This window comes from Pipistrellus kuhlii, unplaced genomic scaffold (assembly GCF_014108245.1).
Source record: "Pipistrellus kuhlii isolate mPipKuh1 unplaced genomic scaffold, mPipKuh1.p scaffold_m20_p_30, whole genome shotgun sequence".
Classification (NCBI taxonomy): domain Eukaryota; kingdom Metazoa; phylum Chordata; class Mammalia; order Chiroptera; family Vespertilionidae; genus Pipistrellus; species Pipistrellus kuhlii.
The window spans coordinates 2,766,517-2,889,661 of NW_023425530.1; the positions used below are offsets into that span (position 1 = coordinate 2,766,517).

The following is a 123,145-nucleotide window of genomic DNA, read 5'->3' on the forward strand; positions in this document are numbered from 1 at the left end:
TTTCGCGTGGGGCCTGGAGCTCAGCAGCCAGACAGCCCTCTCTGCTCCCAGAACAGATGGATCCACACAAGATCACACAGCTCCAGGTAAGCAGGGTAAGCAGATGGGAAGCCAGCCACATAACGAGGCCTTTCGGGGACCCATTCATTCCTTAGGTCACTGGTTTATTCCTTCAGGGTGTATCTGAGTGGGAATGTGGAGCTCGTCCTGTGCTAGGGGTTGGGCAGCAAGACGAGCCTGGTCCTTGCCCTCGGAAGTAATTCTTAGCGCGGACCGCCACACAAAGTACCAGAAGGGGGCTTAAGCCACAGAAACGTATGCCTCACAGCTCAGGGGCTGGAGGTCTGGGATCCAGGTGCCTGCCACCGCGGTGTCCAGTTCCAGAGGCCCTCTTCCGCCTCGGAGCAGCCACGCCTCCGTGTCCTCCCACTGTGCCACCTAGTCCATCCTCAGGATTTCATCTAAACCGAATCACCTCCAAGTGCCATCTCACAGGGGATAGGGCTTCACATGCGAGTTTGGGGAGACACAATTCAGTCCACGCAGGGCGGGTGTTCTGGGTGTTGGCGAGACCAGCTCTAAGGCCCCATCTAGAGTCTCCACCCTGGGGAGAAAGATGCAGACTGCTGTCTAGGTACCTCGGTAGGAAACTTCAGTTCCCATGGAGATAAGCAGAGTGGTAGACCCCTCATTCTCACTTGTGTTGTATTAACTGTTCTCACTACTCTGCCCCAAAGGTGTCAAGTTTACCCATGGCTTGCCTTGTCTCTGGCCGACCAGTGACTGGGTGTTGTGCGTCCATGTGCTCAAGAGCCAGGCTCTGAGTTGGGGTTGGCCAGGCTCCTCCTCCCCGGGGGGTCCATGCCTGTTTCTTCCCCTGTCTTCCCCTTACTTTGGATCGGAGGAACTCTAGGAGCTAACAGACAAAGAAGGCCTAGGATCTGCACAATTGTGTGGATGGGAGAAGAGGGCTCTGCATTTGGCTGGGTCCCTCCCTGCCCACTGCCCCCAGCCGTGGGGAATCTCTCCCTGGCACCCACAGGGGGGACACCCACACTTGGAGCCAGAACATCTTCGTGGGGCTGATCTCCACGCTGGATGCACAAGGGGACCCGGGTTTCCTGGACAAACTCCTTGACGTCTGGGCAATGCCAGGGGTGAGGAGGACAGGGCCCGAGCTCTCTGCCTCTGGCTGGGCCTGGCTGGGCTGTATGGACAGTGGTCCCGGTTGTGCACACAATGAGGAAGAGGCAGGGCTGAAGTCCAGCTTGGAGGGGGTGACTTTGTCTGCTTTGGCTCATTTCTGAGGTCTCCGGGCAGCGAGGGGCAGCCAGGGGTTTCAGGAACCCCAACCCTGCAAAGGGTGCTGCCCTGGGACAGTATCCTCTGCCCCGTACCTCCACAGGAGCCTGGTGACAGGCTTCCAGACCCCATTGAGCAGCGGGTGAAGTAATCCCAACGTCCACTACGTCGTGCTGGTGGGCCAGGATGCCCTGCTCAGGCGGAAGGCACCTCAGGGCTGCCTGTGAGCCTCGTGGCAGCCTGAGATGGGGCTGTTGTCCTGGGGAAATGGAGGCTGGGAGAAGAGAGGCACCTGGTCACTCAGTGCCAGCATCCGGAGAAGGGGCAAGCCTGCTGCAGGGATGGCAGATGGACCCGAGTCTGAGCACCTGGCCTCTAGGTGGCAAGTCTCTCACAGATGAGCCTGTTTTCTCCTCTGAACCGTGGAGATGGGGCTTCCGGGTCCCCAGAGGCAAGTGAGAGTGACATGGTTGATGAGGCTGAGCCCCGGCCCAGGGAGCTGGGCTTGGGGTTGCTGGTTCAGGAGCTACCTGACCCCTCACCCTTAAACATGCCAGATCAATGCAGGCACAGGAGAGCCTCGGGACACGTGACTAATGTCACTATCACTTCTGCCAGCAGCTCCAGCCCATCCACTAGCTGACATCATTTACGATGAGAACCAGTGACCGTGCCTCCTGTATACCCCAAAAGGGGATCAAGCTGGAAAAACACACCATACACAAACTGGCAGGTGGGCAGCCCAGCATCCAGCCAAAAATTGCCCACATTTTCCCTCTGTCTAGCTTCCTATCACCCACCTATCCACCCACCCACCAACCCTTCCATTTATCTTCTGAAGTCAGGCTTGCTTTTTGAAACCCCAAGCTTGCTGCCAGCATCCAAGGAGAGAACACAACATTGACAGCAAGACCCGAGACCAAGTTCTCTGCCATCTGTCCCTCCTAGATTTCTGGTGGCACCACCTCTATTCCTCCAGGATGCCAACCTGCTCATACTCTGTCCTCCCTCCTGCTGCCCACAGGCTGGGCCCCAGCCCTCTCACCTCTTCCTGGCACTAGAGGGGACAAAGGGCCCATGGTATTTGGTGTCTCTCCCACCCACCAACTCCAAAACAGGAGGAACCAAACAGACTCAGAGGTCTGCTTTCCCATCTGACTTTATTTCACTTTTTTTCTATAAAATTCCTCCATAATTTCACAATTTAACAAAAAAGTTTAAAATCCAGGACAGAAACAATCCTGTAACTTATTACAAACACAATTCTCCTTATTCCTTTTATCCAGGAGTTGGTCTCAGGCTGATAAGTGTCCTAGTTCCTAGTGAGACACAATCTTTGTAAAAACCCTTATGGGTAAGAAAGGTATTCGATACCTTTTGCTTTCAGGAGTTGGTTTACATTTTGTTCAGGAGATAGCAAAACACAGAGCTTTGCACTGGGGTAGGGGGCTTAACACTAAACACGTGGCAATCACAAAGTGCCTGCCCCTTCCTATGGAAGCGTCCCAGAGCCCGTGGGCCCAGCTGCCAGGCAGCTGGGGGGCGAGTAGGGGAGCAGCTGGGGATGCTGCGGTCAGGGCCCTGGCTGCCTGGATGTCTATTAGGTGGTCATGGGCCAGCACTGGGCCCAGCGCAGCTCCAGAGGACAGCACTGGAGGCCTTCTGGCCAGAGGAGGTAACTGAGAAATGGATCGGTGCTTCCGAAGGCCCTGGAAACAGCTGAAAGGGCCAGATGCTGCTGATACTGAGGGTGAACCAGAGAGCCTTTCTCCAGCTGCCTCTGGTGAACCAGGCTCCAAACAGAGGGCTGCCTTGGCAGCCGTGTGAAGCCTGCAGCCCTTTCCAGCAGGTCCTCAGAGAAAGACTAGTGCCCTTGAGCTGAGGCTCCTGCCTGTGACCCCTGCAGCCTCTGTGCAGAGGGCCAGAGAGCTGCTGCCTTTTGAGCAGCCCGTATCAGCCAGTTCCTTCCGTCCAATACCTTGAAGAGTTTCCAGAGGAGAATGGCGCCCATTTTGGAGTATTGCTGGCCTGGCAGGAGAAGGGGATAGTGACAGCACGGAGCCTGCCACGCAGGCCTGACCTCTTCTCAATACCTCAAGGCAGTGGGGTCAGGAGAGAATCTGAGTGAATGGCGAGGAGTCACGACGGTTTCCTGTAAAGTTCTCGGGATTTTTTCCCCGAGAGTTCTGGGGATCTCACCAGGAAGGCTGGAATTCATGGAGCCTTGGAGTGGGGATCACCAGGGAGTGTTCAAGGTCTGCCTGACAGACGGAATCAGAGCACAGACATGAGAATCAGGGGTCACAGAGGAGCATGGTGCTCCCCACATCAGAACCGAGAAACTGGGGAGAGGGGCTGACAGTCAGTTAGAGAGAAGGTGATCCCATCTCTGGACCCCCCGTACTTTTCCTCACATGTTATTTAGGGCAAAAGTTGGGGGGAACTGGAGGACCCTTGAGTCAAGGTCTGGGAGGACAGAGGCTGAGCAAACGGGCTATCAGGAGCCCCACCCAAGGTGGCTGACTCCGTAAGGGCATTCTGACCCTGGAAGGTGGGTCAGATGGAGGAGGAACCAGCCTGGACCGTAGAGAATCTCAGGCATTCGAGGAATTGAGTCTCGGGGCTCTGGACAAGTGTGAACGGCAAGTGTCGGAGGGCTAAGCCCAAACCGAGAGAGAGACAGGTGTGCCCAGGAGGGCCTGCTACCAGCGGGGCCCAGGCATGAGGAGCTGGCTCTGCGTTCTCACGCTCCTAGAAAATACTCCACAAACTATCACGTCTTATTTGGCAAAAGCTCATTTTTTCAAAGTTTGAAGACTCGATCAACAGAGAGGAGGAAGAGGATCCTATGGAAGAAAGGAGAGGAGAGGCCGAGGCTGGGCACCGTTACCAGTGGTGGCCTGCAGCTGCCTGCAGCCGGGAGGTCTGCTCCTGGAGACAGCTGTCAGTCTGACCAGGTGCCTGAGGGCCTACTGTCCATCGTAGTGTTCACAGGCCCCAGGCTGTGCCTTTTGAGTCCCAGGAGGAGGACGAGGAGCCCTGGTACCACTGAGGGGGATCCTCCCTGCGCTTGGAGAAGGCCAGTGGGCACTCCGGCTCGGCCTCTAGTCCAATGACAAGACCAGTGGAGACATCTTAACCTACAAGTCCCACCTCACCCCCCACCCCCCACGTGCACTGCTGCCACAGAAATGCACACCCAGAACCGCTCTGGTACCTACAGTGCATACATACATATATAATAGAGACAACTATACAGCATGGAGTCCCAGCACAGTGAGAGCCAAGAGGGGCTGCACCGGCTCACATGGAGGACGAGCCGAGGCCTGGCTTGGAGCAGCTGGACCCTCTGAGGTCCTGGGGTGCGGTGTGTCTGAACCGTTTGGAGGTCTGGCCAGTGACACCAGGCCCCACATCCCACCATGGAGCAAGGCTCCCACCGCCGGGCACATTTCTTCCCTTATACAGGAATGAGCCCCCGTGCTGCCTTCAACACAAGGGGAACCCAGGTGACGGCCCCTGAATATCAGGGAGCAGCAGCAGTGCCCGCCTGGCCCCCTCAGGCCCAGGGCTCCCGGTGAGCTGGTGGGGAGGGCAGGCCGGGAGCCAACGAGGAAAGTGCAGCTGGCCGTGAGGGCCGAGGACAGGGCGGTCACTAAGGCAGTGCTGCGGGCGAGTGAGTTGAGAGAGAGAAAGGCAGGCGGGGTCCGGATGTGGCCTCCCGGGACCCTGATGACAGGGGCCCGGCACCCGGCCCAGGGTCATGTGGCCACGGCCTCCAGGTAGCTCTGCAGCTTACGCACGGTGGTCTCATCCAGGGAGAAGAGGTCAAAGTCAAAGGTGGTGTTGGTGACATTGAAGTGGCCAGTCTCCTCGATCAGGTTCACGATCTGGAAGGAGGTGGCAAGGTGGCTTCAGGAGATAGGAAGTTGGGCTGGGGTGTCCCCCACCCTCCAGCAGACCCCCAAGGAAGAGAAAGAAGAGGAGAAGGAGGAGGCTCCTTGGGGATGCAGCAAGGGGTTCTAGCAGCCTGCAGGCCTTACAGGCACCCCCGTCCCAGAACTGAGGGCAGGGCGGGCTCCGTCCTAGTACCTGCTGCAGCACGTTGCGCTCCCGCAGGGCCATCAGCCTCCGGTGCAGCTCCACCAGCTCATCCGTGTAGGCCTGGGGGTGGCAGACAGGCACTCAGCAGGAGGCCTCTGCCCTTCCAACTGCCCAGCCTGAGGAAGCCCATCGCAGCTGGGAACCCGGGACGTAGGTGGGTCTGATGCTCCTGGGGCCAGCACCTCGGCACACCTGGGCTGACCCGTTCAATTGTGGAGCCCCGGGGTTACCCCCACCCCACCCGAGCCCCCCACCTTGTCATAGGTGCCCCTCTTGAGGATCTTCTCAGGCTTGCTGCAGGACTCGGGGCTCCTCCGGCCTGACGCCTGCAGGACAAACCCGGGTCTGTGCTCTCAGCTCTTACCCATGCCTCTCCCCAGCCCCCCAAAGGCTCTCCCACCTCCCCAGGCCCACCTGCCCCCCTTCCTCAGGCCTCCGTCTCTAAGGGAAGCCCATCCTGGGGAGCAGACACACCTCGGACCTGGGGGTGAGCAAAGCCGCTCTCTGCGGGGACCTGTGGACAATCCAGGCCAAGGAACAATAATGGCGGCCCGGCCCTCAGCCCTGCCTCTAGAACGTGATGGCGACCTGCCCACCAGTGCCCTCCGGACTCACCTTGCTGTTGGGTGGAGGTGGCTTCTTGGGGGCAGGGGGCTCTCGACTGGGGAGGCAGGAGTCGGCACTGTTGTCACTGTCGCTGTCGCTGAAGCTCAACCTGAACAAGGAACACGATGCTCTGTCAGGCCTCCACCACCTGCTGCTGCAGGCCCTGTGCCTGACCCAGACTCACCTGACCATGGGACACCCCTCCCTGTGGGCGAAGAGTGTGGCCCCTAAACCTCACTTGGCTCTAGGCAGCCACTACAGACTTAAAGAATGTGCTGATGCCACCTTCAAAGGGCAAAGAACCCAGAGCCACAGGTGTGCAAGCTAAGAGGCACGTCCCATGATGCAGGTGTCCCAGGGCCAGCACACCAGACGGACACCCTGCACTGGAAGGATGGGGCATGGTGCTGGGTTCTCCTCCTGCGGCCAGGGGCAGCCTGCTTGTGCGCTGAGGGGAACGCAGTTTCCACCTTCGCCTGAGCACTTTGGATGCCAGCCTTCCTCAGTGACATTGAGGTGCTCCAACCTGGGTGCGGCTCTGAACACAATGTGTCTGGCGGTGGTTCAATTCCAAAACTCCCGGGAGGCAGGGCCCTGGGCGAGTCCTCAGCCTCCACCTCCATCTCCTCACCCATAAAATGAGGTCCCGGCAGTAGTGCACAGGGGAGGAGTAGACGCACAGCAACAAATGGTCACTACTGCCTTAGGAGGCAAGGGTGTGGCTACTCCAAGTTCAAACGCCCAGGCTAGCTAGAACTGAAAAGCCCTCTCTTTAGAGTCACAATTCTCTCTCACGGTTTCAGTCTAGATAGCACAGGTTGGTCCAGTCCTTCCAGCTTTTTCTAGAATTTCTCACAGCACAGTGAGGGGCTGAAGAGGGAGCAAATTCCTCTGCAGCCCCATCCCCAGCTGGGAATGGCCTGCTCCTCTGAGGACCTCCCTGGGGAGAGGCTCCCACTGGGATCCCAGTCCTTCACAGACACTGTGGGCTTGATCCAGCATGGAGGACATGGACAACTGCTCCTCCACATCTGCAGCACAGGAAGCCCTGCCTGCCCCTTCTCCTATCTAAGACACCTCACTGTGAAAGCAGTGCCAGGAGATGCCAGGAACACAGAGCCTGAGCTTTAGGGGCTCCTGTCTTATTCCCCCCAAGGTCAAGTACATTTCCTCAGGTACACTTCTCCCACTGTAGGCAGCAGGGCCTCAGGGCCCCTGCTCTCCTGAGACCCAGACCTTCCCCCCCCCCGCCCCCAACTTCCCAGCTGAATCACTCCAGTGGGAAGGCAGGTGGTGACTCCTCGATGCCCAGACCTAGGCCTGGCCCCACTGCCCTGCACACCCCACGAGTCCCCGTCTTCCCAGGTCCACCAGGTGGCAGCTGGAAGCCATGAAGACTGCGGGCCTCCCCAGGGAGCAGAATAGGATGAGATGGGACTTGGCCAGCGCCTCTCAACCAGCTGCAGCGCCAATGTAAGATCTGTGCGGCCCCTTCCCTGAAAATAGACGTCCGGCTCCCTTGGTGTCCAGGAAAGCCCCACCCAGGCCTTCCACGTCTGCCCCTGCAAAAGGACGCCCAGGTGCCTCCACACAGTTGGTCCCTGCACCACTGCACCTGGTGTCCAGCAGGAGGACTCCACACCGAATGTTGCCAGCACCAAAGAGGCAGGAGCTGTGGCTGTTAATCCTGTCCTGGGACACTGGCAGTCTCCATGGGCCCCTCCCCAGCTAAATCGTCACAAAGCCCTCCACAGCCACGCTCTCAGGTGGTGGGTTAATCAGCTCTACTGACACGGACTGCCTGCAATCACCTGTTAGGCGGCCCTGTGCCTGGTGGGTGTAGACTGGGTGACTGGCCTGGCTTACTGAGTTGCTGAGTCCTGGAGCAGGTGTTGAATCTGGGCCCGACCGGGCTGCTGACCCCTGAGTCTGCCCTTTCCTTGGGCCTGAGATCAAGGTTGGCATTTGCTCTGCACAAGAGGCCGAGAATGCACAGCCATCCTCAAAGTGCATACTCTAAGGGTCTGGGGTGTCCACAGGACATTTCTGAGTTTGTCCTATGCCACACAAGTAGGGAAGAGGGAAAAGATCTCGAGACCTGAGAACAAAGAAACCAGCCCATCCCCTACCCCACCCCCACCCCCACCCCCACCGCCGCCGCCGCCTCAGATCAGGACTGGCCCTAGGGCTGCTGGGTACAGCCTTTCCTCACTTCTCAGATGGTGCCTGGACTTTTCTCTCCCTCAACATCCCAACCCTTCCCGCCAGGCAGCCCACACCTTCTATGACAGGAGGAAGGAAGCCACCTAAGACCCCTCCACTTCAGATACCCAAGGAGAGACTGTGAGACCCCTAGGCAGAGCATTGCCCAGTAGGCTCTGATGCTTCCTTTGCTTGCACCCCAGAAATACTTCTGTCCTAGCAACACCTCCTCAAGGCCCCATAAGCCCAGCAGAGCTGCCAGAGTCCCCCACCTTCCCCCCTAACCCCCCACTGGCCCAGGCACCTGGAATCTCTCCCTGCATTTGTCTTGCCGGCAGCCTCCTCGCCCGATGAAGAGTCATCCTCGTCAGACTCCTCAGATTGCAGGTCCTCCACCATGGAGCGCAGGGGTCCTGGGGAGGGTGGCAAGGAAGGGAGGAGGGATAAAGAAGGAGGGGTTTAGGGCTCTGTCTGGGTCCTTGCAGAGTCCCCTCCACTTCCAGGGCCACATGAGCTTCTTGACACCACAATCCCCAAAATGCACCCACACAAACCCACTTAGAAGTCCCTCTGACCATGTGGGGCCTGCCACTCATCTCCAAGGACTGTCCTCAAGGCTACCCTCTACCTAAAGGACCCTCTGGCTTCCCCATACCCTACCTTCCTGGCCCTGCTCGGAGGCCTCTGGCCCCTGGCCTGAGACAGAATCACAAGGCCTGTCCATTGCCAAAGCCAAAGGAGCAGCCCTCCTCTGCTCCCAGCACCAGGATCAGAGCCTCTGCCTGGAGCCAGGAGCAGCCAGCCTTGGCGGGAGGACAAGGCGGCCAGAGCCTGAGGCCACAGGATGCCCCACAAGACTGTGCCCCTACACAGGCCTGCCCAGTGCCTCAGCAACCCCTCCGCTGTTCCCAGCCCACTGTCCTCCCCTTTCTCCAGAGGCACTCGGTTCCAGTCCCCTACAGAGGAATCTTTGGTTTATATTCCTGTTACCAAGGCAACAGTGGGACACAAAGCCCTTAATTACCTTGGTCACATGATGCCACTTCAGCAGGTTCCCCCTCCCTTCTCCAAAGATAACCCTTGGAGAGTGTGCACTTCCAGCACCCCATCCCCCAGACCCCTCAGCAATTGCACATCTACATTCCAGGTCAGAAATACCCCCCTCTCTCCCAATACACTCTTCTCCTCAGCTTTCTGCAACCCAAGAAAAAGGATTCCAGGCTGTGTGGGGAGGAGACCATCAGCCCAATCCACCAGAAGAAGTGCTTCCGGTTTGCGGGCGAGTAGCAGGGTTCTCAGGGCTGGTGGATTCCATGCCCTCCTCACACACCTGTGTCCTGCAGGCTGGGAGTGGCCAGGCACCTGAGGAAGGCCCTCCCTGATCTGAACAGCCAAGTGGGCTTTATGCTCTCTTCCCCCACAACAGCCTCCCCATTCCCAGGGGTCCTGCAGGGAAAAGGCAGAAATGCAGACCGAGTGCCAGCCAGACCCACTGTAGGAGCAAAGCATTCCTGCCCTCATCCAGGAGCTGTCCTATAATGGGACAGGGTGCGAGGGCTAGCAAAGGAGCTGATGCCGGCCTCCCTCTGGGAGGAGCTGGTGAGGAGCGTGTCTGGCTATGGATAGGGCCCAAATCAGAAAGGGGCCCATAAGCACCTCATCGCACATCTCCAAGCCCTCATCATACAGTGTGTCGTGAGGCCTCGGGAAGGTCACAGAACAAGTAATATTTCCTACACCTGGCTGGCAGTCAGGTGAACTGTTTCAGCTTTTCTTTTTAATACACTCCCTGAGGTTCTACAACTTATAAATGTGGATATCTGGGAGCCTAGTCTGGGTAAGCAGTAGTACTAGAACACTGAAGAAATGCCAGTGTTCTGCTCAGACCTGCGGCTCTTGCCATGCCTCCATCCCTCATTTCCCTCCCTCCAGCCTCCCCCATCATCTCCACCTCCCCCCTCACTCTAGGCCTCCTCATCACCCGTTCCCTTGGGGTAAGGTACCAATGGGTTTTTCTGGCAGCGGCAGCAGCTGAAGCTCAGGCATGGAGTGAGTCCCCCTGTGGTAGGATAACAAACCTAGAACCCCACCAGCCAGGTGGAGTCAGAGCTGCTCCCACAGCAGGAAGCCACAGAAACATCCTCTTTCTTTTGTCATCACCCACCTTGACTGTGGTTCTGAGATGGCTCAAAATCCGAATCTGAACTGGAGTCGGAGCTGGAGCTGGAGTTGGATGGGCTCGACTGGGCGGACTTCATCCCAAAACGGGGGTCAGTGGGGAAAGAAAAGAATAATCTTTCAGTCCAAGGAAAAGGAGTGGACAAGAAATGCGCCCTGGCAGCAGTGACACCCAGCTGAGTCTTCCCCCAGATACACACTCAAAAGGTGACAAAGGTGCCAGGCTCAAGGCATGCAGGAGGACCCCTGCATACACTCCTGAGAACATGGCTTCCTGGGGTCCGTAGGCATCCAGCCCCAGGTTTGCATTTCAAATGCAATGGCCCATCTTTTCTCACTGAGGATCTTTAAACTTCTAGTAGTTTCAGGAGAAGCTTTCATCAAGTCACTGGTTTCCCCATGCACCTCAGCAGGAGAACAGGGAACCATGCTGTCCATGAAAGGGGGGTGGCGGGGCACATCTGTTTGTGGGCCCTGCCTTCCTCCTATGAGATCAAGAGCTGGCGATTGGCGCTGTAGTGCCACAGGGAACAGAGGAAAGATCTGGAACAGGAAAAGTGAGTGCAGAGACCAAGCTTCTCATTCTGCCCCTTGTGTCCCAAGGCTGAGTGATGACAAAAAGCTATCTCTGTCCCCCTGCCACAAGCTGCCATCACCCACCAGGTGACCTGAGGTAATGATGAATGTGCCAGGTGACAAGCAGTTGAGGACAGGGTGGACTCAACCAGGTCACACCCCCCTCTTCTTCCTGCAACCTTCCACCCTGACTCAGCCATTAGGGGGCAGTAAAAAAACAAAATAAGGCCACCAGGCCCTAAGATACATGGGGTAAGATGACTGGGGGTTGCACCTTCCTGGGTGTAAAGGAACTGGTCACTTCAGACCCCTGAAGGGAAGGGGCCTCTGGCCTTGCTGTATGGAGCACTAAGCTAGAACAGGGGCCTAGGTTTCTGCCAACAGGCAGTTCTGAAGGTGCACGTAACAGAGCAAGCCATAGGTCTATGGCACAGACTCTGAAGGGCAAAAGGGCAAAGTTCACAGCTCCAAGAGTCTAGCCTGGCCCGGAGCACCCCACATATGTGGGAGACTGCCTCACCCCCAGCAAGCCTGTCCTCGGGCTGGGGGTTGTCTAGCCCTCTTGCTTTGGGGAGGACCATTGGAGGAATGGAATACCTTTGAGTGCTGGGACCAGCCACCTCTGGGCACCTCCCCATTTCAAGAGAAGGGACAGGAAACAGGCAGACAAACCTAACAGTGTTTGCTTAGTCCTGGCATGTGCCATGTGAGAGGAGGCCCTAGGAAAGGAGTCCTGGACCCCTAAGGGATCAGGAAAGTCCCTCCTGACGGTCTGGGGGTTGAGGGCAGCTCCCAGGCTATAGAGGAGACCTAGGAAGGCACAAGTCTTTGCTCACTCAATAGACCCGGAGAGTAATCAGGCCACCTAGAGACAAAACACTGTCACCCGAAGACTTAAGGGGCCTCTTCTTTATACTTTACCTCAGCACCTGCTCCATGCATCTGCTGATTACCACCCCCCTCCACTAACACTCCTTCACATGGAGAATCCTGGATTACCATCAACCACTGCCCACTGTGACAGACCATGTGACAACCCCAAACCTCAGCAATGGGCCTGGGCACAAGTGGTCCTCTAGCATTCAGATCCCTGAGTTTTATTCTGGGTCAGGGGTCCTGGTTCTGACCCTGGCTTTGTCACCAACTGGCCAAGGCAGCCCTGGCTTTAAAGCCTCAGTTCCCCCATCTGTAAAAGCTGCCTCGCAGCCCAGCCAAAGTGGTTCAGTGAGTAAGCATGAACCTATGAACCAGGAGGTCACGGTTTGATTCCTGGTCGGGGCACATGACTGGGTTGTGTGTTCGATCCCTATTGTGGGGCATGCAGGAGGCAGCCGATTAATGATTTTCTCATCATTGATGTTTCTATCTCTTCCTCTCCCTTCCCCTCTGAAATCATTAAAAAAAAAAAAAAATTATTTTCTTTAAAAGCTGCCTTGCGGCCCCAGCTAAGTATTGTGCCAGCTGGCATGCAGGCCAATGCCCATTGTACCTCTGCCATCCAGGGCAGAGAATTTGGACCGACCCCTTGGGCTGAGGGCATGAGCAACAGGGTGCATAAGGTTGACAAAAACAGCTGGGCCAGGTAAGGAGCTGGACCAAGTGTGTAGGTTCAGGGCAGCAGGCTGGGAAAGCAGGTGCCATGACAGGTGGCTCCAGGACCTGTGTGGGGTGGAGGGTGGCGAGCAAGTCAGCCAACCTCAGATTCTTGCCCCTTTTCCTTCCACACAAATCCAAGGGAGAGAAATTATTTCGGCCCAAAGTGCCTGGAGGTGTGCGCTTGAAAGTCCACAAAGGGTCATGAGCACTGCTGGTGAGTGTCGCTGCTCAGCCACATGTCATGTCCAGCAGGGGACAGAGGGGCCGGTGGGCTCCCAGCACTCCTGGCCCCTTGAAAGGACCCTGCGGGCCAATGAGACCACAGAGAAGCAGCTGGAAGAGCTGGGGGCATGGCCCAGAGACTCAGACAAGGAGCACCTGGATCCCCTCTCGACTAAGCAGGAGGAGGCAACTCAGGTTCCCTGCAATGCCAGAGCTCTCCAGTGGTGGTGCCCCACCTGCCTCCGAGTGGGTAGCCTGAGATGGTGGAGAGAGGCTGGGAGGCCTGGCTATGGAAGGCTGTCTCGCTCCTCCACCATAGATATCTGTGTCTCGCCAAGATCCTAGGGTTGGGAAATGTCACTGAGTCACTGTCCCACAGCCCTAGGGAGCCATGGGCACCCTGTTGGTGCCCTGCATGGACCTTGAGTGGCTAAGGCTTGTCGTTCAGAAGTCTCTCAGGGCTGGGATACACTGCTCCAGCCAGGAGAAACCCCCCAGGCTTCCACAAAACTACAGCCTCGGGTCTGAAGTATCCATGGCCATAGATACCAAACATTCAGCCCGCTCTCAGCAATAGTGCTGGGGGAGGGGGAGCAAGGGGAAATGGGGGGAGAGAGGTTTCCCACACAGTGTCCCAATGATCACAGCCAGGCATCAGCATGGACATGTGGGACATCAGGGGTGCCCTCCGTCTCTTACCCAATGAAAATAGACCAGCCTTGGGTACAAAAAGGTCTCACCTGGAAGCATCTAGGATGGAAAAGAGGGAAAGGCACCTGCCCAGAGCTCCAGATGCTGAGCAGACAGACGACAGATGATAGACCAGGGTGCTGCTGAGCACCCAAAGAATGTGTAGCAGCTCAGCAGGATTCTGAAATGGCCCTCAATGGCCAGGAGGCTTCTAAATAAGAGATGTTCCAAGTCCTGCCACCTTAGGTTCACTGTCTCCTGGCTGTGAGGAGCGCCAGGTGTGTAGAATGATCTGCCCCATGTATGTCCCTAAGCCAGTGGGTGCAGTTAACCATGAACCAAATTGTCACCCCTAATGCTGTTGCCTCCCATGGGGTACCCCTGGAAGCCACATGCTCATGACATGGTGTTGCTCTCACAAAACAGCAACTCTAGCTTCATCTCCGGAGCCACTTTCAAAGCCCCAGTGAGACCCCAGGAGCAATGCTGCAGGCAGACTTCAGCCTCTGGGAGTGACGGAGATCTGGAAACAGCACAGGTCACCGAGCATGGGGGCGGTTCCTCAGATAAGGGGGTCACTCCTCATTTATCCACCCATTCATCCATCACCCAGACACCTGTTCTCTGACCACCAGATGCCAAACAGTCTCAGAGATGATATTACCACCCAAGGCCCCAGTAAGGTCTGGCCACACAGTCAGCAGGTGGCTATGTGCTCCTCTGGGACTCAAGGGGTCTCTCACAGCGGATCTTCAGAGAACCACTTGGAAACACTGTTGCAGGAGCCCAGAGCCTCTCACGGAGAGAGGGGTGCTGGCCCGTGCTTAGAAAACACATCTTCCCTTCCTGATTCGAGATCCCTGTGTCTATGCTGCTTGAGCAGAAGCGGACGGGTGGTAGGGGTGGTGGGCTCTCAGGCTCCACTGGCCATCTGGGAATGGAGCCAACATTAAACTTCTAGGCCAACCATGTGGTGGCTGGGGAAGGGACAACAGTAAGACACAATCACCCACCCTGATCCCCAAGTGGCCACCAAGACCCTGGGCCATGCAAGGGGCTCCCAAGGTAAAGAGCTCAGAACCCAGGTATCAGACCATCATGTTCTACCAGAGCTATCCTTCCTAAGCACCATTTCCACAGAGTCCTCACAGTCAGGCTTTATCATCCTTGACAGAAGGGGAAACTGAGGCATAGCGAGGTGATCAGGTATGCCCAAAGCTACAAGGAGCAAGTGGGAGCTCTGGGCCTGAGATCCCAATCTCCTCGTCTAACGTGTGGGCTAACAAGGATTTCGATGGCAAAGAGCCAGAAAAGCTGATAAGGACAGGGGATTCAAAGAGCCAGAGAAGACAGGTGTTGATGGGAGAAGGGGGCTTCTCACCTCTGTCTTGAAGGAAGCCTCGTCCTCCGAGTTGGACTCCTCCACCTCTGGGGGCTTTTTGATCTCCCGGGGCTCATTCTCAGCCTTGATCTTCTCCACTTTGGTGCTACCCTTGTCCTTGGCCGACTTTTTGTCTGAGAAGGAGGAAGATGAGGTGCGGGGCGAAGTGCTAGGGGCGCTCCTGGACCCCTTGGAGCTGCTCTTCTTCTGCTTTTTGGCACTGGGCTTGGGTGAGTCAGTGGTAGCTGGCCGCTTGCTGGAAGACTTGGACGGTGGTGGTGGTGGGGGACCACCCTTGGGGGACAGGCTCTCCAGTTTGGTCTCCTTCAGGGCCATCTTGGGCTCCTTAAATGCAGCCTTGGGTGGCGGGGCCTTCTCCTCCTTGGGTGGCCGGCCCTCAACCAGCTTCCGTGAGGCGTCCTTGGCACTCCGGGACTGCTCACGCTCTGGCTCCTTGGAGGGGCCTTTGCTCTCCGAGTCTTTGCGGGGCCGCTCCCGGTGCTCCTTGGCTGTCTTATGGGCCTTGCAGGCCTTGCCGCCCTCCCTGCTGGCGTCCTAAAATATCAGGCGGGAATGGAGAAAGACACAGTCAAACGGCATCTCAGGTCGCCCTGCTCCACTTTCCCTACCACCCTTACAAAGTATAATCCACCTGGATTCAGACTCAGCAAGAGAAAATCTTCCAAACAGCAAAAAAGTAAGGCAGCAGGTAAGAATTTTAAATGGAGCTTTCCCTTTAAACTACTAGGATGTGTCAGCAGGTCCCAGGCGACTACAGGCTAAGACTCCCCTCTGAATTGAACTGACTTTCCCTGAGGGATTCAAGAACAGCATAGTGAGTCAGGCAGAGAAAGACAGATACACAGACCCCCTCCAGCTCAGACACCTTGCAGCCCACACTGGGGGCATTAGCAGACAGGCCCCTTTCTGTCCCCACCACTAAGCCTGTATGCCTCCTGCCTGGTCACCCCAAACCAGCGTGACTTGCCAGGCAGAATGGTTCTTTGATCCACAGTCAGCACTCACTGAGTGTCTGCTGGATTCTGGGTGTTGTGCAGGACCAACAACTCCTGACTTAGAATTGAAGCCACCTGGACGGCTTTTCTATAACATGTACATTTCCAGGGAAATTCAGAGGGTTCAAGGTGGACCAGCCAGGTCATGGAACTCTGGCTAGGAACAGAGGCAGAAAGCAGCCCTGCTCCAGGCTGCTGGGAAAGCTGGGCCGGGGGACACCAACCCTGTGCGCTTCATTGTTCACTTCCTCTGAACAAGGGTAAGACCACCTATCTCACCATGATGGTGCAGGGGCCTGGCTGACAGAAAGCACTCAGTCATGGGGGCTGCAGCCACCCCACACACAACTTCTACCCTTTGGTAGAAGTCTTGTCTGACACCTTGTTTGCTTCCTCCCTATCAAACCCCTTCAACATCCTGCATGTCCAGGGTTGCTGGACAGGTGCCCACCTGCCAAGGGCTCTGCCCCCAACGCAGTCAGGCAGGTGCACAGCTGGGCTCAGCAGCTCTCCAGACCAAAGCTCGCCAGGAAACCAACAGCAACCAGACTCCAGGGTGGCATGCACCACCCGAGGCAGCCACACTTTACCAGCTCACTCTACGTGCCAAGAGGATGGGTGAGCCAGCTAAATGCCCAGAAGCAGGGCCTCTACTTCTTGCTCCCCAACACCACCTGACAGACTCTAACAATAAAGAGCTACAAGGACAGGCGGTACAGCCTTGACCACCTCAGATCTACTTGTTCACTGTCTTCTTGAAAATCCATAACCCACATCAGCGTCAAAGGTTCAGGGACAGCCTTGTGTGGAACATAGGCTCCTACTGCCTCCCTGGAAAAACATCAGGCCCTGTGCCCTGGACCTGGCTCTTCCATCTCCAGGGCAGTGGGAAGGGATACTCATAACACAAGCCCCAGCTGACCATCTAAAGGGGCTGGTTGTGGAATGGGGTCAGTCCCTGGGGACCCCCCTCTCCAACAATCTCTCCCCTGAAGAGGGAGGCAAGAAGCAGACCTTAATGTGATTCCAGCCTCTTCTTGAAATATCTATACACACCCCAGGCTGTAGGAGTTGGCTCCAGCCCAAAGAGGTGGGGCAAAAGCACACCCAATAAACATATTTTTCAAAGGCCTCAGCACAGTTCCCACCATATCCCCCAGACCTGGGGTCAGACAAGCCTCCACTGCTGTCCAGGGTCTGCCCAGCAAGTAGGACCTTCTGAGCAGTGGCTCTTTACCTGGAGGCCTGTATAGGTGCTGGAGAGCAGGGTCCCTGAAACCACACACTGAGTTCTGAGAGTAATGTGATCATTCACAGTCATATTCTCAAAGCCACCAGTGAAGCAAATATAGCTAAGAACCAAGTTTTAGAGAAAGGTCATCCAGGCCAACTGGCTGATGTCAGACAGGGAGAAGCTACAGGTATGAAAGTCCAGGGGTGCTATGAGGTGGGGACTAAAAGGACTACCATCCTCGAAATATGAGCCTTTAAGAGCCCCATCTCTCTCCCAGGGGGCTCCAATTCCTGCCTTCCATGCTACTCTCTGAGGAGACATGAGGTGGGGACACACCACCAGTGATCAATCCACCTAGGACTCCAAAAGCCAGACTCTCCAGCGGCCTCCAAGTTGGAGACCCTGACAAGCAAGGCTCTGCATGATCCAGCCCTTCGCTCCCAGTCCCCTCTGCCTGGAGCATGTGACCTGGCAATCACTCTTTGGGTCCAGGCAGCAGAGAACCAATCTGGGGGTACAGCCAGTACCCAAAGGGAGGTCCTCATCTGGAGGAAGAGGTTAGCACACAGGTTATACCCTCCTAGAAGAGCAGGTGAGGCTAATGGCTCAGAAGGGAGTACAACAGGCGAGGAGGCTTCCAGCAGAGAAGAATCTGCCTTGTGCTGCCTGAGAAACCCACAGAAGAGCCTCCTAAAATACACCACCCTTGTGGCTGAAGAAAGTTCTGGGACACGGAGGGGTCCAGTGAGAAAGGACATGAGTAACTCCAACAGATACAATTCCACTGGTCACCAGAGTGTCCTTACTACCTGCAGGGCATCTCTTCATGGGGTTTTGGTTGACTTACAAACGACACATACAGAAGAAATGACAATTTCTATCCTTCCTAGGTTGCATGGACTTCCAGACAAATGAGTGGCCGAGAGAGAAACTGCCAAGATCTCTAGAAAGAAGTTCTCTTCCATTTGATGTCCATAAGGCTCAGGAAAGATGGGCCAGAAGGTTGGATCGGGACAACTCTTAGACCTGCACTCCATACTTAAGGGCTTAAATCGGACGAGTCTGAGGATTTCAGAGACTCACTGGCCTGGGGAAAGTGCCAGAAAGACCCTGCCTGGGTAATGTCGCTCTCCTCCAGCACTGCTGATGAATAAGGCTGAAATTTGGCCTGAGAGCTCAAGCTGTCCCATGTGGGGTGCCCCAGGCACACAACAGAGGAGTGAAACAAGAAAAATGCCAAGTTGAGAAGTGTATAAACGTGTGGGGTCGGTGGCACAAAGACAAGCAGCTGCCCTGAGAGCCGGATGAAACCTGCCTCCGGGACATGAAGCTGTGTAGCTGGCTGTGGGGGAACGGGACAAACACTCAGTTTCTGTTCCGTTGTGACACCACCAGGAGGGCTCTGGCAGCCACTCTGGGACGATTCAGAGAGTGGTCTCTGGAAGACAGTGTGCCACTCACTGACTGGGCTGAGAGAAGATGATAAAATGTTTCTTCTTAGGGAAAATCAGCTCACTCACCCACATGGTTCTATCTGGCTCTTCCCCCAAGTAAGCTTTCTCTGTGGAGATTTGCCCAAGAAAGAAGCCAAACCTGGAATGGGCCGGGAGAAAGCATCAGCCCTGATGGACAAAGTGTCCTGGCTGCACTCAGGAGACCTGAGAAGGTAGACAGTGGTAGCTGCAGTGAACACTCTGTCCATGGCTCCCAACCATGTGAGGCTAACTTGGGGTTCTGTCGGAGTGGTCCTAAGCCCACTGTCTCTGAGGGAGGGGGGAGAACAGGGCAGGCTCTCTGGCCTCAAGAGGAACAGGGTAAAGAGCTGTGATTACCAGTCTGTTCTATGCACCCCAGGGGGGGCCGCCCCTTCTGACTAAGTGGCAGAGAGCAGCCACAGGGAGCAGAGAGAGCTCCAAGAGAAAGATGCCAAGGGACCGAGTCCAGCTCTGCAGAGGGAGCACCCTGAGCCCAGGACCCTCTGCTGGGCCCCAGTGCTCCCATGTGACTGGGCCTTCCACCTCACTAACCTTGGAGCCGTGGGACGGTTTGGTCTTCTTGGGGTCAGAGAAGGCAGAGAGTGGAATTGTGGGTAACATGGGGTAGTCAGGACTGGGCCTGGACACCGTTTCTGCTCCTTCGGGCATTACCATCACCTAGTGATAAAGAAGAGACAGATGTTATCAATGAGCAAGGAGGCAGGCTGGAAATCCGACGGACAAGAGAAAGTTGGTTTGCGGGAGTGCAGCTAGAGGTGTCCAAGCCTCCTTCTGGGGGAGGGGGCCAGGGAGAGCCTGGGCATCAGTTTCCCAAAAGAGTCCAGGCATTTCCTCTGAAGGTCTGGGTGCTGAGTGCTCAGAGCGAAGCAGGCTCGTGGTGAAGAGCAAAGAGAAGCAGGGTCCAAGGATGGCTGGGTCCAGGTGCAGTAGGCACAGTCTTGGGGAGGAGGGCACTCTGCTAAGAAGACTGGCAGTTTGTGCGAGAAGCACAAGGAGGCAGCTGTGGCCGAAGCGGCCTGCATGCTGCAGGTAAGAAAGACCAGAAGCATGAAGGTGAGAAGCCAGGCAGACACCCACTCTGGAAAGGCATGTGGCAGAGAAAGCAATTTCTGTTGGATGTGTGTATCATGACTTCACTGGGTCCTAATCTCCTGGGGGAGCCTCACTCCTCCACTCTCAGGTGAATAAAGTTGACTGAAACAGGGAGCGAGTAGCAAAGCCAAGGCAAGAGGTAATTGCAAGGGGGCAGGGCCCAGTTCTCTGCAAAAGCCACCTTGCTGGAGCCTGCAGGAGAAGGACATGAGCTCTGCCTTTGTTAACTACTAGGAGGAGGAAGGATCTGGGCTCCTGCCAAGAGGTGCTCCTGGTAACACGTGCTCAGGTCCAGTGAGGCTCCTATGGCGCCTGCTGAAGGAAGAGAAAACCCGAGGGCAAGTTCTCAAAATATAGACACTGGAAGCTCACACTACCACTCAGAAGGAGCCTTCCAGCTGACAACAAAACAGAACAAAAGAATAAAGGTCATGTAAAAAAGAAAGCATTCAGCTTTAATAACCTTGAGCATCTAGGATTCATGACAAGCTCAACCTTTCATTTGAGGAGGCGGATGGAATGCCCAGTCAGGTCACGGGGACACCAAGTTGAAAGGATGGCAGTAGAGCATTTCATGCCACTCCAGCCTCCACCCCTGTCTCTGAGGCAGTGAGGCTCGGGGCCAAGTTGCTCACCAGAGACGTCTCACTTATAACACAGCGCCCAGAACCTGCCTGACCCAGGCCAGCATGGCTAAGGATCACCAGGTCTCGGGAAATAACCATAATCTAAGGCCAGCAAGGACAATGCACAAGGTTAGAGAAGCGGCTGACAGCCTAAACCGGGAGAACAGACAGGTTCCCTCAGAAGTCTGAGTCCATGCCCTTGCACACCGTGCCTTTTCCCTTTGTTTTCATTTCTCTCTTCACAGGAACATCCTATTCTGATGCTATGCCAAGAGAATGTAGTGAAGGCCTTGCATCTTTCTCTCTTTAACAATCTTTTTTTTTTGGGGGGGAAAAGTTAAGTGAATAAATGAATCTACTTCCACCTGCAGGACAGGGCTTCATGAGGATACACCTCACTCATTGGAAATACAGGCACTCACCGCTGATGGAGCAAAGGATGAGATTCGATGCTGAAGTGACAAGCAGGGCTGGCCTCTGACCGTTTAGAAAAGTGGCCAAGCCATTCTGGTCACCGCCGAGGAAGTATCTGAACCTCATATGAGGAATTACAAAACTCATGTGCCCCCCAGTGAGAGGCAATATGGAAAGCAGTTTTCACCAACTTACAGATTGTATGGTCCTTCAGTTCTTCTAGCACGAATGTCAACACAGATAAGCCTGTGGTCATTTGCCACCAGATGGTAAATACCAGCCCCACTGAGAACACTCAGAGCTCCAGACTGGCTAACACAAGGGCCACAACTCAGGTCTCAGGAGCAACTGTCCCATAAAGGTCCCAGGGTGCTCCTAAGACCCGAGAGCACTGTTCCGCTTTCAAACCAAAGCAAGCCCCCAAGGGAAACAAAAAAGGTTCCTAACCAGACAACCAGTTCTCTGGGCAGCCCTCATGACAAGCTCAACCTGAAAAGTGCCCCCAGAGCCCACCACACCACCACCCGAAGGCCTTCCTTTCCCTTCCTCTCTCCTGGGCTGGCCCTTCCCAAACTGCAAGGCGGACCTGCCATCCCAACCTCTCTCCCTCAACGCCTCATGCCTCCTCCCCCCTGCCCCTCCCATTTTATAGGGTTAGGTGATGCATAGTAAGCTACATCTCTTCAGAGCAAAGAAAACCTGATGCAGGGGGGATGGTCCCTCGGTCTTGGGGCTCTAAGAGGCCCATGGAGTGCTGACTGAGTGTCTGTCTCCCTGAGAGGTGCCTTTAGAACCTTTGGGTAACACCTTGGGGAAGTATTTTGGAAATAAGGTAGAGAGGCAGAGCTGAAGAGAATGCTGAACCTGGAAACTCCACACCACTTCCTTGGTTCTTTTAGAACTCACAGGCAAACTTCCGGAGAAATGTCTGTCAACAGATTCCAATGCCTCCCTGTTCTGTTACTAAATTCCATTAGCAATCACATGCTAGGTCCAAATCCCAGACTAATCTTTTGTTAGGGACATGGCAGAAGTTACTCAAATTTTCTTTTCTTTTTTCTTTTTTTAATAAAAGACAACTAAATTAAATGAAGAGAAAAGGACTTCTCCCTAGATCCAAATAAATTCAGCCCACACTCTTTGTATTCACGGGGGAGGTGGGCCTGCCACACACACATACACATTCTCTCATGACTGGACCTGAATCCTTCACTGAAGGCACCACTGGCAGCAAGGCAAACGTTCACTAACAGGTGGCTTTAGGATATCCTATGTCCTCAACCTGCCATCTCCCTCAGCACACATAGTCCAGCCTGCAGCCAAGCGTCTTGCCTCCTCCACAGCCAATCATCCATCAGCACCAAGCACCTCACCCCCATTCTCCAAGAGCTAACACATGCTCCTGGCACTCTGCTATCATACCAAGATGCTGGCCACACAACTCACTAGAGATATAGGTTCAGAGAGCTGACACCTTCATCTGGCCTCACAAGGACAGAACTGTCAGGTGGCATGCATCATCAAGGACCCTGCAGAGAGCCACTGCTATTTCCATAGATGATGGGGCTCTAGCATGGCCTTGCCAATCTGGTTAAAAGCTGGTTCCAGTGCCTCACCACACTGACAGGCTGGTCTCATGCCCATTCCTTCCCCCACCCCCAATTTTATGGAAGAAGATGCTAATTAATCACAGCCAACCATGAAGCTACAGGGATAACTAGCAACTAGTCAATCCCAGCTGACAACATCCCAGCGCTGACTCAGGATACCTGGGTCCTATCCAGTGCTGCCAGGTGCTACCCGTGCAACCTGCCTCTCTGAGTATCAGGTGCCCAGCCATAGGCTGAAGAGACATGCCTGGGAGATCCCAAGGCACCCCCAGCACCAAAGTTCCCAGTTCAGGAAGCAGAGATGGATCCATGACAGAAAAGATACATCCGTTGAGCAGGGGCAGAGCCCACCTGCTCCGGCACACTCACCCCGCCAGCCATCAGGAGCTTGTACCGGAACTCAACAGTGGGGTTGTTGAAGGTGAGCTTCTCACAGCGCAGGTGGTTTACAGGCGGGTTGCCCTCCAGGTTCAGGAACAGGTCATAGGTGAAGCAAACCTTCCTTGGCTCCTCCTTAAATAAAGAAAACAAGGAAGTCTGTTTCAGACAGTGGACGAGAGACAGCTACAGGAAAGAGGTGAACACCTGCTCGCCAGTGCCAGCCCCGTCTTTCTTTTTTCTTTGCTTGGCCTCCACATCTCTCTGTGTGCCTAATTTTCATCTACCCAAAATGAACTAATTTATCTTTGCAGAGGACCCAGCAAAGCAGGCTCCACAACAGAAGCAGAGATCATTAAGAATGATGCTTTTGGCCGAGACCGGTTTGGCTCAATGGATAGAGCGTCGGCTTGGGGACTGAAGGGTCCCGGGTTCGATTCCGGTCAAAGGCATGTACCTTGGTTGTGGGCATATCCCCAGTAGGGGGTGTGCAAGAGGCAGCTGATCGATGACTCTCTCTCATCGATGTTTCTGACTATCTCTCTCCCTTCCTCTCTGTACAAAATCAATAAAATATATTAAAAAAAAAAGAAAAAAAAAGAAGAAAAAAAAAAAGAAAGCGTGACTCTGTATTTGGGCACTGACCACAGTTACACTGTGTTGTTTCTTAAAAAAAAAAAAAAAAAAAGAATGATGCTTTTGGAGGGTTATTGGAAATATTCTTGCTGATGGCTTTTACAACCCCTAAGCACACACACTATCCCTTGAGCCCTCTCAGTACTGGCCAACAAATGGAGAAACCAAGGCTCAAAGACATACAGCTGCTAAGTGACAGTGCTGAGACCTGATCGCAGGCTCTGAGGTCCATGATCCTACCACCCCACTCCTTTCCCAGAAGGAAAATTTTTCTAAAGATAAATAAATTGCCAATAAACACTTAAAAAGCTGTTCAGTGTCAATAATCATTAGGACCCAGCAAATCAAAATCAGACCACTAGGATGGCAATTGTTAAAAATAACCAGAAAATAAATGTTGGTGAGGAAAAACTGGATCCCTGTGCATTGCTTGTGATGATGAAAAATGGTGCCATCACTTTGGAAAACTATCTGGGAAAATGTTAAAATAAAATACATATTATATGACCCATATATCTCTCCTAGATATACTAGTATACCCCTGATAAATGAAAACAAACATCCACACAAAAACTTGACATCTATGCCCATAGCAGCATGATTCACATCAGCCCAAACTGGAAGCAACTCAGTGTCCACCCACTGATGGACGAATGGATAAACACAAAGTGGTCCATTCAGACAGTAAAATATTACTCAGCCATAAAAAGGAGTAAAGCTCTGACACTTGTTACAATGTGGGTGAACCATGAAAACATGATGCTCAGTGAGAGAATCCAGACACTCAAGACCACAGAGATTCCATTTATATGAAACTAGAAACCCAGTGCGCGCCCAGCCCTGCCTTGTACAAGCCACGGGCCCCGCCTCTGCTGTGCCAGCCCCACATGAGCCCCAGCCCACGAGAGGTGCTCCATGCACCTCCTGGCGACCATCCATAGGCTGAAGAGACATGCCTGGGAGATCCCAAGGCACCCCCAACACCAAAGATCCCATTACGGCGTCAGGACCACAGGCTTTTTATGATATAGACTAGGGGCCCGGTGCACAAAATTCATGCACTGGGAGGGGTCTATCAGCCCTGCCTGCCCCCTCTCACATACTGGGAGCCCTCAGGGGATGTCCTACTGATGACTTAGGCCCGCTCCTCATTGGGAGTGGACCTAAGCCGCAGTCTGGCTTCCCTTTGTGGGAGATATCTGGGCTGATCCGGGGAAGGCACCAGCCCCATCACCCCACTGCTGCAGCCACTGCCAATCACCACAGCTGCCTGTGTCTGTTCAATGTGCCCACATACTCATTTACCCTACAAAAACTTAATGGGTACCTGCCATGTGTTCACAGCAGTGCTACTGACATGACACAGACTACAAACTATGTAACATCACATTGTAGAGCAGTTACAGTGGCCAGGTACTTTTCCAAGCACTCATTTTGTATGAATGTTTTACAGCCCAAACAGATGCTCTTACTGTCCCCATTTCACAGATGAAGAAGTTGAAACAGAGGCTGTAATCTGCCCGGTGCCACACGGCTGGTCAGTGTGGAGCCAAGATTCACTATGGGCAGGCGTATTCTCTGGAATCCCTCAGGAGGATTTCCTGCCCACACAAAACAAACAGGTCAAAGCAACAGCTCAAAACAAGAGACCAGGAAGAGTTCTGTATGACTTCCCAGAGATGGGTGGTGCAGGCCAAAGCTGGGGGTAGCATCAGGGCCAGGGAGAGTCCTCCCTGAGGGACCAGCATGTGCCCTGCAGCTGAGGTGTGGCTCAAAGCACACTGAGAAAGACTGACCAGAGCTCCCTCTGGACAAGCCGGAGAAGCCTGAGAACTTCCAGGAGGGTGGCCCCTGGGAAACCATCCTCCAGAGAAAAGTCAAGACACAGCCAGCACCACAGCACCCCGGTGAGGCAGCAGAATACTCAGTGAGGTGTGGCCACATTCAAGGTGGTTTTGTTTGTTTGCTTGTTGTTGTTGTTGTTTTTTAGAGAGAGAGAGAGAGAAACATCAATAAGTTGCCTTCTGCAAGACCTCTACCAAGGGTCAAGCTGGCAACCTGGGCATGTGCCCTGACTGGAATCAAACTGTCAACCCAATGGTGCATGGGATGATGCCCAACCAACTGAGCCACACCAGCCAGTACAACAGGATGGATCTTAATCCAGTATACTGGTGTCCTTATAAAAGGGGGAAATTTGGACACAGGCTCACACAGAGGAAGAACACCGTGTGAAGATAAAGGCAGAAACCAGGGTGACACTTCTATAAGCCAAGAAACTCCAAAGATTGCCAGCAAGTCACCAGAGGGGTCGGCACTCCCAGAGTAACATCCTTAGTCCAGCCAGACCCCTACACATGGCCTACTTTAAGCAAAGGCAGCTGAGGCCTGCCTCAACTGCTTTCAGACCAGGCTGTGAGCAGCCACTCACTCCCCAGGCCTGCATCTCCCTGACCTCAGCAAACTAAGATGCGGAGGAACTTGCTAAACTGGTGCTAGCTATTAAAGCCAATGCGTATGCACCTGACTTCAGTGTGTGGGGAGTCCAGAACATGAGAGTTCACATGGGCCAGGCAAGCCCTGGCATGGGGGCAAATCAAGGCAAAAGGGGCTAGCTGGGAGCTCCCAATGCTTCCCTCTCCACCACCTCAGAACCCCGCTCTATTCCCTGAGGCTGTCTCCAGGGCCCTGCCCGTCGTGCAGCTAGCAGGGCTAACCCTGGAGGATCCTGGGTTTACTACCCAACCCTGGGTGAAAATGGAAGAGTAACCTCAGACTGCTGGCAATCCAGAAGCCTGGCTCCTCAGAATCCCTGGGGCTGTCTCCTCACCATTTTAACCCTGCCCACACTTGTCCCTGGGTCCTGTTTGATTTTCCTTTACCAGAGAGGCCCTGGGTTCATGTATGCTGGGCTTTAAAAAAAAGTCAAATCTGAATCTGATCACAGCCCTGGGATATAATCATCAGTTTACTGGGCTTCTGCCAGCAACATCCCCATAGGACCAATAATACAGATTTTTATTTTTATTTTTTTGTTAATCTTCACACAAGAATTTTTTCCCGGTGATTTTTTTAGAGAAAGTGGGAGGGAAGGAACGAGGAGAGAGAGAAAAACATCGACCTGAGAGAGTCACATCAATTGGCTGCCTCTGGCACACCTTGACCAGGGCCAGGGATCGAACCTGCAACCAGGTTCGTGCCCTTGACTGGGAATCGAATCCACAGCCCTTCCACGTGTGGGTTGACGCTCTAATCACTAAGCACACCAGCCAGGGTGATTTGGCTTTTTATTTTTATTGATTTCAGAGAGGAAGAGAGAAGGAGAGATAGAAACATCAATCTCTCTTACATCAATATTTATCTTTTTCTGTCTCTCCCCCCTCCCTTTCACTCTCTCAAAAAATATCAATGAAAAAATGTCCTCAGGCGAGGATTAACAAAAAACATACTTTAATGTAGCACAACTCAGAAAAGTATAGTGAATGGATGGAATCTACTGTATGATGAAAATGCTACACCACACAATACAATATACAGATGATGTATTATAGAATTGCACACCTGAAACCTATATAATTTTATTAACCAATGTCACCCTAATAAATGCAATAAAAAAGCTGTTTTTTTAAATGCTACAAATAGAGGGCAAGCACAGCAGCCCCCTTCCCAGAGCTGGGCTGCAGGCTCCAGCAGCCCCGCCCCACCTGCCTGCCCAGCCCAGCCCAGCCCAGCCCAGCCAGGGGGAGGTGGGCTTTTAGGAGTTTCCATCTCTATGTGGAGAGATTTTGATCAGCCCTCGCTCCCAGGGTTTCACTCTAACTCACAGACTGCGACCAGGAGTGGCTTGGGCTCCCACAGTTTGTAGTCAGGCAGATCTCAGCTGCCGACTCAGCTCTACCCAAGATGCTGTGTGAACACCTTGGCAGGTTTGGCCTGAAGCTGGTGCGCAGGCGGCCCCTGGAGTGGAGGGAGAGGTCTGGCAGGGGCCTGGCCCAGTGTCTGAGCACCCTGGACCTGGTGGCCCTTGTAGTGGGCAGCACCTTGGGGGCGGGCGTGTACATCCTGGCAGGGGAGGTGGCCAAGGACAAGGTGGGCCTGGCCATCGTCCTCTGCTTCTTCGTGGCTGCAGTGATGTCCGTGCTGTCGGGCTGTGCTATGTGGAGTTCGGGGTGCGGGTGCCCTGCTCCGGGTCTGCCTATCTCTACAGCTACGTCACTGTGGGACAGCTGTGCGCCTTCATCACTGGGTGGAACTTCATCCTCTCCTATGTCATTGGGAGCACCAGTGTGGCCAGGGCCTGGAGCGCCACCATCGACAGCCTAACTGGGTACCACATGTCTCGGGCGCTGCAGGAGAGCGTGCCTCTGCGAGTGCCCTTCTTGACCGACTACCTGGACTTCTTAGAGCTAGGCCTGGTGCTGCTGCTCACAGGTGTACTGGTCCACACCCCGAACTCCACATAGCACAGCCCTGACAGCATGGATGTCACAGCAAGGGCTGATAAAAATCTCTCCACATGGAGCTGGAAACTCCTAAAAACCCACCTCCCCCAGGCTGGGCAGGGCAGGGCAGGCAGGTGGGGCGAGGCTGGAATGGAACCAGGAACCCTTCAGTCTGCAGGCCAATGCACTGAGCCAAACCAGTAGGGCATCACAGTGGATTCTGAAGCATATTCTCCACATATATGGCATTCTAGCTGGATCTCTTTTGGCATAATTGTTACACATTTGAATGGATAGCACAGAGGTTGGTATCTTAAAAAAGGCCAACCAGCCGAAGCTGGTTTGGCTCAGTGGATAGAGCGTTGGCCTGCAGACTGAAGGGTCCCGGGTTCGATTCTGGTCAAGGGCATTATACCTTGGTTGCAGGGAAATCCCCAGTGGGGGATGTGCAGGAGGCAGCTGATCAAAGATTCTCTCTCATTGATGTTTCTAGCTCTCTATCCCTCTCTCTTCCTCTCTGTAAAAAATCAATAAAATATATATTTTTTAAAAAGGCCAACCAAATAGGCCTCACTTGCCTCCTGCAAAGCACCAATAGCTGTGCTCTGGAAACACAAATAGTTTTGAATTTATGAACAATTTCTCACACCAGACGCTGGAAGGGAAGTTTGCAAATCATTAGTTCAGTGGACTTCTGAAAACATCTAATTTTACTGAGCTCCAAGGTACCAAACCAGGCCTGTAACAATGTTTCTTCACTCATCCAGCAGAGGGTGCACTCTTGTGAGCAACTTTTGTAGTCAGTTGCTTCCTTGGTACTTTACCACTGGTTGATTAGCGGGCAGACTGCTTTGTAAGAGCTAGGGTACAGAGACTTTCTAACTTTCTCCTTCAGCTATAGTTTGGCAAGCTAGAGACTGTGAACACCTCTGTATTCATTTTTAGGTTTTTTACATTAAATAAATTTAATATATATGCTTGGCTCCACCCCCGGCCTTTCTTAAGGTATTGTATCTGAGTATCTACCTACTACCTACTGTGACTATCCTGGAAAGGGATGCAGGCACTGACAGGGCAAGCCCCATCCCAGGTCCTTCTTGGCCACCTGCCCACTACCAGCACCACTTAGCCAACCTTCCCCAGGGCTAGGCATTGTGGGACAGAGTTTATCTAGCACTTATCTCATCCTCACAAATTCTCACCATCCATCAGGAAAGAAAACTGAGATTTAGTGGCATTTAATCACTTATCAAGGCCACAGAAAACAAATAAAGGCCAGACCTGTGAGTACATGTGCCTTGGCCTCTGACATCTTCCTGTGGATGCAGCCCTGACCACACGGTGAGCTAAAGCCGGAATGCTCCAGGGCACCAAGGTAGACAGTAAGGGAAGAAACACGGAAAAAATGCCCCTAAGCAAACCCCACCAAACCTGAAATTCCACTTTCAGGATTCAATGCTATGAGCTCATGAACAAATGTTTGCGGAGGGTCACCAGGCAGCACTGCAGTATTGAGAGATCTAGAAAAGGATCAGGAAAAATTCTCAATAGGAAAGTTGGGGGAATCACAGTTGGTCTAGCTGAGGGAAGCGTTCTGTGGATGTCACAAAGAATGAGGGAGAGTTACATGCGCTGACACGGGAGGGTCCGGAGCTCTATAGGTTAAAAATGTGCCCATGTGCACACACATGCCACAGAACAAAATATTTCTGGGAGGATTTACAACTAGTGCTCATAGTGGTTACTTCAAGGAAGTGGGCTAGAAACAGGACTCCAATTCTTTGTGTTATTTTTGTAGTTAGAAGAAGAAAAAGCGTCAAAAATCCTAAGAAAAACAGTGCAATGTGAGCTGAAAACTGTGTTTTTTAAGGTCTGAGACCTCCTGGATGCCAAAGCAGCTCCGCTCCCATCTCACCGGTCCATCTTTTTTTTTTTTTTTTTTTTTCTTTTTTTTTTTTTTTTTTTTTTTTTTTTTTAGAGAGGAAGAGAGAGGGATAGAGAGTTAGAAACATCAATGAGAGAGAATCATCGATCAGCTGCCTCCTGCACTGGGGACGTGCCCGCAACCAAGGCACATGCCCTTGACCGGAATCGAACCCGGGACCCTTCAGTCCGCAGGCCGACGCTCTATTCACTGAGCCAAACTGGTTTCGGCTCACTGGTCCATCTTGTTGAGCCTCAATAAAAGGAGAAAATAAAACCACAGGGTTCTGAGTATATGAGGGGAAAAAAGGAGAAAAAACTAACTCTAGCTGGACGGCATGGGCAGCATCAATCTGGGCTCTTACCACATCTGACTGACCTGCTAGGAAGGCCAGGGGAACCCTCAGAGCTGGCCAGGACCAGGTACAGTAAGAATAGTCACCACAGAGCACTGTGGGCAACGGTGAGAGGCAAACCACTGAAAGAAAGGACTGTCTCTAGAGGTCAAGGGTGCAAGGAATATTTTCTTTTTCTACCTTTGAATTCTGAACAAAACGGTGCAAGCCAGTTGAGGGCACTCTCAGAGCAAAGTGACGGAGGGGCAGACTCTGAAGCTAAGCTTGCTCTTGCACTTACTGAGTCACCTTGAGCAGGTTACATCACCTATTTGTACCTCAGCTTCTTCACTTGCAAAGTGGAAAGAACAGAACCCACCCATATATGAGTGCTCAAAAATGCTGGTCATCATTACACACAGACATGAAAAGAGCTCCAGGACAAGCTGATACTGATGAAGGGAAGCTAACGGCACAACTGTGAATCTAACTGGAATTCCACTGCTGTCAAAAGACTTTACTTCAACACAAGTATAAAACAGGGAACCATTCTGGATTACAGACACCCATTCACTTCTTGAGAGATCAAAAAGATTAGGGGATAGAAAGGGATAGAAAAGAAAAAATACCATTTTTCTACTCTACATGCTTCAGTATTATCTGAATTTATGGTAACCTTAATATATTCATTTACTGCTAAGCAATTGGAAATTAAAATAAGGCAGAAAAGGCACATGCTACGTTTCAATTTAAAGACCCTGTGTCATGAAAACAGATAAATACTTTTATACTGAAAGCAATCTTCTATTATCTGGAGTCTTCATGCAATGATTGATCCCCATTATAACACCAGAAAGAAGAAAGAATGAGAATATAAATATAAATACACACATGAAATGGTACTCTGACAAAGAAACCTGGACCAAAGAATATGATGAAACCTGGAAGAAAGAATATGATGTCCCCAGGATGAGATCGTAAAAGCTCAAAGCCAAGGGGACCAGAGAATCTTTAGCCTGCTCCTGAACCTCATTTCCCCTGCCCAGTCTAAGAGAGATCACCACTCCCACACTCTATGGTGGCTGCTAAACAGAGACACAAGAGCCAGTTATACAAAATGTGGGACAACCTCTCTCAAATCCTGAGCTGAGGCTGTCTGTCTGAACCTGCAGCTCTGACCCCCACAAAGGTGAGGAGCTGGGATGATAGTGCCAAGCACCCCCACATTACTTCCTGCCCCACCTCTATTCTACTATATCCCTCCCTCACTTTGCGATGAACTATGTGATTCCGTCTTTATAGGAAAACACATAGTCAGGGGAGAGGTTCTCAGGTTAGCTGACTCCAGGACAGTGCCCCCACTCCTTAATGGAGTAGGCAGGAGTGCCGGTGGACCCAACCCTGGGGTCAGTGATCAATCAGCATGGGTCAGGCTGTGCCTCCTCTCACACACATGCGCTCTTTCAAAACACTTCTCTTTGAGGCAGCTCCAGACACTGACTGCCCTCTTGGAAATACAGATACTTTTAGGGTCCCACATCATCAAACAGAAAGATGCTCCAGGGAGACAAACCAAGCCACACAGCTGGCTGCATTCATGTGGCTTGTCACAACTCTGCAGCCCCCAACCTTTCCCTGGGTCTCCTCGCACAATGTCTCTTCTGTTCTGGCTCCTTGGCAATTCTCCAGGGAGAGCAGGCCTCTCAGCCACTCAACCAGCTGATTATCCCTTTGCAGGGCAGCAGGCTCCTTGGGGCGGGGTTGGCAGCTCCCCCACCCAAGGACTCAGGGTGAGGGGACCAGACAATGGTGACTCCAGAGGGGCATGCTGAACCAGGGTAATCTGGGTTCCCACTTAATAACTTGAGACCAGTTTTCACATACCAAGTCTCAATTTAAACTGAGAGTAAAGACCATCCAGGCCCAACATAAGTGGGTTTTTACAGCTCAGAGCCACTTTCATTCTAGGATGAGGGGGGGATGGAGGATTGGGTGGCTCTGGAATCTACCACATGATGTTGCCAGGCCTGCCATACTGCCTATACAGCTGCCACACCTTGCCAAGCACAAGTCAACAAGGACGTGTTCAAGAAGCTGCAACAGAGGGCTAGAGGCTGATAAACCAGTGCTATTTTACAAAACTCTTTCAGACAAAAACTCCACACACTTCCTAATAAAATGTACCACAATATCCTTTCTGGGACTCTGGACAGCAGCCTTCGAGTAAAGCCACGGGAAATTAGTGAAGGTTAAAGCTCCCTGCCCAACTTGTTGTGGGAGGCGGGGGGAGGGCAGGGAGGATGGCAAATAACCAAACTAAACTTCTCCACATTTTACCTTTTCTGAAAGTGTGTTATTAAATTGACAGTACATCCACAATGAAGGAGCTTCAGACCAGAGGAAATGGGGTTAAGGTCAGTTGCAAGGGATGGTTGAGATGAGGTTTGATACTAAAACATACCCAGGCCAGCATTCCTGCCTAATAAACATCCACAGGCACTGCTGGCCAGAAGTGGGCATGACAATATCATAGCAGATTTCTTCAGTTTCCATCCTATGATTGATTCTCTTTTCTCCTCTCAGTGTCACCAATCACAAACCAGAAACACACAACTAAGGAGCAAGTATCTTTAATTTGAAAAGCAAAATTAGATTAGCTGCCCCACACCTGCTCACAACCAGCACCAAACCCTCCAGGTCCACTCCACAGGCTCCCACCCCCCACACCGACCCTGCTTCCTAACAAACACCAAAACTCAGTCAAGTGCTTCCTATTTGGCAGCCACTGAATTACTTCCTGAAAAGGCTGGTCCAGGTCTGCTTTGTAATGTGGCTGTGCTACCACAAAATAATCTGGGACAGGCAGGAGAGAGCGCCTGGCTTAGGATTCTGAAGCCCTGACCACAAGATCTTATGCCCAAAGAGATAGATGAGACCAGAAGGATCAAAGGAATCAACCCTTTACTGAGAGTCTAATAGCACATTACCTCGCCACACATAGGCTAAAAGGTCTTTTTAAAAAGCGTGATCATGTCATCTCCCAGCTTAACTCTGATAACTCCCCAATGCTCCTAATGAGTGGCTCTGCCAACCTCACCCGCCTGTCCCCTGCCCCTTTCAAGCCCTGATGTGTCTGACTCTTCACCTTCACACTCTGCAGCTTTTACCTGGGAAGAGGTCTGCCCCGTCCTCAGGGCCCAGATGACTTTTCCCCACACAAGTCTCTGAGTAAACCTCGATTCCTAAGGGAAATCTTGCCCAATACCCCCCAACCTTTTCTAACTGGGTCCCCGTAATACTTGTAGCGTCCACCATTGCTATGTCAGTGCACAGATGATTTGTTCTGCTGTAGCCATGTTCATAACTGCCTGATTAGTACCTCTCACCCTGTTGGTCTGGGAGCTCACAAGACATGGGACTGTGTGCAATTTGGTTCCCAGTATGTCCTAGACTCAGTAAACACTTGCTACATGAACCAATTAACAACACTAAAGCAAAGGGCAGAAGAAAATCCATTCCTCCCCTTCATTAAAAATAAACCAATTTTTCTGAAAAACTCTCAACTGCAAAGAATTAAAGACAGTGGCATAACCTACTAGAAACCATCTTCCTATCAAAATTTCTTTCTGCCTCTTTAAACAGCTGTTTTGGGTGTGAGCTCCCAGTGGATAGCAAACAAATTTATGGGCCTGGATGGGGTCTGGCAAAGGGTTTCCAGATATAACACCGAAAACACAAACCGTAAGAGAAAAAACAATGGTAAACTGTATTATCAAAATTCAAAACTCTTGCTGGACAAAAGAGACCGTTGAGAAAATGAAAAGACAAGCCATAGACTTGGAGAAAATATCTGCAAATCAGATACTAGATATAGAGCTTAAAAAAAAAATAAAACTCAACAGTAAGAAAACTAATCCAATGTTTTTTAAAGGCAAAAATTCTGAAAAGGAATTTCACCAAAGAAACAATAAACAAAAACATGCAAAGATGCTCAGTGTCATAAACCCTCAAGGAAATGTAAATCAAAACCTAATGACACTACACATCCACCAGAATAACTATAATCAGAAAGACAAAAAATGTGGACCCTTTGGTCCACAGGCCGACGCTCTATCCACTGAGCCAAACCAGCGAGGGCAAGAGCATCTAGAACCCGCTTCCGCTGCTGGGGATGATGCAAAGGGGTATAGCCACTTAAGAAAACTGTGGGGCAGTTTCTTGTAAAGTTAAATATACCTCCTGCAAGACCCAACAATCCCACTCTCCGGTATTAACTGCAAACTTATACTCACAAAAAAATCTGTATGCAAATGTTTAGGACAACTTCACTCATATCGACCAACATGAGGAAACACCCAGGTCTTCTTTCCCAGCAAACAGATAAACAAAACACAGTGCATACAGACAAAGACAAATGAACTCTCTGAACATGCTTACAATGGGGATGCATCTGAAGTGCACCCTGCTCAGTGAAAGAAACTAGACACAAAGGACTATACGTTGTGTGAATCTATATGACATTCTGGAAGAGGCAAGACTACAGGGATGGAAAACAGATGAGTGGTTCTGAGGGACTGAGGGTGGGAGGAGGAGCTGACTTCAAAGGGACAGCATGGGGGTTTGGGGGGATGGGACTGTTTTGTACGGTACTGTCATGGTGCAAGCATGACTCTATGAATATCAAAACCCAGAGAAAATTTCACTGAACATAAACTAAAATAATAATAACCAGATGGGTGAGGGCAGAGGACTCAAGATGGGTTAAAAACTGTGACTAATGAATGTAACTATATTATAAATGTATGGCATACCACAACCATACACATGGAGGGAAAGTGTCACAGATAACTTTGTAAAGAAGGGTTTTAATTAGACACTGAAAAGCCAAAGAAAAAACAATGACATGCAGGCACTGCATTCGAGCTGGTCAAATCACCTGTCACAGGAGTACTGGTTAGCAATTCTGAAACTACTTTCCAGGTATACCAGTGTTAAACAAATAAGCAAATACACTGTAGATAACGAGAACCATGTTTCTCCTTACAGAGAAAGAATTTAAAATAAGCAATGGAGGAATGGCAGAATGAATTCAGTGGTGCTAGTCTAGAGCTAAAGGCATCAGTATGAAGTGATGTTTATTTTTATATACAGACAGACAGGGAAATAAACAAGGGGCAGTTAGTATATATGCATATCTTTCCCACCTCTGTCATATAAGGGTGATTAAATGCAGTGACACCCCAGGAGCAATGAACACACTTTGCTCCCATATCTTGGCTTTCAAATACCATCTTATATAATAAAAGGTTAATATGCAAATCAACTGGACAGCAGATCGGCCGGTCACTATGATGTGCACTGACCACCAGAGGGCAGACGCTCAATGCAGGAGCTGCCCCCTGGTGGTCAGTATGCTCCTGCAGAGGGAGCATTGCTTGGCCAGAAGCTCTGAGCTGGACTCACGGCTGGCGAGCACAGCAGCAGTGGCAGGAGCCTCTCCCGCCTCTGGGCTCCCACTTTTGCAGCAGCGCTAAGGATGTCCAACTGCCTCCTTAGGAGCAGGCCTAAGCCATCAGACAGACATCCCCAGAGAACTCCTGGACTGCAAAAGGGCGGCAGGCCCGGCTGAGGGACCCACCTGAGTGCATGAATTTCATACACTGGACCTCTTGTTCTACAATAAAGGGACCAGGATGCCTTGGAGATATGGCTGATTCTAGAGCCTGAAGTACCCTTTGGTGCCAGAAAGTGAAGAAGCACCCAAAAAACCATGGGAACATGATGAAAAGGCACAGGGACCAACTTAAGGAAGATCCTGCCCACCAGAGTGAGAATAATTTGAACAACAAAATAAATAACAATAGGACTGAATTATAACCCAAAGGAAAAAACACACACCAATATCCATGAATACAAATAAATGACTGAATAAATAAGTGGGGAAGAAAAGACAACCTTCCTTCTTACAGGGAAATCCCCATTAATAAATGTAAGAAGAAATGACGGAAATAAAAATCATCATAGAACAACTATAATGGATGCTAAGCTAGCGGATGAAACATGAAAAATAAATAGGAGCCGAAACAGGTTTGGCTCAGCGGTAGAGCGTCGGTCTGCAGACTGAAGGGTCCCGGGTTCGATTCAGGTCAGGGGCATGTACCTTGGTTGCGGGCACATCCCCAGTAGGGGGTGTGCAGGAGGCAGCTGGTCGATGTTTCTCTCTCATCGACGTTTCTAGCTCTCTATCCCTCTCCCTTCCTCTCTGTAAAAAATCAATAAAATATATTTTTTTAAAAATAGGAGATATGCATAGTCTCAAAGCATCTCCCCTAAATGGATATTAGCTAATTATGTCCACCTGAATGTGGGGATTAACTTCTCTATTAAAGTGTGGGCTAGTCTTGAGTGACTCACTTCTAACAATATAGAAAAAGACAAATAGTAATTTTGCAGGGGAAAAACCTGGGAGATACCTTCTTAACCTAAAGATCAAGGTTAGCATCCCCAGTAATAAGTTAATATCAGCCCACACTGATGTGATGAGGGGGCTCTTAACCATTGTACTTGCCTTACTAAAATAAAATCCACAACCCCAGTCTAATCGTGAGAAAAACACCAGATAAACCCAAAGTGGGAGGCATTCTACAAAATGTCTGACTAGCATATTTAAAAACTATCAAGGTCATGAAAGAAAAAGGAAGCCTGAGGAACTGTCCAAGATTGAAGAAGGTAAAACAGACATGACAGCTAAATGCAATGGAGGATCCTGGAGTGGATCTCAGAACAGAACAAACATTTGTAGGAAATGGGGAAGTCCAAGTAATGTCTGTTCACAGTAAATATTGTACCAGTGTTAATTTCTTCATTTTGATTAGGGGCCATAGTCACATAATCATGTGAAGCAAGATGTGGGGAATCAGGGAACTCTGTATGATCTTTGCAACTCTTCTGTGTTTCTAAAATAATTTCAAAATTCAAAGTTAAAAAGAAAACATGACTATGAAACAGTCTACTTGGTTTAATTACTAGAAGATCTTTATGCACATCTGGAACAAGCTGGATCTGTGAATCTACTTCTTCTGCTTCAACTCTAAATTTTTGGGACCAAAATCATAAAGTCTTTCTGATAAAACTTAGTGGTTAAATTGAAATATGCAATAATTGTAACACACATATCATTGCAAAGACTTAGTATGAAAAAAAGAATGTAAAATAGCTGGTAAATTTAAAAAATACTGATTACATGCTGAAATCATAATATTTTGGATATATTGGGTTAACTAAGTAATATTATTAAGATTAGTTTCACCCATTTCTTTTGACCTTTTTAAATGTGGCTTGTGTATTTCTAGTGAACAAAAAGGAAGGAAGGAAGGAAGGAAGGAAGGAAGGAAGGAAGGAAGGAAGGAAGGAAGGAAGGGGAGGAGGAGGAGGAGGAGGAGGAGGAGGAGGAGGAGGAGGAGGAGGAGCTTCCAATAACTCTTGCCAAATCCAGGACAATAAGCAGATATAAAGAAAGCATTCCACCATGACTCCATTCACTTGATCAGTCACTTAATACCTAGGAACCAATTTACTCGTCCTGGATACTCATCCTGGACACACTGCCTTGTGCTGGGGAAGCACTAGCATGCTCTCCCAGACCACAACCATTGAATGCCCAGTTCACTTTCTAAAGGAACAAGTGAGCCACGGCACATAGAGGCTTCTGGGTAGACATGTGATCGGAGGAAAACCATCTGGATCTCCCCCCACTCCCCCCCGCCAGATGAACTAGAGCTCCTAACTCAGGGATGTTATTTATATTTATGTTAGTTATATTATTCATTCTGCCCAGCAATGTGTGTTGCTGCTGGCATTGAAAATTGGGCACTTATCCAGAACACATAAGGAACTCTTACAACTCAACAACAAAAAGACAAACCCCAATTCAAATTTAGGCAAGGGACTTGAATAGACATGTCTTCAAAGAAGACATATACATGGCCAACTAGCATAAAAAAATGCTCAGCAACATTAGTCATAGGAAATGCAAATCAAAACCACATACACATTTCATACACCCACTAAAATGTCTATAATCTTAAAAATTAAAAAGTAAAACTAGAAACAACATGTTGGCTAAGATGTGGAGAAACTGGAACCCTCATACACTGCTGGTAGAAATGTAAAATGGTACCACCATTGTGGAAAACAGTTTGGCAGTCCCTCAAAATGTTAAACACACCATTACCATATGATGCAGCAATTCCACTCCTAAGTATATACCCAAAGGAACTGGTACTCAAACAAGTACATGTATATCTACACTATATTACAGTATGAAATGACTCACAATAGCCAAAAGGTGGAAAAAATCCAAGTGTCCATCAAAATAGATGAATGGATAGACAAACTGTGATACATGCATAAAGTGGAATATTATTCAGTCATATAAAGGAATGAAGTCTCACTCTACAGTATAGATGAACTCATAGTTATACTAAGTGAAAGAAGCCAGACACAAAAGATCACATGAGAAACAATTGCTTAGTGTGTATAAAGTTTCCTTTTGGAATAAAGAAAAGGAAGAAGAAGAAGAAAAAAAAAAAAAAAAAAAATATATATATATATATATATATATATATATTTTTTTTTTTTAATTGATTTCAGAGAGGAGGAGAGAGGGAGAGAGAGAGAAACATCAATGAGAATCACTGGTTGGCTGTCTCCTGCAGACAGGCCCCCTATTGGAGATTGAGCCCACAACCCAGGCATGTGCCCTGATCAGGAATCAAATGTGACCTCCTTATTCATAGGTCAACACTCAACCACTGAGCCACACTGACCTGGCCATTCATCTTTCTAGCTTTTGGCACATTTGTTCCCTGTCCATTCATCTTTGTAGGTAACAATTTGCTTTTCTTTGGCTACATTTAAGATTTTCTATTTGTCTTTAATTTTTGTCATTTTAATTATGATGTGCCTGGGCATGGGCCTATTTGGGTTCTTCTTGCTTAGGGTTCTCTGTGCCTTCTGTTGTGTGATTTTCTTTTCCTTTACCATGTTAGGAAAGTTTTCAGCCATTATTTCTTCAAGCATGTTCTCGATTTCTTTTTCCCTTCCTGCCTTTTCTGGCATATCTGCCATTTGAATATTGTTTCGTTTCATTTGTCCCACAACTGCCTTAGGCTGTCCTCCTGTTTTTTGTTTTTTCTTTTTGGTTCTCTGATTGATTTTTTTTAACACTGTATTCGAATTCAGCAGTAAACAACTATTGGTCTGCGAACCACTGATGGTCTGGTCTGTGAGTTCTGAAAAGTTGGTGACTGTTAGTTTAAAGACCCTTTAGAGCAGTGGTCACCAACCAGTGGTCCATGGACCACTGCTGGTCCATGAGGTCCAAAAGATTGATGACTGTTGCTCTAATTCACTGATTTCAGTCCTGAGCTTCCCCTAATTTGCTGTGTGTTCCTTCCAATGTGTTCTTTATTTGTGCTATATCATACTTTATTTCTGACTGTTCTTTTTTCATAGTTACTATATCTAGACTGGGAGTTATGCTGGGAGTCTGACCGTTTGCTATGATGTGTGCTGATCACCAGGCAGTGGCATGGAACATGGTGGGCGTTGGTGATGGGGCACTGACAGTGGGTGACAGTGGAGGCACTGCAGGCCCCAATAGGCCCCAATGAGAGTGGGACTGGGGTGGAATGGTGAAGCAGGTGAATGGGCGGTGCCAGGCCAAGGCGGGTATGAGCTACTGGTCCCCAGGGTGGGGACCTGATCACCTTGCTTCCACTGGGATCCCAGGCGTTGAGGAAGCTGAGGGAGGGGGGGGATGCCCCACCAATCCCATCGCAGGGCGACCAGTGGCAGTACTGAGGGGCAGGGCCACCTCCCAGCTCCTCAGCACCTGGGAGCCAGGCAATCCACAGGCGATTGCCCCTGCCCCCCAGCAGGCAGAGAACAGCCAGGGCGGCAGGGGTGGAGTTGCCGCTCAGCTCCCAGGTGCTGAAGGAGGAAGGGTAAATAGTAATATTAAAATATTTCTTCTAATTACTTTCCTGTCAATGTGCACAAATCCATGCACCAGGCCACTAGTTTACTAATAGCTAGCAATACTTATAAAGACTGTTTGGTCATAGTCCTAAATCATTTGGCAAAAAGAGGATATAAAGTATTGCCTCACAAGACCCAGATTTGCAAATTGGAGGTAGTATACCTGGGATTTCAACTGAGACGGTACTAGGAGCTTGATGGCTGATCAAAAACAAGACATTGCTACAACAAAAATCCCAGAGAACCAGAAACAGCTTCAAAGATTCTTAGGAATTATAGGTTTTGCCAAATTTTGATTCCAAAGTTTGGTCTTTTATTGAAACCACTGTATAATTCTTTGAAAGGACTAGACTTGAAATCTCTTAAATGGATGAGAGACTGTCAGGTGGCAATTGACACCTTGAAGGAAAATTTCGTTTCAGTCCCCATAGGACTGCCCAATTTACAGAAATCTTTCAAATTATACATTTCATGAAAGGCAAGGAATTGGACTTTGGTTTAAGAAATATCCCTCAACCCATAGCTTATCTATCAAAGAAACTAAATCACATGACAAGATGTCCACCATGCCTCCAGGCAATAGCAACTATGTCATCTTACAGCAAGCATGTCAAACTCGCAGCCCAGCCAATATAACGGTACGTAAGAAACATTTTAATAAGAATTTTTAAATTTAATTTTTACAATATCCTGTTATACATAATTATTAATAACGAAATACGTTTGCTAATGACTGACTTCTATAATAGTGTTGCATTCATTTTCCTTATGTGCCTTATGTGCACCATTTCTCTCCACTAATACTAGCAGAGAATATTTTAGCAGCTAATTGCCATTTCATTAGTCTTGGACTGACTTGCTTGGTGTACGCAACAGGAAATCTTTGCTTTTGAAGAACAAGAAAAATAGGTTTATTTGCGTTACGCTTATTAATTTGTGTAGTTATTCAGTATCTGTTAAGTTAATGTTCAAAAAATATATACTAAAACAAAAACAATTGCAGCGGAATAGACAGATGGGTCCTAAGTCTTGTCCTGGAGCAGAAATAAAGAACAGCAGGGGGTTGCACGGGGAGTATTTGTTGGCAAGTTAAAGGACAGCTATTCTCTAGGAGAAGGTGGGGACTACTGGATGGGGTTCCCCTGACCAGGCAGCCCCCACTGCTAAGGCTTGGACGCGGAGACTGTACCATCTTGAAAAGGAAAGAGGATGTTATCATAACTGAAAATCTACAATTGCGGCAACCACCAAACAGCTGTGAACCCCACAACACTGGTCCCCAATAGGTGCAAACATAAGGATTCCAAGGAGCTCTACACTACACCATGGAAAGGTCAGATTTCGCCTGGAATAAGGTGAGGTCTCTGGTTCCAGTAGGAGAGAGAAACGCAAGCACTGTAGAAGCTGGAGTACCAGTGAAGTCTGTGCCTAGAAAAATCCGTGGCTGTTGGCCTGGCATGATCTGTGAATGTGGAAGGGGGTTCTCAGAGTTGCTAAAAGAAGGAATCTCTAAAAAGTAACCCATTTTGTTCTGACGCAAAAGGTCAGCCTAAAAATCTTAAAAGTGTGCTGGCTGCTTAGACCCAAGGGTGCAGAAGGATTATGCATACTTGCCTGCAGCCACATTGTTTGCACACTTGATTGGGCTTTTTCCTCTTCAAAACCTTGCTTCTGATTACTAAGTCCAATACATAGGATCACCCAGTTGGGGACACCCTGGGAGACTACAGGAGAAAGTTGTTTTTCTGGAACCTGGGGAGCAGAGTGGGGAGTGACCATCAGAGAGCCAGCTCTAAGGCAGCCCACTCCCACAAACCGGTATTGAGTGCCACAGGGAAAGAAGGATCTAAACACTGACTAGAGAGGCCATATAGAACCGGAAGTCAATCCAGAAACACTGCCACCCAGGGGCTGAATCACAAATTGACTCTTGTATAATCAAAAATAAAGGAATACGAGAAATTAAGACACCGCCTGCTTAAAAATCAGGACTGGCTTACAACACTGAGGAGCAGAACTCAGGGATCTGCAATATTGTCCTGACTGGGAAACAGGCATGCCAAACAGAACAATAGAAGAAGTGAATGACCTTCACTACTGCTCATTTTCTTTTTTTACTTTTTACTTTTTTTTTCTTTTTTCATCTTTTGCTTAAGAAACTAATTTTTTTCTTTTCTCCTCACTTGATTTTACCTTTTAATGAAAACACAACAATTCAAAATCTATGGGACACAGCAAAAGCAGTCTTGAGAGGGAAGTTCATAGCTCTACAAGCCTAATGCAAAAAAACAAGAAACAATGGTAATAAATTACCTAACCCTACAACTCAAAGAGTTAGAAAGAGAGCAATAAGAAAAGCTCAGTGTAAGCAGAAGGAAGGAAATAATAAAGATCAGAGCAGAGATAGATGACATAGAGAAGAAGAAAAAAAACAAAAAAATCAAAACAAAAGATCAACAAAATCAAGAGCAGGTTCTTTGAAAGTATAAACAAGATTGATGAACCTCTAGCCAGGCTCACCAAAAAGCAAAGAGGACCCAAATAGACAAAATGAAAAATGAAAAAGGTGAAATAACAACCCAAAGAAATACAAAAGATTGTTACAAAATACTACAACCAACTTTATTTCAACAAACTGGACAACCTGGAGGAAATGGACATATTCCTAGAAAAATATAACCTTCCAAAACTCAATCAGGAAGAATCCAAACAGCTTAATAGGCCAATAACTATGGAAGAAAATGAAGCAGTCATCAAAAGGCTTCAGGCAAACAAAAGCCCGGGGCCAGACAGCTTCCCAAGGGAGTTTTACCAAACATTCAAGGAAGAACTAAAACATATCCTACTTAGACTATTCCAAAAAATTCAAGAGGAACACTTCCAAGCTTCTTCTATGAAGCCAGCATCACCCTAATACCAAAACCAGATAAAGATAACACAATGAAAGAGAATTACAGGCCTATATCCCTCATGAACATAGATGCCAAAATCCTCAACAAAATTCTAGCAAATCGGCTCCAACAGTATATCAGAAAGACCATACACCATGACCAAGTAGGATTTATCCCGGGAATGCAAAGATGGTACAATATCCTCAAATCAATAAATGTGAAACATCACATAAATTGAGAGATAAAAATCACAATCATATCAATTGACACAAAAAAAGCATTTGACAAAATCCAACACCCTTGATAAAAACTCTCAAAAAGGTGGGAACACAAGGATCATACCTAAACATAATAAAAGCTATATATGACAAACCCACAGCTAACATCATACTCAATGGGCAAAAACTAAAACCATTTCCCCCTAAGAACAGGAACAAGACAGGGATGCCCACTCTCACCACTCTTGTTTGACATAATACTGGAAGTATTAGCCATTGTGATCAGACAAGAAGAAGAAATTAAAAGGTATCCAAATTGGAAAAGAAGAAGTAAAGCTGTCCTTAATTTGCAGATGACATGATATTGTACATAAAAAACCCAAAAGACTCCATCAAAAAACCAATAGACTTAATAAATGAATTTAGCAATGTAGCAGGATACAAAATTAATGCCAAGAAATCTATGGCATTTCTATACACCAACAGTGAACTTACAGAAACAGAGACTAAAAAAGCAATCCCATTTACCATCGCACCAAAAAATTCAAGATACCTAGGAATAAACTTAACTAAGGAAGTAAAGGACCTATACGCAGAAAACAATAGGATACTGAAAAAAAAAAAAAGAGATAGAGGAAGACATAAACAGTTGGAAGAACATACCATGTTTATGAATTGGTAGAATCAATATCATTAAAATGTCCATACTACCCAAAGCAATCTATAGATTCAATGCAATCCCCATTAAAATACCAACGGCATATTTCACTGACCTAGAAAGAATTCTCCAAAAATTCATTTGGAATAAAAAAAGATCCTGAATAGCCACAGCAATTCTGAGAAAGAAGAATAAAGTAGGAGGGATCTCAATACCAGATTTCAAGCTGTATTAGAAAGCCACTGTTCTCAAAACAGCCTGGTATTGGCACAAGAACAGACATATAAACCAATGGAATAGAATAGAGAATCCAGATATTGACCCAAACCACTATACACAATTAATATTTGACAAAGGAGGCATGAACATACAATGGAGTCAAGACAGTCTCTTCAATAAATGGTGTTGGGAAAATTGGACAGATACATGCAAAAGAATGAAACTATATCACCAATTTACACCATACACAAAAATAAACTCAAAATGGATACAGGAAACATAAGACGGGAAACCATAAAAATACTAGAAGCATCCACGGGCAGCAAAATCTCAGACATATGCCAAAAGAACTTCTTCAATGATACTGCCCCTAGGGCAATGGAAGCTAAAGAGAAAATAAACAAATGGGACTACATCAAAATAAAAAGCCTTTTTACAGCAAAAGAAACCATCAACAAAACAACAAGAAACCCCACTCTATGGGAGAACATATTTGCAAATGTTATCACTGATAAAGGTTTAATCTCCAACATCTATAGACAGCTTATACAACTAAATAAAAGGAAAATGAACGATCCAATTAAAAAATGGGCAATGGACCTAAATAGAATATTTTCAAAAGAAGACAGAAGGAAGGCCAAGAGGCACATGAAAACATGCTCAAAGTCACTAATCATCCGAGAGATACAAATCAAAACAACAATGCGGTACCATCTCACACCTGTCAGAATAGCCAACATCAACAAAATAACAAACGACAAGTGTTGGCGAGGTTGCGGAGAAAAAGGAACCCTCGTGCACTGCTGGTGGGAATGCAGACTGGTGCAACCACTGTGGAGAACAGTATGGAGTTTCCTCAAAAAACTGAAAATGGAACTGCCATTTGACCCAATAATCCCACTCCTAGGAATATATCCCAAGAAACTAGAAACACCAATCAGAAAGGATATATGCACCCCTATGTTCATAGCAGCACAATCTACAATGGCTAGAATTTGGAAACAGCCTAGGTGCCCGTCAGCAGATGATTGGATCAAAAACTATGGTACATCTACACAATGGAATACTATGCTGCCATAAAAAAGAAGGAATTCTCATCATTTGCAGTAACCTGGATAGAATTGGAGAACATCATGCTGAGTGAAATAAGCCAGTCAATGAAAGAGAAATACCACATGACTTCACTCATTTATGGATAATAAAGAACATTATAAACTGTTCCAAAAGATAGATATAAAGACAGTAAAGCAACAAGCAGACTGTCAAATTACAGTGGGGAGGGTAGGGAGATCTGGGGGAGATAAGAGATCAACCGAAGGACTTGTATACATGCATATAAGTACAACCAATGGACACAAAACTCTGGGGAGGGAGGGTATGTATGGGGGGGGATGTTAAAATATGTACACAGATAATAATTTAATAAAAAAAAAAAAAAAGAAAGAAAGAAAGCTTTACACAAAGTTTAAAAAAAATTGGAAGGAATAAAACTACCTCTGATCACCGATGATTTACTCTTATATGTAGAAAACCCTAAAAGTATACAAACTGTTAGAACTAATAAACAAATTAGCTAAGTTGTAGGATACAAAATCAACACACACAAAAATAAGTTCCATTTCTGTACAGAAATGAACAAAGAACAATGTGAAATTAAAACAATTCTATTTACAATAGCATCAAAAGTAATAAAAGACTTAAGAGATTATTATAACCAAGGAGATAAAAGATTTGTACAATGCAAACTACAAAACACTACTAAAAGAATTATAGAAGATATAAATGGAAAAACATCCTATGTTCATGGAGAGACTTCATATTAGTTGTTTTATTTTGTTAGTACTCACCCAAAAATATTTTTTCCACTGATTTTGAGAGAATGAAACGAAGGGAGAAAGAGAGAGGAAAAAAACATCAATGTGAAAGAGGCACATCAATTGGTTGCCTCCTGAAAGTGCCCTGACCAGCTACATTCCCTTGACCGGGAATTGAACCCACAACCCTTCAGTGCATGGGCTATAACCACTGAGACAGAATGACCAGAATTAAAGACTTCATATTGTTAACATATCAATTATACCCAAAGTGACATAGATTCAATGTATTTCCTATGAAAATCCCATGACATTTTCTGTAGAGACAGAAAAATCTATCTTAAACTTCATATGGAATCTCAGGGACCCCAAATAACAAAAACTATCTTGCGGGGTGGGGGGGAGTGGGTTAAAAAAAATTTCACACTTTCTGATTTCAAAACTTACCATGAAGCTGCAGTAATTAAAACACTATGTACTAGCATAAAGATAGTCATGCAGCCGAGACTGGTTTGGCTCAGTGGATAGAGCGTCAGCCTGCGGACTGAAAGGTCCCAGATTTAATTCCAGTCAAGGGCATGTACCATGGTTGCGGGCACATCCCCAGTGGGAGGTTGCAGGAGGCAGCTGATCGATGTCACTCTCTCTCTCATTGATGTTTCTAACTCTCTATCCCTCTCCTTTCTTCTCTGTAAAAAAATCAATAAAATATATTAAAAAAAAAAAAAAAAAAAAGATAGTCATTCAGACCAATGGAATAGACTAGAAAGCCCAGGATTAACAATTAACTCTCTCTCTCTCCCCCTCCCTCCCTCCCTCCCTCCCTCCCTCCCTCCCTCCCTCCCTCCCTCTCTCTCTCTCTCTCTCTATATATATATATATATATATATGATTTTCAACAAGGATCACAAGGCCACTTAAAGAAGGACAGTATTCTCAACAAATAGTGCTGGACAACTGGATACCCACTCTACAAGAATGAAATTTAACCCTTTGCACTCCGCTGTCCCCTCTCAGGGGACATCGGAATTCTAGCATATCACTCGGATGTCCCCTCTCAGGGGAGATTGCAGTTTATTAGTGATTACGGGGAATTGAGTTTCTGCCGCAAAGTAGCGTCGAGTAGCTGGTAGCCAATGTCCAGAATGGTTCGGAGTGCAAAGGGTAAGACTGTGACTAAGGGAATCATTGAGGAAGGATGGTATACGAAAAATGTGAAAAGAAACTTGGTACTGTTATCATTCCAGATAATGGAAAGATGGTGCAAAGAATACCACAGAAAGTGGTGAGAGAAAACTGAATTAAAATAAGGCTTTGACCTCAAAAAAAGCAAGATTCGATCCACATAGAAAGAATAAGTTCTCTACTTACAGAATCTGCAAACGTTCTGTGTACCAACCAGGTTCTAATTACTGCCAGGGCTGTGAGTACAAAAAGGGCATCTGTGCAACGTATGGGAAAAAGGTGTTGGATACCAAAACTACAAGCAAAAGTCTGTCTATGTGTATTGATGAAGATTCTGTCTTTCTGTATGATTTTTCTTTCTGCTTACATTTTCAAGGCATATCATAGACTAGAGGCCTGATGCATGAAATTCATGCAAGAATAGGCCTTCCTTCCCCCAGCTGCGGGCACTGGCTTCTCGCTAGTACCCGGGACCCAGGCTTCCCTCCCAGCCCTGTTTTTTTCTAGAAGGTCAGAAGAATGTCTGGTTTAATTAGCATATTATGCTTTTATTATTATAGATGTTCAAATTACAAAATAACATGTTTTAAGACTATTAAGTTTAAATCAGGAAAGTTGAGTCATTTTTTTGCTCTCTAGAAGTTCTGAATAGCAACAATGGAACTAATCTGCCTTACAAGCATCTTGCTGAACTAGAATAAGATGCAAATTTAACAACAAAATATTGTCCCAGTTCTGTAGCACCTTTTATTTAACAATATTCATATAATTCTTATCCTCTCCCTCTACTTTATACTTAAATATTGCAAAAGTGAAAAAAGGATTATTGATATTTCCTCAGCATTTGGCATTAGGATTTGTAATTTTCCCCTCATTTCCTTGTTGGTTGCCTAGTTCTTAGAATCAGCAGTCCCTTAATTAATTACAGCTTCACAAGGTATTTAATTATCTGAGACCACAACTGCTGAATGGTTCCTTAGAAATTAGCCAAGACCCAAATCAAACACAAATTCTATTTATGATTTTAAAAAATTGTTCTTGTGCCAGGACTGGTTTGGCTCAATGGATAGAGTGTCGGCTTGGTGACTGAAGGGTCCCGGGTTCGATTCCGGTCAAGGGCATGTACCTTGGTTGCAGGCACAACCCCAGTAGGGGGTGTGCAAGAGGCGGCTGATCGATGATTCTCTCATCGATGTTTCTAGCTCTCTCTCTCTCTCTCTCTCCCTTCCTCTCTGTATAAAATCAATAAAATATATTTTAAAAAAATAAATAAATAAATAAAATAAAAAATTGTTCTTGAAGCCATAGTACTAGTACAGCTGCTGTGAAAAACAACATGGTGGTTCCTCAAAAATTAAAAATAGATTTATCAGCCCACCTAGCAAATAAACTTCTGAGTATATGCCCAAAAAAACTGAAAGCAGGGGTCTCAAGGAAATAACCTGTTTACTCATGATTATACCAGCATTATTCACAGTATCTAAAACATGGAAGCAACCCAAGTATCCAGGATAGTCGGTGGAAAAGCAAATGTGGTCCATTCACACCATAAAATATTATTCAGCGTTAAAAAGGAATGAAGCATTGTTACACACTATAACATAGATGAGACTCCATACCCACCAGTATGGCTGTATAAATTACAACTAAAAAACTGGACCAGAACAAAAATCCTTAACCTAAAACCAGTTGCTGCCATGACTGCTAGATGCTCAAAGTGGTAAGATGCACACATGTTCCCTCTAAAGAGCAGCACCTCAGGGACTCACAAAGGAACGAGGCAATTAAAGAGAAGCACAGGGCCGAAACCAGTTTGGCTCAGTGGGCCGAAACCAGTGGATAGAGCGTCGGCCTGCGGACTGGAAGGTCCCAGGTTCGATTCCGGTCAAGGGCATGTACCTTGGTTGAGGGCACATCCCCAGTGGGGGTGTGCAAGAGGCAGCTGATCGATGATTCTCTCTCATCGATGTTTCTAACTCTCTATATCTCTCTCTTCCTCTCTGTAAAAAAATCAATAAAACATATATATAAAAAAATGGTAACATTAAAAAATAAAGAGAGAGAGAAGCACAGGGCCCTTCACTGCCTGCGGGAGAAACACACACACACCACCCCTAAGTAAGCAAGCCCAAGGAATCTGAAAGATCAGGACACCCTTGTAGAAGTCCTCTGCCCCTCAATGCTCCAATATATGTGAGGATGCTATACCTTACGGGACAGGAACATAGGGGTGGAACACCTCAGGGACTCGGTACAGGAATGGTCCTGAAGTCTGGGTGCAAAACCCAGGAGAAAAACTCCTCAGGTGAAGTTTGAGAGGAGTTGCCCAGTCACCACTTCTTTAGGTGCCCCCTTTGAGGGAGAACTTGGGTGCCTCCCCACCATCCACGTGAGAGGTCTGGGTACTAACAGAGGCTGCAAAAGCCACCACAGGAGAAGGTCCCAGCTGAGGAGGAAACACGAACTGCCCCACCTCTCTCCATTCTCTCTAGAGAATGTGAAGATCAACAAGGATCCCCTAGATCAAGAGAAGGGATGCTAAGACCCACTGGCCGCCTCTGTGTACTGCCCAGCTTCAGCATGGCACCAACTACCCCTGGGACAGCTGAAGCCTCCTGGCAGACCCGCAGGGTCACAAAGAACAGGGACAGCAGGAAATCAAGTGGACACTATCAGGGCCTTAGTGAACACTGCAAATATGCCTCCAGGAGGGAGAGAAAGGTCTGCGTGTCGGGAACCGGACAGGCCTCAGGGCACAAAAAAGCTCACTGATCTGTGGGACCCAAAATTGCTTCTAAGCCTCAAAGAAATTGAATTGAAACCCAGAGATGAACTTAGCCAGCTTCAAGGACTCCATCTTGAAGGACTCCACTGCCCGCCCCTAGAATGCCAATGTACAGAACTATTGGTGTTTTCTGCAGATGGACTGCCTCCTGCACCACCCAGGGGGTACTCTCATCATCCCTTTCCACAGGCTCCCCACAGGGAGCTGGAGAGGCTGGTGACACCTGTCCCGGGACTGAGTCCCCTGCATCAGTTCTCCTGCCTCCACACGCCTTTGCCTGGCCTCCCTAATCAGGTCCTTGGAAGACTATCCCCAAAGGGTGCAGCATCTCCTCTGCACCTCCTCCACACGCCCTGCTGAAAAGAGGGCACAGCCTTTGCCTGGCACAGTCAAGTTGGGCTCTGCTTTCAAGGTGGCCGGTCACGAGGACTCTCAGGCCTTGCTTCCATGAAAGCCTTGGTTGCCCAGGCTTCTGAGAAGTGGGCCCCAGAGGGTTGAAGCGTTGACTCCTACTTTGCTGCACTTGCTGAAATGTCCCTCAGCTCCCAGTGGGGCAGCACACCCGAGTGCCATCCCCAGAGGTCCTTGACACCAGATGGTTTGCAGAACAGCCAGGTATGAAAAAGGAACTCATAAAAAAAAGAAAAAAAAAGAAAAAGGAACTCATTAGGGAGTGGTGGCATCCACAGGCCTCACAGGGAGATCTCCTTCCTGAAAGACAGAGGAGCTACCTGCAGCCAGTCTAGCTGGGCTTGTGAGAAAGCACCCAACCATGGCCAAGCCACCTCCATACCAGGAAAGGTGTCTGTGAGAAGGAACAAAGGAGGTTGCAGAAAAGTTCTTTAATTGTAATTATTAGGCTTTAAAAAAAACCTAAAACTATAGTCTGAATCTGTCCCCCCCAAATTCACATGTTGAAATCCTAACCCCCAAAGGTGATGGTGTTGGGAGTTGTGGGCCACAGGGAGGTGATTTGTCCGGAGGGTGGAGCCCCATGAATGGGTTTAGTGCCCTTATAAAAGAGACCCCAAAGGGCTCTCACACCACCCTCCATGTAAGGACACAGAAAGAAGTCTGTGACTGGGAAGAGGGGCCGGCACCTGATCTTGGACTTCCAGCTTCTTGAACTGTGAGCAATAAACTTCTGTTGTTTATAAGCCACCCAGTCTGTAGTATTCTATTATAGCATCCCAAATGGACTAAGAGTTATCAATATATGTTCACTGTAAATGTTTATAAAATATTCATGGAGGAAAATAAAAGAAAAACACCTTATAATCTTACCACCCACATTACATGTTAACAATTTTAATGTATACAGTGATTTTTTCCCTATATTGTGAATATTGGCAGGAAAAGTCCTTGCTTTTTCATTCAATAATATTAAAAACTTCCCTCCCCCATCCAGATCATCAAAGAGCCTATTCAGGAAGTACCATAACTTTAACCAATCACCTACTGTGAGACATTTAGGTAATTTCCAGATCTTTGCCACTCATCAGTCCAGTACTAAGCCTCTAGAACCATCAACAAATCTAGCCGTCATGGAATGTCGCTGCTGACTTAGATGACTGTATGCACTTTCAGGTGATCCCAGAGAGGTCACACCCACTTGCACTCCCACCTGCCATTGGTGCCCATTTTCCCAACCCCCATCTCCACTGAAGAGGCAGAAACCCTTCAAAACCAGACTCTAGCGTGGACATCTCCACTAACAGTAATCCCAGCATTCCCTCAGCTGCGTCACTGATTCTACTTCCTCTTTTGTGAATTGTGCGTGCTTCCTGTTGCCACTTCCGGGATCCTACCTTGTTTTTGAAGTGCACCTCGATGGGCATGATGAAGCCAGCGTAACCCGACTCCTCCACTTTGTATGGGGGCTCCTTACACACTAAAAAGAAAGGGAAAAGGCATCTGTCAGCTTCCTGATCATTCAAAGGCCTCTCACCAGCAGCAGCAGCAGGCCCGCCACGCTCTGCGCCTCCTCTCTGCGGCTCACTAGCCCTGCAGGAGCATGGCTTTTCAGCAAGCCAGTTTCTCCTGTGAGGAATGAATCCTGTGCCCAATTCCATGCCAAAGAGGTCACGGGGAATCAAAGGAGCAGAGCAGAAGAAAGGTGACCCTGACGTGCTATGGTGGGAGAATGGGAAAGGGCATGAGACTAGCTAAGGCAGAGCAGCCAGTACTGGCTACAGGTCACACAAGTTCAACTGACTCAGGGCAGTCAGTATGACACGTATGAAGTGGAAGACCCTATAGGCCCCTGGTCTCCCAGGAAGGACAGTGCACACTACAGCATCTACCTCCCTCAAACAGGTGAACTGATGCCAGGAGGAGATGGCCTGCTCTCAGCTGGGATTCTCTCCTGGGTCCATCTGAGCACCTAACAAAAGCATTCCCAGCTGCCTGAGTGATGTGTACAGACTCATTAACCCAAGAAAAAAAATGTTAAGTTGAAACTAGGAGAACAGCAATGTACAAGTAAAAAAGTCTCCCACAATCTCACCCTTCACAATGTACTGACAATGTTTTGACATATATGTTGTCATTATGCAAGAAATGTGAAAATATTGTTCTCCCACTTTTAAGAAGAAAAATAATCAAAACAATACAGATTAAGTCACCCCTGTCTTCCACCCGTCTATCCCCAGAGGCAACCACTACTGGGAGACAGGAAAAAATCCTGCCAATTGTTAAAACATTTATGCACCTATATCTATATCAGTCGGATAATTCTTAAGTAGGCCAGAATTGCTGAAAAACAGTATATAGAATAAAATGAAACATGAGTCTTTTAAATTAAAACACTAAGACCTTTTCTTTAAAAATGTATCTTTTTTCAACTCTCATATACCCATCCGATCTAATATCATGTACCTCAAATATCTCATGTATCTGATCTATCCAAAGAAAATTGGCAAGCAGGGTGGGCTTGAAGTTATCAGTGACCCTCCACAGCAGGGCTGGTCAGACAGCCTTGTTTGGACCTCAGTCTGTAAACCCAGGGGAGCAGGGGATGGGCTTGTGGTTCAGGCCTGGGAAACCCCTGCTGGCCCCAGAGATGGGAGCTGTCTTGGGTGACCTAGGTTCCGAATCTCTATCCCAGTTAGCCCCCTTCTGTTCCTTGGATATCCCCCATGGATGCTGCATGGGCACCTCAAATATAGCCTGTCCCAAACCACCTATTCATACCCTCCTAAACCTATACCTCCTCCACAGCTCAGAACACAGGCTGACTGCCACTCACCCGAGGGCTGAGGACTCCCAGACTTCTCTCTCTTCCATAGATCACTTTTGCCAAGCACTATGAGCTCCACCTTCATACTGCTCTGCAACACACCCCACATGCTGGCACTCTGTGTGAGTCGCTACCTAGTGACTCACTAGCCATCCTGCCTCAGGCTCACTCCTGAGCATCCTCTGCAAGCCTGAACTGCAAGCCTGGCTATCCCATGATGGTTCCCCAACTTCAAGCTCCTCAAGGGGGACTGCAGGGCACTGCATCACCTCCTGCCTCATCTCTTCCCAGCCCAAACTCAGGTACTAAGATTTAGTCCTGCCGAATCTCTCAGATCACTTCCTCCAGGACCCCTTCTCTGATCCCCAACCCCATTTCCAGGTCATGATTCCCTCCCACAGATCTCCAGCATCCTGTGTCACTCAATCACAGGACTTCCATATTTACTCTGCCATCTTTCTCAATTCTTATATCAGCTCCATTTCACTCACTGTCACATGCCCGGGGCCAGGGCCAGGGCCAGGGCCAGACCTTTCAAAAACATTTAATAAAATGGGAAATAGCTGTAATACTATCAAAAATAAAAAAAATTTTTTTTTCAACAAGAATCTGTCAGATACTTCTGAGAGAACCACACGCCATGCTCCTTCAGGTTCTGCACCAAAGTAAAGGGATGGACCAGGAGCAGGAATTACACTGGACTGGGAGGCCAGGTCATGGTCTGCCTCTCTCTGAACCTCTGGATCCTGTTTGAGAGGACTGAGAGAGCAAGTGAAGTCTCTCCAGCTGCATGAAAGCAGGCTGCCTAGTGCTTTGCCCAACCTCACCAACCATAAGCCCTTGCAGTCTAGCACAGGGGTGGGCACCTGGCAGGCACCCAAATACTTGTTAAATTAATCTGAATCAAAGAGGAAATGGAAGCAGAGCAGAGAGGAAGGGTGGCCTGCCTTCACTGCACAATAGCCTACAGCAAAGGAACACATGAAAGGCATAGGCTAGGGAGTGGTCTGCAGTTCTGCTTCCAACTCCACCCCCCCAACCCCAGTCTAACTTCTGTCCGCCATCAAGGTCCAAGTCAGGGCCCACTTCCTAGCACGGCCCGACCTGGCTTCCCTTGGTCTCTGACTTCCAGGTCACCTACTTCTGCTGAGGGCAGTTATCTCTTCAAGTGTACATGTTATGCCCTGGCTGGTGTGGCTCAGTTGTTTTGAGTGTCATTCCATGCACCAAAAGGTTGCTGATTGGTTTCATGGTCAGGGCACTTGTAGTTTGTGGGTTCAGTCCCCAGAGGGGGGTGTACAGGAGGTAGCCAAACAATATTTCGCTCTCACTCTGATGTTTCTCTCTCCCTCTCCATTCCTCTCTCTCTAAAAAAAAATCAATAAAAATATTGATTTTAAAAGATTACATGTCACTTCTGAGCTCCATGTTTCTACCAGACTACAAACCTTTTATGGGAAGAGATGTGTGGGTTTCTCAACATCTCTCCAAAGGCCTATCACATAATAGGCACTGCAAGGCTGAAAAACACCTATCCTTTCAGAACTGGGAAAAGAGAGACCAAGCAGATGCCCATGGAAACCAAAGTGAGACAAATTTGATAGGAAATAAAGACAGTAAAGAGGGGAGGGATGTGATGTAAGCTATGGAGAAATTTCTGGAAAGAAAAAAGTGAATGAGACTACGCTGGGCAAGGAACAGGAAAAGGAAGTTGCGGCCCAGCACATGCCACGGGGCACTGCAGGGTAGGCAAAAGCCCCACTGATGCCGGATTCCCAAAAGGCTAGAGGTGTGGCACCTACAAATTCAGTAAAGGGCAGGAGAGAAGCTGGAAAGGGGAAAGGAGAAAGACAGGGAGTGACTGCTAATGACGGGCAAGAAGTTTGTTTACTTGTGGGGTGATGAAAATGTTCTGGAATGAGAGTGGTGATGGTTACACAACTTCATGAATACACTAACAGCAGTGAACTATACACATTAAAAGGATAAATTTACCATGTGTGACTTATTTTTGTAAAGCAGTCATTAAAAAAAAAAAGGCCAACACAGAGGCTGTACTTGAACAACAGCCCTGGGATTCATCCTGCCCCCCATCACCACCCCAGGCACAGCACTTTCAAGCTTCCCTATGGGGAAATCCAGGTGATTCCATGTCTCAGGAGAAGAGTCAACTGTCTGGAAGAACCTAAAGCCTACAGTATAAAAACGATCCAGAGTAAAGCCCTCCTCAGTTAGGAAAACACTGTGGGTTTGATCCCAGCCAGGGCACATAATTAGGTTGTAGGTTTAATCCTGATCGGGGTGATTGGGGTGCATACCGGAAGCAACCTATCAATGTTTCTTTCTCTTTCTCTCAAATAAATTTTTTTTTTTTTTTTTTTTTAATGTCCTCCGGTGAGAATTTTAAAGAAATGTTTGAATTCTGGCTAGTGTGGCTCAGTTGGTTGAGTATCATCCCTGGTTCGATGTCTCACTTTCACATCTCTTCCTCTCTTTAAAAATCAATTTTAAACCTTTTTAAAAAACAAGAGTTAAATTCATTGTCCTCAGGTCTAAGACATGCCCCAAAACAAAAATAATTTTAAAAGGGAAAACGAGGGAATAAGGTAGGGCTTTTAGTACAAATATAGTACTGATAATTTTTTAATTCCATGCAAAGACTAAAGCTAAGAAAATTTCCTAAAATGTAGAGCAAAAAAAAAACATTTTTTTGAAAAGAAAAAAGTGAAACATGAAGAAATAATTCAGGTCAAACAAATGCTAACAGCAGCTAATATTTATAAAGCCCTACTGTATGCCTGGTACTATTATCAGTACTTGACACATATTAATTCATTTAATCCTTACATCAACCTTGAGGCAGAGACAACTGTTTCCATTTTACAGATAAAATATTTAGACACAGAGAAGTAATAACCATCCTAAAAGAGATAACAGATAAAATACATAGATGAAAAGAAATAGTCAAAGATATAAGAAAACTTTCTGGAGCTAAATGGAGGACATCACAGAAAAAAACAAAAAACAAAACAAAAACTCAGAATTAATATCTTAAAAAGTAGCTTAAATGCTTCTAGAGAAAAAAACAAGATCATTTACAATAAAACAAGAACCCAACTGCATCGACTTTTCTGAAGACTATGAAGCAAATACTTTCAAAGCTCTAAACGATAATAATTATCAAACTAGAATATTATATTCAACCAATCTAGCAACTCAGTGTGAAAACAGAATAATATTGAGTAGTACTTTCAAATATACTAGGAGTCAAAAAGCTCATTTACCACTTACCTTTCTTGGGAAATTTCCTAAGTAATCAATCTCTTGGGATATTACTTGTGAAATTACTCCAGAAAAACAAAACATAAGGTAACAAATAAATCCCCCCAGGAGAACAATAAAGGAACATCCCAGGGGATGACTAGAGAGGTGGCTTTGAGAGAAGCCAGCCCTTATTAGAGGAAGGAAGACAGAGAGAACCAGCATGAAATATTCAGGGCGGGAAAAATCCATTGACTAAATTAGGGGTGTCGAACTCAATCAGAGAAGGGGCCAAAATCTAAAATCCAGCCTAAATCGCGGGCCGAATGTTTTACTGAACAGTCATAAACTATCATTGTGATGGAAACGCAGCGGAGTGCAGTGATGACAGCGAGGTGCGGGCCACATTGCAAGGCCTGGCAGGACGGATTTGGCCCGCGGGCCTTGTGTTTGACACATGTGGACTAAATGAATGAGGATAGAAAAGAAGTGGAGGTATAATGAAGACACAATGCAGTGGGAGAAAAGGGAGAAGCAAAGGGGTATTCACAAAGTTAGGGCCCAAACATGAAGCAAAAGACTCAGGACTACCCTAGCCAGTTTGGCTCAGTGGATAGAGTGTCGGCTTGCTGAAAGTACCTGGGTTCGAATCTGATCAAGGACACATGCCTGGGTTGTGGGCTCAATCCCCAGTGGGTGGCATGCAGGAGGCAGCTGATCAATGACTCTATCTCATCTTTGATGTTTCTATCTCTCTCTCTTTCTCCCTCTCTGAAATGAATAAAAATATTTTTTTTAAAAGACTCAGAACTGAATTTTAACCAAGAATGATAAAGAAAGAACCCATCTGCCTTGACATTACCTTGAGTGTTCTTCTGAGTGACCCAGAGTTCAGAGAGGATGAATGAAAACCTGGCATCCTGACTAGCTCAACAGTGAACAGTCAATAAAGTCAATATTGTTTCTTGATTTCCAGCTTTTAGTCAATTTCTGATCCCTGAGTGAAAGTCTCAGTTTAAGTTCAACAACTTTAACAATGTCAAGGAAGGGTGTTAAGATTCAAGGTAAAACAGGGGTACTCAATGTCCTTCTCTTTCTAAGCAGAAAGTCAGAAGGTACTGACAGAAGCTGGCAGCGCCTATCTAATCTTTTCAGCACCAAGGAGATAGCAGCAAATTATAGCAGGACACAAATCAGATGAACAAGATAAGTAATATAAATATGTTAAAATGGTACTAAAGAGAAAAATAAAGCAGAAAAAAAGGTCAGGAGCATGTGGCTATTTAGGTATTTTGAACAAGAAACTGTGAGTTAGACCTGGCGGCCAGAAGACTTGTTTAAAAAGGGTGAGCCTTTGTGGAGAACCCAAAAGTACCGTAAGCAGGTATGCTCATTATCTGAAGTCACAAGGACAATCACCACAAAATGAATCACTTAATTATAAAACATTTAGAGCAGACAGTGAATAAAAGGAGTTGGGAGTTTAACATAAAGTCTAGCTTTTCATGCTGGTAAATTAATATTTTTTAAATTTGAAAATCAACAATTAAGAAGCCAATTCATTTCCACTAACTTAAGGCGTTCAGGAAGAACACAATCAAGAAAAGCCTAGAAAAACTGGCCCTGGGGCAATGTGATCAGTGATGGCATGAGAAATGGAAACTTCCCACCTGGCACATACCTATTATGTGTATTTAAGTGATTTTAAAGATACTTTTTAAAGTACATAACGTATAATTTCAGAGCCAAGAGTCCTGTAAGAAACTCATTCACTTTTTTTTTTTTAATCTTCACCCAAGGATATTTTTCCATTGATTTTTAGAAAGAGTAAGAGAGCGGCAAAGGACAGAGAGAAATATCAATGTGAGAGAAACACATCAATTGAGCCTGCTACGAGGTATATGCCCTTGACCGGATCGAACCTGGGACCCTTTAGTACGCAGGCCAATGCTCTATCCTCTGAGCCAAACCAGCTAGGGCCTCACATTCACTCTTTAATCTGTTCCATTTTTCACTGACAACTGGCAGGGAATAATCCAATCAAATTTTGTTCTGACACAACAAATAGCCAACCGGACGTTTTACTATTTCACGTAGTTTGAGTAGACTTGGCAATCCAACTACTAATTTAAGTTCTACTCGCTGACACTGAGAAAGTGGACCTCACTCATCACCCATTTTCTTGGAGCTTGGAACTCAGAGATTATGCTGCTTCCACATGACCATTAGTGGGATACTGGGCCTCTATGAACCTCAGTTCCCACATCTACCTGGTAGGAATTCTCTGTCTCTCTCCCTTACTCTCTGTAAAAAATCAATAAAATACATTTAAAAAATAAAGGCGAATGGATAAAATCATCCTGAGTCCTCTGGGAGAAAAGGGAGTAAGACAAGCGAGGGAGATGGTGAAAGAGCTGGAGTGGAAGCTGCTAGGGAAACAAGGCGGACCCAACTCACAAGAAAAAGGCAGTCACAGTTTCTACTCTGCTGTTAAAGCTCAACAGCAGCCCCAGAGGACTCCCAAATGAATGGGCATGGCCAGGTGCCAAAAGAAACAGGCAGCCCTAACACGCAGACCCCAGGCCAGTGTGTGAACCATTTTTTAAGTACAGGCAGCTTACCTGGCCCACTTGAGACTGTTTCCCCATCTGTATGAAAAGAATAAATCAAGACCCTGCAGGAGCCCTAGCTGGTTTGGCTCAGTGGACAGTGTTGGCCTGTGAATTGAAGGATCCTGGGTTGATTCCGGTCAAAGGCACAGGCCTGGGTTGCAGGCTTGATACCCAATGGGGGTATGTAGGAAGCAGCCAATCAATGATTCTCTCTCATCATTGATGTTTCTCTCTCTCACTCTCTTTTTCTTTCTGGAATCAATAAAAAATATAAAACAATAATTAATAAATAAAAACCCTGCAGGAAGTGCTTGATAGTGCCATGTATTATTATTATTAATAGGTGCTTTACAGGTATCTGCTGTGGTCAATAACATGTCTGCTCTCCTACAAGAAGCTCAGAGAGAAAGGAGAGAAGAGATTCGGGAGAAGAGAAATAAAGGAAACAACTGAAAGCTGACGGAAGAAACCAGAAGAAAAAGAAATGACTGCCATGCCAGTAGGAGTCTCAAGTTGCTTTCCCTTCTTAACCAGAAGCTTCTGCTTCTGTAACATAAGGTTGCTACTTGCTGACCCAGGTCCAGGCCCCAGTGGGTCTGTCCAAGCTGGCTTCTGGCTCAGCCCTGGGCACCTAAACCCTGCCCTGCAGGGAGAGGGGTCAGCAGTGCAGCAGTGGCTCCTCAACCCTGAAGCACTTTGCTATAAAAAGTCCTCATGCCTTCATCGACACATCCATTCAAGAAATATTTATTTGGCTCCTATGACATGCCAGGTTTCACAAAGGGGACTCAGTGATGAGAAGAGCAAACATGGCCCCACGGAGCTATGTTCCTAAGATCCCCGTCAAATTCCCCAGGAAGTGTTCTCTGATCCCTTTTCTCTCTGCCCTGTCAGACTGCCAGGTCACAGGAAATTCGAATCTTCGTGGAAAACGTGAATGAGGCACTTGTGCTCACCAAACAACAGTCTGAGAGGTAACACGGGAAAGAAAGCACAAGAAACAAGACAGTGGTGAAATGAGCACCTTTTATGCTTTATCCCCCCTCACAAATATCATGTGTTCTTAAAATGGCATCTCTCATCAAATGTAGGCCCCATAAGCAGTTCCTGATTACTCACCAAGTGGGTATAAACCACCCATTCCCACCCACTGGCCACTGACTATGTTTTCTCTGGAGACTTCTCAGAGCCTGAGTCTAAATAATGACATGAGACACAGTCATCAGTTCCTTTGGGTTTTCCCTACTATGAACTCCATAGCGAAAGAGCAGAAGGGAGGGAGGGGACTTTTATAGGGTCAAAGAAGGACCAAGTGCTGGCCAGTAAACTTCTCACTGGCATGCAAAGGGTGCAAACCAGAACCTCAGAGTGTGAGCCCCCCACCCCTGGAGAGAAGGTAAACACCAGCCTTGCAAAGAGTGACGCAAATTGATTAGTGTTGTAGGCCTAGGCCCTGCAGGGCTGCCTGGCTGGGAAAGGGGGAGGGAGCCATGGGCCACTCACCACGCTTGGGCTTGGGGAAGCTGTCATGCAGCCAAAAGACCACTTTCTCCACGAAGTGCTGGATGTCACATTGCTCGGGGCCACGGACGAACACCATCCAGTCGTGTGTGAAGCCCTCCGTGGTGGGCTTCTTGCGCAGTTGGGCCCGGTGTCCCAGCTCTAACTTGACCTGGACAGTGCACTGGTGGAAGAAAGAGGCGAGCATGGGGTTAGCACAAAGCCCAGAGCAGGAGACTGCCAGCTGTCCGTGAGGACCTGGTCCCGTGTGCCTGCTTTACACATCTCCTCCCCTCCACAAGTCCAAGCAGGGCTATGGCTCCTCCCACACTCCCCCTCACCTGCAGTTCCCTCTGCCTCATGTGCTCCGCCCCTAGGCCTCCCCATGGCAGGCTCCTTCCCGTCATTGAGGTCTCGACTGGACTGCCCACCTAATATGAAACCACCCACCACAATCCCCATCACTCTGTCACATCATGTTTTAGCATTTTTCACTATCAAAAGTCATCTTACTAATGGTTTACTTGCTCTAACATTGGCTCCTCAGGGATGGCTCCTTGTCCAGAGTTGGCATCCCCAAGATCTCCCAGAATATATTGGTACAAGAAGTGCAATTATGCCCTGGCCAGTTTGCTCAATGGTTAGAACGTCAGCCTACAGACTGAGGGTTTGATTCCCGGTTAAGGTGATGTACCTCAGTTGCAGGTTCAATCAGAGAGCGTATAGGAAGCAACCAATCAATGTGTCTCTCTCACATTGATGTTTCCGTTTCTCTAACCCCCCCCACTCCCCGCAACTTTCATTCTCTCTAAAAATCATGGAAAAATATCCTCAAGTGAGGATTAAAAAAAAAAAGAAGTGTGATTACCTCCTTTTACAGACAAGGAACCCAAAGCTCCAAGAGTGCGCTGCCAAGCAGCACACAAGGAGGCTCAGCTGGTAGGGAACAGGGCCCAGACTCAAATCCAGGTGCGCGTCACCGAAGGACCTGCTCCTGTAGTCACTCTGCCAGCTTGCCTCCCTGGTCAAACCTCCCACACTCCTTGATTAAGGCACTTTCCTCCTCCCTTGTCCTACAAAATGCCTCCTGGAGAGCAGAGACCAGCAGAGTCACCTAAGTCGTCCACACAAATGGTGGCTCAGTTTTTTGTTAATCTTCACCTGAGGATATTCTTTTTCCATTGATTTTCAGAGAGTGGAAGGGAGGGGGAGACAGAGAGAAACATCAATGTGAAAGAGACACATCGATTGGTTATCTCCCGCAATCACCCCAACCGGAGCCTAGGGATACAGCCTGCAACCAAGGGGCATGCCCTTGACCAGGATGGAATCCTCAATGATGGAGCAGGCCAACACATTCTAACCACTGTGCCAAACCACCTAGGGCCGGTGGCTCAGTTTTAAAAGCAGAATGGTGAGAATGAAGGGGTGAGGTTAAAGCCATCTGGGGACAGGCCCCCAGTGGACCTGCAGCCCCGGTAGGCGGGCTCCATTCATTATGCTCATGTCTGTCACTCTGCCCTGAAACAGAAGGCGGCTCATGCTGGTTCCACTCCACTGGACACAAAGCCACAAAACCTCGAAGCACTGGCAACATCTTGGGGGAGGGTGGGTGTCAAAACACTGCCAGGGAACCTACTGGACACAGCGCTCTCCTCGGTAAGAGCCTCCCCAGACCTCCCATAGATACAGCCTGACACCTAGTATCAAATGCAGGAATGATACAAAGAAAGCAGAGGCCAAGTGCACACTTGCTCTAAGTGCTGAGATAATCAGGAGCAAGTCGTGGGTGGCGCTGATGCCACACTTCCCAAACAAAGCTCCCCTGTGATGGGCTTCCCTGCCCTCCCTTGATAGAGCCACCCTCCTAGGTCCTGACCAGAAATCTCCCACTCTTCACTGTCTGCCCTCTTTCTCACCCAACCCACTGAGGACGTGTGTCCCTAAGGCCAGTTCCTCTGTACCTCCCTCTTCTCAGCAATTCAGTCCCCGCCACCAGCATCTTCCCTCCCTCTTCACCTTCTCGCTGCTCAGTCTCTGAGATGAAAGCAGGGCAGACAGACAGATCCTATCTCTAACCGTCACAACTTCCACAGCTCACCACGCCCTCCGAATAAAGGCCAAATGCCTCAGCACACTGACAGTCTCCCACCTGTGTTTCCTCAAGTCAGAGATGCTCATCATTTTTCACTTTTTAGCCCTTTTGAGGTCAGAGTGTATTGCGCAGTCCATGTATAAGTCACACCCCCCCACTGCCACCAAGGCACGCACATGCAAACACACCAAGAAGCTGTTACTAAGTCTGTGGTGTGCCCGAAAGCTTTGGAAAATGCACACCACTTCCGTTCCAGCTTAGTAGAATGCTAGCATCCCAGAACACATGCAGAATGTCTACTCCTGTCTGTCTCTGCTCCTTCTAGCCTGCAGCCTGGGTGTCCTACTCATTTCCCTGCTGATCAAATCCTACTCATCCCTTAAACCCCAGCTTAAGTGCTACTTTCTCCAGGGCCCTTTCCGACTGCTGTGTGCCCTCTTCGTCCTGCTGCTGTTCCTGGGCTGTTCACTGCTGCCTCACCAGGACTGCATCTCAATCGTCCTTCTATCCTCTATCTTGGGATCATGGTACATGAGGCATCAACTATACTTAATGAATCAAAGGGCCTTCCCAGATCAACGAGTTCTAAGTGGTGCTTTTCCGGAGGAAGAGCCCATAAGAACCGTGTTAAGAATTGAAAAATGGTCCCAATTTACAGAAGACCTAGCAGAGCTCTGGGTAACTTAATGAGCAGCTGTAGAAACAGGGCAGAAGGAGTTCCCCTGCCACAGGACAGTCCCTGTGGGGCTCCTTGGGAAACGAGCAAGGAGGGCCTGGGCAATCTGCAGCCGGGGCTCAAGGGAGAAAAGAAACAAGTCCACATGAAGGCAACTGGAGGGCAAGACTAAAAAAACTAGGTTGAGTCGACCCCGAAATGGGAGAACTCACAGGACCTCAGAGTGGACAGAGGAGAGCAAAGGAGGTTCAAATAACCCTGAGACCCGGATAGCTGGGATGCTCCTGGGATAGTGGGAGGGTGTATTGGGCCTATTCGAGTGGAAATACCTCACCTAAAGCTAAAGAGAAGGGACCACACGTCTGGATAAACTTGTAATGCTCAAATCAACCATTAGCATCTGTCTGCAAAGTGCCGCATATGGACAACATTCAACATAAACAAACCCAAGCAATATTTATATTATCCCAAAAGGCTGTAATCACTATACATGTCCATGTATGTAAGAAACTCTGCCTTTCTCTCCCACCTGTTTCCACACTAAGAAATCGGGAGACAATCCCTGGATTGCTGGGAGGGTTACTGGTGGAAAACTAAATACATACAATCATAACAATAATTTACTGGCAAACAACTTTTTGCTCTTTGGAGTTAACTCCTTCGTAATGAGATGCCTCCTCAGATTCTATTACTCCCCAATCCAGCTGCCTTCCCAGCATTCCTGATTATGTGGGGTTCCTACCCAGAGCACACGATCAGCAAAGCAGTTATTGTGAAAGAATAGAGACCACAGTTCCATCAAAAAGGGGAAAATGGAAGCACCAAAAATGCACTCCACAGGCCAAAGTAAACAAACAGGAAGGTTCTGAAGCAGCGGTAGGTCATCTCTGTAGCTGGCAGGCTATGCCCAAAGCTTGCTGGGCAGCAGCATCTGTGCCCTAGAGGCTGGCACAAACTCAGCCTCCACACCCCCAGGTTCAAGGTACCAATAACTGCATACAATGGTGCACTCAGGAGAGGATCACTTCCCTGAATGCTGGACCCTTCTAAATAAAAAATAAAGATGGTGGAATAACATAGATTGGGGCTATTATACATATGACTCACTGATTCAGTTAAGACATTCAAGTGACAATGAACTGGAGGCAAGCAAGAAGCTGAGCCCTGGCCAACTACTCTGACTTGTCCAGTCATAGTAATTTATTAGTATGGCTAAGCCAATTTCACTTCCAAGGATTCTGCTCCTCCTTTCCTTACTCTACCTGGACTCCTTCCCTGTCCATTAGAACCAAATAATTGAAGCAAATTAGCTATTTCTCTATGAAGGGTACCTGGCTAAAGAGGTTAGCTGTTGGTTAGGGAAACCTGCCTGGGAATGAAGAATCTCACTTCAGTTACTGCCATGTCCCAGCATCTTGGGGACCACTTTGCCAGCCACTCCCCCAACAAAAGCCTGGAGCAAAGGGGAATATTTCAGGCCTGTCTTAAGAAGGGTTAACTATTTTACCCCAAGGAGATCCTCCCAAAGACCTGTGGATGAAGATGGAGCAGCACACAGGTTCCAAGGGCCACCTGGGGACAGTTCACCTTGGGCAGAGGGTCTCAGTGGGAACTGCCCTCTCTCCAGGCCAACTGGCAGAGGGCACTTGGAAAACAAGGGCCAGACTCCTAAGTCCTACAAGCCAAGCAAACAGACCTGGCTCTCCAGGAACTTCACTGGAGCATAGAGCTCCCCACCCTCCATGAGGACTTAAACGCCTTCCACCTGGCAAAGAGCAAGAGCCAGCCTGGTCCCAACAGCTCCACTCCTTCAATGACCTTTCTTCGTTGTCGGATCCTTTCTGTACCTTTCTGTCTTCAGTCTGGGCCCCAGAAGGCAGTTCTTTAGCAACAAATTTATCTGTAAGATTTCCCTGATGCCCTTTCCTCTGGGAATTCACACTTTATTGAGTGGCATAATTAAGCCCAGAGTTTGGCTACAGAATCTAATTCCCGCAGCTGTGACAATCCACTCCCCTCCCAGAAAGATAAAGCGCCCGAGAGCATTTTCCCTCATCAGACAGGATTGATTTTGCCAGGTCCAACTGGATCCAGCAGATCGCTGGCAATATGGTCCACACTTAGAAGAAATGGGGAAAAGTACTGGTCACGTGAAGTGACAGTGACACAAGACCAAATAAAATACTCTTTGCAGAACCTTCCCCCTCCAGACCCAGTAGGGGGCTCTCAGAAGCAGCCACAAATGAAGGTGAAGACAGAAAATGAAGGCTGGCCCTCCGTGACAATCCTCTCGAGGAGGGCAGCCTGCCCCGAGTGGGGAAAGAACCAAGCTGTATGAGACCCTCGTCTTCTAACTGCTGGTACACTGGGGGATAGCAGCCAGCACCTGCACCCCTCTGCCGACTCTGTCCAGCCTGTACCTTTCACCAGGAGCATAAGGTTAATGATAAAGGGATGAGAGGGAGCTAAATGAATGCTCTCTAAGGAGAAGTGTACAGACCATGTGAGTATGCAAATAAACCTACAATCCTTAGTTTTCAGGTTCCTGGAAAGACAGACCCTCACCAGCCCTCCAGGAAGGCTGGGACAGGGTATATATTACATACATATGAGATGCCTGCAGACATGTAGACGGCATGCCGGGTGTCGCCAAAGTTCTCTAGGGAGCAGTTTGGGGAATTTTTTTTTTAAACTCTACAAACTCAATAAAGAAAACTGTGGCCACGGTAGGTGGCCTGGTTATAAGGAGCTGATAACTAGTTACTTTTATTTAACGAACAGTTAGCAAAGCTTATACAAAGTTGTGTTACATGGACCTAAAGGTGAATAGGACTCGGGTCCCTGCCCGCAAGTACTTTACAACATAGTTAACTTCAGGACAAAAACTTGGCATGCTGACTTTCCAGCTGATACTTTCAGACCTGGGTGGGAGGAAATCCAGTCACTCTCATGTCAGTGCTCTGAACAATTAATTCCAAGCGTTTCTCTGCAAGGTCTCGGTAAGAGAGACCTACCTAAGAATGCCACTAAGGCCTGACTCTCGGGGCCTCCCTGAGCCTGCATTTACATGTCTGTGAAATGGGCCATCACCGTTAGAAACAAACCTCCCCTTCCGGAACAACAGAGTATGGCCACAGCAATTGCTCCCAATTTCAAACTCAAGAGAATCTTTTGAAGTATCATCCACCCTCGGTGCCATGCCCAGTGAAGAGAGGACACCGAGGTCCTTTGGAGAACAGAATTGCCCAGACACTGACACTTCTAGTTCCCCAGGCAGCCCTTCCCCATCCTCCCAGCATCTGCTTGGCCTTTAACTAGCTCCTTATAACCAGGCCACCTATTCCTTCCTTACCACTCCTGTTCCTTCCTTACCATTCTTGGAGATAAATCACACACCTAGGGAGCAAAGATCTGCCCCTCCACCCCCAAGTACATGGCCTCTTCCCCCCTAAAAAACACATACAAAAAACAAATCCCAGACATTGGATGTGTTAAGAACAGACTTGGGGGTCAGGACAGGGGGAACCATAAAGGCAGAACCATGGGGACAGACTTTGATGCTGAGAAGTTGGGTGCCCAGAACAAACTGCAGAATCGCCTTTAGCTGGGTTGAAACTTCTAGAGAACACAACAGGAAAGAGAAGTAAAGACTCCCAGAGCTGACAGGCCCTGTCGTTCCCCATCAGACAGAGGCACTTACAGGTCTGGGCATCCTGGGGGAGAAAGGCAAGCTGAGTCTCTGCTGGATGGATTCAAAGCCTTTACCATATACCAGAAGTCGTTCTGGGACACTGACCACCATCTTGCCTACTCGGGTACTCTCCCATTTGCATGAAAACACAACCAGGATGGAGAATCAGTCCACGGGGTGACACATACTTTCCTTCAGGACCAGTTTCACTTGCAAATACTTCTGCAAGGATCTAGAGACCAGCACGGTCCAACAACCCTTTCCGCTCTCTCTCCATGCTGCCCAGGGAGGGGGCTGAAGGTCAGCAGCAGTACCCACTGGGCACTGAAAATGTGACTGAAGCACTGGTTTTTCATTTTGTTTTGTTTATGTTTAACAAGTCACCACTGCCGGTGGCCACAGCGCTGGGCAATAGGGATCTCACTCTCCTGAGTGTGTTCACCAGTCCGCTCAGTCACAGGCTACGAGTGCGACCCATTCTCACCATTCCACTTACATAAATGACAGCCGTCCAGGGGGAATGGACACGCTTGGGCCTAAGACATCTTTCTGGGGAACCAGCATGTCAGGTAAGAGGCAGGAGTGACATTCTACGCCCATGCAGTGCCCAGCAAGACCTTTCCAGAGGTGGGCTTTGTTCAAAGTGGACACTGAAGGTATACTTTTTGTTTATAACTCCATATTAATTAAAGGCAACACGCTCTGCACCTTCAAGGGAACTGAATCCATACTACACTGTAGAACTCCACCATTTAACTGTGACAAACTCTTCCTGCCCTCTGAAAAGAAAGGTAGTAACACCAAAGCCACAAGGGAAATCTTAGTGAGAGGGTGCCACAAACACAAGCCTCAATGACCCTGTGCCACCACGGGCAGCCAGGACGGGCAGGGAAGAGGTACCCTGCCCTACACCCCAGAAACCTCAGAGACACAGCGCCTTACCAGACAGAGCCGCCTCAGTGGCGCCAGCAGCCAGGGACGCCTCAACCTGCCCTCGCTAATGGCAGAGATTTCAGCTGCCACCCCCACAACGCCTTTCCTGGCCTCACGCCCCTGGAAGCCAGGGACAGCAGGGGAGGAGGAAGAAATAAACCATCCTCGGCTGGGGGCCACAGTGGCTCTGGGTGCTGAAGAGGAGAAAGCAGAGCTGGTGAAGGGGGGACCAGAGGCCAAAAAGGCCTCGGGTTGACCAGAACCCACAGGACTGGCTGTTTCCAGGAGGAAGGGAGAGGGTCCATGTGGAGAGTTTACAGAAGTTAGCAAGGCTCCAGGTGGAAGCTCGGAGATGCCGGGGAAGACGGGGAAAGTGAGGTGCGCTGGTGGGAAGTCACAGCATCAGGCTGGGGAATGGTGGAACACAGAGCAAGACTGAAAGTAAAGAGACAGGGGTCCCGGGGAGACTGCAGGTCTGCGAAGGGGGGTCATATGAGGTTGGAGGAACCGTACTGATGAGAGAGAGCCGGGTTGGGGGAGAAAGCGGGAAGGGTAAACCAGGGCTCCTGGGTCGAAGAGGGCCTAAGCTGAGGGAGTGAGGCATGTGGTGCCTGAAGGGTGTGGGGCCCCGGGCCAGATCTAAGAGAAGAGGGTCTGATGGGGAGAGAGACAGCCCCCTAAGGCACTGGGACTCAGGGAGAGTGAGCAGGACATGAAACCAGAGGGACTGAGACAGCAGAGTAAGCCAAAGGCATCTGAAGAAGCAACCCCAGGCCCAAAGGGGAGGGGGGGGGGAGGTCATTCAATGCAGGCCTGGGTCCTTGTGGGTCAAGACTCAGGTCCTGGCCAGGGTTTGAGGGCAGATGGACACTCAGGCTGAGGCAGGGGCAGGATCAGAGGGGAGAGAGGGCTCAGGCCTGGAAGACGATGAGTGGTAAAAAGGCTTAGGATTCGGGGAAGGAGAAGGCTGCAAACCAAGATCCCAGGGGTTCTGGGGGTGGCGGGGGGCTCAAAACCAGGCCATAGTTACGGGAGAAAGGAGGCAGCAGGTTGGGGACTCTAGGAGCTTGAGGGGACTCGGGGCCAAGGGTGGGGGAAAGGAGACCCAGGCCAGCCCAAAAGAGAAAGGGAGTATACAAGCTGGACCCGAGGAACCTGAGCGGTCCCCTGGGGCGCTTGTGGGGACTCTGGGCTAGAGGTGCCAAGGGATGTCCCAGGGGGCCTCTGGGTCGGACTGGGATCCCACAAGGCGCCCCTAAAGGGTCTGGGCCGCCCTTGGGGGCACTGAGCTGCGTTCCCGAGGGGCGACCCAGAGGGTTGTTGGCTGCACTAGGGTCCCAAGAGGCGTCCCGGGAGGCTCCAGGCGAGGCCTGCCCGGGTCCTCAAGAGGGTCCCAGGCGCCCCAGCCAGGCCCGGGGCGCGGTGGGGGAGGGGCGCCCCTGCCCCACATAAAGGCTCGGGGAGCGGCAGGCGCGCACAAAGCGGGGCGGGCGGGCGGGCGCCGGGCGGGGGCGGGGAGGCCGGGACCCGGGAGGGCCGGGCGGCCGGACAGAGGGAGGGAGAGAGGGAGGGAGGGAGAGAGGGAGGGAGGAAGGGGGCCGGGCGGACGGCGCGGGCTGCGCTGGGGCGGCGCGGCCGCTCCTCACCTGATTGTCCATGGCTGCCGCCCAGCCCCGCCCCCGGGCCCCGCGTCGCTCGCCGCCGCCGCCGCCGCTGCCGCCGCTCAGCGCCTCCCCGCCGCCCTCATTGTCTGTCAGGCGCCGCCGCCGCCGCTCCCGGCCGCCCGCCCGCCAGCCCCGCGGAACCGGAAACCACCGCCAGTACGGGTCGCACACCGACCCCGGGCCCCCGCCGCCCGCGACTCGGGCCCGCCGCTCCGACTGGCAGCCGCCTGGCCCAATCAGCAGCACGGGAGGCCGCTAGTGGGGCGGGCCTTCCGGCCTGGCGCGGGCCGGCCTGGCGGCTCTCGGAGGGACGAAGTCCTCAGCCAATGGGAGGCCAGGACCGGAGAAGCGGGAGGAGGGCGGGAGGGAGGCGCGAGGCGAGTCCGCTGGGGAGAACGCGAGGTGTGCGCCGCACGTGGAGGGGGCCCGGGGGCCGGGGGCCGGGGGCGGGCCGGGCGCGCTGCGCTTGCGCGCTGTGGCCCGAAGGGGGCGCTGCCTGGTGCCGGGAACCTCGCGGGCCAGAAACGTGGTGTAGGTTTCCAGCTCTGGGGAGGGAGCCCCAGGGACACTTTTGTTTCCTGGTCTCGTGCCGCTACTCTGTGATGGAATGAGCTCTGAAACCCATTAATTTTCCTGCCCTTGATCCGCACTGTGGCAAGCGTAGACAACTGGTTTCTCCCCATAAGTCTCAGTGTGCACATCTGTAAAATGGGGTCAATTAAAAAAAATGGGGACAATCATAGTATGGCGTGATACTAGTTGGTGCTAATTTGGATGATGCTGCATTAAAATGATCAAGAGTGTCTCAATTTAACCCTCCGAATACAACTTTGAACTTATCTATGATCCTATACGTTCACAGCTACTTGCAAACTATTTAGAGTGGCTATAGACACGCCCCTCCATCTTTTTCACGATCTTGTAAACCACTTGCCTCTCGGATATTACTAGTATTAGGACTTCTGCCTGAGATTTGGGGAGCCTTGTGCAGTCTTTTAAATTCCTTCTTATAATTAAAAATCGATTGGGGATTTTGTTTGTTCATTTGTGGGAGTTTTTCCTTCCACTTCTCATTTAAATGTCAAAGTATTCAGTAGGTGGTATGGCTGGTACTTTGCGCTAAAGAACATGGGGAAAAAATCAATAACGTTGGCTTGTCATTAAGTCCAGACAAAAACCCTGAATACCAGATTGCTATCATAATAACACTATACTTTTTAATCTAAGGCAGCACGAGTGGAATGGGGATCATGCTGAGAAAACAAAACAAAACACTAGCTTCTTTAGTGTTGATACAACTTTAATGGTTTAACATTCCTATAACTGGATGTAAATTGATCAGGGGTTCTATGCAGTCCTTGAACCAGCATGCTTAGCATCACCTGGGAACTTAGTTAGAAGCGCCAATTCTGGTCACCCTATATTTATGGAATCAGAAACTCTGCAAGTGAGGCAACACCCAGAGGTTTGGTTTAACAAGTTATGTAGATGATTCTGAGACTTATTTTACTTTCAAAACCACTGCTCCAGGTAAAGAGACAAAAATGAGAGGAGTAGCAATTTGTCTCTTAAGGAAGCTTGCAGTGAAGAACCTTTAAGCTACAATTGTTGCAAAGAGCCACCTTTCTTAAAGTTCAGATGAGTATTCTTATTTGCAGACTGGGTTAAAAAAATCACTGAACTCCACTTAATAACACTTTTTTGTTGTTACTGTATCTAGTTTTATGGTTATTTTTGATGTTACAAATTACTTCTTAAAGTGACACAATGTTTCCTATCTACATCGGCGTAAGGGAAGAAAAACATTAAGTAAATAGTAATTTGAGCATATGGCAGAATGCATGATTGATACATGTTATCTCGATGTTACAAATGCCGAAATTGATACATAGAGGGAGCTGTAAGTGGATCCAAGTCCCAAAGCTAGAAAGTAACATTTTGAACGCAGGGAGTCTAAGCTTCCGATCCCAAACCTACCGATACTACTACATTGTGTCTCTATCGCCCTCTAGCGGACAGGCTTATTAGCAGCCAGAGACGACTAGGCATTTACTCCCCTTTCGCCTTGTGTGGATGGTTCAGCCCACGGAGATTTTTTTTTCTTCTTCTTCTTCTTTTTAAATTCAGCACGTTCCCTGAACCTCTCAGATTCTTGCCAGCCGCAAATGTACTCAGCACAGTCTCCTGCCGGCCGCAAATGTACACACTGCCACTCATGGCAATACTGAATATGACCAAGCAGAGCCCATGGGCCATGGGCCATAGACCTACCCCAGAGTAACTTCAACTCAGAACAGACCTTAATTGTCACAATAGGGCTTTGGGCCCTTAGCCCATGGGCCATGGAGAGCTATGAATGGTTTTGGAGCCAACCCAAACTATGTGCAACAAGGTATTTCCCCAGAAAAGGGCAGTACTCTAAACATTGCAATTTTTCTCTCTCTTAGTTTCATTCCCCCCTTTTCCTGGCAACAATCTCTGATCTGGGGGCTCCTCCCAGGACCAATAGGAGCCTGTAAAGCACCTTCGTATGGATATTTTTAATCTTTTTTTATTGATATCAGAGAGGAAAAGAGAGGGAGAGGGAAAAAGATAGAAACATCAAAGATGACAGAGAATCATTGATTTGCTGTCTTCTGGATGCCCCCAAATGGGGATCAAGCCTGCAACCCAGGCAAGTGCCCTGACCAGGAATTGAACCGTGACCTCTTGGTTCAGGTCGATGCTCAGCCTCTGGGCCACACAAGCCAGGCTGAGTTTTTAAATTGCTGCCCTTCTAGGAGGATGCCAACTCATGACAGGGCACAAGGCTTCAGCCCCCATGTCCCTCTTTCAATCAGGAAGGAGGAATGAGGCTCTTACCCTCTCCCCCACCCCAAAATTCTCCTCCTCCTACCACAAGGAAGCATGTGGCCAGTCAAGCACTAGCCAATCAAAGGACTGCATCCCTCTGGCTACCAGGACTGGGTGTGGGGGGGTAGGTGTTGGGAGGAGGGGGGAAGGGCAGGATCTAAGACCAGTTCAGAGTGGCTCTGGGAGCTTTATTAAATCTTAATTGAGCCGAAGCTGGTTTGGCTCAGTGGATAGAGTGTCGGTCTGCAGGCTGAAAGGTCCCAGGTTCGATTCCGGTCAGGGGCATGTATGTTGGTTGCGGGCACATCCCCGGTGGGGGGTGTGCAGGAGGCGGCTGGTCCATTTTTCTCTCTCATCAATGTTTCTGGCTCTCGATCTCTCTCCCTTCCTCTCTGTAAAAAATCAATAAAATATATATATATTTTTAAATCTTAATAGAGGTAAAAATCACGTAACATAAAACTAACCATTAACCACATCAACGTGTACAATCCAGTGGCATTTATGACGTTCACAATGTTGTGCAGCCTCCACCTGTATCTAATTCCAAAACCTATTCTTCACCCCAGGAGGAAATCCTGCGCCTGTTAGAAGTCACTCTCCACTTCCTCCTCTCAGCCCCTGACTGCCACTAATCTGCTTTTTGTCTCTATGAATTTGTCTATTTCTGGACATTTCTGGACATTTGAATGGAATCATACCATAGATGGTGTTTTGTGTCTGGCTTCTCTCACTGAGCATATGTTTTCATGGTTTATTCATGATGTGGTTTGTGTCAGCGTTTCGCTCCTTTTTATAGCAAAACTAGAGGCCCTAACGCACACAATTCGTGCAAGGGCCTTGGCCCTGGTCCCCGCCTATTGCTGCTATCAGAGGGAGCCTCTGCCACAGCCCCCACCACTGCAGCTTTGTTCAGAAGGAAGGACGTCCAGAAGGATGTCCGGTCTAATTAGCATAATACGCTTTTATTACTATAAATAGCATTCCATGGTATGATACACCACATTTGGTGTACCCACTCTTCCACTGTTGGGCATTTATGTTGCTTTCCACCCTTTGGGTCTCATCAATAGTGTTTCTATAAACATTTCTGTACACACATTTGTCTGAATACATGTTTTTAATTCTGTTTGGTATATTTATACTTAGGAGTGGAACTGCTGGATCATATCAAGAGCTATGACCCTGACCAAGTTGCTTGCCCTCTCTGAACTGCCTCTATAAAATAAGAATATTCCTCTCTATTTGAAGTGCTGTATGGGAGGGGGGATTATTACATTCAATGACGTGCATCATGGGCATAGAGCACATGGTAGCAACTCAATAAATATGAGTTGCCTTTTGTCTATAATGTCCCAATCTCTCCAACGAGTTAGATGTGCTTGCCTCAACTGCTTTTGGGGTGCGACACTCCTAGGATCCAGATAGCATGCCTGCCACCCATCTTTTGCAGAGACGATCAAGTGGTCCATGGGTATGAAAACCCATCCAGGGTCCCCAGATTAAGAACCTCTTACTCTGGGCTCTCCTTTGGATATTGAGCTCTGGCAACAGCTTTCTTTCAGTCGCTCCGGTGCATTCGCACCCCAGGAGTTTCCTCTGCCCAGAATGGCCTTTCCCAGATCTCACTATGATTGGCTGCCTCTCATCATTGAGATCTCACCTGGCAAATGCAATGCTCACTCACCTTCCACTTAAAAGGGCTGCTCCACCACCCCCTGGTTCTCCAGAACATCACTGGGCTCTGTCTTGTAGGCAGACCCATCTGAGCCTGGAATTGACTTGTTGGTGTGTCTTTTTATCTAACACTGGAGGCCCGGTGCTCAAAACTTGTGCACCCAGGTGGGCCCCTCAGCCTGTCCTATGGCCTCTTGCAGTCCAGGAGCCCTTGGGGGATGTCCAACTGACAACTTAGATCTGCTCCCCACCACCACCACTGTGCTCGCCAGCTGTGAGCCTGTCTTCTGGCTGAGAGGCGCTAGCGCACTGACCACCAGAAGGCAGCTGCATTGAGCATCTGCCCCCTGGTTGTCAGTGCACATCATAGCGGCCAGTCGTTCAGCCATTCGGTCAATATGCATATTAGCCTTTTATTATACAGGATATATCTCCTCATTAATTAAGGCAGGAACTTTGTATGTCTTTGTTGTCTTGTGTCCCCAGGGACTGGCGTAAGACATATAGTAGAAAATGTATATTTGTTGAAGAGATAAATGAGTGAATAGGTGGGATGATTGGAAGAATGATGGGATGATTTGGATGGATAAATGAACAGACAAATGAATCGCTAAATATAAATGGGTGGGTTAATAGAGGAGAGGGATAGATAATTAAATAAATGGATGGAAGGATAATAGGGGATGGATAAGTGGATGGATGGATGAATGGATGTTTCAATGAATGATTCAATGGATGGTGGATGGACGAATAAATTGAAGGATGAGTATATGGATAGATGTTTATCAGACTTTATGCTAAGCACTTTACATGCCTTATCTTGTTTCATCCACACAGAAACTTCATAAAGAAAGGAATATTTCCACTTTATAGACAAGCTTCAGACGCAGGAAAAATCACTTCCCCCAGATGATACAAGTAGAAGATGGTGGAGCAGGATTCAAACTTAGGTCTCCTAACTCCTAGCCCTGAGCTCTTAACCACAATAAAATACTACTCCTCTTCTCCCCTTGCTTTGAGAGCCCATCCTGGCACCCCTGCTCCCCTCCATGCCCCACAGCACCCAGACTGCCCATCCAGGTGTTCATGTCACTCTGCTGTCAACCAGTGAGATGGCCACACAGTCCATGTGTGAGCGTGTGTAGAGGCCTGCAAGGTCTCTGCACGCGTGAGGGTGGGATGAGGTCACCGGAAAACATGTCCACTCTTAGGGATGGCCCCTAAGTACCAAGGACAGTGCCAGGCCAAAGTCAGGTCCAAAGAGTCTGGTAGTGGCTGCCACTATGAGTAAGCAGCATATGGCCAAAGCCCCAGTAGAGGTCATCTCAGTAGAAGCCATGTAATCACAGCAGCTGGCCCTCCAGTCCTTCCAGGTTGGGTGGCCGTGAACACAAGAATGAGGGAGAGATGATAGAGAACAAGACAGGTCCAGAAGGGGAGCTCTGCCTGGCAGCCCTGCAGGGTCATCAGTCTGCTGCTCAGAGAAGTCTTGATGTCCATCCCCTGCCTTGGAGTGGGGTCATGCAGGGCATGGAGGATGAGGAAAGGGAGCTGGAGGGAGGAACTGTGTGTATCTCTCAGACTCTCAACCCAAGCCTCTCTTGTCAAGACACAGGTGAGTTGGCTGGTGGTTGGGGAGTCCAGAGACCAGCAGACTTTAGCAGTTCTTGTGTTCACCACTGATTTCCACGTAGGGCAGCCCCACGGGCCACGTGTCCCGAGGCCAGTAGCGGACTTTGAGGGTTTGGTTTGGCATCTCATACCTGGCGTCCACCAAGGCCATGGTGACCATGCCATAAGGGAAGGTGATGCTGATGAGCAAATGCCTGTGGGAAGCAGGAAGAGGGCAGTGAGAGTGCAAAATGTCACTGTGGCCAGCTGGATGTCCCCAGCCCCGCCTGGGTCCTCTCCTGACTTCTCATGGATCCTGATCGTCCAAAGGAACCTTCTGGAACTCACCCCCTGATTGCAGCCAGTTTCCCCACCTCCACCCCCGCCTCCCAAACACACAAGATTCAATATTGGTGCCATCCCTTTATGACCCCAGGCTGATGCCCCACGCTCTGATATCTGAGATTTTTCTGGTTCTGGGATCCCAGCTCACAGAGTAGGTGCTTACCAGATGCTGTGCATGTAGGAGAAATTAATCTGCTGCCAGAAACTGCAGAGGAAGCGGTCAGTGATCCAGCTGGTCAATGCAAAAGCCCACAAAACCACGGAGACCTCAATGAGATGTCGAAGCTCCTTATTATTGGTCCTAGGGAGGGCGGAAGGGAGATGAGAGCCTGACTCCGAGTGGAGTCTGCAGGGGCTGATGGGAAATTTCTCACCAAGGCGGTGAGGCTGGAAGAGGGAAAGATCCAGGGTGCCAGGGGAAGGGGGCCTCATCTGTGCTTATGACTAACGTTTGCAGAGCACTTACAGGATGTCAAATGCAGTCAACAAGTCCTTTTGGTAGAAACTTAGTCCTCACAGCAATGCTGATATTCCCATTTTGTAGAATGGTGAGAAAACTGAGACCCAAGAGATTAAGTTATGCCTCAACCCCATACCATGGTTACTAGGGGCAGAGCTGGGGTTTGAACCAAGGTTGTCAGATTGCAGAAATCTTTTTTTTTTAAGATACATTTTTTATTAATTTCAGAGAGAGGAAGAGAGAGCCATATAAACATCAGTGATGAGAGTGAATCATCAATTAGCTGCCTCCTGCACACACCCTCCTGGGGATCAAGCCCACAATCCAGGCATGTGCCCTGACCGGGAATCAAACCGTGACCTCCTGGTTCATGGGTTGACAATCTACCACTGAGCCACACCAGCCAGGCAGATTGCAGAATTTTTAACCAACAAGCATTTCTGTGTCTGTGTCTGTGCGTTTGTGTGTGTGGGTGTGTTTGTGTGTGTGTGTGCATCTGTGAGTCAGTGCTTGAAAATTCTTGTCTGGGTGTCTGTGAGAATGTGTGTGTCCGTGAGTGGGAGGGTGATTCTCTGACAGCCATGTCCTGGGATGACTCAGGAACTGAATCTGTTTCCCTGGTGGCAGAGCTAACCCAGTGTCCCCAGCAAAGAGCGTACTGGGGATTGAGAAGGCAGAAGCTCCTCTAGGGTTAGAATCACAGGCCCTGCCCGCTGGCTTAAAATGAGACAGTTTGAACAACAGGAAAAGAATAATGAGTAAGAATTGGTGAGATCTGAATGAAGTCCGTCTCTCAATGACAGTATTGTCCCATTGTCAATGTCCTCCTTTGGAAGTTGTACTGAGGTCACATAAGATGCTGCCACTGGTAGGGCTGGAGGGTGTGGATGGGAGGGTGAGGACAGGGAGGGCTGGAGGGAGCTGGACGATGGGTACATAGGACTCTGTGTTTTTGCAACTCACTATGAGTCTACAATTATTTCAAAATAAAAAGTAAACAAACAAAAAATAAAAGAAGTAAAAAAAAAGTAGTATAGTGACCCAAATGGGTTAAAACATTTCAGAAATGTAAACATCCTTGACTCCATAACAACAAAACTTAGAAACAAAACCAACTGCATTGGGCCCCACTAGAGACTTGGGGCTAAGGTACCGAGTCACCACTCTGATAAATAATGGGCAAGGATCAATGGTCTCTCCTGTCTTCTCTGTTCAAACTCTCTATGTTAAGGTTGATGCGTGAAAGTCTCTGACAGAAAAACTCGGGCTAATCAATGCAGAGGGAATAATAGAATCTGCAAACCACCCTTTTGCACCCCCTGATGAGATCATGGATGGAGGCAGGGGCATTGGGCGACAGGTCAGTGGAAAACTTTCTAATACAGGCGGCATCATCCGAATCCCCTGATCCACCTTAACAGCACTAAATGCGTGGCATCCACTCATCCGGCAGTCCTAATGGGAGGGAACCAGGAGCACCCAGCTGGTGAAATATGAAATATGAAACATGATATATCCTGGCCTAAAAAATGTAAACCTGAGCCCTGAGTGGGAGCTCAGGTGGTTAGAGCATCGCCCCAATGGCTGAGATGGTGGGTTCAATCCCAGTCAGGGCACATTCAAGAACCAACTGATGGCCCTAGCTGGTGTGGCTCAATTGGCTGGGTGTCATCTGATGCACAGGGTACATGCCTGAGTTGCAGGCTGGATCCCAGGTAGAGGGTATGCAGGAGGCAGCTGATCGATGTTTCACTCTCACATCAATGTTTCTCTCACTCTTTCTCTCTCTCTCCCTGTTCCTTCCTCTCTCTCTAAAAATCAATTAAAATATATATATATATATATATATATATATATATATGTATTTAAAGAATCAACTGCCCTGATGGGTTTGGCTCAATGGATAGAGCGTCAGCCTGCAGACTCAAGGGTCCCAGGTTTGATTCCGGTCAAGGGCATGAATCAAATTGGTTGCTGGCATATCCCCAGTAGGGGGTGTGCATGGGGCAGCTGATTGATGTTTCTTTCTCATCAATGTTTCTCTCTATCCCTCTCCTTCCCTCTCTGTAAAAAATCAATAAAATATATATTTTTTAAAAGAATCGACCAATGAATGAATAAATAAGTGGAACAACAAACAGATGTTTTTTTTTTCTCTCTCTCCCTAACATCAATAAATATAAAATTTAAACCTAAATCTAGATCTATAATAACTATTAATTTGCAGGAAATACAAAAGATAAGGAAGCACACTGAAAGATGCCATAGGAAGCAGTCAGTCAAATCCAGAATGTGGGATGTTCTATAGGCAAAAGACTGAGGGGTGTTATTCATAGGCATGAGCAAAGAAAGAAGGGGGGATGATATGAAATAAAGACGGAAGAGACTGGTGTGGATCCTGACTTAAATAAGACCAGGCGTCAGAAGCATCTTTGAGGAACTGAGCAGTCATTGATGAGAACTGGGTACTGGATACTATTTTTAGGAAGTCTCGTTAACTTTGTTAGAAGTGTGTGTGCCATATCTTCCGTTTGTCCCTCTAGAACACATGTGTCAAACACAAGGCCCGCGGGCCAAATCCGTCCCGCCAGGCCTTGCAATGTGGCCCGCACCGCGCTGTCATCACTGCACTCCACTGCGTTTCCATCACAATGACAGTTTATGACTGTTCAGTAAACCATTCGGCCCGCGATTTAGGCTGGATTTTAGATTTTGGCCCCTTCTCTGATTGAGTTCGACACCCCTACTCTAGAATTTCCCCACCCTCTTCACTCTGCCCATGATCTCCTGATGGTCATAGAACCTCACTCTTATTAGCACAGGGGTTTTAAATGATTCCTAGTGATTTTCCTACACTTTGCCCTCTCCTTTGTAAATTACCCTTTCATTCAAACCTCCTCAAATGATCCCATTTGAGAGTTCCTCCTCTCAACACACAGTAAGACATGTATGGTGTGGAAAAGTAAGAATTCTTGCCCAGCCGATGTGGCTCATGATTGAGTGTCAACCTATGAAACAGGAGGTCACTGGCACATACGGGGGTTGCAGGCTTGATCCCCAGTAGGGGGCATGCAGGAAGTAGCCAGTGGATGATTCTCTCTCATCATTTTAAAATATATATATTTTATTGATTTTTTACAGAGAGGAGGAGAGAGAGAGAGAGCTAGAAACGTCGATGAGAGAGAAACATCAACCAGCTGCCTCCTGCACACCCCCCACTGGGGATGTGCCTGCAACCAAGGTACATGCCCTTGACCGGAATCGAACCTGGGACCGCAGACCGACGCTCTACCACTGAGCCAAACCGGTTTTGGCATGATTCTCTCTCATCATTGATGTTTCTGTCTCTTCCTCTCCCTTCCTTTCTGAAATCAATAAAAATACATTTTTTAAAAAAATAATAGTTCTTCATTGGGAGAGTGAAATTCTGAAAAATCAAAGAGTGCCCTGATATGAAATCTCAGGGGGAATATATAACACAGGGTGGCAAAATGTTGATGGTTGTTGGGGCTGGTTAGTGGGCACATGGAGGTTTATGGTGCCACACACCCCGGTGATACACTAGTACATGGTGAGGGGCTCACAAGGAAAAAGGACAAGCTCTGCAGTCAGCAGCCTTAGGTCCAAACCCTGGCCCTGCCCTGTGTTTGTGGATGATTCTGAGCATGGAGTCAGCAAGAACTCAGTGCCTGGCCCTGGCTGGTGCTGCTCAGTGGCTAGAAGTGTCGGCTCAAACATGAAAGAGTCATGGGTTCAATTCCTGGTCAAGGGCTTGTATCTGGGTTGTAGGTTTGGGGTGAGTATGGGAGGCAACAATTGATGTGTCTCTCTCACATAGATGTTTCTTTCCCTCCCTCCTTTCCTCTCTTCCACTCTGTTTAAAAATTAATGGAAAAAATATCCTTGGGTAAGGATTAACCAACCAACCAAACAAACACGACAAAAACTCCATGTCTTTTAAGTGTGTGTGAGTGGTGGTGAGGGGCAGAGGGAGGGAAGGAAGGGATAAGGGTGGAGAGGGTGGCCCTGGAAGGAAATGGGAGCCACCCTCCTGGGCGCCTGCAGTTACCACCCACTTCTTGTACTCCTGGAACACGATGTAGAGGATATGCAGGGCGATGCTGTTGAGGGCGTATGCGTTCACCGTAGGCTTCAGGAAGGACAGGAAGGTACTGACCATGGTGGCGATGACAATCAGGCAGATAAACTGGGGCCTGGAGGGAGTAGAGCTCAGATGAGGGGTGGCTGGAAAGAGTCCTGGGGAGGGAGCTGGGCAGGTCACATGGAGATCGTGTGGCAGAGGTAGGTGAGGAAAGGGAAGGGGTTCCAAGGAGCCAACTGGACTCAGAGAAAGGTCTTAGCACTCCCAGGTGGGCTCAGCAGAGGAGCTCAGGGCCCAGGTGAGTCAGTGATGGCGCCAGGGCCCAGGTGAGGTCACGCAAGAAAATCAGGGAGGGCCCAGGTGGGTTCACAGAAAGAGATGCAGGGTCCCAGAAGCTATCACTTGAGGAGTCTTCGAAGGCTCAGAAGAGTCAAGTAAGGTCAGGAGAGAATTTCAGAGGAGTCTCAGGTCAAGAGGGGGTCCTAGGAGGATCATATATAACATTTCAGGGGACCCAGTTGATAGACTCAGGGGATAGTTCCCAGGAACCAAGGTAAGCTTAGGGAAGGGTCCTAAGACACTCTCCTCCACTCCCCCACAAACACAGGTGAGCTCAGATAGTCTAGAGAAGGTCCCAGGCTATGTGGGGAGGAATTGTAGGAGTTCCAAGTACACTAAGAGGGGTGGCTTGGGAGCCCAGTTAGGTCAGGCAGGGTCAGGACAAAGTTCTGGTGTAGCCAGGGGAGGGATGTCGAGGGCCACCATGGGGAGGGGACACAAAAACCCAGGTGGGCTCTCATGGAATCACCAGAGGGCCAGCCCCCATCCCACCTGTTTTCCCCAAGGAAGGTGGGAAAGTAGCAGCGGGGCATCCAGATGCTGTAGCCACCAGCCAGCAGCCACAGGATAGATATCTCATCCAGCAGTTGGCCCAGGAAGCTGAGCGTCATGTGGAAGTACATGGAGAACAGGCCTGGAGCAAGAGACAAAGGCAGGTGGTCAGGGAGGTGTTCCTTCCCATGTCCCTTGCCCCACGGTCACAGGCCCCACCTACCTATGATCATGAAGAGGACACAGAGGGCATAAATGGAGCGGGAGCGCTTCTCGGCATAAGGGTGCATCAGGAACATCATGAGAGGCCCAAAGATGAAGAAGGTGACATTGCTGAACTGGAGAAGAGGAGGACATGGGGAGAGGGTGTCAGACAAGGAAGGCAGAGGAGGCCTGGCCCTATGTCAAAACCATCAGTCATTGGCCAGTTGGTCACCTATCTCCTTTCAGGCAATGAATCAACCCAGAGTTTGTCAAGTCTTTCCGCTCATCTTCACAGTCAATGGATCATCAGCAGATCCATAACTCCACCCATTATCCTATGGATTCATTTGTTTATTCAATTGGTGTGGCAAAGACTATCTATTGTACTAACAGTCTACCTACATTCTCCCCCTTTTCCTTATAAAAATAGTATCTCAAGTTTCAGCTAGGCACACAGCTACTCAGCTAAAGACTACATTTCCCAGTCTTCCTTGCAGTACACGGTGCCCTTGTGACCTGATGTGTGGCAAATGGGATAGGAATGTAAATGAATCTAATACTTTCAGGTCAGTCCTTTTTTTTTTTTTTTTTTTTTTAATCAATCTTTATTGTTCATATTATTACAAAGGTTCCTCATTTCTTCCCCCCTCCACCAGGTTCCCACCCCACCCTCCGCCCCCTCCCCATCCCCCATTGTCCTCATCCATAGGTGCAGTTTATATTCAGTCTCTTCCTCCCTCCCTTTCCCCAATAGTAAATCCCTTTTCAGATAGTAAATCAGTTACTTAGCATTTTCTCATATCAATAATACCACCACATGCCCAATGATACATTTCACACAAAAGACATTTCCAAATAGGTCAACCAGCCTCATCCAGGCCCCACCCAAGGCACTCACAGATCAACACAGATCAACACCCCTGCCCTATACTAACTCAACACATCCAGATCTAAGCCTTCATCACTTGATTCAGCAGACCCTCAAGTTCCCACAAAAGTTTCCAGCCATGTCTGAGAGGCAGCGTGGGGCAGGGGCAGGCGAGGAGCGAGCTGTTCTGGGCGTGGCTGCTCCGGGCCTGGCCTCTGTTGCTCTGGTTCGTTCCACAACCAGCTGCTCCGGGTCTGGTCACCACCGCTCCCGACCTAGTTGCTCTGGACCTGGCTGCTGCTGCTTCGGGCCTGGCCACACCCAGCCCGGCTGCTCTGGGCCCAGCTGCTCTGGGCCTGGCCACTCCGGGCCTGGCCGCTCCCAGCCTGGCAGCCGCTGCTCCAGGCCTGGCCGCTCACAGCCTGGCAGCTGCTGCTCCGGGCCTGGCTGCACCAGACCTGGCTGCTCCGGGCCTGGCAGCTCCCAGCCTAGCAGCCGCTGCTCCGGGCCTGGCCGCACCAGACACGGCTGCTCTGGGCCCAGCTGCCTCGGGCCCGGCCGCTCTGAGTCTGGCCGCTCCCAGCCTGGATGCTCCGGGCTTGGCTACTGCTGTTCTGGGCCTGGCTGCTCCCAACCCGGCTACTCTGGGCCCGGCTTCTCCGGGCCACTCCGGGTCTGGGTGTTCCTGGACTGGCCACCCTGGGCTTGGCTGCCTCAGCCTCAGGCCTGGCTGCCACTGCCCCAGGTCTGGCTGCTCCAGTGCTGGCTGTTGTTGCTCTGGTTCTGGCTGCTGCTGCTCTGGGGCGTGGCCGTTGCTGCCTCGGGCCCGGCTGCCACTGTCAGGTCAGTCCTTAATAAGAAGCGTAAGGCTTGCATTCCACTTCCGGTGGGACAAAATGCATCTGAACCTATGTCTTAAGTTATGCATACCCCCTTTTTTCCTTGCTAACTAAACCTGATTATGTTCAAGCATCTGCAGGACAAGCTTTCAGGGAAGCAGAATTTGGCCCAAGGTATGGATCACTCCCGTTGCCTGCCAATGGTATTTATTGAAGACTAACTGTGTGATATTATTCTGGCCGTGAAACATGATGGAAGTTCTGATGAGGGACTTCTGGGAAAATTCTCTTTACTGAAATCAGGCCAGGGAAAAGGACTTTGGACATTATTGTGATATTTAAGATGTGGCAGCTCCTTTGCAACCATGAGGAAACTAGGCTGAAAGCAAAAACAGATACTTGAGCCGGGACCGGTTTGGCTCAATGGATAGAGCGTCAGCTTGGGGACTGAAGGGCCCCGGGTTCGATTCCGGTCAAGGGCATGTACCGTGGTTGCGGGCATATCCCCTGTAGGGGGTGTGCAAGAGGCAGCTGATCGATGACTCTCTCTCATTGATGTTTCTAACTATCTCTCTCCCTTCCTCTGTACAAAAATCAATAAAATATATTTTTTTATAAAAAAACAAAACAAAACAAAAAACACAGATACTTGAGAATAGTAGTCTCAAGACCCTCTTACATTCTTAAGCATTATTTAGTACCTCAAAGAACTTCTGTGTATAGGAGTTACATCTATTAAGACTGACTATATTAGAAATTGAATCCAAGAACATTTCAAAATATCTTACTACACAAGCATTCATTCCCTTGGCCATCAGAGAGATGATTCCATCACACATCATGTGGCCACTGAAAGATTCCATTGTATCATAATCAAAGTGGGGGGAAAAGCAAATAATATCTCCACATTATTATGAAAATAATTTAGACCTCAAGGAATTTCTGAAAGGGTGTACAGGACCTCCCTCCCCCCCCCCCCCCCCAATGGCTTCCCTGGACAATATTTTGAGAAATACTTCTCTAGGGATATCAGAACAGAAAGATGAAAAGTTCCAAGAAGCTTGATGATGCTGAGCTGCTGAGTTAAGCTATTCCAGAACCGTTTACACCAGAACTACTATTTAAATAATAATAAGAAGAAGATACTGTCCTTTCTTGTCCTTTCTGTTTAAGCTGCTTTTAATTGGGTGTTCCATTTGAAACCAAAGCTTTCCAGTTCATGGGCTTTAGGATTGAAGTGACATGGAATTGGATCCATGCTTCCTCACTAACTGTGGAGCCTTGAGATGGCAACTTCAATGCCCTTTATCCCTACATTTGTGACATTTGCATATGTCACCTGCCTCTTCACGCTGTTGATTCAAATGTCCCCACTAGCCTATAAGTACAATGAAGGTCACAAGAATATTTGCACTGGAATTTCAATGGCTCAAAAATCCCCAAGTCTGACACAGGTCTTCAAAAATCTCCCCCAGGTAGACTGGGGCCACAGTGATTATCTCCCATGAGCTCAGAAACAAGTGTTCTCGACCCGCCAATTTGAGGTCAGCCATCTAGCTTGCTCAACTACACCCTTGCCTCCCGGATAAACTCTTCCTCTTGTAAAGGTCTTCACTATTGTCTGTGTTCCATCTTAGTGGAGGAGCTGTGCCCTGTCAACTAGGGTGCTCTGTTATTTTTTCAGAACTCTGGTCTTAAGGATGATGACTCAAGAACACAGAGCACAGTGGTGGGTGAGGGAACTCATTCACCTAAGACAATGTCACCATCTATGAGCCTAGGGCCTGGAGGCCTATAAAGGTTCCCAAGAATAGTGTCCTCCTGACTGCAGGGAAGCCCACGGCTCTCCTTGGGTCATGGTGGAGCCAGCACAAAGGTCACAGGTGGAGGACCCAGCGTCAGCAAACTGGTTTCCAAGCCCTTGGTTACACCCACATGCTTGTTTTCTATGCCAAGGTTCCTTGTGCCTAACAATGGACAAGGTCCAACACACCTCTGGGACAGACACTGGTTCACAATGGCTACCCTAGAACAGACACACACTTGCCCTGTTTGTATCATGAGATCCCGTCCCATTGCAGTAGACACCTATCCCAAACAGGGCCAATCAGATGTTCTCTTTTGGGAATTTAAAACCTGAGGCAGCCGAAACCGGTTTGGCTCAATGGATAGAGCGTCAGCTTGGGAACTGAAGGGTCCCACGTTCGATTCCGGTCAAGGGCATGTACCTTGGTTGCGGGCATATCCTCAGTAGGGGGTGTGCAAGAGGCAGCTGATCGATGACTCTCTCTCTCTCATCGATATTTCTAACTCTCTATCTCTCTCCCTTCCTCTCTGTACAAAATCAATAAAATATATTTAAAAATAAATAAATAAATAAATAAAACCTGAGGCAGACACAGAACCTGGGAGTTACCAAAATTGAGTTGCACAGTTGACAACTCTAGTAAGGCCTTTGGGATATTGTCATGATGTTTAAACTATGGAAGCCATCTTGCTATCAGGAGGAGATGAGGCTGAGAATAAAAACAAACACTCAAGGGCAGTATTTACCCTTCTGTTGAATCCTTCAGTCCTGCACGAGGTCCCAGCCCTCCCATTTTCTAAAATATCTCAGTATTTTTCTCATGCATTCTTTCTTTTGTGTTTGTTTGTTTGATTGATTCTTTGGTTTTGTTTTTTGCTTAAGCTAGATTTCTACTGCTTGCATCCAACAAAACTATCACCATTAGCATATTTGCCAGGCTTCTTTGGTAGCAAGCAACAGAAAATGATTCTGGTAAACTTATATTATAAATATTGCAAGTGTGTGTGGGTGTGGGTGTGGGGGGTGTATAGTTACCTACTTAATTGATTAATTCATTCATTTATTATGTAGAGCTCCTTAAACAAAGGAATTACAGAGACAAGAAAAACCAGAAACCAGAACAGCTTTGGCCCTTGAATAAACAATTTTTTCAGGGGGTAACTTTGGGCATGAATGAAAACAACTATGTTCATTTCTATGTCCAAGTCCAAGATTCAAATTCTGGAGAGTGTAGCCTGGGCCACATGCCACCCTTGGCTGGAGGAGAGGGAGGACCTTGATTGACCATCCATCGAGACCATAACCAGTAGGAGGGGTGGGGAGCAGCTGGCTGTCTAAGGGAAAATGAGGCCATGGACATCAAATGGAAAATTCTAAAGCTCCATTTAAAATACATCTGTCATTTATGTTTCTCTCACACAGCGATATTTCTCTCTCTTTCAGGTGCTCTCTCCCTCTCTCTCTCTCTCTCTCCCTTCCTTCCTCCCTCCCTCTTTACCTCCCTCTCTCTCCTTTCCTCCCTTCCTCTCTCTAAGATTAATTAAAAATAAAATACATCTGTCACTTTAAACTCTAAATAAAAATAAAATAAATAAAACACCTCTATGACTCCCATAATTAAAATCCAAGCTTTTAAACTTGGCTTATAAACTCTCTCCATTACTCATTTATTTGCCCCACCTTCAATTTTATAATGCTGGTGGAAGGAATAACTCAGTTCCTTCGAATGAACCATGCTTACTCTTACCTCTTACCTCCAGGAGTTTGCATGTGCTGTTCCCACTGCCTGGAACACTTTGCTCTCCACTCACCACCACCCCCTTGCCAGGCCAACTTCTACTTCATCTGTCACCCGGGTATCACTTCCTCCTAAAGACTTCCCACTCCCTCAAGACAGGGTTAGGTGGCCTTCCTTTGTGCCCATTGCTGTCCCATGTCCTAACACTTGTCCAGCTGCCCTGGAGCTGTCTGGCTCTTCTGCTAAACCTGGCTTTGATGACACAGGCTGTGCCTTCTCCATTCCCCATTGCAACCTCAGGAGCCAGAATATAGTAGGTACCCAATCAGTATTTCTTGTTGACCAGACCTCAAAATAGATTCAGGTGGACCACCCATCATATGCATGAAAACACTTGACAGAGGGTCTTGCATCTAGAAAGTTCTGGATAGATGGCGCTAGGACTGTTACGTTCTCATCTTTGGACCACACACCTTTGCAGAGAGTGTTTTGAGTCCTTGCACACACCCCAAAGTCCAGCATTCTAGTTCTTGTTTGGCAATGAGAAAAACCGAATCTCAGTGACTTCCCTGTGGTTGCACAGCTCCAGAAGACTCTGAAACTTGATTGGCCCTTGCCTTGGAAGACAAGAAGATTAGACAGGCGATAGTGATATACATGGGCCTCCCTGATATACAGGGAGCTCCCCTGCTTTAAGAAATAGCAAGGGCCATGCTGTTGTTGTTGTGGGAAATGATAATAACACGTTTATCAGTGGTGTAGCTGCTCTACACTCAGAGGCCAGCAGAACTGAGACAGGAGCTTTAAATGATGCCCAGTGTGCAGCATGAGGGCGGAGCACTGGGCAGAGCCTCTGGCTAATGAGCAACAGCTGGCTCTGGAACCTCTGATAGCATCGGAGAAGATGCCAGGGTCTCCTCCCTGCCCTCTGGCGCTGGGCCCCCATGTTTCCCAACCACTGGCCCCACCCAGACTCGGCAAGGCAGGAGAGACACCAATCTGGGATGGTGTTCAGGGCCAGCCTGCCCTCAGCTCTGGACACACCTGAGCTGAACTCTCTGGGTCCCAGCCCCAGCAGATGCTTTCTCATTCATTCATTCATTCATTCATTCATTCATTCATTCATTTGCTCAACAACCATTTCTTCAGTACCTACTATGTGCTCAAGGACCTTAGCAGTGTCTGAAAACAAAGTCCCTTCCTTTACGATGGTATCCAGTCAGGGTTTGAAGGACATTTTGTGCTCCAGCTTCCTCCTCTACCTCTGAGTGCTGCGGTGAGGATTAAGGAGCCGAGTGCCACCGGAATTTGGCTGTTTTGTTCACGGCTTTGACACCCCTCCTCCCACTCCCCAGTGTCTAGAATAGTGCCTGGCACACCCAGTAGGTGCTCAGTAAATTTTTGTAGATGATAATTGTGGGAGCCCTAATCACAGTATGCCAGGATGGTCACGGCCAATTTGCCAAAGGCAATAATAACACAGCAGTATTACTGTACGCACTGTGCAGGCACACCTTTCTATAACCCAAATATTGATATCATTTTTTGGCAAGAGCCTCTTTTGTCCAAGTTGGTATAAAATGTTGTTGACCAGCCAGTGTGTATCTGCTTTATAGGGCTACTCTGAAGAAGTGCTTTCTCTGGTGGCTCCTTGGTTAGCAATGGCTACTTGGTCTACACACACACACACACACACACACACACACCGCCACAAGTTTGACATGCTTGGTCTCTCCTATATGCCTATGACTATTCACATCTTCTTCCAATACCCGGCATACATGGGAGTACAGTCCCTAGCAGAGGAGCTATACTTCGATAATAACGCATGTCAAGATACATGTGAATAACGCCTATATGTGCCTTGCACGGGTACTGTAACAGTTGTGCTGTTATTCTAGCGTGTTTGTTTTTTTATTACTCAGCCCCCAGCAGAGTGTCTGGTGAATAGATGTGGCCGGTTAACTTAGGCTTGGAAGAAGGAGAGATCAAGAGAGGGCATGAGGAAAAGAAGGAAGAAGAGGAGAAGAAAGAAGTGGAAGAATCAGGGAGGGAGGAGAGGAAAGAAAGGAAGAGAAGGAGGAAGGGCCAAAACCGGTTTGGTTCAGTGGATAGAGGGTCGGCCTGCGGACAGAAAGGTTGTGGGCACATCCCCAGTAGGGGGTGTGTAGGAGGCAGCTGATCACTGTTTCTAACTCTCTATCCCTCTCTCTTCCTCTCTGTAAAAAATCAGTAAAATGTATATTTTTTTAAAGGAGAAGGAGGAAGGCAGAGCTTGACCTGAATGACTCTGCCATAGTATCAGGAAAAGGTAGAGGGGGAATCCTTTTCTCATTTACCCCAACCATCCTGTGCTGGGCCTGCAGCCCCTACAACCAGCCTGCCCTCCCCCATCCCCACTAACAGCTTCTCTGCACATCACTGTTTCCCTGGAGGAGTCCATGATTCATTCTTACCACCTTCATTGTCTGTGCCACATGCACACTGGACTGTGACTTCTGTGAGGACAAGAAACACGTTTTCTCCTCAGCTGTGTCCCCAACACCCTCGCACACTGGGCACCCAATAGACACTCAATGAAAGTTTGTTGAATCAATCAAATCAATGAAGATGGCCAAGACTGCCCACTTGTCCTAATCTGCCACAGCCAGATTCCCACCACCGCACCTGGCACTGTCACCTGTCCAGGACCCTGTTTACATCCAGTTACCAGGTACGCACAAATGTCGGTGCTGGGTGAGGCTGGAGCAATAGCGCCAGCCAAGCCACAATCCGGCCCAGCATGGGACGCACTCTCAGGAATTCAGATGCACACAATTAACTGTTAATGACTCAGTAACTAGGTGGCCTCACAGAGCTGTGGTTAAGTGAGAGACTCTGGGATCAGGTGGCCTGGGTTTCACAATGGAACTTCTAACATTTGCAACTTTCATGCATTGGCAATTCATACTGTGCAATCCTGGGAAGGAAGCATAACCTCTCCTAGCCTTTATTTACCCATCTGCCAAGTGGGAGACTAAGAGTGCCTGCTTCATAGAATCATGACGATTAAATAAAATTAATAAACATCAGTGCAGGTTGTTACATACACCAAAAAATAGGTTGTGTGTTTGATTCCTGCTTGGGGACATTCAGGAGGCAACTGACCCATGTTTCTCTTTCACATTAATGTTTCTTTCTTTCTCTCTCTAAAAATAATTAAAAGCATATCCTTGGGTGAGGATTTAAAAAAAAAAAAAAAAAATTAAGCCCTAGCCGGTTTTGCTCATCGGAGAGAGCATTGGCCTGTGGACTTAAGAGTCCCAGGTTTGATTCCAGACAAGGGCACATGCTTGGATTGTGTGCTAAATCCCCAGTACGGGGCGTGCAGGAGGCATCCGATCCATGATTCTCTCTCATTGTTGATATTTCTATTTCTCTTTCCCTCTCCCTTCCTCTCTAAAAATCAATAAAAATATATTTTTTTAAAAAAAATTAAGAAACATCAAATTAATTAACACATCAATATTTTTGCATCTCTGCATTATGTTTACCTGAAACAATAATAGCTTCGATTTATTTTATTATTATTTTTTTTAATATTTTTTATTGATTTTTTTACAGAGAGGAACAGAGTTAGACACATCGATGAGAGAGAATCATCAATCAACTGCCTCTTGCACACCCCCTACTGGGGATGTGCCCGCAACCAAGGTGCATGCCCTTGACCGGAATCGAACCTGGGACCCTTGAGTCCGCAGGCCCATGCTCTATCCACTGAGCCAAACCAGTTAGGGCTTATCTCTTCTTTGAAGATGTGCTCAGTGAACATTTGCTGAGTAAATGAATGAATGAGTTTTCCTTCCCTAGCACACACCACCATTCTGTACCCTTGACTTCTGTTTATTGTCTGTCTCCTCCTTCCCCCAGCACCTCAGTCCAGGAGGGCAGGTATTATTGTCTGCTTTGATCACCGCTGTGTCCCCAGATTCCAGAACAGTGACTGGCTCAATCAGTTATTGCTGAATGATGAGCAACCTAAGGGGCTGCTGTCCCCTTGAATCAGATCCCTCCCCGCAGGAGGCCAGCAGGGTGGAGATCACAAATGCCCGTTTTTCCGGAGGAGAAAAGAGGTCCAGAGAAATCTATCAAGTCTGGGCCCTTGATGTATCATGAGCATGAGTACCAGTTTCGGGTGTGTGATGATTCAATTAATGGCGTCTGTCCTCCCTGAGGGCAGGGACCATGCCCTTGTGGGTTTAAGCAGGGCCTGGCAGGCCAGAGGTGCCCAAAATTAATTGCTTTTGCTGTGAATGTTAATGAGGAAAAAGGCAGAGAAGGGATGTGTGGTTTAGAGCTCATGGGACCTGCTAGTCACAGCCAGCGGCTCAGAGAAGGGGCAAGTCCCCTGCCTGAGTCGCACAGCATTCAGGGAAGACAGGGACTGGAATCACAACATGGCAGAGGCCAACTGCAGGGAAGGGGAGGTGGAAAGGCTGTTGGAGGTGCAGGTACCATCGCCTACACCCCCTACACTCCCTTCCTGCTCTGATCCCCCCTCTCTTTGAGACCCACTCCCACAGTCCTCCTCACTCCCTCCTCCCTGCCTTTGCCTGCAGGTCCCTCCCTCACCAGCCATGCCATCCCTTTGTTTTATACCCAAGCATCTGAGAGGGAGTTTTCTGGAGATCCCTTCAGAAAGGAGAGGATGAGATTCAGAGCTCCCGAAGCTTTGGCAGGATCCTAAGGAAAACTTCAGCAGCACAGCTGCCTCTGGGAGCCGGAGGCCTTGAAGCTTCTTCCCACTTTACTTGAAACTCTCCTAAGATGTCAGCAGCCCAGGAGGAGGCCACATCTGGAGACCGCCAAACCCAAGCAAGCAGGTGCAAACTGGAGCAGCCTACACCTTGACTTCCTCCCCCCACCCCCCCCCCGCCCCCCCCCCACCCCCCCACCCCCCCCCCGCCTCACCTGCCCCAGCCCCTTCTACACTCCTGTCCCGCTCCTGTTACATATACTTCCTTGGCTCTCCTGGCTGTCTGTGACATCAGCCAGGTGCCCCTGCCACCCCCACACCATTGCCTCTCCCATACCCGAAGGCCACCCATGGCTCCAAAGTGTCCTCACACAGCTCACACACGCCTCTACCAGGCCTTCTTGAGTTTGCCCTGGAAACCTCATCAGCCCTTTCCCTCACCCGTAGTCCCTCCCACAGGCAGCCTGGCTCTGGTTCAAGCCACCACTGTTCTCTCTCACCTCAACACCTTTTCAGATGCTCCATATGCCTTTGCTTCATATGCCTTGAGAGCATTTACTCATCCTTTTTTTTTTTAATGTCTTTTTATTGATTTCAGAGAGGAAGGAAGAGGGAAGGAAATACAGAAACATCAATGATAAGAGAGAATCAATGTTTCTCACTCCCCATCTCATCAATGTTTCTAACTCTGTATCCCTCCCCCTCTCCCTTTCTCTCTGTACAAAACCAATTGATGGGCTGCCTCCTGCATGTCCCCCACTGGGGATCGAGCCCAAGACCCAGACATGTGCCCTTGACTGAAATCGGACCATGGCCTCCTGGTTCATAGGTTGATGCTCCACTACTGAGCCACGCTGGCTGGGTTCATTCTTTAAGCATTGAGGTTCCCACCCCATTCAAGAAGTGGAGGCCTCATCCCCATCCCCATGGCTTCCCACCAACTCAATTCTGGCTCCTGTTTCTTCCTTTGCCACAAACTAACCATGGGGCTGGGGGACTCGTTTCTAATTCTGAATCGCCCTCCACTTCCTGGGACATTGAGCCTTTCTAGGGCCCCAATGATCACCCAGCACAGGTTGGTTCAGAGCTGGTTTTTGTTGTTAATCCTCATACAAGAATATTTTCCCATTGATTATTTATTTATTTTCGAGAGAGAGTGGAGGGGAGGGAGGGAGAGAGATGGAGAGAAACACTGATGTGAGAGAAACGCACTAATTGGTTGCCTCCACACGCACCCGCGCTGGGCTGGGGATTGAACCTGCAACCAGGTATATGCCCTTGACTGGGAATCGAACCCGCAACATTTTGGTGCTTAGGTCAACGCTCTAACCACTGTGAACACACCGGCTAGGGTGCATTACAGTATTTTTGTTGAATGAATGAGTGACTCCATCAATGAATACAAATACATTTCAAAACACTCCAACCCAGTATTGAAGATGACTCCAAAACAGTCATCTTCATCTCTGCCCATAGTCTAGCCACAGAACATCCTTTTCCCTTTCCCAAAGTGGCCAGCCCCTCTCTTACTTCCAGGACCAGTCCACCCATTTCCCTTCTTCCCTTCTCTTATTCCTGGCTCCTACCCAACTCAGCGAGCTCCTATTCATCTTTCAAAACCCAATTCTTTGGTGCCCTCCTCTCTGAAGGCCCCTTCCTCCCCTCCCCCCCAACACCTGCACTGAGTCCTCTGGTGCTTCCTTCTTCCACACCCAGACCCTGGGGGCGGGGCTCTCCCACATAGCAGCCTCAGAGCTCCTTGCAAGCAGAGCAGCAAGAAAGCAAAAGATTCTTCAGGGATCATTGTTTTCCCACTATGAGTTCTGACTCCTAAGTGGAACATGATGAAGTCCACGTGATCACATTTTAAAAAATTTCTGCTGCAGTTACAGCCGAGATCGGTTTGGCTCAGTGGATAGAGCGTTGGCTTGGGGACTGAAGGGTCCCGGGTTCGATTCCGGTCAAGGGCATGTACCTTGGTTGCGGGCACATCCCCAGTAGAGGTTGTGCAAGAGGCAGCTGATCAATGATTCTCTCTCATCGATGTTTCTAACTCTCTATCCCTCTCTCTTCCTCTTTGTATAAAATCAAATAAAATATATTTTAAAAAAATAAAAATAAAAAAATAAAAAATTTCTGCTGCAGCCCTGACGGTTTGACTCAGTGGCTATTGTCGGCCTGTGGACTGAAGGGTCCTAGGTTTGATTCCAGTCAAGGGCATGTACCTTGGTTTTCAGGCACATCCCCAGTGGGGATTGTGCAAGAGGCAGCTGATTCAATGTTTCTCTCTCATCAATGTTTCTAATTCTCTATCCCTCTCCCTCTCCCTGCCTCTCTGTACAAAATCAATAAAATGTATCAAAATAATTTTTCTGCTGCATGTTTTGTCTTGAATTTACATACCTCGCTCAAAAACGTGCTTTCAAACAGTTGCACAGTATTTTGGCAGAATGTATTCAGCCCTACACAGAGGGGTGAAAATACTATGGCTCCCTTTTTATTTATCCATTTACTCATTGTAATTACGGTGACTCAGCGATGACTCTGTACATAAATCTCACCACCTAGTGGGGTTGCCTCTTTGGTTAAAGTTCCTAGAGGTACGATGTCGGCATCAAGGGGGTGGGGGCTATTAATATTTGGAAATTCATGTCCCAACACAGTCGTCGGTTTCCCACAGGAAGCTGCAAAAGATGAGTGTGCCCTCGGCAGGGATCAGCACGGTCAGCCCCTCCCACTCTCCAGGTGAGGGTACTGAGTGCCAACAGGGGCAGAGTCTCTGACCAGGAGGAACAAGAACAAGAACCAAGTAGAGCCAAGACCGGTTTAGCTCAGTGGATAGAGCAGGGGTCTTCAAACTTCTCTCATTATGAGAATCACCTGGTGGAGGTGTTAAAACACAGATTCCTGATAGCACTTCTTATAGTTGGGATCCGGGAATCTGTGTTTTAACACCTCCACCAGGTGATTCTCATAATGAGAGAAGTTTGAAGACCCCTGGGATAGAGTGTCAGCTCACTAGGAAATGAACTCATTTTTTTTTGAGAGGCCAAAACCAAAAAATACCTTGTGCTCTGTTTGACAGCAGTTTGTTTGTTTTAATATATTTTATTGATTTCTTACAGAGAGGAAGGTAGAAGGATAGAGTTAGAAACGTCAATGAACTGCCTCTTGCACACACCCCACTGGGGATGTGCCCGCAACCAATGTACATGCCCTTGACCGGAATCGAATCTGGGACCTTTGAGTCCACAGACCGACGCTCTATCCACTGAGCCAAACTGGTTTCGGCAGTTTGTTTTTTTATGTAACTGTATCAGAGGTTGGAGAACTACAGCCCCTGTGCCAAGTTCAGCCCCACTGTCTTGTCTTGTGTGGTTCGATGGGCTAGTAATAATACTGACATTCTTAAAAGGTCAAAATAATTTTTAAAAATTGTATGAAATTCATATTTGGGCATCCACAAATAAACTTTTATTGGCAGGTGGCCACACTCACTTGTTGACCTCCTGCCCGGAGCTGCTTCCCAGCTACAGTGGTTGAGTTGAGTCATTTTTACAGAGATCACATGGCCCCCAAAGCCACAGTCATCAACAAGCCAGCTCTCCAACAGAAGTTTGCTCACCCCTGAACAACGTGATTTATTAGCTACAGTGACAGGTTTGAGCATCTCGGGTTTGGGGAAACCCTTTAAGATAGAACTCAGTTCCTCCTGCCCTATCCATTTTTTTTTTTTTTTTTAATTCCTCACTCTAGGATATTTTCCCATGGCTTTTTTTAGCGAGAGTGGGAGAGAGGGAAAGACAGAGGGAAACATTGATGTGAGAGAAACACATCGATAGTTTGCCTCTACACAAGCCCCGCGCCTGGGCCGAGGAGGAGCCTGCCACTGAGGTACCGGAATCAAACCCGGGACCCTTCGGTTGGTCTGCAGGCTTGTGCTCTATCCACTGAGCCAAACCGGCTAGGGAGGGCCAAAGACTTTTTGATAGAAGTAAAAAACTCAAGTGTGCTCCCACCAGGGAAAGGTGAGCACTGCTTTGTGAAACATCTGTTTCTGTTTGATAAGAATCTGGAAATGCCAGTCCTGGGTGATCATGGTGTAGAAATCTCCTGGGAGATGTCATGAGCAGAACGCGTTTGAGACCTGCAGCGAGTATCCATGGGTTGCTCAATGTTCTGCATTTAAAGACGGGCTAAAGGAGGATGCTGTGAGGAGACCTCTGCACGAGAGCTTGGCTAGCCCCAGGCACAGCCCACACCGAGCCAGCCCTCCCTGGTGCCTGCTGTGGCAGGGGCTCAACGGAGGACAGTCTTGGCTGCTGGGACTGCCAGGGAATGCAGAGAGGAGGGTTCCAGAAGCCCGAACCCTCTCCCCATTGGCAGGGATCAGCACGGTCAGCCCCTCCCACTCTCCAGGTGAGGGTACTGAGTGCCAACAGGGGCAGAGTCTCTGACCAGGAGGAACAAGAACAAGAACCAAGTAGAGCCAAGACCGGTTTAGCTCAGTGGATAGAGTGTCAGCCTGCGGACTCAAGGGTCCTGGGTTCGATTCCGGTCAAGGGCATGTACCTTGGTTGCAGGCACAGCCCCAGTAGGGGGTATGCAGGAGGCAGCTGATCGATGTTTCTCTCACATCGATGTTTCTAACTCTTCCTCTCTGTAAATAATCAATAAAAAATATATATATTTTTAAAAAACACGCGCACACACACACAAAAAAACACCCAAGTAGAACCTGGAATCTCAAACTCCTGTCTCGCAGCCCTGAGAAGCAACGAGGCCAAAGCTAAGAGTCAGAGTAACGTGACCATCCTGGGACTGAGTGCCCCTCCCCCACCTGCCAAGAAACTCTGCTGGACCCACCACGTTCTGATCCGGCTCCAAAGGCCAGGGTAGCCCTGGATGTATCCCCAATCTCCCCGAAGGCCCGTTTCCTCGCCTGGAGAATGGGATTAACTCTCCATACGATTTATGGTGCTGAACTCTCAGGTCCCCGCGGAGATTAAATGAGTCTGCCTGGCAGGTGTTTGATATGATGCCTGGCACCCAGGAAGCACTCGATAAAGGCCATTGCATTGCTCACCATTCATTGACCACCTACTATGTGTTACCCACCATCCCAGGAGCTCAAGGAAGGCAAGCACCTTGCCTTGTTCACTGTGTTGTCCGCAGCTCTCCACACAAGGATAGCACAGACACACGTCTCCTTGGCTGCTCACATCTTTCGGGCGAAGGTCAAATGCATTGGCCATGTAGGCACCCAAGATCTGGGGGGCCCTTCCAGTGTGAGGCTGCCCACAACTTAGGGCTCTCCTGGGACAGGGGACTTCCAATGCTGAAACTCTTCCCCAGCAAACTAGGATGAGTTGGTCACCCTGGGCTGGGGATGTAGCTGAGAACAAAGCAGCCATAGTCACCTCCTCCAGGCAGCCCTCCCTGACCTTCCCGTCCCTGCTGGCTTTAGGGGATACCTCTGGCACCCGTCCCCCTGGAAGCTGCCTGTGTGTCCCCCTTAAGGACCACCTCTAGGCACCTGCACCGCCCCCCCACCCTGAAGCTGCCTATGTGTCCCCCATGACTGCACCATCACCCTGGGTTGTGAATGCCTGGCGTCACTCTTTTCTGGGTCATTGCTGCCTTCCCAAAGCCTACCACAGAGCCGGATGCCAAAGAGAGACAAGTCATGAATGAAAGCCAGTGCTTCCCCGCCTGGCACAGGAGCAAAGCGAGGCCCAGAGAGGCGAACTGCTCAGACAGGATTCCCCAGAGAGGACGTGGAGGCGCCAGGCTTTGAACCCGGGTCTGGCGAGACTCTGCCCGCCCCCTCACCACCCCCCGCAGTGCTGCTGCCCAGCTGGCCCTCACCGTGTTGTAGAACTCGGCCACCAGCTCCGAATGCTGGAAGTTGCTCTCGCACCAGTCCACCTCGGAGCTCTGGTAGGCGAAGATGCTGGGCATGGTGACGCGGCGCCCGCTGCCCGCTGGCTGTGTCTGGCAGAGAGGAGCCTGCGAGCCTAGTAGGGCTGGGCTCAGGTGAGGCGGGGAGAGGACTGCCTGGTGCTCCACAGCACGCTGGGAGGAAAAACCTGCTGAGCCGCTCCCCGGTTGCACCAGGGCCGCCTGGCAGTGCGGTGGCGGCTGCCCTGGGCATAAGCGGAGGGGCTGGCTCGGTCCAGGCAGGGAGGGAGTGGGTGGAATGGGAGGCCCCTCCTCGCCCACTAGGAATGAGAGTGGGGACTGTGTCAGAACAGTAATTTAAAAGAATCATCATATAATGAGCCCCCTGAGGTGAGTGCCTTTGCCAACTCCGCTGTACAGAGAAGCAAACTGAGGCAGAGAGAGCAAAGCCACTTGTCGAGGGCACGCAAGGTGGGCACGCTGAGAGGTGAAAACAGGCTGGCTGAGTCCTGACCCCAGGCTCTTAACCATCAGGTTTTACTACCTCACACCATCAAAGCTCCATGCTGCCCGTTTCCCGGATCAGAGGCAAATAGCAGCATGCCCCGCCAGACGCTCAGCCCAGCTCCCTTGCCGTATGCAGCCTTGCCCAATCATCTCTCCTTTGGGAGCTCCCTTTTCCTGTCTGTGCCATCAGAGGTGGGCTGGGATTTTTACATATATATATATTTTTTATTTCAGAGAGGAGGAGAAAGGGAGAGAGAGAAACATCAATGAGAATCATTGGTTGGCTGCCGCCTGCACCCTCCACACTGGGGATCAAAGAGCCCACATGTGCCCTGACCTGGAATCAAACCGTGACCTCCCGGTTCATAGTTCAACGCTCAACCACAGAGCTGCGCTGGCCAGGCTGAGGTTGGGTTGGTCTGAAGCCACTTTTCTTGGGCAGTCAAGACCTCATATGTCTACGGTGTCACCAATTCCACCAGAGGCCACCTTCAAAACCTCAAGTCATCCTAGTTTGCTAGGGACTATCCTGGTTTCATGACTGTAAGCCCCATGTCCCAGGAAACCCCTCGGTTCTGGGCATACCAGGTATGGGGGACCCCGTTTCTGGCTTCCAAGGGCTGTGGAAAGCTATGGTTTTAGAGTCAGACAAGACCAGAGTTTGAATTCTGAGTTCTTAAGCTGTGTGACCTTGGGTAAGTGAGTTCACCTCTCTGTGCCTCAGTTCTCTCATCTGTATTATGGGAAGGATGGTGATAGGCCCAACTATTACAAAGGCACACAAAACTACAACAGGTTAAGGGCTTAGCTCCCTGCCTGGCTTGGAGTGTGCCTCACAATAAATGGTAGTAAGTTTTCTTTTTTAAAATATATTTTATTGATTTTTTTACAGAGAGGAAGGGAGAGGGATAAAGAACTAAAAACATGGATGAGAGAGAAACATTGAATCAGCTGCCTCTTGCACACCCCACACTGGGGATGTGCCCGCAATCAAGGTACATGCCCTTGACTGGAATCGAACCCGGGACCCTTCAGTCCGAAGGCTGACGCTCTATCCACTGAGTCAGACAAGTCAGAGCAGTAATAAGTTTTCTTATTGTAGCTGGCTTTCAACTTTAAGGCAGCCTTACAGAATACTAATAACAAGGGCAACTTTTACCAACTACTTGCCAGGCTCTGTTCTAAGTGCTCAATATTCAGTATGGTCTCATTTAATGTTTTAGCAACTTTAAAATATATATATATATATATTTTATTGATTTTTAACAGAGAGAAAGGGAGAGAGATAGAGAGCTAGAAACGTTGATGAGAGAGAAACATTGACCAGCTGCCTCTTGCACACACCCCCACTGGGGATGTGCCCACAACCAAGGTACATGCCCTTGACTGGAATAGAACCTGGGACCTTTTAGTCCGCAACCGATGCTCTACCACTGAGCCAAACCGGCTTCAGCTGCTCTTAGCAACTTCTAAGAGAGAGCTATAGTTATCTCTAGGTCACTAGGAGGAAACTGAAGCCCAGAGACGTTAAGCAATTTCGCCAGGGTCACACAGCTGGAAAGTGAGAGTGGGTCAAGCGATTTCGCCTTTCTGAGCCTCAGTTTCCTCGCCTGTAATGTGGGAAATAATTATAGCAGGTCCTGCTATGAAGCTTTAATGAGCTGACACAGTGTTTCCCTAGGAAGATCATTTTTGGTGATGCGTGGGCCGGCATTCAGAACCATTAAACTGTGTGACAGGTAGTCCACTCCCTTTTCAATTCTCAGTACTGTAGTTTGAGGAGAGCGGCTCAGTTGGTTACTATTGTAATACACGTTTATGTCTTTGAACACTTAATCCCTGTGTTTGATGAAAAGCCCTTCAGTAAGTAACAGTATCCTGCTGGAATCCTGAGACATCGTTTACATTGTACTTACTTTTAAATAAGCCTGTCTAGTGGCTGGCCATATCTACTTGCCATTCATGGCATGGCTACAAACTTTCTTTTAAAAAACCAATTGGTATCCGAGTAATGGCACCAAAAACAAAACAAAACAAAATTGATTTTGCCCAGCCAGTGTGGCTCAGTGGTTGAGTGTCGACCTGTGAACCAGGAGGTCACAGTTTGATTCCTTGTCAGGGCACACGCCCAGGTTTCAGGCTCGGTTCCCAGTAGGAGGAATGCAGGAGGCAGCTGATCGATGATTCTCTCTCATCATGTTTCTCTCCCTCTCCCTTCCTCTCTGAAATCAATAAAAATACATTTTTTAAAAGCTATAAAAAATAAATTGATTTAATCTTTATAATTTTGGAGGTGGTTACATAAATCTATACATGCTTGCATGGATATGCACACAAATGAATGTAAAAGCTGTTGGAATCTAAATAAAGTCTGTAGCTCATATCAATGTAAATTTCCTGATTTTGAAATTGTATAGTTACACTAGAGGCCCGGTGCACAAAATTCGTAAATGGGGTGGGTGTCCCTCAGCCCAGCCTGCACCCTCTCCAATCTTAGATCCCTCGAGGGATGTCCAACTGCCCATTTAGGCCCAATCCCAGTAGGTCCAATCCCAGGATTGGGCCTAAATGGGCAGCCGGATATCCCTCTCACAATCCAGAACTTCTGGCTCCCAACTACTCACCTGCTTGCCTTCCTGATTGCCCCTAACTGCTGCTGCCTGCCAGCCTGATCACCCCCTAACCACTCCCCTGCCAGCCTGATTGATGCCTAACTGCTCCACTGCCAACCTGATTGCCCTAATTGCCCTCCCCTACAGGCCGCCCCCCCCCCCCCCAACTACCCTTCCCTTCAAGCCCAGTCGCCCCCAACTTCCCTCTTCTGCTGGCCTGGTCACCCCTAACTGCCTTCCCCTGCAGGCCTGGTCCCTCCCAACTGCTGTCCCCTGCTGGCCTAATCGCCCTCAACTGCCCTTCCCTGCAGGCCATCTTGTTGCAGCCATCTTATGTCCACATGGGGACAGCCATCTTTGACCACATGGGTGCAGCCATCTTGTTGTGTTGGAGTGACAGTCTATTTGCATAATACTCTTTTATTAAATAAGATAGAGAGTTGGTGCACGGGTAGGGGCCAGCTGGTTTGCCCTGAAGGGTGTCCTGGATCAGGGTGGGGGTTCCCTTGGGGCATGGGGTGGCCTGGGCAAGGGGCCTGTTGTGGTTTGCAGGCCGGCCATGCCTCCAGCAACCCAAGCAGAAGCCCTGGGATCTGGGATTTATTTATCTTCTATAATTGAAACTTTGTAGCCTTGAGCAGAGGTCAGGGTCGGCCAGGGTGTGCAAGAAGCTTGGCTTCCTCCATTGCCAAGGAAACCTAAGCTTTCTGCTCACTCTGTGGCCACAGCCATTTTGGTTGGGTTAATTTGCATACTTTCTCCTGATTGGCTGGTAGGCATGGATTGTGGGTGTCACAGAGGTATGATCAATTTGCATATTACCCTTTTATTACCATGTTTCCCTGAAAATAAAACATCCTTTGAAAATAAGACCTACTTACAGGTTTTATTCTGAGTGAAATATAAGGTATCCCCCAGAAAATAAGGCCCCCCTAGGCTCTGTCTCAGAATGAAAATTAATTTACCGTAAACTGGTCACTAGGGCCGCCCCAACTGGCGTCTAGCAACCAGTGACGTTACGTGGAGTCCTGACGTCACTGCTGTGTGGAGGCAGAGTGGAGGTCGGAGTGAGCGGTGAGCTCGGGGCGGGAGAGAGGAAGAGACTTTCGCAGATGCGTATAGAAGAACAGGAGGATTAGAGCATACGGATGCAGCGAAGGTGGTGAGTGCTGGTCTGTCTCTGGTGACACTACCTGAAGCTCTCGGCCGCCCTCATGATGACTGAAGGTTCTCAGTCAGTGGCAGACCCTGCTCCAGCCCAGATCCAGGCCCCAGCAAGCCCAGTGACAGTCCCCAGGCAGGCCCCAGGGGATAAATGTCTGATTAAGGGGTAGGGAGGATGTCTGGTGAAGGTGCTCAGTGGCACAGGAGTGGGGGAGGGGATCACTTAAAATGACACAGGAGGATCAAAAGGGGTTACTAAAATGGTAATCCCCCCTCTGATTCTACTGTGCCATTTTGATTCCCCCTTCGAATCCCCCGTGTCATTTTAAGTGATCCCCCTCCCCCCACCTTGATATCCCAATTCCTTTTTTTTACCCCTAGAAATGAGCGCAAAAAGAAAAGGCTACTCCGTGGAGTACAAGAAAGGAATCGTGGAAGACTCTTGGGGCCAAAATCTTACTGCTTTCTGCAAAGAGAAGATGTTGAGTATCTGATAGGTCTGAAAATGGCGAGCAGAGTATGGTAACCTCATTGAACAAGTGGACAAGGGAAATGCTAAAAAGTGCAAGTGTGGATCAGGTCGGCAACCATTATTTTCCGAGCTGGAAGAGCTGATCTGTGAATGGGTTGTTGACAGGAGAGCAAAGGCTTTGGTTGTGAATAGAGCTCAGATTCAAGAATTTGCCCTTGCAATGGCACCACAGTTTGACATAGCCCCCGAAGGCTTCAAAACATCACAACACTGGCTGGATAATTTCCTTCAGCGAAGTGAACTGTCTTTAAGAAGATCTACAACATTGTTTAGGTTGGAAGATACTCAAATTATTAAGCGAGCACTTGCATTCAAGTCTTTTATTGATGATGCTGACTTCTCTAAATACAATCTTTCCAACATGATTGCTATTGATGAAACTGCAGTGTTTATGGGCCAATCATCTCAAACAACAATTGAACAGCGGGGTGCCTCCTTAGTGTACATTCCCTCCACTGCTTACGAAAGTGCACGTTTCCTGTATTTTGGCAATTTGTCTTGATGGCACTAAAATCCCACCTTTAATCATTTCTAAGGGCAAGAAGGAAAAGATTGAATGTGTTTTGGGCATTTTTATTCTTGAAACTGAAAAGGCCTGGGCCACACAAGCAGTTATAAGGAAGTGGGTCAATTTAATGCTGCGGCTTGTTATGCAAGGGAGCCAAAGAGGTCTGCTAGTCTGGGATGCAGCCAGCACTCACCGCACTAAAGACATGAAGACATTTCTTCACGAAAGAAAAATAGATCAGATAATGATTCCCGCAGGAATGACGGCCTATCTCCACACTTTTGATATTGTAATAAACAAGCCATTCAAAGACAATTTGCGCATGGAAATTAATGACTACGTTGAAAATAGAATGGAGAGAAATCAGCGTGGAAACTTTGTGAAACCTAAACTGCAAGAAGTTGTAACTTGGGTGAAGAATTCATGGGAGAAAAATCACTGACAGTTGCATTGCAAATGCACTGTGAGCAGGCTACCTTGACAAGAAGTGCTCATTTAAAGACAGTGCTATTGCTAAACATGAGAGATTTGGTCCACTGATTCTGAAAGAAATGGAGTCACAAGAAATTCACCAGGAAATTCAGGAATTGGATTGTTATGATGTTCCAGAAGATGATGACATGATTGTCATTGAATAAATGAGTAAATTCTTGATACTGTAGGATTCACAGTTTGTCTGGTTTGTGTTGACAACTACCGTACTATTGTACCGTATACAGGTAATAAATTTCCTTTATTTTCATTTAATAATAAATGTGTACCATATTCTTCTTCATGGAAAAATAAGACATCCCCTGAAAATAAGACCTAGTGTATCTTTGGGAGCAAAAATTAATATAAGACATTGTCTTATTTTTGGGGAAACAGGGTAGATAGGATGGGATGTACCATTGGGGCCAGGGCTGTGGCTAAAGGGTGCACAGATCTCTCTACAATTTTGGCAACCTCTTGTGAGTGTAGTTATTCCAAAAATAGTCTCTTGAAGTAACTGATTTAGATTTTTTAATTGGCAGGTGAATATATCAATAACATGTGGTATGTCCATATACTAGAATATTATTCACCCTTCCAAAGGAAGGAAATTCTGGTACCTGCTACAACATGGGTAAACCTTGAGAACATTACGTTCAGTAAAATAAGCCAGTCACAAGAAGACAAATGCTATATGATTCCACTTAAGAGTCATCAAATTAGCCAAACCCGGTTTGCCTCAGTGGTAGAGCGTCGGTCTGCGGACTGAAAGGTCCCAGGTTCGATTCCGGCCAAGGGCATGTACATTGGTTGCAGGCACATCCCTGGCAGGTGGTCGATGTTTCTCTCTCATCTACGTTTCTAGCTCTCTATCTCTCTCCCTTCCTCTCTGTAAAAAATCAATAAAATATATATTTTTTTTAAAAAGTCATGAAATTAATTGAGATGGTGGTGCCAGAAGCTGGGGAGTTAGTGTTCAGTTTCACTTTGGGAAGATGAAAAAGTTTTGTGCCACTTCATGCCATTTAGCAGTAAATTTAAATATTATTATGATGACACATTTATGTTGTGTATGTTTTATCACAATTTTGAAGAGCAATTGATTTGGGTTTTTAAAGGGAGTTTTAATTTAAAAAAATATCTTAGGTAAATAATAACAGTTCAAGTGGGAGGTGGGTATATGAAAATCCTGAGGGTGGTCTGTGAAGTTCAAAAACATAGGCACTATTGAGGTTGTGCAAGCTGCAGGCTCGGCCCAGAGCTGGTGCTGAATGACAAGAGGCTAATGTTGTTGTTGATGATGATGATGTTGTTGTTGATCATGATGATGAAGTTGATGTTATCTACAAGGTGCCAAATGCTTCCAAGTTCACACTGTGCCAGGTGCCCAGAGAGCCACCTTCTTGAAATCCTCTGGTGAAACGAGACATCAATTTTGGAGATGAGAGAAGGTTCCCAGAACCTGAATTAAAAGCTCAACCTGACTCTGCATTCCCCGGAGCAATGACAACCCCACCCTTTAGTCACAGCCCTGGCCCCCAAGCCAGGTGGGCCAGGAGAGCACACATTCACCCCACCTCCACCCCCACCCAACTGGAAGCAGGGCATCTGACTCCTTCCCCTGGAAGGGGCCAAGAGGAGATGGACCATTTGGCCTCTGAGGTCCTTTCCTACTCAAATCCAGGGCAGGGCACAACTGCCAGTATCTGGCTCTTCTGGACCTCTGTACAGAAGAAAACTAGGTAGTGACAAGTGCCCACGCCCAGCCCAGCCTGCAGAGTTTGGGAAATCACCCTGCATAGAGCTGACTAGGGAAGTAGGACAGCCAAACGGGTGTGTGGGTGCTGAGTTGATGGGAAGAAAGGAGGTGAGAGAGCAAGTATGTAGAGCCAGAGCCAGGGAGGAGGGGTGAGTTCTCATGGCTACTGTAACAAATTAGCACAAACAGTGGCTTAATCAACACTCATTTATTATCTTACAGTTCTGGGGGTCAGGAGTTCGAAATTAGTATTATGGGGCTAAAATCAAGGTGTCAACAGAGCTGCTTCCTGCTGGAGGCTCCAGGGGGAGAATCCTTGCCTTTTCCAGCTTCTAGAGGTTGCCTGAATCTTTGACTCAGGGCCTCTTTCTCCATCTCCATAATCCAGACTCCCTTCTGATCCCATCATCACAACTTTCCTCTGATGTTGACCCTAGTTCTGCAAAATGCTAGCGACTGGTAATTTGGGTGAAAGATATATAGAATTTTGTTGTCTTCTTTTAAAAAAAAATGTTTTATTGATTTTTTTACAGAGAGGAAGAGAGAGGGACAGAGAGTTAGAAACATCGATGAGAGAGAAACACACCTCTTGCACACCCCCTACTGGGGACGTAACCGCAACCAAGGTACATGCCCTTGACTGGAATCGAACCCAGGACCCTTCAATCCGCAGACTGACACTCTATCCACTGAGCCAAACCGGTTTCGGCCTGTTGTCTTCTTCTTGCAACTTTTCTGTTGCAATTAAAATATTTAAAACTGAAAAGTTAAAAAATATGTTGGCTAATAAAATATTGGTAAGTGCCCTAGGTGGTTTGGCTTAGTGGATAGAACATTGGCCTGTGAAGAGTCCCAGGTTCAATTCCGGTCAAGGGTGCATACCCCGGTTGTAGGCTCCTCCCTAGCCCAGGCTCTGGTCTTGGGTGCATGCATGCGACAACTGATCGATGTTTTTTTCTCTCACATCAATATTTCTCTCTGTCTCTCCCTCTCCTTTCCACTCTGTCTGAAAATCAATGGAAAAAATTTCCTCGGGTGAGGATTAAAAAAATAAAAGAAAGTGTTGGTGAGGATGAGAAACAGGAAACTTCCATCCCTTACTGGTGGAAATGTGAAATGGTCAAGGGAGAGAATTTTGGAAAACAATTTCCACTAGCTGGTGTATTACTGGGCAGGGTAGATTGATTGCTAGAATAGGAAAACAGCACATCTAAGCATCTTAAGAGTAAAAGTTTAATTCTCACATAAGCAAAGTCCATTGGATCTGTGCATCTACCCTGGAAGGCTGTCAAGTGGTCCAGGCTCCTTCCATCCTGTGATGCCTCCATTCTGAACATGTAGCCCCCAACCCCAATTTGTGGCTTTTACCACCAACATGAAACTTTCTAGGAAAGAAGAGGTTTGGCACATTGCATCCTTAACCACCTCAGTCCAGAAGGACCCGTCTTCCTTCGGTGTACTTTCTATTGGTCAAAAGTGTCACATGACCCCAACTTAGATGCAAGGGTAGCTGGGAAATGTAGTCTCTGGATGAATAATTGCTCCTCGGCTGTACCCTACAGAAAGGAAGCCAGAATCTTTGTGACAAAGTGGGTTGCCTCTGCCACATCCAGGAAAGTTGCAAATGACCATGTCCTGCATTGGGTACTCCCCTCCCAGATTTACATCCCCCTGAGAAACTCTCACAGGTGGACCCAGGATTCATGTACAAGATTATTCTGAACAGCCTTGCTAGTCATAGCAAAACCCTGGAGTTACCTTGAATATATCTGAGTTGTAGATTTGATAAATAAGTGGTGATGCATTCATTCAACGGAATGCATGTAAATAAATGGACAATGGGAACACACAATAACGTGAATGACTCTCAACAAGATAATGCTGGACCAAAAAAGAAAAGAAGAGATGTCATAAAACAGTGTGTTTGTTTATAGGATGGTTTTAAAAAAGAAAAAACCACCAGGCTACATTTTTTTATTTATTTATTTTTTAATATATTTTATTGATTTTGTACAGAGAGGAAGGGAGAGAGATAGAGAGTTAGAAACATCGATGAGAGAGAGTCATTGATCAGCTGCCTCTTGCACACCCCCTACTGGAGATATGCCCGCAACCAAGGTACATGCCCTTGACCAGAATCGAACCCGGGACCCTTCAGTCCCCAAGCCGACGCTCTATCCATTGAGCCAAACCGATCTTGGCACACCAGGCTACATTTAACAAATGGTATTTAAGCAGGACTGACACTCAGCAGTCACACAGCTGTATGAATGCATCAGTTATTGAAATACAGCAACACGGGTTGGTAACTAGCTGCTGCTGCAAACCTCCCCCAACCAGTGTGATTCCTGGCCACCCTGGTCTTGTCTCTGTGATGTCACAGATTTCACAATCCAGCAGCTAGATAATGATGGGTAAAATAAAATAAAATGTTTTAAAGAAAGAAAAGGAGTGCTGGACACTAAATCCAGAAGGGTGGACCTCCTGGTGGGAGGTCCAGGGGAGAGGATACATTTGGAAAGAGTCCCATGGGAGCTTTCACTTTTGTCGGGGTCAGAGTGCTTCCTTCCTGTTTGCCTCCTATCTACCCAGAGCAGAGGGAGATGTCATTAAGCCCCCTGAGGAGCCCCTCAGAGATGTGAGAACTGTTTCTGCTTCAGCCACATCCCCAAGTGGCCTCAGAGTTTCAAGAAATCCATTGCAATTGCCTCCCAATGAGCCTGCCTCAGTCATTTGGAGAAGCTGTTACCAAATAAAGTGCAGGGTACCCAGTAAAATTTGAATTTCATCTGAGATAAACAATGAATAATTTTCATCATAAGTGTGTCCTAATTATGACACAGGATCAACTTACACTATTTTTTTTTTTTTTTTGCTCATGTATCTAAAATTCAAATGAAAATGGGCATCCTGTATTTTTATTTGCTCAATCTGGCAACCCTAATTCAGAAGCATCTTCTCACCAGAACCCTTGCCCCGTTCTTATCTCTAGAAAGAGAGTTCCTTAAGGTGGATATTTCAGTGCCTCCTCTTCTGAAACCAATAACTCCCAGTGGTTATTCTGAGGTTAATCTTTTTTGTTTGTCAATCCTCACATGAGGATATTTTTCCCATTGATTTTTAGAGAGAGAGGAAGGGATGGGGAGAGACTGAGAAAGAGAGAAACCTTGATGTGAGAGAGACACATCTATTGGTTGCTTCCTGCTCCTGCCCTGACCCAGGCAGAGATTGAGCTTGCAACTGGGGCACGTGCCCTTGACCAGAATCGTACCTGAGAGCCTTCAGTCTTCGGGTCAACGCTCTAATATCAAAGCCATCCTTGCCCTACAGCTGGGGCCTGAGGTTAACCCTATGTTGCACTCCTTCTATTATCCATCTATAGGGCAAGGATGAGCATTTGGGAGACACATTGCCAGCTAGAGTTTCTGCCAGATTTTAGCGTTCGAGAGACTTAGTCTTGTAAATCTAACCCTGAAGTCCAACATTTGTTTCAGTTTCCCAACTGAGCTCACTGTGGCCCTAAAAGAGAAATTGCCTGTTCCTTCCCAGCCCCCCTTTCTTTATATATACTTTTTTTTTTTTAAGAGAAGAAGGGAAAGAGATAGAGAAATAGAAGCATCAATGATGAGAGAGAATAATTGATCAGCTGCCTCTTGCATGCCCCACACTGTGGATAGAGCCTGTAACCCGGGTATGTGCCCTGACCTAAAATCAAACTGTGACTTCCAGGTTCCTAGGTCAATGCTCAACCACTGAGCCACACCAGCCTGGCTCCCCAGCCCCCCTTTCAAAGTGGGTTATAGGTTGTGTTTTCTCCCCCTAAAAAAAACATTGGAGTCCTAACTCGCAGGATCTTATAATGTAACCTTGTATAGAAATAAGGTCTTGGAAGAGGTGATCAAGTTAAGATGAGATAATCAGGATGAGCCCTAATCCACACGGCTGATGTCCTTAGAAAAGAGGAAATTTGGACAGCGACATGAGCAGAGGGAAGACGTGTGAAGACACAGGATTGAAGTGATGTATCTGCAAGCCAAACTACACCAAGAATTGCTAGGAAACCACAAGAAGCAGGGGGAGGCAGGAAGAATGCTCGCCTGCAGGTTCCAGATGGAGCATGGCCTGGGGAGACTTTGATCTTGGATGTCCAGCCTCCAGAACCCGGAGACAAACCTCTGCTTTTTCGGCCCCTGGGTCTGTGGCACTTTATTACAGCAGGCCTAGGAAACTCATACAGATTTTGCTTTTTCCCTCTGGAAACTGATTTAGTGGATTAGACAGTGTTGCCCAGAGCATTGAATAGTAAGAAGTAAAAGCTCCCAGTAGAATGATCAACTAGGATTTTTCCCAGTTTTTGCTCTGACAACCCCACGTGCTAGGAAAAGTCCCAGGGATACTGGGAGGATTGCTCATCCTAGTTCCTGGAATGGTTTGAGGTGCTGTCGGGACACAGCCTCAAATAACCTTGACTGTCCTGGTGAGAACGGTTTCCCTTTCCCATTGTTCCATTCTTCTAATGATGTCCAGAAGAAAGACTCTGTTTGAGGATACATGTAACCTCACTACCACTTGCTAATTTTAATTTTAAAAAAGTTGAGGTTCAAAGTCTGGGCCAGGGAAAACAGTATGGTGGTTCCTCAAAGAGGTAAACAAAAAATTACCATATGAAGCAGCAGTTTTACTCCCAGATATAGACCCCAAAAGCACTGAATTCAGGGTCTCAAACACATATTTGCATGCCCATGTTCATAGCAGCATTAATCACAATATCCAAAAAGTGGAAGAAACCCAAGTGTCCACCCATGAATAAATAGATAAGCAAAATGTTGTCCATTCAGACAATGGAATATTATTCAGCCTTAAAAAGGAAGGAAGTCTGACACCTACTACCACATGAATGAACCTTGAGGATATTCTGCTCAGTGAAAGAAGCCAGACACAAAAGGACAAAAACTGTGTGATTCCACTTATATGAGGTCCCTAGAGGAGTCAAATTTAGACAGAAAGTAGATGGTGGGTGCCAGGGGCTTCGGGAGGGGAAGGGGAGCTAGTGTTTAATGAGGACAGAGTTTCAGTTTGGGAAGGTAAGAAAGTTCTGAACACAGATGGTGGTGATTGTTGTATGACACTGTGAATGTATTTAATACCACTAAACTATACACTTAAAATTGGTTAAAATGTTAAAATTCATATTACGTTTATTTTACCGCAATAAAAAGAAGGAGGAAATGATAGACAGTGTCAAAAATTGCTAATGGGATTAACAACATAAGGAACAAATAATTGACTATTGAATTTGTTCCAATTTTAGGTCAATGATTCAAGTTCTTCATTCTGTTTTAATATACGCATTTACAGCTATCAATTTTTCTCTAAGAACTGCTTTAGTTGCATCCAACACATTTTGATGCTATGTCTTCATTTTCATTCATCTCAAAGTATTTCCTAATTTCTCTCATGTGACCACTGGATTAGGGCCATCTGGAAGTCAATAGAGACCTTGGCAGATGTCTCAGTGCAGTTGTAGGGAGAAAGCCTGATGAGAGTGAGTTGAAGAGACAGTGAAAAGGGAAGGAGTGGAAACCAAGAAGAGAAACAACTCTTAAAAGACCTTTTTATATAAAAGAGATGAGTGATAATTGCAGGACAGTGTGAAATCACTAACTTTTTTTTTTAAGGTGGAAAAAATTATGATGTTTATAAGCTCATGAGAATCAAGAAGAGAGTGAACATCTGATGTGGTAAGAGAATGCATAGACTTAACAGAGTGATGACCTTGAGTGGAATGGAATCCAGGGAGGTGGAGAGTTGGCCTTGGCTGGGAGGATGACACTCTGCTATTATAACAAGAAAGAAGGCAATGTTGATGGCCCAGATACAGGGAGATGTGTAGATGTGGTGGGATGCTGTTGACATTCTCTTCTGTAGCTATGTTTGCTCAGAAGATAGCAGGCCAGGTCAGAGCTGAGAGTTAGGAGGAGGAGGGAGGCTTGAGTGGAGAAGGAAAAGCAGGACGTAACCTTATAAGAGAGTGTATGAGCGGGTATAGCAGGTTTGAGAAGCAGTAGATTAGTTGCCAAGAATCTCAAGGGAGCCTAGCCAGTGTTGTTCAGTGGTTAAGCATCAAACTGTGAACCAGGAGGTCATGGTTCAATACGTGGTCAGGGCATATGCCCAGGCTGTGGAGTCAATCCCCAGTAGGAGATGTGCAGGAGGTAGGTGGTCAATGAGTCTCATCATTGATGTTTCCATATTCCTCTCGCTCTCTCTTCCTGTCTGAAATCAATTAAAAAAAATTTTTTTTAAGGAATCTCAAGGGAAAACAGTTGGCATGACTGTGTATCAGGTTGCCCAGGGACAGGTGAAGAGGAGGATGGCTTCAGCCAAGATAGGTTTGGCCAGGTAAATGTGACAAATGAAGAGGCAGATGAAAGAGTAAAGGACATAGTATGTCAAGGAGTTATTATAATGACAGATCATGGCTCTAAACCAAGTGAGAGGACAGAGGAAAGGGGGAAAGATCCATGGATTACTGGTCTGGCAGAGCTGTTTGCGCAGGAATACGAAATGGAATGAGGTGGAAAGAAAAGAAGTGTAGGTCAATGAGTCGGGTGTTTGAGAATATTAAAAGGGATGATGTTTTTGAAAATGACAAGGTCTAAAATAAGAACATGATAGCTTGGGGGCAAGATCTTTGAGAGAGAAGAGCTAATGGAATTGAGAGCCACATTTCTACAAGGATCATCAAGCTCAGTGGTTCTCAACCAAGTGCAATGCTGCCCCCCAGGGGACACTTTGTGATGTCCAGGAACATTTTTTATTCCCACAACTTGGGGGTGGGAATGATACTGGCACTGAATGGGTAGAGACCAGAGATGCTGCTCAACTTCCTACAATGCACAGGACAGACCCACACAAGCAAGAATGATCTGGCCCCAAATTTCAATAGTGCCAGGACTAGGAAACCCTGGTCTCTATGGATACGGAAGTCACTAAGAATTATGACCAGAGAAGTTTTCAAGAAAAGAAAAAACGGCCAAAACCAGTTTGGCTGGGATAGAGCATTGGCCTGAGGACTGAAGGGTCCTAGGTTCGATTCCGGTCAAGGGCATGTACCTTGGTTGCGGGCACATCCCCAATGGAGGGTGTGCAGGAGGCAGCTGGTCGATGTTTCTCTTATCGATGTTTCTAGCTCTCTATCCCTCTCCCCTCCTCTCCATAAAAAAATCAATAAAATATATTGAAGAAAAAAAAAGAAATGGAAAAAAAAAAAAAAAACGAACCAAGAGGTAAAGTAGTGAAGAACTGAGGCAGCCTGGCCTGAGGTGATAAAGGAAGCACAGAGGGTAGCAGAGATAACCTAGATCAAAGCTGCAGCGTTTTAGAGCAAGGACACCTGCCTCACCCCAGGAGGCACAGGAGTGTGAGGAGTTAGGAGGAAAAAATAGCCACAACCTAAGAGCTTACAGTCTCAGGGGGAGAGCCAGTCTTCTGGTGGGGAGAGAAGGTAAAGAGGAAGTTCTGAGAAGAAATTGAGACTATAGGAAATTTTGCTTAGGAAGGACTATGACTTCCTGAGGGCACAGCTGAAGAGTTTCAAGATTTGAGGAGGCTCAATAAAAGGTAGAAAGGCACAACATTTACTGGAAGAAGATATCTGCAGTACATAGATCAGACAGAGGACTTACCGCCAGAATATATATAAAGACCGCATGCAGGTCAAGAAGAAGACAAAATGGCAAGGGGTTTAGAAGAGCCACTTTGCAAAAGAAGATACAGAGATGGCCAGAAGGCACGTGAAAGATGCTGAAAATCATTAGTCATTGGGAAAATAAACACTAAACCACAATGAGATACCACAACACACCCATGGAAGAACGAAGATTTTAAAACAACCACCTGTCTGTACAAAGTGATGCTGAGAATGTGGATCAACTGGACCTCTCACACACTGCTGGCAGTTCCTTCCAAAGTTAAATATGCATCTTCTATGTAGTCCAGCCAATCAACATCGGGTATTTATCCAAGAGAAGCAAAAATGTACACTGTCATGTACTGCTTTGTTGATTACAACCCCAAACTGGAAACAACCCAAATGCCCATCAACTGGTGAATGGATAAACCTGGTACATCCATACACTGGAATATTATTCAGCAATGAGGAGGAACAAATAAAAAAATATACACACAACACTGATGAATCTCAAAAACATTATGCTGAATGAATGAAGATAAACATGCCCTAACTAGTTTGGCTCAGTGGATAGAGCATCGGCCTGTGGACTGAAGGGTCCCAGGTTCAATTCTAGTCAAGGGCATGTACCTTGGTTTCGGGCACATCCCCAGGGGGGGGGGGGTGCAGGAGGCAGCTGATCAATGTTTCTCTCTCATCAATGTTTCTAACTCTCTACCCCTCTCCCTTCCTCTCTGTAAAAAGTCAATAAAATATATTTTTTAAATAAAGAAGTTAGTCACAGCCCACCAGTGACTCTCAGTGGTTGAGCGATGTCCTATCCCCTTCCCTTCCACCCAGAAAATCAATGGAAAAAACTAGCCTCCAGTGAGGATTAAACATACACAGACAAAAATACACACACAAAAAAAACCCCAAGTTGGACAAAGAAGGAAGAAGGGGGAAATACAGAGGTATACGGAGTTGTGGGTTTGGGGTGATTAAGTCCTGGGCTCCTTGTGAAACTGGCAGAAATGGGTTTGGGGTCCAATGGGCTTAGGTGATGGTTCTATAGATGGTTGTATAGCTGGTATATGCACATAAATGGTTAAAGTTTAGAAAACCTCATGGTTTCCCAACACTTTTTATTGTGTTCCTTCCCTGAGCCGTAAGAAGTTTGGTCTACCAGATAGACTGCATTTTTTAGCATGTGCATACATGCATGTCTCTCTCTCTCTCTCTCTCTCTCTCTCTCTCTCTCTCTCTCTCTCTCTCTCTCTGTGTGTGTGTGTGTGTGTGTGTGTGTGTGTGTGTGTGTGTGTATGGGGTGAAGTGACAGAGAGAGACTTTTATGAAGCATCCAATCACTTTTTTTTTAAACATTATTTATTTTTACATATTTTATTGATTTTTCCCCCCTCCTTCCCCAGAGTTTTATGTCCATTGGTTGTACTTATATGCATGGATACAAGTCCTTCAGTTGATCTATTATCTCCCCCAGATCCTCCTCCCCTCCCCGCTGAAATCTGACAATCTGCTTGTTGCTTTACTGTCTCTGTATCTATCTTTTGGTTCATCAGTTTATAATGATTTTTATTGTCCACAAATGAGTGAGGTCATGTGGTGTTTCTCTTTCATTGATTGGCTTATTTCACTCAGCATGATGTTCTCCAATTCCATCCAAGTTGCTGCAAATGATGAGAATTCCTTCTTTTTAATGGCAGCATAGTATTCCATTGTGTAGATGTACCATAGTTTTTGGATCCAATCATCTGCTGACGGGCACCTAGGCTGTTTCCAAATTCTGGCTATTGTAGATTGTGCTGCTATGAACATAGGGGTGCATATATCCTTTCTGATTGGTGTTTCTAGTTTCTTGGGATATATTCCTCGGAGTGGGATTACTGGATCAAATGGGAGTTCCATTTTCAGTTTTTTGAGGAAATTCCACACTGTTCTCCACAGTGGTTGCACCAGTCTGCATTCCCACCAGCAGTGCACGAGGGTTCCTTTTTCTCCGCAACCTCGCCAACACTTGTCGTTTGTTGATTTGTTGATGTTGGCCATTCTGACAGGTGTGAGATGGTACCGCATTGTTGTTTTGATTTGCATCTCTCGGATAATTAGTGACTTTGAGCATGTTTTCATGTGCCTTTTGGCCTTCCTTCTGTCTTCTTTTGAAAATATTCTATTTAGGTCCATTGCCCATTTCTTAATTGGATCATTCACCTTCCTTTTATTTAGTTGTATCAGCTGTCTGTAGATGTTGGAGATTAAACCTTTATCAGTGGTGTTATTTGCAAATATGTTCTCCCACACCATGGGCTTTCTTGTTGTTTTGTTGATGGTTTCTTTTGCTGTAAAAAAGCTTTTTATTTTGATGTAGTCCCATTTGTTTATTTTCTCTTTAGCTTCCATTGCCCTAGGGGCAGTATCGGTGAAGAAGTTCTTTTGGCATACGTCTGAGATATTGCAGCCTATGGATGCTTCTAGTATTTTTATGGTTTCCAGTCTGATGTTTAAGTCCTGCATCCATTTTGAGTTTATTTTTGTGTACGGTGTAAGTTGGTGATCTAGTTTCATTCTTTTGCATGTGTCTGTCCAATTTTCCCAACACCATTTATTGAAGAAACTGTCTTGACTCCATGTATATTCGTGCCTCCTTTGCCAAATATTAATTGAGCATAGTGATTTGGGTTGATATCTGGGTTCTCAATTCTATTCCATTGATCTATATGTCTGTTCTTGTGCCAGTACCAGGCTGTTTTGAGAACAGTGGCTTTGTAATACAGTTTAAAGTCTGGTATTGAGATCCCTCCTACTTTACCCTTCTTTCTCAGGATTGCTGTGGCTATTTGGGGTCTTTTATTGTTCCAAATGAACTTTTGGAGAGTTCTTTCTAGGTCAGTGAAATATGCCATTGGTATTTTAATGGGGAGTGCATTGAACCTATAGATTGCTTTAGGAAGTATGGACATTTTGATGATGTTGATTCTACCAATCCATGAACATGGTATGTTCTTCCATCTTCTTACATCTTCCTCTATCTCTTTTTTCAAGGTCGTGTAGTTTTCTGCATATAGGTCCTTTACTTCCTTAGTTAAATTTATTCCTAGGTATCTTAATTTTTTTGGTGCGATGGTAAATGGAATTGCTTTTTTAGTCTCTGTTTCTGTAGTTTCACTGTTGGTGTATAGAAATGCCATGGATTTCTTGGCATTAATTTTGTATCCTGCTACATTGCCAAATTCATTTATTAAGTCAATTAGTTTTTTAATGGAGTCTTTTGGTTTTTTTATGTACAATATCATGTCATCTACAAATAAGGATAACTTTACTTCTTCTTTTCCAATTTGGATGCCTTTTATTTCCTCCTCTTGTCTAATTGCAATGGCTAGTACTTCCAGTACTATGTCAAACAGGAGTGGCGAGAGTGGGCATCCCTGTCTTGTTCCTGATCTTAGAGGGAATGGTTTTAGTTTTTGCCCATTGAGTATAATGTTGGCTGTGGGTTTATCATATATGGCTTTTATTATGTTGAGGTATGATCCTTGTACTCCTACCTTGTTAAGAGTTTTTATCAGGAAAGGGTGTTGGATTTTATCAAATGCTCTTTCTGCATCAATTGATATGACTATATGATTTTTATCTTTCAATTTGTTTATGTGATGTATCATATTTATTGATTTGCGGATATTGTACGATCCTTACATTCCTGGAATAAATCCTACTTGGTCATGGTGTATGATCTTTGTGATGTTCTTCTGGAGTCTATTTGCTAGAATTTTGTTGAGGATTTTGGCATCTATGTACATGAGGAATATTGGCCTGTAATTCTCTTTCATTGAGTTGTCTTTATCTGGTTTTGGTATTAGGGTGATGCTGGCTTCATAGAAGGAGTTTGGAAGTGTTCCTTCCTCTTGGATTTTTTGGAATAGTCTGAGGAGGATAGGTTTTAGTTCTTCCTTGAATGTTTGGTAAAACTCTCCTGTGAAGCCATCTGGCCCTGGGCTTTTGTTTGCTGGAAGCTTTTTGATGACTGTTTCAATTTCTTCCCAAGACACTGGTCTATTGAGATTTTTAGATTCTTCCTGATTGCGTTTTGGAAGTTTGTATTTTTCTAGGAATATGTCCATTTCCTCCAGGTTGTTCAGTTTGTTGGCATAGAGTTGTTCATAGTATTTTGTAACAATCTGTTGTATTTCTGTGGGGTCTGTTGTTATTTCACCTCTTTCATTTCTGATTTTGTTTATTTGGGTCCTCTCTCTTTGTTTCTTGGTTAGCCTGGCTAGAGGTCCATCTATCTTGTTTATTCTTTCAAAGAACCAGCTCTTGGTTTTGTTGATCTTATGTATTGTTTTTTTGGTCTCTATGTCGTTTATCTGTGCTCTGATTTTTGTTATTTCCTTCCTTCTGCTTACACTGGGCTTTTCTTGTTGCTCCTTTTCTAACTCTTTGAGTTGTAAGCATCCAATCACTTGCCCAGAAGAGAATTTTCTACATTCGTTTGTCAGGTGAGGAAACTGCAGCTATGAGAGGTTTGGATCTTCGCCCAAGATGCCAGGGATTAAGAGATGGGGTTGAGCTTGAACCCAGGACTCTCTCTCCCCTACTTTACCATCCCTTAACTATTCATAATTATCACTAAATAATAATTAAATACTTTCCAATTTAAAGATTTAAATCATCTTTATTCCTATGATAAACATGAGACATGTCCATCAACAAATGAATGGATAAACGAAATGTGATCGCCCTAGTCAGTTTGGCTCAGTGGATAGAGCATTGGCCTGCAGACCAAAGGGTCCCAGGTTCAATTCCAGTCAAGGGCATGTACAATACCTTGGTTGCAGGCTCCTCCCCGGCCAGGGCCTTGGTCGGGGCACCTGCAGGAAGCAACCAATTGATGTGTTTCTCTCACATCGATGTTTCTCTCAGTTTTTCACTCTCTCTTCCACTATCCCTAAAAATCAATGGAAAAAATATCCTCAGGTGAGGATTAACCAAACAAATAAACAAAATGTGATATATCCAAACACTGGAATATTACTCAGCCACAGAAAGGAGTGGAGCACTAACACTCATTACAGTGGATGGACCTTGAACACATGGTGCTCAGTGAGAGAAGCCAGACACAAAGGCCAAATATTATATGATAACACTTACATGAAATATCCAGAGAAGGTAAAGCCATAGAGAAAGAAAGTGGCTCATGGTTTCCAGGGGCTGGGGCTAGGACTGGGGAGTGACTGCTAATGGGACAGATTCCTTTTGGGGGATGAAAATGTTTCAGAACTGGATAGAGGTGGTGTTCATACAACACTGGGAATGTACTAAATGCCACTGAATTCTACACTTCAAAATGGTTAATTTATTATGTGAATTTCACTTCAAATTTTTAAAAAGCAAGATGTGCTTATGATGTCACACGTACACACACAAAAAATCCCCCCAAAATAAAAAATGTTCATATCCCAGACTCTTAGTATCTAGGGATGTACACTTCCAACCCATATACAATAATGAGACTGGGGTGCCAACGTTGTCTTATCACCTGCTTGCTTTCCCCCCTAGAATTTACATAAAGGGAATCAAAATTCTGTATTGGCTGAAAAGGGGCATGAAGGAACTTTCTAGATCTTAGACATGGTGTTGGTTACATAAAAAGTTCATTGAGCTATGCAGTTGAGATGTGTACACTTTACTGACTGTATGTTATATTCCATTATTTTTTAAAATTACAGCATGGAACTCCTTATACATCAATTAAAACGAATGCACAGTGTCAATTTTACTGCTGCCTCTCCCTGCCACCCCACTTATATGCTGCTCCCCCTCCCCACTAAAATGCTCCTCAACATTTGATGCTTCTGAAACTGATGGCTGATCTCAGCAGCTTTTGCCCCTGCTTGATTCATTCTCTTCCTTCAACTTGTGACTAACCCGTGCCACTCCTGACTCCTCTCCTGCTTCTTTGACTGGCCCTTCTTGGTCTCCTTTTCTCTCACCTCACCCTAGAGTGGGGTAAGGGAGGGAGATCTGGAGATCTCCTCGCTTCTGTGCTCCCTGAGAGCCAGGATTACACAACCACCAGTTTCCCAAAAATCTCCACTTGGCATTCACAGGCTGCTGAAACTCACCAGATCCTAACCCAGTAGTTCTCAACTGGGGACACTTGGCAATATCTAGAGACATTCTTGGTTGACACAATCAAGGAATGCTACTGGCATCTAATGGGTAGAGGCCAGGGATACTGCTCAACATCCTACACTGCACAGGACGGCCCCCACCGCAAAGAACTTCTATATTCAATCCCAAATGTTAATAGCGATTCTGCCCTAAACTAATTCATCATCTTCCCCAAAAACTTACATCCCCATATCCATAAAAAAACAAACAAAAAAAACACCTCCAGTTACCCAATGGCTCCAGCCAGAAACATTTGAACCTCCCCTCTCCTCACCCCCCATATTCAATCCATGCCTGAATTAATTAAATAACAGTAGGTACCATAATGAACAAACCTTAAAATATTTGATGACTCAAACATGATTGAAGTTTGTTGCTCACTCATCTAAAATCCAAAATGAATGTTCCTTTTTGGCAGGTGGCACCCTTCCCGGGCTCCTTCTGTGGTTCCATCATCTCTATCAGGTCACTGCAATCAGCTGCCAGAGCTGGGGTAAGGAGAGAAAGAGTAGAGAAGTCACACTTGCTTCCTAAACTCCTTAATTTGGAAGCATCACATATTATTTCCTTGCTAGGTTCACTGGTGAAAACATAGCACATGGCTCCCTAGATGCAAGGGATGCTGAGGAATGTAGTCCCTGAATGGAAGGGTGTGGTGACCACCTTCCAACAGGGCCTTGATGTCACCCCCTTTTGTAGTCCCCTGCCCCACAGTGAATTATGGTTAGTCCGTGGAACCACTAGGATAATGTGAAAATGACAATGTCTGACTTCCAAAGCTGGGTCATATAAGTAAAACATTATAGCTTCCAGTTTACTGTCTTGAATCATTTCCCCTAGACCAGGGGTCTGCAACCTTTAAGACATAAAGAGCCACTTGGACCCGTTTCCGAAGGAAAAAAAAAACCTGGGAGCCGCATAACCATTGCGATATTTAAAACAAATATAACACTGCATATATTGTTTCTTACCTTAATGCTACAATATATACCGGATCGTGCAGTTAGCTGTCAATCTGAAGAAAAAAAGGACTTTTTTCACTTAACAATGTAAAATATATTTTTGCAAATTAATAGCTAATTAAAATATTTAATTTACCTGGTTAATGGGATTTTTGCTCCTGAACCTCAGTGCACAGTGTCAGCACATCAGGGCTGTAAGACGTTACCTTCATTTTCACACGGGCTTGCCAGTTGTTGGAGCTGCGGTAAAGCTTCAAAAGAGCCACATGCGGCTCTGGAGCCGCAGGTTGCCGACACCTGCCCTAGGGGAAGCCAGATGCCATGTTGTGAGGACACTCAATCAAGAGGCCCCTAGAACCATAAGAAATGCAAAAAATACACTGTTAATTACTCATTCTCCAATTGTCCCCCTGTAAAAATCAAATTGCACCCCTTGGGACATGTGCCCCACATTGGGAACCACTGAGTTAGAGGAACAGCAAGGAGACCAGTGTGGCCTCCGCGGAGTGAGCGACAGGGAGTCAGGGGAGGTGAAGTGAGACCATTGTGGTGCAGGAAGGGGACATCGTTTTAAATTGGGTAGAGCATTGTAGATTATTATAAGAGAATTCTAAAAATAATGACTTGAACTCAGTGAAGTTTTAAAAGGATTGCTCGGCCGCTGCAAGGACAATAGCTTGTGGGGGAACATGAGTGGAAGCTGGGGCAAATGGGAGGTGACTGCAATTATCTGGGCAAGAGATGAAGGTGGCGCAAGTCAAGGAGGCAGCACAGACTTGTGAGAAGGAGCTGAGTGCTGACGAACTCTGGAAAGCTGAGTCAACGAGATTAGCCAACAGATTGAATTTTGGGTGCTATGAAAAGAGGAAAATCAAGGATGATTCCAGAGTTATTAAGATGAGCAAGTGAGAGAAGAAAGGAGGGATATACAGGCTGGGGGATAAGAGCAGTAATTCCTTTCAAACACGTTCATTTTGAGTAGCCTACTTAGACCCCCTAAGAGTAGATGTGAGGGAGGGAGGATTGGAGTTTAGACAGATATCTGCTTAGGAGAGATAAATCTGGGAGCCAGACGGCACATAGGTATTTATTTATTTGTTTGTTTATTTTTATTTCAGAGAGGGAGAGGGAGAAAGAGATAGAAACATCAATGATGAGAGAGAATCACTGATGGGCTGCCTCCTGCACCATCAGGAATCAAGCCCACAACCAGGGCATGTGCCCTGACCGAGAATTGAACTGTGACCTCCTAACCACAGAGCCATCGAGGCCCGGGCGGCACACAGGTATTTAAAGCCAGCAGACCGGATGAGATTACCAAGGAGGTGTGGGTAAAGATCAGGGACAGATAGGCCTCTTCTTTAAAAGATAACTCTGTTCCTCTTTCAGTTGTAATAATCTGAACAATAAAGATTTATTTAAAGATAAATAAATAAAATAAAAAATAAATAAATATTAGATCACACAAATAGAAAGGAAATAAATAAATAAAATAAAAGATAACTCTGGTTTTCCATTCTTGCTAACTTCCACGATTCATTATCCAGGGGGTAGCTCTAGTGACTTTTCACACCATATAAATTCTTTTACTGCTTCGGCTGAATCCTTCAGTGGATCTCCAGGTGCCTCCAGTACCGCTCAAGCCCTTTCCCACTGCTCACGGCAGGCCTTACACTCCCGAGCCTCCTCATGCCACCTCCCTCGCACCTCGGCCACCTCCTCCCGCCCTATACTCCAGCCACTGCACTCCTGTCCTCAAGGACAGAGGGAGCTCTGTACTTTACTGCTCCCTCTGCCTGGTGCACTCTCCCCTGATCTGTATGTGGCTTGGTCCCTTACTCCATTCAGTTCTTGCTCAAATGTCCCTTATCAAGGTGGCTACCATGACACTGCTGTAATGTCCCCAGCACTATCTGAAGCTCAAACTGGTTTTTAGGGTCTTTGTAAGGGCTGGGACCCTGCCTGTCTTGCCTGACACCACATCCCTAGCGGCTAGAAGAGATGTTTTTGTGGGGTGGTGGCAGGGACAATAGGCTGAGGCTAATGTGGGTAGACAAGAAGGCCTGTTAGCCGAAACTGGTTTGGCTCAGTGGATAGAGCATCAGCCTTCGGACTTGGGGGTTCCAGGTTCGATTCCAGTCCAGGACATGTACCTTGGTTGCAGGTGTCATCTGCAGTAGGGGTTGTGCAGGAGGTGGCTGATTCATGTTTCTCTCTCCTTGGTATTTCTGGCTCTCTATCCCTCTCCCTTCCTCTCTGTAAAAAAATCAATAAAATATATTTTTTAATAAAAGGAGGGGGGGGCCTGTCAGACCAGGACAAAGAGGCAAGAGGGGTGAAGAGGAGGGCACCGAGGCCTGGCTTTACTGCTCAGGCCTTAAGAGAACCAGCTAGGCAGAGCCACCCACCTGACTCATAGTAGAAACTGAGATAGCCTGCACTGCCCACCTACCTCTTCAGTCCTCCGGGGAAATGCCACACCTAGTGCCTAAATGCCAGCTCCCCCTTTGCCCCACCCCTCCACCTATGCCAGGGGTACTGTCAAACTCTTCCACTTCCATGCCCTTCCCTCTGTTTTGTCCCCAAGTCCATAGCGTGTCTTTCCTCCCTGCTCTATCTCCCATCAGACTGGGATCCTCTGAGGGCCTGGAGGGTACAAAACCACTCTTATCTAGGGCACCTAGCATTGAGTTTAGAGTCCAGCACCTCAATATTGTCCACCTAGAATTCCTACTTGAGTCAAAATCCACTTCAAATAGACCCTCATCTGAGGGAAGTTCTTGGACCTGAGGGCCTGAGGCACAATCCTAGGACCAGGTTATCATAATCCCCATTTTACAAATGGGAAACTGAAGCTCACGTACAACCAATCAGTAAGTGGTGGAGCCAAGATTTGAACTCGTGGTTTCAATATACAGGCTCAACCGCAGGTATCCTTAAATCTGTATGATATTGATCATCACCATCTTCCAGATGAGAAACTTCAGACATGTAGGGGCTAAGCAATACACCTAAGAACACACAGTAAATCCCACAACCTGTGGTCCCTCCCTCTATCCCACACTTGACCATAAATGAATGCCAAGGTCTCCGCAGAAATCGGCCCCATCAAGCTGAAAGGTCACTGAGCTTGTGTTTGGCAGTTGAATTATTATTTTTTTTAATTCTCATGAAGATATTTTCGCGTTGCTTTTTAAAATATCATTGCTTTTTTATATACAGTGGAAGGGAGGCAGGGAGAGGCGAGAGAAACATCCA

The 123,145-nt window shown here is 47.6% G+C and overlaps 2 protein-coding genes and 1 pseudogene across 9 annotated transcripts; 1 reads left to right on the forward strand and 2 right to left on the reverse strand.

Annotated features, from left to right (window-relative positions):
* Positions 1-2,443: 2,443 nt before the first annotated feature.
* Positions 2,444-69,708, reverse strand: MLLT1 (MLLT1 super elongation complex subunit). Of its 6 annotated transcripts, none has more exons than XM_036459543.2 (12): positions 69,523-69,708; positions 60,485-60,665; positions 51,679-51,761; positions 22,715-22,858; positions 19,135-19,260; positions 14,858-15,412; positions 10,379-10,466; positions 8,519-8,627; positions 6,022-6,121; positions 5,661-5,732; positions 5,395-5,466; positions 2,444-5,192 (listed from the first exon to the last, which is right to left on the reverse strand). In XM_036459543.2, the coding sequence occupies exons 1-12, from the start codon at positions 69,532-69,534 to the stop codon at positions 5,064-5,066; spliced, it is 1,671 nt and encodes a 556-aa protein (XP_036315436.1). In that variant the 5' UTR covers positions 69,535-69,708; the 3' UTR covers positions 2,444-5,063. The 6 variants fall into 6 exon arrangements, with proteins under 6 accessions (XP_036315436.1, XP_045445112.1, XP_045445114.1 ...); XM_045589156.1 differs by having other exon boundaries at positions 2,444-5,196; positions 5,356-5,466; positions 69,523-69,602; XM_045589158.1 differs by lacking the exon at positions 19,135-19,260 and having other exon boundaries at positions 69,523-69,602.
* On the forward strand, positions 47,099-48,107 carry LOC118731194 (annotated as a pseudogene).
* A 5,129-nt stretch (positions 69,709-74,837) lies between the features above and the next one.
* ACER1 (alkaline ceramidase 1) lies at positions 74,838-97,714 on the reverse strand. Of its 3 annotated transcripts, XM_036459675.2 has the most exons (7): positions 97,479-97,705; positions 94,128-94,294; positions 81,643-81,757; positions 81,420-81,561; positions 80,563-80,700; positions 76,190-76,327; positions 74,838-75,896 (listed from the first exon to the last, which is right to left on the reverse strand). In XM_036459675.2, the coding sequence occupies exons 3-7, from the start codon at positions 81,719-81,721 to the stop codon at positions 75,728-75,730; spliced, it is 666 nt and encodes a 221-aa protein (XP_036315568.1). In that variant the 5' UTR covers positions 81,722-81,757; positions 94,128-94,294; positions 97,479-97,705; the 3' UTR covers positions 74,838-75,727. The 3 variants fall into 3 exon arrangements, with proteins under 3 accessions (XP_036315568.1, XP_036315567.1, XP_036315569.1); XM_036459674.2 differs by lacking the exon at positions 94,128-94,294 and having other exon boundaries at positions 97,479-97,714; XM_036459676.1 differs by lacking the exons at positions 94,128-94,294; positions 97,479-97,705 and adding an exon at positions 81,856-81,958.
* Between the last annotated feature and the right edge of the window lie 25,431 nt (positions 97,715-123,145).

What these genes read in the sequence shown, in the direction of transcription:
- MLLT1 (XM_036459540.2), bottom strand. Translation starts at nt 60,689, where the DNA reads ATGCTCGCCTCTTTCTTCCACCAGTGCACTGTCCAGGTCAAGTTAGAG. An exon ending in ATCTCAGAACCACAGTCAAG is followed by an intron (nt 8,628 to 10,378) that starts GTGGGTGATGAC and finishes CACCCTCCCCAG; the next exon opens with GACCCCTGCGCTCCATGGTG. An exon ending in CACCTCCACCCAACAGCAAG is followed by an intron (nt 5,733 to 6,021) that starts GTGAGTCCGGAG and finishes TTTGTCCTGCAG; the next exon opens with GCGTCAGGCCGGAGGAGCCC.
- ACER1 (XM_036459674.2), bottom strand. Translation starts at nt 97,571, where the DNA reads ATGCCCAGCATCTTCGCCTACCAGAGCTCCGAGGTGGACTGGTGCGAG. An exon ending in TGTCCTCTTCATGATCATAG is followed by an intron (nt 81,562 to 81,642) that starts GTAGGTGGGGCC and finishes CTCTTGCTCCAG; the next exon opens with GCCTGTTCTCCATGTACTTC. An exon ending in GTGTTCCAGGAGTACAAGAA is followed by an intron (nt 76,328 to 80,562) that starts GTGGGTGGTAAC and finishes CGCCCTCCCTAG; the next exon opens with GACCAATAATAAGGAGCTTC.